General features: G+C 42.8%; 1 protein-coding gene across 5 annotated transcripts; it reads left to right on the forward strand.

The window, feature by feature from the left end:
- Positions 1-23,444: 23,444 nt before the first annotated feature.
- On the forward strand, positions 23,445-100,808 carry LOC127626114 (uncharacterized). 5 transcript variants are annotated; one of them, XM_052101888.1, is made up of 6 exons: positions 23,445-23,507; positions 48,988-49,079; positions 56,168-56,244; positions 70,686-70,871; positions 76,721-76,784; positions 98,105-100,808. In XM_052101888.1, exons 5-6 carry the CDS (start codon positions 76,726-76,728, stop codon positions 99,780-99,782), a joined length of 1,737 nt encoding a protein of 578 aa, XP_051957848.1. In that variant the 5' UTR covers positions 23,445-23,507; positions 48,988-49,079; positions 56,168-56,244; positions 70,686-70,871; positions 76,721-76,725; the 3' UTR covers positions 99,783-100,808. The 5 variants fall into 5 exon arrangements, with proteins under 5 accessions (XP_051957848.1, XP_051957676.1, XP_051958004.1 ...); XM_052101716.1 differs by lacking the exon at positions 70,686-70,871; XM_052102044.1 differs by lacking the exon at positions 70,686-70,871 and having other exon boundaries at positions 98,108-100,808.
- Positions 100,809-127,898: the final 27,090 nt, after the last annotated feature.

Here is a 127,898-nt window from a genome sequence, read left to right on the forward strand (position 1 = left end):
TTGTAGAGTAACTTTATAAGACAAACTGCCTTTACTGACACAATAATTTTATTAAGAACAGAAGCATGTGGGCATTAAGAGCTTTAATAAGGGCCCAAAGATAATTCAGAAATCCGACTCAAAGACAATTCAAGATTTTTCTAGATTGTCTGTATCTTTGAATTATTATAATGGACTGTATATAGTAAAATCCCATAATTACTATCATACATTGAGATATTGTTGATATTTTTCCTCACCACATTTTTTTCGCAAACCTCAAACATCCATGCTCATAAACAGTTGATTAATTATAACAAGAATTATCTTGTGTTTGTATTTTTGTTTAAACTGATGTTTGTAAATAACACAGTTTGACAACATACAGCAAGTAAATAAACAATCCAATCAGAGTTTCATTCTTGTGGTTTAATCTGATCGTTGATGAACTGTCTGCAACAGATCTTTGTGTGAGGAGAAATGATGACATTGAGAACTGGATGTCGGCTTTCGCTTTTTCATATTTGGACACTTGCTGTGAATCTGTGGAAACCTACAATAAAGGGGGATTCACTAGGAATGACTGAACCTGATGATCACATTAATGTGCACACTGGAGGCCTTTACAAGAAAATGCACCTAAAAAAGAGCCGAAAGATAGCAAGGGTTAAACAACACCAAATAATGTTACCTTTTTGACCAGAATATCTACACGTGAATGAGATCAACAAATGTAACAGTGAATAATATACAGTGCTTTTCACTGACGAAGCTGCTGTCATGAAATACTGATGAGAACTCGACAGAACCATGTCTTCACATAAAGGGAATTGGAAATGAATGTATTAGACTACAAAATGTTCTCAATCATGGGACTTTAATGTCTTTAACCTGTTAACCTTTGCCAGAGCGCCAGCGCACGGAAGAGTTTTTTCCCCCCACAAGTTTAATGTTTATGAATAGATTTAACGTGAAAGAACATCATTAATCTTGGCAAACTATATATCATTTTAAAGGTGTAAGCCTCAAGCATCGATGATAGAGCTCTGTTTTTCGATGAAAAGCTTATAACGAATGTATTTCTTGCATTTATGTAAGCAGTACAGATCAAAACACACGTAATCAAAAGCGGAGTACATACCAGTAGTGTCGTAATAACGAGCCACACACGCATCCACTGCTAAAAGTTCCAGATTGAATGGAAAGGTGAGGGTCCACTGAATAACATCCCATAGAGCATTTTTAGTCCAAAGAAACAATAACGTTGTAACATCGATGGTTATTCCTTTGTTTACATCGAAGTTTCTTCAGGGTGAAGTATCATACTTGTCGGTTATGCAATAAAATTATGCATAAAAACAGACTCCGGTAGCCGAACGTTATATGGGTGTGTTGCTTAGAGTGTAATGAACAAATTAAGACCGCACACACACACACAAATACAAAGATAGGCAATATATAGGTCAAAATATCCAAACACTGCGGTCAGTTTTTTGATGTCATGATATGCTGATCCTATTATTTTGTCTTTACAACGAAAGCCAATGAAAGAATTGAAATTATATGACTGATAGAAAATGTAGCCAAGCAGTGCACGATTCCAAGCGATACCCGGAAGTCTAAATTCCTCGCGAACAAGATGTTTTTTATTTATTTGAATCAGCCACTCTCTATTGAGGAGCTAACCTGCGACGTAGGCTGTGACCACACCCCGTCATTTGACAACAAACAAGCCATAGTAAAAGACGGTTCCCCAGTCAACATCTGTTTTCGCGTCTTACTTACTGGACGGATTATCTCATCAAATAGATCGTCAAAAGAAGTTTTTTCTGCTGAAGATGTTTTATTTGCGATCACTTTCGAAGCAGCGATGACGAAATTGAGGAGAGTGAAGACAGCGTCGAGGGTGATATGCTTGAGGACGGAAAAGATGGTCCAATTTTACATCGGTGAGTTGCTATGTAACATGCACACATTATACGTGTCTAAACGACTGCCCATCAGTTTGATTGTATGGACGACCTTTAGTATGAATGCTGTCTAAACGACTGCCCATCAGTTTGATTGTTGATTTATGAATGCTGTCTAAACGACTGCCCATCAGTTTGATTGTTGATTGAATGGCCAGCCACATAAAAACTATACAGAATTATTTACTTGACATGCGGTGCTAATTATCTTTCCATTCTTTCCCATGCAACAGCTGTGTGGATTATTTTATAACTGAAAAAGCATGGAACAGTGTATATGATGACTAAAATAGCTTGCAGTACCCTTCATAACATTTGGTCATTAGGTTGCTTTTTGAGGTATCCAAGGAGGCTTCTTGGTACCTGGACATAGTCTTGGAAAAATATTGCAGAAATCTCATTTTTCATAATATCTTCCTCAAATGTGAAATATAAACTGATGAGACTTGTGGCTTTCAATCAATTACCTAACTGGATTCCTCCAGGTTTGTTTTCATTTATTTTTTCATAAAATAATGCAATGTTACTTGCAGTGCAAATTATCTTCAAGACACTTTAAATTCTATAAATGTTTTTCGGTGTAAGTTTTTTCAACTTTTACATTTGGGTAATAAACTCCAAAGTGTCTTCTTTTTAAATATGTCTAAATTGTGCATGTAGAGCAAATTGTTCAGTAACTACAATTATTTTAGTTTGGGGATGTCATTTCTGGGGATGTGCCTCGGGCAGGGGAGGGAGAAAGGGAACTGACATAGTCTTGGAAAAAAGCTTGCAGGAACCCCATTTTTCATTATATCTTCCTCAAATTTGAAATATAAACTGATGAGACTTGTGGCTTTCAATCCTTTACCTAATTGGATTCCTCCAGGTCTATTTTTATATATTTGTACATGAAATAATAAAACATTTTTTGAAGTTCACATTATTTATGAGGCACTTCAACTTTTATAACTTTTTATTTGTTTGAGCATTATCAACTCTGATTTATTGTTAGTAGAGTGCCAAGTGTCTTCTTTCCAAAGAGACCTTAATTGTGCCTGTGGTACACTGTTCTCAGGAGCTATATTTATTTTAATTCAGGTATGTCATTTTCAGCTGTGAGCCCCTGAGTGGGGGTGCAGGTTAACAGGTTAAAGGGTTAGTTCACCCTAAAATGAAAATTATCCCATAATTTAATCACCCTCAAGCCATCCTAGGTGTATATGACTTCATTATTTCAGCCAAACACAATCAGTGTTATTAAAAAATATCCAGCTCTTCCAAGTTTTAAAATGGGAGTGAATGGTACCCCAGATTTTGAAGCCCAACCATCATAAAAGTAATCCATACGGCTCCAGGGCGTTAATAAAGACCTTCTGAAGCAAAGCAATACATATTTGAAGGAAAACGATCCATATTTATAACTTTATAAACTATAATCACTGGCTTCTGGTAACACCGTCAGCGCATACACGAGAGAGTCGAGTTCTGGCGTATGACGTTGGCGTAGTGTAAGCTCCGGTGAGAAGTGACGAACACAGAAGCACAAAGGATAGATTAACCCAGTGATTATAGAATATAAAGTTATAAATATGGATATTTTTCTTACAAAAACACATCGCTTCACTTCAAAAGGCCTTTATTATCCCCTTGGAGTCGTACGGATTACTTTTTGATGGATGGATGTGCTTTTTTGAGCTTCAAAATTTGAAAGTACTGTAAATAACCCTCAGTTATTTAAATTAGTTTTGGGCATTATTATTATATTCTGATGTTATCATAATTCTATATTTCTTAATATTAGTTTAATATTGTGTTTATTATATTTTGGAAGTTTACTTTGCACTCTTAGTTATTTAACCTATAGAGACCTTTATTTTGAAACGCGCTTGCCGGAAAGATGAACAGATCGCTTCATGCACAGAGCGTGCATACAGATAGATTGCTGATAGACGGAGACACGGAACCATGCGGTCACGGATTCACGGATTTGAATTATAGCATTAATATCACCTTTAAGTGAATTTAGGCATCGATTTGCTGTTTGTTTTTATTTTGTAGTATGTTTTTTGTGTATATTTTTAGCACCTGGTTGGAAGGGAGTACAAGGTAAACATGTATATTTATGCACTTGTATAATGTTACATAGCATATCTGGTCTTTTATAATTGTTTTAGAAATGAAACAAGCACATATAACTAATTTATGTTGTTTAAGGTTGTTTATGATAAATGTTAGTATTAATCTTGTAATTTTGTTGCTATATAGTCTACTGTTTGTTTAATTTATTATTTACAAATTCCAATAATGTTAATTAATCTGTTCTAGCTCTTACGGTGTTGTGATGGCATTGTGAAGGTATTAAGGACAATAAACTGACAGCATCAGTGAGAGAGCAAATTTCCTTTATTCAACCGGGCTGCTACAGTAAGAGCTTCTTCCCATTGATTCCATTTGCTGATGTAAATGATGACAGACCAAGGATCGAAGTTGTGCACTCCTGTGAAAGAAATTGAAGCATTAAAAATCCTACCTTCTCAAAACAGAAATACAGACGATGAGATGGAAGATTATTCTTCTGGTGTCCAGACAGATGAAGTACGTCGCTCTGGTCGTGAACTAATTCCAACAGAAAAGATGCTCGCATATCAAAGAGAAGAGTCACAAAAGGCAGAGAGAAAGCTCATGCACGTATATGAGCAATGGAAGGCTGAGGCTCGAAAGGCTAGAGGGCAGCTAAAAACTGACATTCCTGAGTTTCAGCTAGCAACACTTATAGACACATTGGAAAATGAAAGAGACAATGTAATGAACGCATACATGAGAGTTCGAAGTTACGTTACTCCTCCCACTGATACAAGAAGACGGATTGATGCTTGTGACGCTGTGACGAAGGATATAGTAAAGATTGCTTATGAGATGATCTCAGGTGTTGATGGAGACGGTGAAGGAGTAAGAGGGCGTCTTCGTGAATTGCTTGATCGAGATTATGCTCGCTCCGTCTACGGTTCTACAGCCTCACGTATCAGCTCCAAGTCAAGTACACCCATAAGTCAACCTTCACTGAATTCCATACTGATGGCTAAACGAATAGAGGCAGAAGCAGAGCTTGCAGCAAAGGAAGCTGAATATGCAACAATAATGGAGGAAAGGGAACAAAAGGAAAGAATACAACTTCTAGAAGAAAAGCAAAAAAGAGAACTTGATGCTCAAAGGAGTGAGTTTGAAAGATTACAAGCAGTAAAGGAGGTAAGAGCAGCTAGAGCCAGGCTAGAAGTGTATGACAAGGGAGAAAACATTTCCTCTGCTAATCAGAATGACAGGCTGCAGCAACCTGTAAGCATTCCCAAACAAGACCCTGTGTATTCATCCTCAATTGAACCAACACTCAATGAAAAGGCATCATCGCCACCTCCCAATGCTGATGTGCCTTACCTTGCACAGGCTGTTCAAGACAGTATAATGCTGAACAGACTTCCTATGCCAGAGCCTACAGTCTTCAGTGGTGACCCCATTCACTTTATTGAATGGAAGGCTTCTTTTCAATCACTCATCGACAAAAGACATATCTCCTCAGCAGACAAGTTATACTACTTGAAGAAGTATGTCACTGGTTCCGCTCGGAAAACTCTAGAAGGCATGTTTTACAGAAATGATGAGGAAGCTTACAAGGATGCATGGAAAAGACTTCAGGATCGCTATGGACAGCCGTTCATTGTACAAAGAGCATTTCGAGAGAAACTCTCATGCTGGCCCAGAATCCATCCCAAGGATGCTGAAGGACTCAGAAATTTCTCAGATTTCCTGAATGCATGTAAAGACGCCATACCTCATGTTAAGGGACTGGAAATATTGAACAACTGTGAGGAAAATAGAAAACTCGTCAGTAAACTTCCTGATTGGGCGGCTGCCCGCTGGAATCGCCAAGCTACGCAAACACTGAGTGAGACTCAAGATTTCCCACCTTTCAATGATTTTGCTAACTTCATGTCAGTTGAGGCCGAGGTAGCCTGCAACCCAGTCACTTCCTTCTATGCTCTTCACACTTCTGAAGCTAATGATAAACATAACCTCAAGGTTAGTAAGAACAAAGCCAATGTCTTCCACACAAAAATAATCACACAATATGAGAATCCAAAGCTCACTAGTAAAGTCTCTAAACCATGTCTGTTCTGTCGAAGCAGTGAACATCAAATTCATGATTGCTCTAAATTCTCTGCAAAATCTCTTGAAGAGCGGAGACAGTTCATAAGGGATACTAAGCTGTGCTACGGATGTTTGAAGCTCGGTCACAGTGCCAGAGACTGTCATTCCAGACATAGCTGTGATACCTGCAAGGGAAGACATCCTACCTGCTTACACGATGACAACTTCATTAGAAGGGTTAAGTTCTCCTCTGCCCAAAGACCAGAGAACACACACGAAAGGGTTGTGACGACGTCTTTAAGTGTAGAATCTGGATGCACATCTGCTAGCACCTCAATGATTGTGCCACTGTGGTTGTCCTCACAAAATGACCCAGCCTCTGAGAAACTCGTCTATGCTCTGTTAGACACACAAAGCGACACTGTCTTTGTCGAATATGCAGTAAGTCAAAGTCTAAAGGTTGACTCATGCCCAGTGACACTTAGGCTCACTACCATGGTGGGAAGAGATTCATTGATATCAAGTGAAAGAGTTTCTGGTCTTCGAGTCAGAGGTTTTAATTCTACGGTAATTCTAAATCTTCCCCCTGCATACACTAAGGAATGTAGCCCGGTAGATCGCTCCCACATCCCTACCAGTGAGACTGCCAGGTGTTGGAAACATCTTGCTCCTCTGACAGACAGAATTCCTCTGCTTCAAGACTGTGAGGTTGGTCTATTATTAGGATATAATTGTCCCAGAGCTTTAGCACCCAGAGAAGTGATTCTTGGAGCAGACAATGAGCCATATGCTGTTCGCACAGATCTCGGATGGAGCATTGTGGGCCCTTCCTTGACACATTATGAGTCACAAAGCAGTGTTAGCATGTGTCACCGAATATCTATTAAGGAGATTCCTTCTGTAACGCCAGCTGATGTTATTAAAGTGCTGAGTCAGATTTCAAGGATACTAAAGAAAACACAAGAGTGGTGTCTCAAGAGGACATTATGTTCTTGAATAAACTGGAAGAAAACATCAAAATGAACGAATACAGACATTTGGAAATGCCCCTTCCATTCAAGAAAAGACCCTATCTTCCCGATAATGAGCATCTTGCTTTCATGAGACTTCAACATCTAAAGCGGAGATTAATTAGGGACCAGGAGTACAGAGAGCATTATGTGAAGTTCATGGAAGACGTAATAGAGAATGGTGATGCAGAAAGAGTCATTGATGAAGGAAAGAAAGGAGAAAAATGGTACATCCCTCATCACGGTGTCTATCACTCGAAGAAGCCAGGGAAATTACGCATTGTCTTCGACTGCTCTGCCAGACACAAGGGGTCTAGCTTGAACGATCATCTACTTACAGGCCCCGACTTAATGAACAGCCTGACTGGCATTCTTTTGCGGTTCAGACAGCATCCAGTGGCCTTGATGTGTGATATTGAGAGGATGTTCCACCAGTTCCATGTTGACAAAGCAGATCGAGATTACTTACGATTTCTATGGTGGAGAAATGGAGATTTCGACACACAGCCTCAAACGTTCCGCATGAGAGTACATCTATTCGGTGCCTCGTCGTCCCCTGGATGCGCTAACTATGGACTAAAGCATCTTGCAAGAGAAGGTGAACATCTGTACCCCCTAGGTTCACAATTCATTATGTGAGATTTCTACATGGATGATGGAGTCTCCAGTGTTGAATGTTCAGAGAAGGCCATCCAGTCAGCGCGAGAAGCTCGCCAGGTTTGCGCACTAGGAGGTTTAAGATTGCATAAGTTTGTGTCCAACATCAAGGCAGTTTTGGAGAGCATACCACCCTCTGAGTGTGCTGTGGATGTTACAGCTGTCAATCTGTCCCTCACTGACCAGCCTTTGGAAAGAGCCTTGGGCATCTACTGGCAACTGGAACATGATAACTTCAGATTTCGTGTCAACCTACGGGACCAGCCAGCAACCCGTAGAGGCATACTGTCTATAGTGGCCTCATTGTTTGACCCCCTAGGGTTTCTTGCACCATTATTGCTCAAAGGAAAGGCTGTTCTGCAAGAAATGTGCAGAAATGGCATGGGCTGAGATGATCCTTTGCCTGATGGTTTGCGGCCAAAGTGGGAGCATTGGAAGGCCGATCTTGCAAACTTAGAGAAGATCAAGGTGCCTCGTTGTATTGTGCCTGCTGGATTTCAGAGATTCACAAAGAGAGAAATTCATCACTTCTCGGACGCCAGCACGAGAGGATACGGCCAGTGCTCATACCTTAGGCTCGAGAACGAACAAGGTGATGTCCATTGTTCTTTGCTCATGGCAAAATCTAGAGTAGCCCCACTTAAGGTCACAACAATCCCTCGGTTAGAGTTGACCGCTGCGGTTGTGTCAGTTGCAGTGAATGATATGTTAAAGGAAGAAATGAACCTTGCAGATGCAGAGGCATATTTCTGGACTGACTCTCAAGTGGTGTTAGGCTATATAAACAACGAAGCTCGCCGCTTCCACACGTTCGTTGCAAATCGAGTTCAGAGAATTCATCACAGTACAACTCCTCAACAGTGGCGATACATTCCCTCAGAAGAAAATCCAGCCGACTATGCATCACGAGGTATGAGTGTTAATGATCTTGTCACTTCCAGCTGGTTCAGGGGACCGAACGTCTTGTGGGAAAGGCAAATAGCTCCCCCTGTGGATGTTAATAAACGACTTCCAATTGGAGACCCAGAGGTCAAGAAGGCTCAGTCACTGAACACGCAAACGGTACAGTATTCCTGCTTATCCAACCGTCTCACAAAGTTTTCCTCATGGTCCAAAGTTATTCAAGCAGTTGCACGTTTACTTCGTCGAGTCAGGAAGGACAAGTCAAGTGACAACAGTACAGTGGCAGAACGTGAGGATGCTAAGTGCATCATCATCAAGGACTTACAGAGTCAGATGTATGCAGAAGAGATAGCCTTACTCTGTAAGGGCAAGCAACTCTCAAGCAACAACAGGCTATGCAATCTAGACGCCTTTGTCGACCACGACGGATTGCTCAAGGTGGGAGGAAGGCTTTGGAATTCTTCTGTCCCTAACTCCATTAAATATCCAGTAATAATTCCAAAGGAACACCATCTTACAAAACTTCTGATTGCTGATTGTCATGAAAAAACTGAACATCAAGGAAAAGGCTTGACTATAAATGAGATCAGATCAAGAGGATTTTGGATAACAGGAGTAAATAGGACTGTAGCCTCCTTTATACGACGATGTGTGAGATGTCGCAAGCTTCGCAGACCCACAGAAGAGCAAAAAATGGCCAACCTGCCCTCAGAGCGAATAGATCCATCCCCTCCATTCACGTACTGTGGAATGGATGTTTTTGGTCCGTTTATCACCAGACAAGGTCGTAAATCGTACAAGAGGTACGGACTTCTCTTTACCTGTTTCTGTTGCAGAGCCATTCATATTGAGATGCTGGATGATATGTCCACGGACGCCTACATCAACGGCCTGCGTTGTTTCATCGCTATCAGAGGAGCAGTTCGTCAAATAAGGTGCGACCAAGGGAGTAATTTCATTGGAGCTAAGAATGAGTTTGCTAAGGCCATGAAAGAGATTGACACCAATCGTCTGGTAACATTCTTAGCAGGAAAACAATGTGACTTTGTCTTCAATGCACCCCATTCAAGTCACACAGGAGGAGTTTGGGAGAGACAGATTAGAACTGTGAGAAGTGTTCTTCATTCGACTCTGCCCTTATCTTCTGGAAGGCTTGATGATTTTTCCCTTCGGACCTTCTACGAGGCTATGGCAATTGTAAATAGCCGACCACTCACAGTAGACAATCTGAATGATCCTAAAAGTCCTGAGCCCCTTACCCCAAATCACCTGCTCACTTTGAAAACTACCCAAGCTCTGCCACCCCCTGGCAAGTTTGTTAGAGAAGATGTATATGCTCGCAAGAGATGGCGCCATGTCCAATACTTAGCGGAGCAATTTTGGGGCCGTTGGCAGAAGGAGTATGTGTCTAACCTTGCAACAAGACAATGCTGGCTTACACCAAGAAGGAACATGCAAGTTGGAGATATAGTCTTGGAGAAGGCAGACGATCTGCCCAGGAATGAGTGGCGCTTGGCAGAAGTTATTGAGAGTGTGGTTGGCAAGGATGGCTTGGTGAGAAGAGTGAAGATACGTTTTGGAGACAGAAAACTGGGGAAGGATGGTAAACGTCTGAACAAACCTTCAATAGCTGATCGCCCAGTGCAGAAGCTGGTCCTGCTGCTAGAGGCAGCCTGAACTTCCTAACATATCCTTTGATATATGCAGTTCAAAGTAGAATGTTTCAGTTTTTCTTTTACATCTAGCCTTGAACATGGGTGATTTATTTTAGAAATCATTTGTGATTAAAGGTTGAGATTTGTAGTCACTCATGATTTGGTGGGAGTGTAAATAACCCTCAGTTATTTAAATTAGTTTTGGGCATTATTATTATATTCTGATGTTATCATAATTCTATATTTCTTAATATTAGTTTAATATTGTGTTTATTATATTTTGGAAGTTTACTTTGCACTCTTAGTTATTTAACCTATAGAGACCTTTATTTTGAAACGCCGCTTGCCGGAAAGATGAACAGATTGCTCGCGCACAGAGCGTGCATACAGATAGATTGCTGATAGACGGATTCACGGATTTGAATTATAGCATTAATATCACCTTTAAGTGAATTTAGGCATCGATTTGCTGTTTGTTTTTATTTTGTAGTATGTTTTTTGTGTATATTTTTTAGCACCTGGTTGGAAGGGAGTAAAAGGTAAACATGTATATTTATGCACTTGTATAATGTTACATAGCATATCTGGTCTTTTATAATTGTTTTAGAAATGAAACAAGCACATATAAATAATTTATGTTGTTTAAGGTTGTTTATGATAAATGTTAGTATTAATCTTGTAATTTTGTTGCTATATAGTCTACTGTTTGTTTAATTTATTATTTACAAATTCCAATAATGTTAATTAATCTGTTCTAGCTCTTACGGTGTTGTGATGGCATTGTGAAGGTATTAAGGACAATAAACTGACAGCATCAGTGAGAGAGCAAATTTCCTTTATTCAACCGGGCTGCTACAGGTACTACATTTTCAGACAATGGAGCTTGAGACAGTAGCAGATTTTCAGCATTGGTGGTCAGTCCATTATCCAGAGCATTAGTCGGCATGGGTGCGAGACTTGATGCATGCCACTTCTTTCCATCCTCCAGAGGCAAGTGGTTTGACTTTTTCCTTAATTTCAACTGCAGGAGTGAATTTTGAATATATATATATATATACATACATTTAAAAACGAAATTATTTATTATATTAAAATAAAGTACAAACTAAATGTAATAAGTTTTGTTGTTGTTGTTAAACATTACTGTACTATCACAACTTTCTAGGCACTATTTTCTCAGTTAACAATTATTTATAAAAACAAAAAATATGTTAATTAGTCAACACAATATATGGAAAGTAAAGAGACTCACAATTGCTGATTTTGCTTCTACCTCACCTCCACTAATGCAAATTTCTTCGAAAGGATGTTTTACATCAACATTTCCTGATTCTAGTTTATTTGTCGATAAGCCATAAGAATTTGAATAAAATAAAGATTGGCATATAATGGAAATATATCAAATCTTTTCTTCCAAAAGCTGATTTTGGAACCAAATGTCTGTTCCTCTCGTACTATTGCAATAACACATCAGTAGGGTAAAACTAACCTGTCTCACGACGGTCTAAACCCAGCTCACGTTCCCTATTAGTGGGTGAACAATCCAACGCTTGGTGCAGTGGTGAAGAAATTCAAGATGAGATGAAGAATTGAATCGAGGACAGTTTGTCTCCAGAAGAGAAATGAAGAAGAGCAAAAAAGATCTTAAAGTTCTTAAACTTCAGATTAGACTTGCAGGAGTGACAACAGGAGTGTTGATTGGTGCTCTTCTGGGTGTTTGTGTTTCGGTGGATGCAGTTGTGGTTGTACTTACAGCAGTCAGCGTTCATGCAGGGGCGGGAATTGTAACAGGGAGAATGTGTGCAGCAGCAAAAGCTACAGAAGTCTCAGGAACAGCAGCCGGTGCAGGGGCTGGAACAAGTGCTGGAATTGCTTCAGGAGCTCATGCAGGAGCAGTTGGAGGAGGAATTACTGGATGGGAAGCAGCAGATGAAGCTGAAGATGGCAGCAAACGCTACCTATGAGAATGCTGAAGATGTGATTGGGAAAGTAAAAGAATTGATTTCTCTTTTAACAGATTCCAAAAAAGAAGAAATTATATAAATACTGAAGACGTCTGTTGTTTCTATAATGTTTCATGGCATCATAGAATTTTTTCTTCACTCTATTTTATTTTTTTTCATCACACTGAGCTTATTATTATCTTAAAGAATTCACATTATGCTCATTTACAGGTTCATAATTTTATTTTGGGGGTCTACTAGAATAGGTTTAAATGCATTAATGTTCAAAAAACAAATAATTTTTTTCTCATACTGTAGAGAACACACACACTCTGTCTGAAACGCTCTGATTTACCTCCTGTATCTTTAATCCCCCCTTTCTGAAAAGCCCACTCTGCTCTGATTGATCAACCGCTTAGAGCGTGTGTCAGAAATGTAGTGCTCCTTACAATAACCAAAGTAGCCCTTAGGTGGACATTATTTACAAATCGATGTAGCTAAATCACACGGCTGGACTGCAAACCAGCATTTCAGGCAGTTCATGAGCAGTGTTTTCTGTGGAGAGAGTAACTCCCTTTGACGTGACTTTGTGCTTTGTAACTTTGCAGAACTTTTACATGCACAAACAGCTTTATTACACACTAAAGGAAAGGTGAAATCCCAAAAAGCATAATAGGACCTCTTTAAAGTTTTCTTAACAACTTCCATTTATTATTGAACCTTTTCACAGACTGTGATGAGATTCTGTGATGATGTGATTCTGCATTAATTAGCAGCATAAATCTAGCAAACATTAGTTTTAGTTATTTAGTGAATATTTACAACATTATAATTAGTATTAAATTACGCTGGAATCAGTTTCCACAGATGCAATGAGGTTTCTAATACAGCTAATACTGCTGAGAGTGACAGTAAATGTTCAATCGTCTCTCTTCTGACTATCATAATTCATCACTCTCTATTTATTTCTTCATTTGGAAAGCTGTGGAAATATAATAGTGGTGTTTTTTGTTTGTTTTTTTGTGATGTTGGAGCAAATGGGTTCAAAAATGATGTCTAGCGTGTCCTCCATTCACCACTATTGAGGTTTAACCTGAAATCTTTTACTTCTGCTTTCCAAAGTTCAGAAGTGTGAAAATGGTGCATTGTTTCAATCAATTCTCTCAGTCATGAATGTTTCACATCACTGCTTTCATAATCACATAGTCTAATTAAAAGTTGAATTATCTAATAAGTTAATATTTTTAGCTTCATCTTTGTTATTTCAATACTGCACAAGTGTGTTCTGTGTGAAAATGTAAAAATAATTCCATGTCAATAAATCTTCTTGAACTTGAATCATATGAGGATCTTCTTTCCCTCCAATTATCAAAGTCTTTAAAATATTTAAAGCATTAGCAATCAAATTCAGCTCTTATTTCCTTCAATCTTCATAAATGGGAACAGAATATAAACCATTGACATCTCAGGTGTTCTCAATCATCATGTTTGCTAAAAGATATTTTCATAAAGAAGGTAAGAATATAATGATTTTCCTAGATAATCCGTAGAATTCTGCTAGAAATGTGGCATTCCACATCTGGGAGAAACAGCACACTGGTTTTGTTTGCTTTTTCCTTATAGAAATATGAACACAAGTGGTCACAGGAGACACATTTAAGTGACCAGGTGAAAACAGCGATGTGTCTCGTCTGACCACATAAGATCTTAATAGCAGAGAGAGAGAGAGAGCGAGAGAGAGAGAGGCTTAACAATATCTTTATTAGACCATTTGTCCTTTTACCTCAATAAAATAATCTTACAAAAATTTCATTTCATAAATTATATTCCTATTTCTACACATTTAAAAACAACATTTCATTTTCTCCAATTTGACAAAGTACTCCCCCCACTGACCAAATTTCAGAAAACATTACAATGTCACTGACCAATTTATAATATGTATACTCTATCTTGATTCTAGCTGTTATCATCCCTTTTAGTACCATTTCAGCATTGATTGAACCTACACCTAACATTTTATTTTTTCTAGTTTTCCATATGGACAACTTAGCTGAACCCAACAAAAAATTCAGTAAACATTTTTTCCTCCTTTCTTGAAAATTATAAATTGGACCACTTTTTGATAAGAAAAATTATCTCCAAACTTTATAAAAATTTGTGTTAAAAAATTAAACAATCCCTCCAACCTACAACAATCAATAAATAAGTGATTAACCGTTTCTTCTAAGCCACAAAATAAACACTCTGTCCCCACTGCTGGATTTAGGTGTGCCACGTGTCTGTTTGTAGCTATAGCCCCGAACATTAATCTCCACTGCAAGTCTGCAGTACGCTTTTCAACAGGCAACTTGTATAGAGACCTCCAACATGCCTTAAAATTTATCCCAAACACTTCTGACCACCTCCAAGCCTTCACTCCTCTTAGCACAGTCTGATGAGTAACTTTTACACATGTTACATAGAGTTCTTTCTTCTTAATATCTTGAAAACTCCCCAACTTGGGGTACTTAAATGTTAAAATCGAATGTCCAGTTTCCTCTATCTCCTCTTGCACAGCAGCAGAAACTGTGATGGGTGGAAATGTATAGTGCCCATTCCAGTCGTGTGGCAGTGCCTCTCTGCAGGCTCCAGGTAGAGCTGCCCACACCTCCTCCATTACTCGTCTCAGGAGTCGAAGAGATCTCAACCCCGTAACGCTCTGCAAAGACTCAGCTGTTTTCCAGTCATCACCACTTCTCAGATCCCCCAACTTAACATACCCAGCCTTCACAAAACAGCTCTCCACAGACTTAGAGGACAAAATCCTTGTTCTTATTAATGGATTATGGAAGAGTGGTTCTCCCATTATCCAGTCCTCAGGTTGTAAAATATCTCTGTGTATAATAAATGTCTTTTTCCTAGCTGTTATCATTGACTTATAAAAAGGTGTCAAGTCTTTCAAATCCACTTCATCACTTTGCAGTAAAAAAAGCTGCTTATCATACAATAATCCAGATGTTTTCCGCAGAAGAGCACAAGCAACATTAATCCACCCAACATTCTCCTCGTACAACAGTCTCTGGGCTGCTTGCAATCGAAAAGCATTTATGCGGCTTCGTACATCTATTAAGCTTTGCCCTCCTTCAATCACTGGTAGATAAAGTGCAGGCCGAGGAATCCATTTTTGACCAGACCAGAAAAAATCCACCAACTTCCTCTGAATCTCCTTAATGCTGTCATCTGGTGGCTCCAGCACATTCAGTTTGTGCCATAACATAGAGGCAGTCAGGTTGTTCGTAATTAGGACTCTACCTCTATATGATAGTTCGGGTAATAGCCAGTTCCACTTAGACAACATAGCAACAACCTTTCCAAGCAGTCCCTCCCAGTTCTTTTCTTTATACTTATCGGTGCCCAGATACACCCCCAAAACTTTAAGACCTTCCTTTCCCCATTTCAGCCCTTCAGGAAGCTTAGGTGGCCCCGTATCAACCCAAGACCCCACAGCAAACCCTTCACACTTTGCCCAGTTTACCTTGGCTGAAGAAGACTTTTCATAAAGGTTTAAATTTTTACAAAGTATCCAAATATCATTTTGACCAGAAATAAAAATATTTACATCATCTGCATAAGCAGACACAGAATACCTTAGCCCTGAATTATCTCCTGGTATCATTATACCTTGTAACTCCTTTCTTAGTTTACACAGTAAGGGTTCTATGGCTAAACTATAAAGTTGTCCTGATAGAGGACATCCCTGCCTAATACCTCTTTTAACAGGGATTGGACAACTCAGGCCACCTCCTATCTTAAGCAAAACTGAAGCATCTTCATAAAGCATTTTTATCCAAGAAATAATATTCTCCCCAAATCCAAAGGTTTTTAACACAGTAAAAAGGTATTCATGACCTACCCGGTCAAAAGCTTTCTCTTGGTCAATAGAAAAAAAACCCACATCAAGATTATTTAAAATAGACAAATCAATCACATCTCTCATAAGAAACAAATTATCCATTATTGTCTGCCCAGGAATACAATAAGTTTGTTCACTTTCCACCACAACATGCAAAACATTTTTTAGTCTGTTAGCTAAACATTTAGACAATATTTTGTAGTCTAGACACATTAAAGACACTGGTCGCCAATTCTTTAACAAACCTAGATCTCCATTTTTTGGCAGAAGTGATAACACAGCTCTTTGACAGCTTTTTGGTAGACAACCTCTTTTAAAACATTCACAAAATACATTATACAAGTCATCTCCTAAAACACCCCAAAAGGCTTTATAAAACTCCGCCGGTAAACCATCAATTCCTGGTGACTTTCCTGTAGAGAGCTGTTTGACCGCCTTTGAAAGTTCATCAAACGAAATCATTACGTCCAATGAATATTTATCCTCAGGCTTTAATTTAGGAAGATCTCTTAAGAAATAGTCCATAGATCCAACATCACAGTCCAAGTTACCAAACAGTTCTTTATAAAATTCAATGCCCATTGTTCTCATTTCCGTTGGATCCGAAGTAATAGTTCCATTTTGTCTATTAAGATGAAGCATACATTTCTTTTGTGCTTCCTTCCTTTCAAGTCCAAAAAAATAAGCAGTTGGAGCATCCATTTCTTTAATTGAAGAGATTCTAGCTCGAACAAGTGCACTTTTAACTCTTTGTTCCAACAATGACTTCAACTCCATTTTTTTCTTTTTTAAAATATTCACTGAACCATCATCATCAACATCAATCATTCTTTTTTCCATTTCATTAATCTCAATCTCCAAAATTTTCACATTTCTCTTCACTATAGCAGTAGCATTGTAAGAAAATTGTTGACAAAAAACTTTAATCTGTGCTTTTCCCACCTCCCACCATTGAGTCAGATTTTCAAAATTACTTTTCCTCTGTCTCCAAATTTCCCAAAAACTACAGAATTTCTCAAAAAAATCTGTGTCCTGTAATAATTTTACATTAAAATGCCAATAAAATTTAGGTCTTGAATTTTTCACAACATTGTAATCTAAAGTAACCATATGATGGTCTGAAAATCCACTCGGTAATATATTAGTGTTAGCTACTCTATTTATTTCTGATTTACTTATATATAACCTATCCAATCTCGCTCCTGTCACAACAGAATCTAATATCTTAATCCAGGTATATTGCTTCACCAAATTGTTTCTACTTCTCCACACATCCACCAACTTTAAATTATTTGTGATATCAAGTAGAAGTTTACTAGATTTCGAGTGAGGCTCATCCCCATTCCTATCCAATAAGAAATGTGTTGTGCAATTCCAATCACCTCCAATTACAACACATATATTGCCATCATCATGTTGTTTTATTGCATCATTTAACTTTTTATATGTTATTTCACGCTGCCATCCTATATTTGGAGCATACACATTTACAAAAAGGAATTTAACACTTTTAATTTCAGCTATAACTAATAACACTCTACCCTTTTCTATCTCTATTGTTGTCACAATTTTTAAATCCAACTGTTTTGAGAAAAGAATTGCAACACCCATACTAGCACTTGTTCCATGACTTAGTTTACACTCTCCTTCCCACCATCTGTACCAGTCCAATTCATTATTACTATCAGAGTGTGTTTCTTGTAAAAAAGTTACATTAACATCATTTAATTTAATAAATTCAGAAAGCATTGCTCTTTTGACCCTATCTCTTCCCCCATTGATGTTTAAGGATCCTACTCTTACAAACTCCATAATAATGTTCCAATGGAGGGAGAAGAAAAACAGAGAGAAAAGAAGAAATAGAAACACCTTTAGTGAATTATACATCATTTAAATTTCCTTTTTTTCAGGGTTTTCCCCCCTCTTATTTTCGTGACAAACTTTTTCAATCGAAACCTCTTCCTCCTATTTAATTTGTCCTCTCCAACTCTTTTCATCCAGTATAATACAGATCTTTCAAACCTCTTAGTATCATTAAAGTAATCCTTCACTTCTACTACTTTCCCGAAAGTCTCATCCAGAAAAGCATCTATTTCCTCCAAAGCGTATAACTGGTCACATCCCATCTGAGATAAACTTGACATATCTGATGCATCTGACAAACCATCATCACTTTCTTCCTCACCTTCCTTTTCAACCATCTCTCCTGAATTCTTACCCTCTGAATTCACTCTCCTTCCATTGCTTGATGGATCTCAACTAACATCACTTCCTCAACACCTTCTACCTTCTCCACTTGCCCTGCACTCTTCTCAGTTTCCTTCATCACCATCTCTTCAATCACCTGTGTCTCACCATTAACATTCTCTACCAATTTCGGCACATCAGAAGTATTAGTCTCCCCCTCAGCACCAACACTACCTAAATCCTTGTTGTTATACACATTTTGTTCCTCATTTTGTTCCTCATTTTCCACTCTTTCTTCCACAGATTTCTCTACACTACCATTCGTATCGTAACCTTGACCTGTCCCATTCATCACTTCTTCTCTTTGCGGGCATGCCAATCTCACATGTCCTACAGCACCGCATTCAAAACAACGCATTTCCCCAGTGTTCGCATACAACATATACGACTTTCCTTCATAAACACAACGAAAAGACACGTTTAATGTTGGGGCATTCAAAAACATAAACACCTGCCGTCTAAAAGACAACACGTGCTTCAAAGACTCATGTTTACATCCAAGCGGTACCATCTTAATTCCACTCGCAAATTTTCCGAACCTCAGAAGCTCATGCTGTATATCTTCGTCAGGAATAAATGGCGGCACATTTGAAATTACTACCTTTACAGTTGGAGATATTAAAGGTTGAACAATAACAAAAGCTCCACTTACCACTATGCCGCTCTCTACCAACCGATTGACCAGTAGTTCCTCTTTCAAAAAAACCACCACAGCCTTATTCATTCGGAAATAATGTTTTCATGTCCCACTCGCTCAGCTACATCCAGCAACACATCCTCAATGGTTATACCCACTTGAGTGATGCATCTAACTCCGTGACGAAGCGACAGCGACGGAGCTCGCACATCCTGGTGCGATGCCATCCCTGTACTCGCCACGCGAATACTAATTCCACAACGCGTCAATTAACCTCAAACTAAAACTTTACTACTAGACTTAATATTAGATTAATATCAAATTTACTCCAAAAAAGAAATAAAGTAAAGCCAATAGAAAAGTATCTCTCCGTAAAACCCCTCACCACCACCACCCCAAACGCTCCCAGCGTGCACCGGAAGAGCTAGAGAGAGAGAGAGAGAGATCAAACCACCATCTAGATTATAGATCACAAAGTAAAATTATTCAAGAATCTTCTGTTAACAGTTCCTGTCCTGATGTAATGCAAGAAACACGAGTAAGAGGTAAAACATGTATTAAGCATGTATGTGTCGAGCACTAATAACCTGATAACAGGATTCTTTCATGCAATCTTCCTTTTATTTATTTTTTTTATTTTTTTAGAGTACTTTCACTTTCAGTCAGTCACATGGTTTACAGGCCATGAAGAGCAAGTCTGGTAAACAGCAGTATATGAATGCTGAAAATACTATAAATCCAGTAAGATTGGACTGTAATCGCACATATTTATGATTACTGTCTCTACTAGTATTCAAGTGCTTATTTAAAGAGAGTGCTCCTCTGGTATTCCTAGAATATATATGGGCCAAAGAGTTTATTGATCATATACATTATGTGTATGCTATATTTGATATCATCAATGAACATCAATACATACAGTGGATATAAAAGGTCTACACACCCCTGTTAAAATGGCAGGTTTTTGTGATGTAAAAGAATGAGACAGATAAATCATGTCAGAACTTTTTCCACCTTTAATGTGACCAATAACGTGAACAATTCAATTGAAAAACAAACTGAAATCTTCGTGGGGGAAAAATTAAAATTAAAAACCTTAAATCCAAGATGAGTTTTTTCTTCATCAATAAACAGAATTTAATATTTTTAGGATTTCATTTCAGGTCTCCTCCTTTAAACAATGCAAGTGAATGTACTCCATTATTTTGACGGTCCAAAATGTATATTTAGGGTGTAACAAAATAATCCACACGACTGCAGTCGACAAATAAAGTTCTTCTGATCCCAAATGATTGATTATATTTAGAAACAAAACAGTACTTAATATACTAATATAATTTTTAACTACAAATGTTCACTCCCGTACATCTCTGTGACGCACGATCATGACAGGGATGACGTACCACAAACCATCAGATTCATCCTCAAAGAGCATCTGCAAGATACATAATATTTTATGTTTCAACCACAGTTGGCAATAGAGAGGCAACAATTATGTAGTGCAGCTTTAAATTTAATATTCAATAATAAATAAAAATGAAAAAATCTGTCAAAATTACAAGATTTACACATTATCTGCATGTACTGTAATTAACATCAGTACATCACTGACTGTAGATCAATATTTTTTTCTTGAAATTGGCCAGAAAATATTTTACTGAAAGCAGAATGTAAAAATACCTAAAACCACTTGAAGAACAGGGAAAGATGTTTGTCAAAACGTAAAACATTGCATATTTGTAAACAATGAACCCCCTCTGCCTGCATGTGTCTAACACACATCATAAGTGAATACTTACTACTGATTTGCTCATCAGATTGCACACTTTGTGGAGAATATATTGTGGCAGCGGGGGCGTGGTCAATATGGTGTGGTGGTGGCGTAGTGGACTAAAGCGCATAACTGTTAATCAGAAGGTTGCTGGTTTGATCCCCACAGCCACCACCATTGTGTCCTTGAGTAAGGCACTTAACTCCAGGTTGCTCCGGGGGGATTGTCCCTGTAATAAGTGCACTGTAAGTCACTCTGGATAAAAGCGTCTGCCAAATGCATAAATGTAAATGTAGATTGCATTTCATTAAGTTCTAATGAATGTTTACTGAGCCACCATGTAAACTAGATTGTACTTGTCTGTGCATCACCAGTTTTAATGTTATAACACATAATGAAGAAATTACTGTCACTAACATATTGTAAAACAGAGGTCAAATGTTGAAGCTAGCAGCTGAAAACCTTTAGAATATTTTACAGTTTGTCAAGATTAAAAATGAATTATAAAGGATTTAATGGTAATCACGCAGTAAATGTAAACGAAGCATTCTTTCTCTGTGCTCCAGTGCAAGTTATAGTTGACAGGAAAACACATCAATATTAAAGATGCACTTGGCTTCTCTATGGCAGATGTTCTCAACCTTTTTGACTCCAAGGCCCCCCATTGTCTGATAAAATAGCCGAAGGCCAAATAATCACAAGAACCAATGAAACAAAGACAATGAAAATAACTTCAAAACCCATAATAAAAACACAAGACATGCAGGGAACAATAAACATACATGGTGACCTCTAGTGGTCATCAGGGTAATCGTGACACCTGCATATCACGTGTTGAAAGAGAAACAAAGAAAGTGATTTACACAAGAAACTCCCTGGAAATTCCCATATTGCAAATCATGCAAAAAACATACAATAAATGTATGCATGAATTGTAGAAGTCCCCGGATACACCATCCTTGTGATTTAACATCTTTGTTACATAAATTAACAATTTTGATGTCTGCTTCTGTAAACCCAAAGTCACCACAAACACAGATATCTTCAAAATCTGTCATTTTTTACTTGCTTGCTTGGCTAAATGTTATATCTCAGATGTCCAGAATAAAATGGCAGCCGAGTGGAAAAATCATGATAAACAAATCACTGGCAAAATATGTTATGTGATATTAATGAGTGGTGGAAGCATAGTGGGCTAAAGCACATAACTGGTAATCAGAAGGTTGCTGGTTTGATCCCCACGGCTACCACCATTGTGTCCTTGAGTAAGACACTTAACTCCAGGTTGCTCCGGGGGGATTGTCCCTGTAATAAGTGCACTGTAAGTCGCTTTGTATAAAAGCTTCTGCCAAATGCATAAATATAAATGTAAATGTAAATTAATGAAGAAGTGTTATAGATCACCACGAGGATAAATGAACTGGGCTCATTTGTGATAGACAGTCACTCACATCCAGTTTCTGATTAAATACGTGAGTTAGGACGTGCGAGACCAGCAGACCACGAATGACAAAAGCTGCACGGGGTGGATTAGACTTGTGTTGGGACCCCCAAAATGTGACTGTAGATGGAAATAAGCCCAAAACAGCATCACACCTCTGTAGATCTGTAGATCACTATAGAAAGAACCAAATGGCAACACACTGATCTTATAACTGAGTATTTACTAAACAACCGGTCAAACCATACCACCATGCACGATGAACCATAAAGTGTTTTTAATAATAATGAAAGTGAAGATGAAGGAAATCCCCAGCAAGATAAAACTGCTGCATTCACAGATTCTGAAGACACTGGTGCCTTTTTTCTTGAGATCGTCTCCAGAGAAGTGACATTTCATCCAACAGTTTAATAAACAGATTTGGTAAGTAGACTACTGTGGCAGCGGGGGCGTGGTCAAGCGATGATGATGTCTCATGAGATGATGCAGGAATAATGCAGGAGAAACATTTGGTTTCACAAGAATGAAAAGTGTAAGTTTACTGATTCACTGATTATTTCAATAAATAAATAATACAAAACAAAAATTTGCAATTAATTAATAAACCAAAATTATTATATTTTGGTATTTTTATTATAATATTATCTATTAAAACATAAACTCTGTTTCGATTCACAGTTCACACTCATTTGCAAATGTGTTAAACTGCTTTAAAAATTCTTCAGATGATTCGTTCATGATGAAGATGATTCATAAAACATAAAAATCACAACACACACACACATTTATAATTAGTTGAGCAGGTAGCCAGGGTGAGACATCGTGACACTATAAATTTATGTTGTTTTTGATGATGTTGTTAATCTCATTCATTACTCTGCAATGTAAATGTAATGTACAGTTTTAAAACTGATATTCATTTGTGAAAAACCAAACTAACCAAAACAAAAAAATACAAATAAATAAGTAAACAATTTGAATTGGTCAATTGTTGATAGATGCAGTTAGGTGAAAAATAATGTGCAACATTTAGCATGTTACTGAAAGTTGTGAGGAGAAGCTAAAAAGTAGGTAGCCATGTGTAACCGGTCCTACTCGTCCCGCTCCGAACGGGACTCTGGCGTGGGAGGCGGGTGCTCTAACAAGGAGGCTAAAGGCTACAGCCTCTAGCGTCAGTCGCTAGAGCACCTCTTGAGGTCAGGAGAGTGAGGTTTACACACTGCACAGCTATCTACCTGCTGGCTCCCGTTACACATGCAGCTTTCTGGAACTGAGTGAGTCCAAGACCACATAATAGCGATTTCACTTTACATAATATATTTTAGAAACCCTCACAAATATTTGAACAGTTCACTTTCTCATTGTTGGTAATTCAATTTTAAGGCTTAAAACATGAAAACGCTACAACTGAAGTGATTGACGGAGCACACTCGAAAGTAAACCAACTATGACTTAATCACCTGGCTGCCTTAAAGGGGCAACACCTTTGTTTTTAGGATAAGACAGTCAGCCCATATGTTTGTGTGTGTTCATGCCTAAATCCTTGTTTTCTTCCTGAAGATGTATGCACTTCGCAATATATAGTGACGTAATGCATCGGAGTAGTTTTGAAGGACAGTCATTTACCCTTTAATGTTACAGTTGGTACCTGTAATGGGTGAGTAATTTACTGTAATTTATTTATTTGCTAAAGATGCACATAATATTACAGTAAAATACTGTTCCCCAAAATTACAGCAAAACACTGGCTATTTTACAGTTATTTACCCTGTAATTTACACCAAGGTTTAACAGTGTAAGCTATATGTTCTACATAATTTTGTAGGAAAAAATATACTTTAATAAGCAATGTTTATAGGGCTTTACAAGTATATTGACTGATGATTAGCAATTCAGACTTATACAAAAAACATAATATGTACATCAAATCCTTCATGGAGTAATCTTTTTTGTGAATTCGTTCATAAATAGAATGCATTTATCCCTCTATTAATCTTTATGGATACAGTACGAACAGGTATACAATGCAACAGTTGTGTAGTTTTCTCATATCAGTATAAAAGGGGGATAAAGATCTAATGTTTTGCTTTAAATTGTGTATTCATGCACTTCATCTGTACCTTGTGATCATCCAGGGTGTGTTCAGTGTAAACAGTGGCAATTAAATTCTTAGAAGAGGAAATAAGTTTCACACAAGTCACATGTTTTGCAGGAATCCAGGGCTAGTGCTGGGCTGTTCATAAAGCCCAGAATGTTTTATCATCTTTTTGTGATTCAATATATATATATATATATATATATATATATATATATATATATATATATGTCACGATCCCCTGTTGTCTGCCCCGTGTTTCACCTGTCACCTACAATTCCCACAATTCCCGACCCTCATCACTGCCAGCTTTCATCATTGTTTTCACCTGTTTGTCATTTGATCTTCATTGCCCCTCTGTATTTAAGCCTGGTTGTTTGTTCAGTCTCTGTCAATCGTTGATGTTTGTTGATGTCAGGAAGTCTATGTTCTGCCCTGTTTCACCCTGTTCATGCTCCCTGGACGTTTTCATGTTTTCGTTTCATTGTTTCCCATCGTGGATGTTTCTTTTGTTCCTGTTTGTTTGTTTTCACTTTGATTAATAAAGAACCCGCAGTTAGATCCCCACTCCTCATCTGCCCTCGTCTGCACTCATAACAGAACGATCGACCCAAATATGGATCTAGCGGTTCTTCAAGCGAACTGTCGATTGCTGAACTTGAGGCAAGAAAGCCGTCCGGTGGAGGACCATGTCCATGATTTTTTCGAGCTAGCGAGTGCCACGGACTTCCCAGACTCCTCCCTGGTGGTTTTCTTCCAGGACAACCTGAACAGTTCCCTCAAGGAGCGGTTGCCACCGGCGACGCGCGGCTGGACGCTCCGCGATTTCGTGGAGGAGACTCTGCTGGCATGCGGCTCCCTGTTCACTGTGGGCGTCGTCGAGGAGGACCCTGCCTCTCCTCCCACAGTGGTGACCCCCCACTCGTCCATGGCTCGTCCCTTCACGCCTGCCCCGCCTACCAGCGAGCCAACCCCCACGCCTGCCTTGGTCAGCGAGCCAGCGCTGCCAGTCTTCCAGAGCCTTCCACGGCTCCGCCTCCTGAGCCTTCCACGGTTCTGCCTTCCATGGCTCCGCCTCCCTCGGCTCTGCCTCCAGAGCCTCCTACGGTGCCACCTCCCTCGGCTCCGCCTCCAGAGCCTCCTATGGCTCCGCCTCCAGAGCCTCCTATGGCTCCGCCTCCAGAGCCTCCTATGGCTCCGCCTCCAGAGCCTTCCAGGGCTCCGCCTCCAGAGCCTCCTACGGCACCACCTCCAGAGCCTTCCAGGTCTCCGCCTCTAGAGCCTCCTACGACACCACCTCCCTCGGCTCCACCTCCAGAGCCTCCTACGGCTCCGCCTCCAGAGCCCTCCAGGGCTCCGCCTCCAGAGCCTCCTACGGTGCCACCTCCCTGCTCCACAGCTGCGTGCCACGGATTTTACAGAGTTTCGCTCTAATATGGCATTATCAAAACCTACGGCTATGGCTAAATAGGACAACCTATTGTGTGCCTGCCCAGCCGTGTGCGGTGCCCTCATCGCAGCCAGAGACCATCATCCTTTCTGTGTCGTGTGTATGAGTCTCAAACACGTGGAGGAGGCTGTAGAATTTCCGGAAAACTGTAGCCCACTGCCTGGCGCTGCCTAAAAAACTCCAGCGCTGGAGGCTCAAGGTCGCCGCTACCCAGTGCACCGATCTTGACTTTCCGACTCTGATGGGGGAAACGGTGATGCCGACGTGCTCCTGGGTGCCTCCCGGGTGCGGTCTCTCTTAGCTGGGCAGATCAAAGCAACCCCACATTCCCTGAGGTCATTCTCTCAGGGGGCCCCTTGTTCGCCAATGAGCTGGCCGGTTCTGGTGACAAAGATGATGCAGGCCTTCTCGAGGGTTTGGAGGACGAAGAGGCCATCCCATCTTCCATAACTCCCCAGGCTAACACCCCAGCAGCCTTCCCCCAGTCCGTCCTCATTGAGGTTTGTGATCGATCGGCCGCTCGCCTCAATATCGAATGGCCAGCCCTACAAATTGCCACTGACCAAGAGAGGGACGTGTACGACGGGAAACTCCTGGGACCCCCTTCTCCCTGTCTTTCCTGCATGTGCTAAGCATATGAGGTATTGTTGGGGGGACCCACTCGATCTTAAACACAGTCTAGCGGGCATCGAAGTGAAGGATATGATGGCCCTTGGCATGGGTGACTCCCCCCTGCCATCGAGCCCTCTATCACCAGACACCTTAATCCTTCTCAAGGTGGCCTACTTGCCCCCCCAAGCCTGTTCTCCCAACAAAATGGACCGCTTTTATGCCTCCATACACTCGGCCTCTTTCAAAGCCTCGGCCTTGGCTATCATTGCCCTCAACGTCTCCTCCCTTCTCTCTGCATACCAGGCTGAACTCCTGGTCGACTTGGGGCAGCAACTAGAGAAATGGACCCCCACACCCTCTTTGTGGAAAAAGATTGTCACAGTCAATTACCTTGTCCTCTGTAATGTCCGTCAGACCATCCAAGCCTACGGGTGTTCTATGGCTCTCTCATTGGCCGGAGAACGTGATCTTTGGCTTAATCTGTCGGGCCTCCCTGACAGTGAAATGCGGTGCATTGCGGGTGCCCCTGTAGAGCCTGGCCAGGCTCTCTTTGGCCCTGCCGTCACCTTAATACAACTGCATTACAAAGATAACAAAAAGGTTACAATTAAATTATGCCTACTTGGAAAGTGGCACCGCAGCAAGCGCCCCCTGTGCGACCACCCAACCCTCCTTTACAGCACCCTGGAAAGGCAAAGCCACGCAATAAACCACCTCCTCAGCAGAGTAACCCACCCTCCGCTAAGCCCTGGGGTAGAATGTCTTTCACCTCGGCTGCGGCCAAGAAACCTCCCAACTCTACCCCCTCCAACTCTAAACGTAAACGGCCAGCCTTATGCACGGCCTCAGGGGCCTTTCATGTCGGGGAACCTCCCCGTGCTGGAGGTGTTTACAGTGGGAAAAAGTACGAGAGCAGTGTCACCATTCAATGCAATCAGGGGTTTTACTTCCGTTATTTCCTAGTTCCAAAGAAAGACGACTCTCTCCGTCCTATTCTGGATCTCAGAGTGTTAAACAAACATTTGAGGAAATACAACTTCAGAATGTTAACACACACAGCACGCTCGCTCACTCAATTCATCAGAACGACTGGTTCACATCAGTCGATCTGAAAGATGCTTTTTTCCACATCAACATCTATCCCCCGCACAGGAAATTTCTTCGCTTTGCCTATCAGGGTATATGCTACGAATTCACAGTCCTCCCTTTTGGCCTCTCGCTGAGTCTGAAGGTGTTCTGTCTATGTGCGGAGGCGGGCTTAGCGCCGTTGAGAATAATGGGTCTAAGGATCCTAACATACATACATAACATACACAGACGATTGGTTAATCATAGCCAATTCCAAGGAGAAAGTGGTGCAAGACACTCGCCGTGTGCTTGCGCACATCACATCGCTCGGGTTCAGAGTGAATGTGAACAAGAACAATTTTACACCTGCCCAGAGTGTTATATTCCTGGGTCTGGAGCTGTATTCAATCTCCATGAGCACGCGCACCTCTCACAAGAACGCGTTCACTCTCTAATTAATTGTCTATCACAGTTCAAGGAGGGGACAAAAGTGCCATATCGCACATGTCTCAGATTACAGGGTCTTATGGCATCAGCTATTCAAGTTTTGCCTTTGGGCCTTCTGCGAATGAGGGCATTCATGAAGTGGGTTTTATCCCTCCACTTCAGCCTATTACGTGATCTCTGTTGCTCTGTTACAGTGACGCGCTTGTGCAAAGCAGCCTTGCGCCACTGGAGGAGCGCATACTTGTACTCATATGGGACCCCTCTCGGGGCTTTTATGTTGTGAAAAGTGGTAACGACAGATGCCTCCTTAACAGGTTGGGGAGCCACTCAGGATGGCAGGACGGTGAACGTTTTGTGGCTGAGCAAACTTCGTTCAGCCCACATAAAGTATTTGGAACTCATGACTGTATGGAAAGCTCTTAATAATTTTCTGCCCTGCTTCCAGGGGTATTAAGTGCTTGTTTGCTGTGACAATACCACAGTGGTGGCACATATCAATCGCCAGGGTGGCATGCACTTGCCCAAGCTTCATGCCCTAGCTCACACGCTTTTAGTGTGGAGCAGGCGGCACTTCCTGTCATTAAGCACAACCCATGTTCCAGGCATTTTGAACAGGGGCGCAGACCTTCTGGTGAGTGGGAACCTGTTCTACAGAGACTGGCGCCTCCACCCTCAGATAGTGGGCATGTTGTGGTAGAGATTCGGACAGGAGACGTAGATCTCTTCGCCTTGCACAAAAACTCCCATTGTCCTGTGTTCTTCTCGCTAAAGGACGCACTCAGTGTGGACGCACTAGCCCACCCATGGCCCAAATTGCTGCTCTATGCATTTCCTTCCCTGTGCCAGTTAATACCTAACCTGGCCAGGGTGAGAGAGCAGAGCCTGTCCCTCATTTTGATAGCACCCAGTTGGCCCAAAGCACTATGGCTGGCAGAGATAATTCCTCTTCTGCATGCCCAACCGTGGCCCCTCTCTCTATGCACAGAGATGTTGTCTCAAGCAAACGAGGAGATATAGCACCCCCATGCGGACAGGGTGGCTCTTTGGGCTTGGCCTGTGAGAGGACAAACTTAAGCACGATGGGGCTCCCCCCCCACGTGTGGTTGCCAGTATACAAAATGCTATCTCCTCCACAAGGTCCTTATATGACTGTAAGTGGCAAGTGTTTGAAGCGTGATGTGATGGGCATGGTTCCACATCCTATCAGTGTTCAGACCCTGATATTTTGTGTTTTTTACAAGACCTTATGGATAAAGGCAGGTCTTTTTCCACTATTAAGGTCTACCTGGTGGCTATTTCCGCTTGTGATTTTGGGTTTGATGGCTCAATGGCAGGTCAGTACCCCCTCATTTGTAGATTTATGAAGGGCGCCCGCAGTTCTCTCCCAGTTACTAGGAGAACTGTTCCTGAGTGGGACCTCTCTATGATGCTGGAGGCTTTTTCTCAGCAGCCTCTTGAGCCCCTGGATCTTTCAAGACAGCGTTGCTCCTGGCCTTAGCATCAGCTAAACATGTCAGTGACCTGCATGCACTCTCTGTTCATTCCTCGTGCATTAAATTATCTCTTAGTGGAGATAAGTTTTTCCTTAAGCCTAACCTGGCCTTTATGCCAAAATGCTTCCCAGCATTCTCATGTGAGGTAATGGAGCTTTCTGCTTTTCACCCTCCTCCTTTTCTATATATATATATATATATATATATATATATATATATATATATATATATATATATATATAGAAAGTAAGGAAAGGGGTTATGTGCTGGTTGGCCATGCACATTCATGTCACCAAGCATGCATTCACATTCCTGCCTGGGTGTTATCTTAACTGTATGCTGCTTTGCTGATTGTTATGCTTGTGCCACTAACATGTTATTTATGCTCTACCTGAACACAGTTCTATCTTGTGTGCTTCAGGATTGCCAGGTGTGTGATTATAGGATGTCAAGCACCGCCTCTTTGAGGCGACCGTTCCCTTAACTAGCTTGCAGGACCTCACTGTGAGTGTATTGTGCAATCAGGGAGCTGTCAATGACTCCCATAAGTGGATCTCGAACACGAGATGATGAAAGAGAACAATAGGTTACTGACGTAATCCTGGTTCTCTGAAACAACGAGTGTAGAGATCCAGAAACCTTGTCCCGCTTGCTGCAGAGAGATGGTTTACGGACATGTCCGTCATGTGTGTGTGTTTGTGTCTTCTTTTAAGTTTATCATTAAACTATTATTTATATTGAAAAGCCGGTTCTCGCCTCCTCCTTTCCATTGAATAACTTTACACTGGTGCCGAAGCCCGGGAAGGAGGAGGGATATGACGTAGTAGAGTTCTCGCCACTACCGTCCACCCCAACAGAGCAGCCGTGGCCATCTTGCGGGGGACGAGGAGCCCAGACGCCTGAAAGAAGATGATGGCCGGCGACCGCGAGGGGAGAAGGGGCTCCTAGCCGACCGCCTGTAGCGGTCATTGCCGCTGCCAGGGGCGCAGGAGTTGCCTACCGGCCGCTGAAATGCAGTGGGGTTTAAGACCGCCGACTGCGAGTGGGGAGGGGCTCACTGGCGACAGCCTGGAGCGAGAGAACCGCTGCCAGGGGTGGGGGAGACCCCTTCTGTTCCCCGAGAACGCGGCGGGGTGTTCCTTCCGCCAGGGGCTGGAGGACTGCCTCGGATCCGCCCGGAGAGGTGCGGCTGTCGTCCGATAGAGGGTGGAGGAGTGGCCGAGGAACAAGCTGCGGCATATCGGAGAACTGGCGAGTAAGAATTTTTTTTTTATCTCTCTCTCCTCTCTCTCTCTCACTGTCGCTCTGCATTGGCCTTTTCCCTCTTTTAAATTTTACAGTGTTTTTTGGGGGGTACTACACTGTTACAGGATGTACCCCCCCATTTTAATTATTTCTGTTTCCCTCCCCTTGTCCCCTCCCTCGTCCAGGTAGATGGGGATGACCTGCCGCCAGACAGTGCAGAAGGCGCGCCCTCCCCTAGGGAAAGAGGGGGGGGATGTACATCAGGCCGGGGGCTCCCCAGCCTGAGAGAACGAGGGAGGAATGTGGCAGGGTGGAGGGTTGGGCCGGGTCGTGATCCTACGCACCTGGTCCCGTATTAGGCTAATTATGCCTCCGTGAGGGTTAAAGGCTGACTGCAGCGGTTCGTGCGGGAAAGAGAGATCGTTTATGTTATGTTTTCCGTCATGTGTGTGTGTGTGTTTGTGTCTTCTTTTAAGTTTATCATTAAACTATTATTTATATTGAAAAGCCAGTTCTCGCCTCCTTCTTTATATTGAATAACTTTACACAGGGTTACGTAAGTAACCTATTGTTCCGTTCGGCAGTAATCAGTCACACCGCTCCCTATACACATATTACGCAGTCTGCTTAAGGTACCAACTCCCCAGAAACTCCACTGGCTGTCTTTACTGGCACCTTATACGTTGTTCAAGGACCCGGTAGCAGTTGTGGAACACAGGCGATTGCCTTGCGGTCACACTTTTACATCGCGCTCGAACCGCACCTCGCAACTTCTGCCTCGTGCTCACACTGCGCCTTGCAACTTTCGTAGCGCACTGCAAAGCCGTCTTGCAGCTGCAATCATTTTACAAAGTTCCGAACTCTATCTGTGCTTTGAGGGCATCTTCTACTGCTGTGCTACATTGATAAAATGCTTGGCGCAGGAATCAACATAATGTCTCCCAACATTTTCCCGATGGTCAATGTGACATTTGCAGCATTTACACAAATTGTGTAATTGTGCCATCAAACGAATTTTGCGTTAATGAGTTATTAACTTGATAACTTCAACAGCACTACTTATTACACAAATGATTCTGTTAAAGAAATGGACCAATTGTAAAATAATTAGCTGACATACTTGATCAGCAATTAATCTGGTTGGCGCCTTTAAAACATTTCTCTATTTCTTTGAGGATCTTGATCAGACATATATTGTATGTAATGCATATTGGTTGTTGGTGCAACCAGCAGACAGCAGATAAGACTAATGTTTGAGTAAATCTGTTTTAACCTGTTATTTATTTATGTGATTGTTTGCAATTCCATTTGATAATGTTAGTGTTGCAGAAGTTACCTCAACTAAATTTCATTTTTTAAAGAGTAGACAAACAATAACGACCACCCTAAATCAATAAAGTCCAATTGGAGATTGCTGGCCTTGATACTAACATAACCCCAGAGTTGTATAAAGTACCCATTTGTCATACTTGAGTAAAAGTAAAGTAACCTTCTTGGAAACCGACTCAAGTAAAAGTTAAAGTAGCTCATGAGGATATGACTTAAGTAAAATTATAAAAGTAACTGATATTAAATTTACTTAAGTATCAAAAGTAAAATGCATAAATTAAGGAACATTTCATTAAACCCATGGCAACTTATTTGATTGGTGGAACTCATCATTTAATTGCCCTCATGCCATCCCAGATGTGTTTGACTTTCTTTCATCTGGAGAACACATACAAAGATTTTTAGAAGAATATTTCAGCTTTATAGATCAATTCAACATAAACAGACAACTGCATAGCATGCCCTAGCAACCATCCAGAAAACCCTATTAAGCACATAATGTAGCATAAATATGCTACAAAGCAAATATAATACATCTTCATAAAATATCAAAATAACTATTTATGGACATTTTCATGAGCAATGTTAATTATTCATTCACATCAAACCTTGTTTAAATGTAAAATGTAACCACATGTGATTTACTTTTATATGAACAGGTCTCCTGGAAAGGCGGGAGGCTGATCGCACAACTTCATTATTTCACAGCTTTCATAATGTTTAAGCCTAAACTTTTCAAAGTAATTAGTCAAATAAAATTAACTTACAGTACATGATCAGTTTCTTGTGTACACCAGTCGAGACAGACGACAGAACATGCAATCTGGCACGTGATTCGCTTGTGATTTTGATTCAAATTTGTGATTCGCAAATCGAATCATTCAGACTACTTTTTAAATCTTTTTGTTCCCTTTACAAAAAGCTTCACTACGATGCTGCGCTGCTAAGCGCTACGGGGAACAACCGTAGTTGTGACCGAGCTGAATAATGTGTGCAACACGTCAATGAACATTGACCGGAATTTATAGACTCGGCTGATGTAATCATTAGATGCACCTGCGGCCAGGCTATAAATGGATACGTCACCAGGTGTCGTCAGAAACTCTTTTTTCAGAGCGATTCTGTTTCTGTGTGTTTCACAAACCCTGTCAAAACTTTCTTTCCTCTGTTAGGAGTTAGAATGGCAGTGTGCAGTGAACGTTGTTCTCTTTTCTCTTCTGTTTAGAAAATATTATATATATATATATATATATATATATATATATATATATATATATATATTTCAAAAAAAAAGAGAAAGAAAAAAAAAAAGAGAATGACTGAAAGCCGCAAACGGTGCGTTTTCCCCTCTTCTAGCTCTATAGCTGAAGACGACACACATCAGTTTTGCTCTGTTTGTTTGGGGGAAAGAGCACGCTGCTCTTGCGTTGCAGCAGGGTGGGTGCGAGCACTGCGATTTGCTTTAAAGTGCTTCTTGCTCACCTCGCTTGCTTCCGGGAGTCAGCACTCACGAAAAAGATAGGTCGCGATAAAAAATTCTACGGAGGAATTGCTCGATGTTGTTACTCAAGCGGTTGCCAGATTGGACTGGCCACCAAAGAGACACCAAACCCTCCAAATTAGGGGATAGATTTTATCTTTAATAACCTCCAGGAAGAGCTTTTTCGCTCATGGAGGAACCCCTAAAAAAAAAAATATATGTATATATATATTTTCTTCCCGTGTTCAGATACCCTCGACGTCATTATATTCGACCATCGTGGGTGCTGAGGCACGGGGGTATTCAGTGATGCCGCTGGTCGAAGAGACGCTTATGGCTATCTCTCCGGGCTCGGCATCGCCACTTAGCAAGCCCTCTCTCCCCTCAAAGCCTTGTAGAACAACCTCCACTTTAGTGGGAAGGGCTTATCAAGCAGCAGGTCAGGCTGATGCTGCTCTGCACACTATGCTGTTTTACAGGCGTACCAGGCTGACCTCCTGGATCGACCTGAGTGTGGGTTCTGGCGCTTGACCGAGCAAGCCTCAGACCCGCCTCGGTCCTGTCTGAAGGGAGGCTCAAAAGCAAAGCGTGGCGAGTCGTGCTCCTCCTCCCAAGGATTGGGGACAGTCTCGCCTCACTCGCGAGCCCCTGAAGCAAGACCTCAGGACTATAATTTCTAGTAAGAGAAAACCCTGACGGTCTTGCGCCTAGATTAGGGGGTAGCTCCCTCGGACGGGCGCGTGCTTCACTTCACCCCTCCCGGTACCCCCTCGAAGCCCCTCCATTCCCGCCACCTCTTGGTGTTTCGGGTTGCTGTTCCTGTATTTTATTCAGGACGCGAAACACTCGACAACCCCTCAACAGGAAGTGTTCAAATATAATACCCATCTCAGAGATCCTGGCAGCGTGGAAACTTCTGCCAGATATATTCTTTTCTGTGGGTCTTATAAGGGCGTCAGGATTTAATTCACTCGCCGCTTTTCCGTGTTTCAACGGCGTGTTCTCACTACCGTAAACCGGATTTCTTTTTTATGTGAAAATTAAAAAACTCGATCTCCTGGATAAAGGGGCCATGGTATGTGTTCCCCTTCCAGAGAGAGAGTTAGGTTATTACACTAAATACTTCCCGTTTCCCATGGAGGGTGAGGGGTGGCATCTGGCTTAGATCTTAAAGCTTGAACTGCCCGTGGGTGTTCAAGTCCAAGACGATGCCTGCCAAGACGGTCGTGTCTCAAGCCCTACAACTCGTTTGGCTGGTCACCATCGATCTTATGACGCACTTCTATACTTCATTTAGAAGTTCTGCCACAACATGGAAAGTTCCTGAGGTTCGCCTCGGGGCTAAGTCTTCCAGGGTCAGGTTCTTTCACTCAGCCTAGCCCTTTTACCCAGCACATTCACAATGCATGATGTAGCGCTGGCTCCTTGCGACTCGGGCATCTGCATTCTGAATTATGTAGACGACTGGCTGATCCTAGTGCAGTTCCAGGAACTGGCAGTTCAGCACAGGGACATCGCCTTAGCTCATCTGTTTCTCTGGGGTTGAGGCTCAACGCCAAGAAAAGCGCCTCTCTCCCACTAAGAACACTGTCTATCGGGCATCAGTATGGAGTTCAATCACAATGCGGCACAACTGTCTCCCGCTAGGATTGAGTCCATTCAGATCACCCTGAGCAAAGTCAGGCTAGGTCAAGTTTGCACTGTTATCAGTATCAACGATTTCCAGGTCTCAGGGCTACCGCGCCCACGGTGATCCCTCTGGACCTTCTGCTCATGAGACCGCTTTGTGTTGTGGCCAAAAGCCAGGGATTTCTTCCAAGGGCCAAAACCCCTAGGCTAAAAAGGGTTACGCACTCAGGCTTCGCTCCCTTTCTATGTGGTTCAGACCCCGGTTTTCTGCCTTGGGTCCCACTCTAGGTGCTGCCTTGTTGTCGCAGGCTGCTAATCGACAGATGCCTCCCTGACGGGCGGGTAGCGCCTTAAGTGGTCGCCCAGCTTAAGGGGATAGGAGGGTCGCCAGCTCAGTTGTCACAGTCACTGTCTCGGTTGATGGCTGTATTTCTGGCCCTGAAATACCTCCTCCTGAGGCTGCCATGTCTTGGTGCGGTGGACAATACAGCTGTAGCCTCTTACATAAATCATCAAGGAGACCCACGCTCTTGTCAGCTGTATTTCTGACATGTCGGATTCTCCTTAGGGCCCAGGGTAAGCTCCTGTCACTCAGGTCAGTTATATCCCTGGATGCCCGTGATATGGGAGCAGATTTACGGTCCAGACAGAAAATACCAACGGGGAGTTAAGGACTCCACCCTAAGGTAGTAGTTGCCCAGAGTTCGCCAGCAAGGGTTTTTGCCTCTTACTGATAGCACCGGCTGGCCTAACAGGGCTTGGTTCTCGGAGCTAATCTATTCCCTCGACAGCTCAGCCTTGGGCGATTCGAACAGGAAGGATTTTCTATCTCAGGTACAGGGCAATATTTCATCCCTGCCCCGAATTGTGGAATCTTTCATGTTTGGCCCCTAAGGGTACCAACTGAGGGACACAGGGCTTTCTCCTGAGGTTATCGAGACCTTTTAAATGCCGGGCTTTTTCCACTTGGAACAAGTTTGGGTGAGATCTTAGGGCAGAAGAGGACCTCTTCGCTTCTATGAATAGCTAATGTCTCCTCTACTTCTCCCTGAAATCACCCAGCCCCCTTGGGTCTGGACGCTAAGACACATACATGACCCAGAATGCATCTGTGTGCATTTCTTTCCCGGTTTCTCTGCTCCCGGATGTCTTGGCAATGTTCAACAGCAAGGGTCTTGCCTCCTATTAATGGCTAGCGCTGGCCTAACAGGATATGTTTCTCTGAGCTAATTCCTCTCCTCGACGGCTCAGCCTTGGGCTTATCTCGAACAGGGAGGACCTTCTCATCCTTGGTTCTAATTGTGAAACCTTTCATGTCTGCCCCCTAAGGGTACCAAATGAGGTTCACAGGGTTTTCTCTTGGGGTTATCGAGACCATTTCAAGTGCTAGGGCTCCCTCCAGTTGGAACTGATCTGGGTAGATTTTACAGGGCAGAAGAGGACCTCTTCGCCTCTGTTGATAGCGCAATGTCTCCTCTACTTCTCCCTGAGTCGCCCAGTCCCCCCCCCCCCTCGGGAGGGCTGATCGTAGTAACGTATACATAGCACAAATGCGCCTGCATGCGTTTCCTTCTTCTAAAGTTCTTATTACAGAACCAGCTAACTGCCAGTTTGCTTCAGTTCTGGATTTTCTGTAGAAAGAACTCTCAGCGGGCACTTGCCTCGCCACTGCCAGGTTCTATGTGGCCACTGCGGTTTGCCACGGCTTGGTGGGCGGGGTGCCCTCAAAGAGGCATCCTCATTATTTCCCGGGCCTACGAGGCACGCGGTCAAGCTTCGCCAGTAGGTTTTAGGGCGCACTCTACCAGAGGGCTCTCCTCCTCTAAAACCTTGGCTAGAGGTCTCCCTCTGCAGCAAGTTTGTGATGCGGTAGGTTGTCCTCTCCGCACACATTCATTAGATTTTTATAGTTTGGATGTTCTGCCACTCCGGGCTCTTATGCCCTTGAGTCGACATCTCAAGCTCATGTCTGGACAAGTTTGTGATGCGGCAGGCTGGTCCTCTCCGCTCACATTCATCAGTTTTTTTGACAAGTTTGTGTTGCGATAGGGTCCTCTTCGCACACATTCATCGAACTTTATTGGTTAGATACTTTGCTACTCCGGACTCTTATGTCCTTGAGTCGACATCTCAGCCCATGCCTAAACAAGTTTGCGATGCGGCAGGTTGTCCTCTCCGCACACATTCATTGGACTTTTTTAGTTTGGATGTTCTGCACTCCAGGCTCTTATGCCCTTGAGCCGACATCTCAGCTCATACCTGAACAAATTTGTGATGCGGCAGGCTGGTCCTCTCCGCTCACATTCATCAGTTTTTTTGACAAGTTTGTGTTGCGATAAGGTTCTCTTCGCACACATTCATCGAACTTTATGGGTTAGATGCTTTGCTACTCCGGGCTCTTATGCCCTTGAGTCGACATCTCAGCTCATGCCTGAACAAGTTTGAGATGCGGCAGGCTGGTCCTCTCCGCTCACATTCATCAGTTTTTATGACAAGTTTGTGTTGCGATAGGGTTCTCTTTGCACACATTCGTCAAACTTTATGGGTTAGATGCTTTGCTGCTCCGGGCTCTTATGCCCTTGAGTCGACATCTCAGCTCATGCCTGAACAAGTTTGTGATGCGGCAGGCTGGTCCTCTCCGCACACATTCATCAAAAATTAATGGTTTAGATGTTTATGCTACTCCGGGCTCTTATGCCCTTGAGTCGTCATCTCAAGCTCATGTCTGAGACCTCTCGCGTTTTTGTGAGTACACTGCACAACCGTAGGGGTCCGGACAGCCCCAAGTGCGGCGGCGTGGGTATTGCGTTCCCCGTAGTGCTTAGCAGCGCAGCATCGTAGTGAAGCTTTTTGCAAAGGGAACGTCTCTGGTTACATGTGTAACCCTTGTTCCCTGAAAAAAGCGGAATGAGATGCTGCGCTGTTTTGCCGCACTGGGACGTCCCAGGACTGCTCTTCAAAAAGAAGTATCTGACGACACCTGGTGACGTATCCATTTATAGCCTGGCCGCAGGTGCATCTGATTACATCGGCCAAGGCTATAAATTCCGGTCAATGTTCATTGACGTGTTGCACACATTATTCAGCTCGGTCACAACTACGGTTGTTCCCCGTAGCGCTTAGCAGCGCAGCATCTCCTTCCGCTTTTTTCAGGGAACAAGGGTTACACATGTAACCTGAGACGTTCAGTTCAAATTAAACCAATTTAAAAGATTTGACTCTTTTGATTCTTTTTACGAATCAGCATGCAGTTTTACACGTACAGCTGCTGTTTCTTTTTTTTTTTTTTTTTTTTCAGTCACAAAAGTACAATCAACACAATCTTCCATATGTGGTAGTGGAAAACAGTCTGACACAGTAACTGCATTTATCTTACGGTAGTCAGTACAAAATCTATCAGTGCCATCACTCTTTGAGACTAACAAGCACGGAGCGCTCCAATGGCTACAACTTGGTTAAGCAAGTCCATGTTTCAACAGATCAGTCAATTTCGGTTCTCATAACAGCTCTTTCCGTGGTATTCACGCGATACGCATGTTGCTTGATTGGCACTGTGTACAAAATTCTCTATGTTTGTTCTTATAATAGAGAGGAGCATAGAATAAGTGCTAGGCGGAGTTAAGATATACGCTATTGGCGTTGATACGGAAATTGCGTATTGAGCGTATTGTAGCGCCATAAAGTTGCATCAGCCGTTCTGACTGGAAGATTCTCTGGATTGCTCGTGTTTTAGGGACATTGTATGAGTAACAGACAAAGTAAGATTACTGTTATTTACTTTAATATGTTATATATATTGTCTGAGTATACGCTAGAGATACTGTTTGTAAGTTCAATTCATTTATATCAGCGTGATCGGTTTATCACGCTTGAGTTAAGTGACGTAATGCTCAATGTTGATTATCTGAGGAGTTATTAATGTAATATAGCGATTATTATAGATTGTATATGAGAAGATAATGCTCTAGATCATGGAGTTATGTTATTTACATTCAATGTGTGTAAATGATGACACTTTAGTAATACTTTGCTATTTGTTTATTCTCTATTGTTCTAGAAACCTTACATATGTCCTTCTTACATATGCATCTTCATATGTCAACATCAGAGCTATCATTAAAGGAATATATTATCTATCAATGACTCAGAGTTTTCTAACAAGAACACTGTGGCGGTCAGTGCATACCGATCCGGTAATCCAAACCTAATTTGGAACATGGTCCTTCGAGCCGGATGCTGACTACCACAGATATGTCATTGCATAATAATAATCCCTCCTGTACAGATCATCCAGTTGGAAGACCAGTGAGACAAATTAAACTTCCTAAGCATATGGAGGACTATGTTATGGATAGTTATCTTACAAAATTAACTAGTACCCCATCATGCTCACTAAATACACAGTCAGTGACTTCTGTAACGAACAGAGCTGTAGACAGCACAGTATCTTCTCCAACTAGAATGTCTCCTTCAGCAAATGAAGCAGAGCAAGTCCAGTCAAAGGGTATAATGTCACTGAGAGAATTGAAGAAGAATATCGTTGCTGCTGAGGAGGAATCAACTACTGAGATTGTACAGCTAACAAGCAGACTGTCTCTTTGTGAGAACAGGCGACAGCGTCGACAGGATATGTTAAAACGTATTAATGCATTCCTACTGGAGGAGGAAACAGATAACCTCTCAATCCAAGAAGGAGAATTAGCATCTCAGGAGGGAGCACTTTCCCCTGAACCTGTTTTTAACCTTACCTCGACTGCCCCACACTTCTCAAAGACATTAGTCGATTTACCCAAATCTCAGTCTGAGCTGATGAGCCCAAAACCAAAGAGGGTTGAATCACCTATGATCACATCGGTATCAGTTATACCGAAAGTAGCTCATAGTGATAGGAAATCTCAAGCAGAACAACAAATTATTTCGCCGCACAATATGAGTTCAGTCCACTCAATTCCTCCATCATACTGTGCATCCAATATTCTTCCTACAGCGCACGATGCTACGCCACAGGGAGGACTACTCCCACGAATGCCATATGAATATAATTCACCTCCTAAGCTTAGAAGGTCCTTAGGACCAGAGAATGCTGCTCATTCGACCCAGCAAGAATGGGCCACCAATAATCCAACTGCAGCACATACGATGCAACACTCGGTAGATCCAGTTTATACCGACTGTCAGCCCAGTTATCTTGGTGCATATGCAGCAGAGCATCATTATCCTGATGCACCTGGCCATCAGTACTCAGTACCACAAGTAACCTGGCCACAGAATGTCAATTATCGGTCAGCTCACACACCGCCCATTAACATGTGGGGGGTCCCGAAGCCTTCTATACCAGACTTTGCCGTAGACAGTGAAAGAGATTTTGCCAAATTTAAAACTAGCTTTGGATAATCTACTCAAACCTCATTCTGAACTGTCAGAGAAATACAAGAATCACGTGCTGCTTGAACATCTTAAGCTTCCAGAAGCTCAAATGATAGGCCAGTCTTGTCGACATGAATCTCGGCCATATACAGCAGCAATGCAAGCTTTACAGTTACACTATGGTCAGCCGCATCAATTAGCGCAGAGCGAAATAGCAGCCATACTTAATGCTCCAGAAGTGAAAGTCCATGATGCTAGTAGTTTTCAGTCATTTGCATTAAGAATTCATCTCCTTGTGAGCATGTTATTGTCTCTGGAAGGTCCAAGGGGCATTGAGCTCAATTGTTGTTCACACGTAGACAGGCTACTTAGCAAACTCCCAAAGTATCTCAGAGATAATTTCATTGAGTTCTTACAGCTGCAAGACAAGTTGAATGTCTCCAGCCTCAACCCGTATAACCTTCAAGACTTTTCTAGTTGGCTGCAAGGTAAAGCACAACAACAGCGTCTATCCAGTAGACTAGTTGAACGCTATCAGAAAGAGAGATCTTCCTACCCGATTTATGGGAAGGCCCTAACTCGACCTAAAGGACAGTGTACATCAGTCTATCATGGTGTAGAACCTCAGAATGCTAAGGCACCCAAACAAAGACCTCAGCCTTCTCAATGGAGAAAATCAAAAGTGCACTGTTTGTTCTGTCGTAGCAAAGAGCATTACATAACACAGTGCAAAGAGATGAAAGATCAATCTACAGACAGCCTCATGCAATGGATAGCAGAGGGAGAACGATGTTGGAAATGCGGCCATTCCCACTGTCCAGAGGACTGTACTCTAAAGAAACCATGTGGAATCTGTGGAGAGATACATCTTCAAGTCCTCCATGGAGTCGCTGAACGGCGAGACAAAGTGAAACCAACCACTGCAATGAACAGTCGGATTTATCTTACACCTTCAATTCCCTCAAGTCGAGTGTTATTGAAAGTTATACCCGTGTTCCTGCACAATAAGGACATAACAATTGAGACCTTTGCAATATTGGACGATGGTGCAGAGCGTACCATGCTGCTACCTGCTGCTGCTCGACAGCTTCAGCTAAAAGGTAAAGAGGAGACTCTAGCTTTACGAACTATCCGTCCTGATGCCACGTTACTCAATGGCTCAGTTGTCACTTTCGAAGTGTCCTCTAAAGTCAATCCAAGAATTAGATACAGAATCCAGAATGCCTTCACTGCTGATGGTTTAGATCTAGCAGAACAGAGCTATCCAGTCCAAGCTCTTCAACGAAGATATGCCCACTTAAGAGGTATTCCGTTGCAGTCATTCAAGAATGTTCTGCCTCTGTTACTGCTTGGTTCAGATAATAGCCTGCTGATCACTGCGGCGGAAAAAGTCCAAGTAGGTAATCATGTAGGACCAGCCGCAGTTCGTACAAAACTGGGATGGGCTCTTCAAGGCCCTGAAGGTCTTTCAAATCGAGCAACCACCAGTCATCAGAGTTATTTCATTACAGCATCAGCAGCGTATGATACTCTCTATAGAGACGTGGAACGATTGTGGCAACTAGATTCCCTACCTTACCGCAGTGAAAAGCTGTTGACTCGTTCTAGAGAGGACCAAGAGTCTATTAAGATCCTAGAGAGCAAAACCTGTAGAGTGTTAGTTGATGGAGTTCATCGTTATGCCACCCCTCTCTTACGGTCTACAGATTCCCCCAAACTGAGAGCTCCTCAGGAGTCAGTGCTAGCTAATCTCCGTAGTACGGAAAAGAGACTCATAGATCAGCCACAAAGGGCAGCTGCCTATCAAGGGGAGATAGTTAAACTAATAAAAGCAGGACATGTGAGAGTGATTACAGCTGAAGCTGCTAAAGAATCGGATGAATCTTGGTATCTACCGCATCATCTCGTCTACCATAACGGGAAGGCACGTATAGTGTTCAATTGTTCCTTCGTTTACAAGGGTACTTTCCTCAATGAGCAGCTCTTGCCAGGACCAAACCTTGCACCGTCCCTCCTTGGGGTCCTTTTGCGATTTCGAAGGCACCAAGTTGCAATAAGTGGAGACATCAAAGGTATGTTTCATCAGGTTCGCCTGTTACCTGAAGACAAACCCTTGTTAAGATTTCTTTGGCGGGATTTAAAATGAGAGATCCCACCGAAAATATACGAATGGCAGGTGCTGCCATTTGGAACAACCAGTAGCCCTTGCTGTGCCATTTATGCGTTACAGAAGCACATCAAAGAGCATCCACACAGCACTCCTGATCTTATCCAGTCAGTTGAATCCAATTTCTATGTTGATAATTGTCTGGAAAGTTTCCCTACAGCTGCAGAGGCTAAGTCTAGAATGGATGACTTGTGTGCACTTCTGGCGGACGGTGGATTTGAAATTAGACAATGGGCTAGCAATCGCTCATCAGTAGTGGCTCACTTACCACCTGACGCTAGATCCCAGGACATGGAACTATGGTTAGAACAGAATAGAGGTGATCCTCGAGAACCCACACTAGGACTTTGTTGGAATTGTGGCACAGATACTCTAGGTTACAGATACCGACCTACCGAGCATTCAACATTGACAATTCGTGCAGTTTACAGAGTACTTGCAAGTCAATATGACCCTTTGGGTTTTATCACGCCTTACACGACTAGGGCCAAGATTCTCATACAGCAGTTATGGTCTAAGAGAAGAGACTGGGACGATTCAGATCTCCCTGCAGATCTGCGTGAGTCTTGGAACGAATGGGAGAGCGAATTACCTCACCTCAGTGTGGTATTGATCCCGCATTGCTATGTCCCTGAAGTGATGGATAAAACAGGGATTGAACATCACCTTCATGTTTTCTGTGATGCATCAGAGAGGGCATATGGAGCAGTAGCATACCTCTCTACAGCTCACGAGAATGTCACTAACGTTTCATTCATCATGGCCAGATCAAAAGTGGCCCCTAAACGACAACAGACCATACCACGATTGGAGTTGTGTGCAACACTAGCTGGAGCACAGCTGGCGAGATTGATCCAGACAGAATTGTCATCTTTCTTACAACAGACCACACTATGGACAGATTCAACAACTGTTCTAGAATGGTTACAGTCGGAGTCATGCAGGTTTAAGGTATTTGTCGGCACACGTATATCGGAAATACAGGAGCTAACAGATCTGCGATCATGGCGATATGTTGACTCACTAAACAATCCGGCTGATGATTTGACACGTGGTAAGAAACTTCTAGAACTTACTAGACCCAGTAGATGGAGTAAAGGCCCATCCTTCCTTTCACGAGATTCAGATAAGTGGCCTAAGAGACCAAACACTGCTCAGCTACCTAAATCCAATGAGCTTAAAAATCTGACATTCTGTAGTTTAGCATCTGTGTCACCACAGAATGATTTTCCAGATGCAAATCAGTTTGCTTCCTGGAAAGAGCTAATCGAAGCTGTACATCAGCAATGTCACGGGGCGGCAGAGCCAAATCGTACTCAGTTAACTAACAGTTACTGTGAAGCCATAGCTACTCTCTGTAGAGCTTGCCAAGCACAGAGCTTTCCAGAAGAGCTTGCTTCTCTTAGGGCAGGTCAGTCAGTTCGTGTTAGTAGTAGAATTAGGGATCTAGCTCCAGAGCTGGATCAGACAACAGGTCTTATCAGAGTAGGTGGAAGTCTACGCCAGTTGCAGCAGATTAGTGGCTTTGAGATTCACCCCATTGTACTTGACTCTCATCACCCTGCTACAGTACTTCTAATTAAAGACTATGACGAACGTCTGTTACATCCTGGCTCTGAGAGACTATTTGCGGAAATCAGGAGACAGTATTGGATCTTGAGGGGTCGACAGGCCATTAAAAAGTACCAACTTCATTGCTCAGAGTGTCAAAGATGGAGAGCACAGCCTAAGGTTCCTCAAATGGCAGATTTGCCATCGGCTCGCCTCCGTATCTTCTGCCCACCTTTCTTTTCAACAGGCATTGACTGTTTCGGGCCATTCATTGCTAAGATTGGCAGACGTACCGAGAAACGTTGGGGGGTGATTTTTAAGTGCTTAACAACACGTGCAGTTCATTTGGATCTCCTCAATTCAATGGACACGGATGCTTTCTTACTAGCCCTTCGCAGATTCATTGCTCGGCGAGGCAAACCAGCAGAAATAATTTCAGATCGAGGTACAAATTTCAGAGGTGCTGTCAGAGAGCTCCAAACAGCTTTTGAGCAAATGGAGCCACAGCTTCAACAGCAACTGGCAATCTATCAAATTGAGTTCAAATTCAATCCCCCTAATGCTCCGCACTTCGGAGGGGCATGGGAGCGGGAGATTCGTTCAATCAAGAATGCCCTCCAAGTTGCAGTGGTAACTCAATCATTGTCAGAGGATGTCCTTCACACCATCTTAGTTGAGGTGGAAGGTATTCTCAATTCCAAGCCACTAGGATACGTTTCAGCTGACATAGCTAATCCTGACCCTATAACTCCTAACATGATTCTTATGGGGCGGCAGGATGCTTCCTTGCCTCAAGCCGTTTATGCTCCTGAGACCATAGGACGCCGTCGATGGCGACATTGTCAGTACTTGATAGATCAGTTCTGGATTCGTTACCTACAAGACTACCTGCCAACACTTCAGTCTCGCTGCAAATGGCAGCAATCGGCAGGGTCCCTTACACTGGACACAGTAGTAATGATAGTTGATCCTAACCTACCACGAGCCCAATGGCCTGTAGGTCTAGTGGTGAAGCTCATGCCAAGTAGAGATAAGTGCATACGGGCTGCGGAGGTTCAAGTGAAGGATAAAGTCTACACCCGTCCTGTCGCCCGCCTTAATACAGAGAATTCACAACCATAAGAATTCTATTAATCTACACATCTGTTACTCAAATGTGGGGGCGGCTGTACAGAATTCTCTATGTTTGTTCTTATAATAGAGAGGAGCACAGAATAAGCGCTAAGCGGAGTTAAGATATACGCTATTGGCGTTGATACGGAAATTGCGTATTGAGCGTATTGTAGCGCCATAATGTTGCATCAGCCGTTCTGACTGGAAGATTCTCTGGATTGCTCGTGTTTTAGGGACATTGTATGAGTAACAGACGAAGTAAGATTACTGTTATTTACTTTAATATGTTATATATATTGTCTGAGTATACGCTAGAGATACTTTTTGTAAGTTCAGTTCATTTATATCAGCTTGATCGGTTTATCACGCTTGAGTTAAGTGACGTAATGCTCAATGTTGATTATCTGAGGAGTTATTAACGTAATATAGCGAGTTATGTTATTTACATTCAATGTGTTTAAATGATGACACTTTAGTAATACTTTGCTATTTGTTTATTCTCTATTGTTCTAGAAACCTTACATATGTCCTTCTTACATATGCATCTTCATATGTCAACATCAGAGCTATCATTAAAGGAATATATTATCTATCAATGACTCAGAGTTTTCTAACAAGAACACTGTGGCGGTCAGTGCATACCGATCCGGTAATCCAAACCTAATTTGGAACACACTGCGTCACCCACGTTAATATCATGCTGCAGAACTGTAGTGCGAGAAGGTACATCTTTAAACAGAAGGAAAATCCTCAATCAACTGAAGAATGTCACACTTTTTTCATTTGGGTAAATTAAATAAATGACCAATTAAATCACTTACGATCTCTGAATTCATAAGTCTGGCTCATTGCTAGTGAGTATGACGTAACGCCACTCCATCATCTTCTGTGTCAGTACAATTAGTGAAATTTACAACACCGCAAGCTGTTACAACAAGTGGTGAAACAGGAATGTCAACTTCGTCCGCATCCAAAACATCCATTGATGGAGATTCCCTGTGGCCTTTAACATATTCACATGACACACACAAGATTTTCTCTTTTTATCGGTAGTACAAATGTATAGTCTGTGTCACTCACTTTTCTTAACACCTCATAAGGACCAGAAAAACGTGTTACATTTACATTTATGCATTTGGCAGACGCTTTTATCCAAAGCGACTTACAGTGCACTTATTACAGGGACAATCCCCCCGGAGCAACCTGGAGTTAAGTGCCTTGCTCAAGGGCCCAACAGTGGCATCTTGGTGGTGCTGGGGCTTGAACCCCCAACCTTCTGGTCAGTAACCCTGAGCCTCAACCACTGAGCCACCACTGCCCCCACTGATAAAGCAGAGCTAACAATAGGAAACAATACCAACATTGCTCCCCCTCTTTTAAGTAGCGCTGAACAGATTTCCGATCGAATCAACTCTTCATACCTTGCTGTGCAGATGCTAATGAATCTCTTGCCATGGTACAGACTTTATGCAGCCGTTCCCTAAATTTACTCACATAATCCAGCACATTAATTTTAGGCCTGGAATCGTGGGATAAAAATTTTTCTTTAAGCAATTTCAACAGACCGGATTAGAGACTGAGGAAGAGGTCCTGGAAAGGCGTCTTCGGAACTTGTTAGCGCTGGCCTGCCGGGACTGAACAGTCACGGGTCCGGAGGTGAGTTGACTGTGTCCGGGGAACCAGGACTGTAGGATATTGGAGCCGAGGCGTTATGAGAACTGCACGCACCGGCTAGATGAGCCAGGGAGTGAGGGAATCAATCCTTTATTGAGAATGTGGGTACCGCAGCCAGAAGGCGGTGCGGCAAAGTAAAATAAGAAAACAAGGATTCTCCTTCCGGCCCTCCACTGGGGATGTAGTGGTCTTGGCGAACATCCATAGCGAACATCTGACTGCCCAGGTCGTCCATCTCAGGAGCAGCTAGGAGCTCTCCTGGTCCTTGAAGTGGTATTGGAGATGGGGGGCGTGCGCTGACACTGGGGCTGAAAGCTAGGACCAGGTTGAGGCGGAGCTGCCTGTTGTTTGACCGCAGGGGGCACACTCGGAGGGGTGCGGGGTGTGCTGGTTTGGCGATGTCGAGGCATTATGTGAGCGATCGCCTCCATCTGCCTTTTCACCAACGAAAACTGCTGGGTGAAGTCATCGACTGTGTCACCGAAGAGGCCGAGGAGTCGGGGGTGTTGAGAAAGTGATTTCGACCATGTTCAGCCATAGGTGGCGCTCCTGAACCACGAGGGTGGCCATCGCCCGCCCGAGTGCCTGCGCTGTGACCTTCGTGGTTCTGAGAGTGAGGTCGGCTGGCGCGGCCTGCTCCCATGCTTGTCACGTCCTTGTTGCAACCCCTCAAGGGAAAACCTTGGTCGGATTCCAGGAACCTAATAAAAACAATATTACGTATTAGTGGGGCCTTGGGGAAGGTTACTTGAAGTCTGATTTCCATGCTCCATTGGCATGCTACAGCTTGCTGTAACAGCATCAGCAGATCACGTAACACGGTTCAGTGTAGGCGGCGCTATTGAATAGGGGCCCCTGGTGTCACTACAATCGACACAACGTTGAGTGATGGCCAAACCTTTTTTTCTCAGCTCCTCAGTGCAGAACCTGACTGAACAGATTCACAATCCCCGCCTTTTATACCCGTATGTCCGGGGACGGGACATGCAAATTCTGTTTGCCAATTTTTCATTAGCCTTTTTCATATTCAGAGGTATCCGAGACCCACAAAATAAGCCCCTTGTGTCACTACAATCGACGCAAAGTCTCAAGTCAAGTCAAGTCAAGTGGTTTTTATTGTCGTTCAACCATACAGCGTTCCTCCAGGACCATGGTGCTACATAAAACATCATAGGACAAACACAGAACCACATGAGATTACACAGACTAAATAATATTTCAACATAAAGTGCACGTGCAAACGTGTGCAAAAAAGTACGGGACAGTACAATAAATTACTAAAAGGAACAGGACAATAGACACAGTAAGAGACAGTGCAGCACAGACCAGTACACATTTGTAATGAATAGATTAAAAAGATGACACTTCATTAAAAATGAAAACATAACTTACTATGAAATAGTGTTCAATAACTGCTTGTGGGGTCATCCAAAATGCTGGTTGCTTTGCGGATGCAGTGTTTTATGTAAATGTATTTGATGGAGGGAAGAGAGACCCTGATGATCTTCTCAGCTGTCCTCACTATCCTCTGCAGGGCTTTGTGGTCCGAAACAGTGCAAGTCCCAAACCAGGCAGTGATGCAGCTGCTCAGGATGCTCTCAATAGTCCCTCTATAGAATGTAGTGAGGATGAGGGGTGGGAGATGTGCTTTTCTCAGCCTTCGAAGAAAGTAGAGACACTGCTGGGCTTTCTTGGTAATAGAGCTAGTGTTGAGGGACCAGGTGAGGTTCTCCGCCAGGTGCTCTTGACAATCTCCACAGAGGAGCCGTCGATGTTCAGTGGAGAGTGGTCACTCTGTGCTCTCCTAAAGTCAACAACCATCTCTTTTGTTTTGTCCACATTCAGAGACAGGTTGTTGGCTCTACACCAGTACGTTAGTTGTTTCACCTCCTATCTATATGCTGACTCATCATTCTTGCTGATGAGACCTACCACGGTTGTGTCATTTACATTTACATTTTACATTTTAAAATGTAAACATAGGACAATGGACACAGTCTATTTTATGTAAAATGTACAATGCCCTTATTACAGGGACAACCCCCCCGGAGCAAACTGGAGTTAAGTGCCTTGCTCAAGGACACAATTGTGGTGGCTGTGGGGATCAAACCTCAGAAGTGTTTCAGGTAAGTGTTCTCAGGCTTCGGACACCTCTCTATTAGAATCTTTACACATTTCTCATGAGCAAAATCTTCCAGCTCATTGACATTCTTTGGTTTCTGTGCTGCCACTGCTTCCTTGAAATCCCAACAAAGGTTTGCAATGGGATTTTAATAATGGACTGAAAGGGCCATTTAAGGACATTCCGCGACCTATCCCTGAACCAGACTTTGAACTTGGAAGTATCCTTGGTGTTATTGCCTTGCTGGAAAGTCCAGTGATCACCAAGCTTCAATTTACACACTGAAGGCATCACATTTTCCATGCCAAAATGGCCTGATACCTGAAATAATCCATGGCGTCAGTCATATAGTCAGGATAGCCGTTTCCTGCAGCCGCAAAACACCCCCATAACAGGATTAACCCACCTTTATGCTTGAATGTGGGGAAGGTGCCGTTCTTGTTATCACCTTGTCATCTTACTCCAGACGTACTGCTGATCCATGGGTCTAAAACTCATTTTCAGTTTAGTGCTCCAGTACTCCAAAGGTCTTTCCTAATTCCTTCTTGAATATTCAAGTCAACATTTCCCTTGGTGAAGTTTTGATTTCTTCAACACCTATGCTGTTGTACCATATTTAAAACATGTTTGAATGGTGCTCCAACTTTGTCTATTGGAAATTGAACTGTTTGCAAATGTACTTTTGGCCATGACCTTTCTTGTGTAATGAAATAATCTCCTCTATTAGCTTTTGAGACAGCTTATTTTAATTGCATCTTTTGCATATAAATACATTTTTGATTACAACGCTAAACTTACATATTAAAACTTAAATAAGTGCCATTGCAGATTGATGACATAATTTTGACTTAATTTTGTTTTAAAACAGTTACTTGTGTAGCCTCATATATTTACAACATATATATTTATGGGGCGGCTGTGGCTCAGTTGGTAGAGCGGGTTGGCCACTAATCGCAGGGTTGGTGGTTTGAATCCCGGCCTACACGACTCCACGTGCCGAAGTGTCCTTGGGCAAGACACTGAACCCCAAGTTGCTCCCTATGGCAGGCTAGCAGGTGTGTGAATGGGTGAATGAGTCAACAGTGTAAAGTGCTTTGAATACCGATAAGGTTAAAAAGGCGCTATATAAGTGCAGACAATTTAACCATTTACAACATGCAATAGGGGTTGAATAATTATGAAATGGCTGTATTTTTAAAACAATCCTGTTTTTTAGAAATATTAGGTTATATATTCACACTATGACTTTGAATGTGTCACTCACCTGATACAGATGTAAAGTAAAAAAAAATCTGGCTCTTTGTAAATCCTTACTGTCTTGGGGGTTAAATAATTATGATTGCAATATAGATATTTATTAATGAGCTACTTACATTTATTAACTGGCTGGCTATAGCTAGAAAATAGTGTTTCAACAAACATTCAGTAGACATTCAGTAGCCTGTATATAGATCTCTATTAATGACCTACATACATTATTGTTGAGAACATCAGTTCATTAAAAGGTCATTAATAAAGATCTATATACAGGCTACTGAAAGTCTACTGAATGTTTGTTGAAACACTATTTACTAGCTATAGCAAGCCAGTTGATAATTCACTTATAGTCATTTGAAAATCTGTAGGGGACCATCAAAATAAAGTGTTACCCATAAGGATTAGGCTAATGTTACCATCATGTGATTTTTAGAGCCACAAAGATCTAGTCACCATTCACTTGCATTGTATGAACCTTCAGAGCAGAAATATTCTTTTAATAATCTTCTGCTGAAGTGTTCTGCTGAAGAAAGAAAGTCATACACATCTGGGATGGCATGAGGGTGAGTAAAGGATGAGAGGGTTTAGATTTTTGGGTGAAAATCCCCCATAAAAATTGTAACCAATCTAATTAAAGTACCTAGAAGATAATTTTGACACTAGACAGTGAATACCCCACAACAAAGCCAGAGCACTGGCAAAAATAATGCATACACAAGCGCACACACATGCATAAAGGGAAATTGTGTAAATAATTAATTATTATAAATTGACTGCATGGGATTTGGGGACCTGGTTAGTCACCTTTGCTGGCAAGCTTATAATGAAAAGACTATGCAAGATGCTAGCTAACAGATTGGAGATTAAAATGATAATAAGTTTGCCTAATTTAAGACAGACACTTTTGTGCAAATTTTTACATTTGCTGCTGTGAAATGGAATAATTTTGCAGTGGTCTCTTATTATTTCCAGTGCTGAATATATATTATAATGTATAAATATACACACTGATCAGCCATAACATTAAAACCCCTCGTGCTGCCAAAACAGCCCCAACCCGCTTCTCAGAATAGCATTCAGAGATTATATTCTTCTCATCACAATTGTACAGAGCGGTTTTCTGAGTTAATGTAGACTTTGTCAGCTCAAACCAGTCTGGCCATTCTCTGTTGACCTCTCATCAACAAGACATTTCTGTCCACAGAAATGCCGGTCTCTGGATGTTTTTTGTTTTAGGCACCATTCAGATTAAATTCTAGACTGTTGTGTGTGAAAATCCCAGGAGATCAGCAGTTACAGAAATACTCAAACCAGCACATCTGACACCAACAATCATCCATGCGATTATCTGATCAGCCAATCGTGTGGCAGCAGTGAAGTGCATAGAATCAGTCAGATACAGGTCAGGAGCTTCAATTAATGTTCACATAATTTAATTTACATTTACATTTATTCATTTGGCAGACGCTTTTATCCCAAAAAAAAATTCTAGTGACTGGTTAAGTGCTCTTGGAAAAGATGTGTTTTTAGCTGTTTTTTGAAGATAGAGAGTGAGTCAGCTTCACGGATTGAGTTGTGAAGGTCGTTCCACCAACATGGTATGATGAAACTGAAAGTCCTGGAAAGTGTTTTGGTGCCTCTTTGTTTTGGTACGACAAGGCGACGTTCCTTAGCCGACCGCAGGCTTCTGGTGGGAACGTAGCTCTGCATAAATGTTTTTGGGTATGCTGGAGTAGACCAGTAACTGTTTTGTATGCCAGCATCAGGGCTTTGAATTTAATACGTGCATGAACCGGTAGCCAGTGGAGAGAGACAAAGAGTGGTGTAACATGTGCTCTCTTTGGCTCATTAAAGACCAGACGTGCTGCTGCATTCTGGATCATTTGCAGAGGTCTAATTGCACATGCAGGGATGGCTGCAATGAGACTGTTACAGTAGTCCAGACTAGTTATGACAAGTGACTGAACAAGCAGTTGTTTGGCATGTACAGAGAGGAAAGGTCTTATCTTCCTGATATTGTAGAGTGTAAATCTACATTATCTTGCAGTCTTTAAGATGTGGTCTTGTCATCAATGGTTACCCCTAGATTTATGACCGTTTTGGAACGTGATACTGTAGTTGAACCCAGCTGCACGGTGATGTTGTGTTCAACAGCAGGGTTGGCTGGAAAGACAAGGAGTTCGGTCTTGGCTGGTTTGAGTTGCAGGTGGTGTTCCTTCATCCAGGCCGAGATGTCTCTAGCGGTCACTGTGGTGTCGTTGGGCTGGAAAGACAAGTAGAGTTGCGTCTCATCGGCATAGCAGTGGTAAGAGAAACCATGTGACTGGATGATGGGTCCAAGTGATGTTGTGTATATGGAGCAGAGAAGTGGCCCAAGCACTGACCCCTGAGGTACCCCAGTAAGTAACTGCTGTGGCTTGGATACCTCCCCTCTCCAGGCTACCTCAAAGGACCTATCTGAGAGATAGGAGTTGAACCAGCCAAGAACAGTTCCGGTGATGCCCAGTGTAGAGAGGGTGGAGAGAAGGATCTGATTGTTGACTGTGTCAAAGGCTGCAGAAAGGTCCAGCAGAATCAGAATGGATGATCTGGATTCAGCTTTCGCCTGTCTCAGCAACTCCTTGACAGACAGCAGGGCAGTCTCAGTGGAGTATCCACTTTTGAAGCCTGACTGATTGTCATCCAACAGCTTGTTCTGTGAGAGATAGGCGGAGATCTGATTGAAAACTGCCCTTTCAAGTATTTTTGCCATGAATGGGATGAGAGAGACTGGTCTGTAGTGTTCTATCTGTGTGGGGTTAAGTGCAAGGTTTTTCAGCAGTGGGGTTACTCGAGCCTGCTTAAATGTAGTGGGAAAAGTGCCTGCAAATAGAGATGTGTTAATTATGTGTGTAAGTGCAGGTAGGATGGATGGAGAGATGGCCTGGAGAAGGTGTGATGGAATGGGGTCAAGGGAACAGGTGGTGGGGTGATTAGAGAGGAGTTTAGAGACCTCATTGTACAGGAGGTGGGTGTTTGACAGGGTGCGGTGCTGTGAAAGTATTGCTGATGGCTGTAACCTTATTAGTAAAAAATGTGGCGAAGTGATGTGTCAGGTGGTGGAGGTGGAGGGCAGAGAAGTGTGTTGAATGTTCTAAACAAGCTACGAGGGTCTGTGGTAATGTTGACCATCAGAATGGAGAAAATTTCATTTGATTTAGACCGTGGCATGATTGTTGGTGCCAGATGGGCTGGTATTTCTGTAACATTTGATCTCCTGGGATTTTCACACACAACATCTGTAGAATTTACTCCGATTGGTGCTAAAAACAAAAATGGCATGTGGTTTTAATGTTGTGGCTGATCGGTGTGTCAAAATATAAAGGAAAATGTATTCCAATTTTAACCCCCTTTAAAACTTGATGACTTGACACCTTTAAGTATATCTAAACATCTGAATGTCATTGCATTAGATAAAAATATCAGTGTCCTCTACAAACAAATGAAGCTGAGTTTTCAGAAATTCAGAAGTGATATTTCTTGGAAGAATGTAGTCAGTTCCCCTCGAGTTCACACAGGTGTCAGCAGGGTAAACACACATATAGCAACTATGGACATATTTATATGTAAATAGCTTGTTAATGTTAAATGCACATTTCTGAAAGCATGCACACGTGAGGATGTGTTGTTCCTTTGTTGACTCTTCAAATCTTAGACAGATCATTCAGCTGGGAGGGACTTAGTTCAGCAATAAATAGTACAGCGTTTCTATTCAGATCTACAGTAAGAGATACTCTTCACAGACTGCTGGTAAGAACATTCATAATTATGTTTTAATATACATTTGTGTCTCAAATCTTTTGACATGGCATAATATTCCTTTTTTGGATGACAAAATAGACCATTAAATATAGCCATTGTCAGAGGTGGGTAGTTACGCACAACTTTAATCCATTACATTTACTTTAATATTATAGGTTTAATAGAGGGTACTTTTTACTCAAAATAACCACAGCCAGTGGCGATGCATTTTCAGAAACTTAAACACCCTGTTTCTAGTCTTCGATATTGGGGAATAGAGAGAGTCAGTATCCCACAGTGAGGAGGCAATATAGAAAAACTACTTCTCTGTAGAGAAGCTTTTTGGATTTATTCTTTATAGACACTATCTCAAAATGCTGTAATTGAGGATTTTAACATAAATTATTTTCTTTAAATATTCTCACAATTTTGAAGATTAAATTAGGAGATCTGTATCATAGAACTGTAGATATATGTGCATATGTAGAGGGATGTATATTTGTATGTAATATGGTGGGTGAGGTTTATGTGAATGTATAATGTATGTGTGGGCTATATTCACAGTGTATATGGCAAACTGTGATGCATTTTCTTTGTTTAAAACCATGTTTATTCAAGACTTTGTATCATCTACAACTACCTTGAGAGTTTTGATTGGGTGGAATCATCAACATGAAATTGCGAGCACCTGTGGGAACCATGGGATGTTTGTTTTAAATTGACATCACAAAGTCTGTTGTATTTTTCGGAGGAAGACGAACGTTTATCACATAGTTTTAGATTTAAAAATGTTGGAGCAGTGAACAAGTATGCAAGCTTTCTTCTATTTTGTATTTGACTTTTTACTCCTACTCAAGTAAATTTCTAATGAAAAAAAAAAAGCTTTTACTTTGTTACAATGGACAGCATTCCTTTCGTTACATCACTGCTTTTACTTTAATAAGCTTTAAAAATTGCATAATTTAATGAGAGATATTTGAATGGGACTTTTATGACAGAGTCCAGTTCATTACTGCAGCAGCAAGAGATCAAAACAGACACTTTCTTTCATCAGGCAATGACTTAATTTTACACCAAGACAAGTGAATATTTCAAGATTAGTATTGCAGCTCTAACTTAAGAAAAGTTGTTGTGGTAATTATGATAACTTGAGCATGTCTGTGTTGTGGTAATGGACATTTTCAGGGTGATTCTGTAACTATGGGCTATTATGACATCAGTTTATATGTATTGTGTAGTGGAAATAAAATGCACTAGTTTGTATTCCGGCGTCAATCACCTCAGAGGGTCTAATTACCACAATAAATGCCCAATTTGAAATAAAGAAATTATGACTTAGAGGCAGTGAAATGAAACAGATTTAGCTATTATGATATATAATATAATATTATAATATTTATGAAAAATTATTATGTGTTGAGTGGAAATAAGTTTACATGTAAGAGAGTAGGCCTACGCAAAATAACAAAAAAATGAATTTGTGCAGTTACAACAGACATGTGTATGAAAGAAGTTACAAATTATTGTAAGTCAGATGATGAAGCAGGTAGGAGGCAGGTATTGTTGATGCAATGTAATTTGGTAGATGGATGAAGGAAGGTGTGTGTGTGTGTGTGTGTGTGTGTGGTTCTATAATGGAAAACAATAAACACATTGACAAACAGAACACAAATATACTGTGTGTGTTCTACACAAATTATACAAATGCTAATAATTCAACACTGAAAAGGCTGGAATACAAACAGTCTAATAACAGGTGATTACTGCAGCAATAGTTAACATAGTATATTCTAATAATACCTTGTATAATAAAGGTTGGTCACACTCATAAATGAAATAAGGCTATCATTGAGCAGTCAACATAAACAGAGCTTTACTTTAGCGATGATGAACAGCAAACGATCTTTCTACCCAAGCAATAATAATATAATAATCATGAAGAACTTACAATCTTCAATGACGCACACTAATAACACATGCGAAGAAAGCAACAGCGAGATGTTTGTGGCAGACAGACCATCGATCTTTCATAGCTTGTTTGTCTTTTCTCATCAGTTCACGAGACGAATGTGAAGCTGAGAGAGATCTGAGTGTGAGAATTAGCAGATCACCGAGATTAGCAAGTTTGACAGGTAAGATTCTCTTCGGATTACTATTTTGTGACAGCAAGTTTTCTTTCAGAGGTTTTTTGTTTTGCGCTATGAAAATAACTATTACAAATACAAAGAAAAAAACAAAAACAATGAACAATGAGGGTTACATTATGACAAAGCTTGTTCACTATGATGCTGCGCTGAAGAGCGCTTTAGGGAACACGTCTCAGTTGTGACCAGCTGTGAATATGTATGCAACACGTCAATGAACATTGACTGGTATTTTTAGCCTCTGCCGATGTAATCATTGGACGCACCTGGCGCAGTGCCTATAAATAGATGCGTCACCGGTGTATCATCAGATTTTTCGTCTGAAGAGCCATTCTGTGCTGTGTGCTATCACGAAGCTGTCAAACTTTCTTTCCTCTGTTAGGAGTTAGATTCTGTTAGGCAGTGTGCAGTGAACCGTTCAGAAAAATATTTCTGTCTACCTAAAATGACTGAAAGTCAAGGCAAATGGTGCGTGTTCCCCTGTGTCCGCTCTTTGGCCGTGCGGGACATGCATCAGTTTTGTTTTGTTTGTTTGGGGGAAGAGCATGCTGCAGGGCGGGTGCGAGCATTGTGATCTGCTTTCGGGGAAAATGCTTTGCGCTCACCTCGCTCACTTCCGGGAGTCAACGCCCACACTTCACTCGTGGGGCTCTCACATGGATCTGGCTGAGGAGCGAGAGACGGGTTCGTCCCTTTCGCACGCTCTCTCCCCAGATCCAGCTGGTCCTTCCCGTGATCTCGAAGCATGCTCTGGCGCCTCTTCGGTTCATGAGGGGGACCATGAATCTTTTGGTTCAGCTGATCTCGAGTTATCCACCTCCGAGCATTCCGTGTTTGATAATAAATCAACAGAGGAATTGCTCGACGTGGTTACTCGTGCTGTGGCCAGGCTTAAGATAGACTGGCCACACCAACAAGAGACCCCCAAACGCTCCAAATTGGAGGATCGATTTTTGTCTGGTGGCCGGGATAAGTGAATGCCTCATCAGTCCCTTCCCTTCTTTAATGACCTCCATGACGAGCTTTCTCGTTCATGGAGGAAACCTTATACTTCCCATGTACACGTGCCCTCGACGTCGATATATTCGACTATCGTGGGTGCTGAGGCACGGGGGTATTCGATGATGCCGCTGGTTGAGGAGACACTTGCGGGTTATCTCTCACCGGGCTCGGCATCATCGCAGAAAAGACCCTCCCTCCCCACGAAGCTGTGCAGGACCACCTCCACGCTAGTGGGGAAGGCGTATCAAGCGGCGGGTCAGGCTGGTGCTGCTCTGCACACCATGGTGGTGTTGCAGGCATACCAGGCTGATCTGCTTAAGGACCTGAGTGCAGGTTCCGAGCTCGACGAGGAAGCGTTTTCTGAGCTTCGTCGAGGCACGGACCAATCTCTATGCGTGACCAAACAGACCGCCCATGCTATTGGCCGGTCTATGTCCGCTTTGGTCTGCACGGAAAGATTGCCAATTTTGTCTTCTGGACTTTTTGGAGACGCCATGACTACAGTTATCTCCAGGTTTCAGGAGGCAAAAAGCCATGAGGAAGCATTCGGGCTATTCTTCCCTCGCCGCACTCAGGGGGCCCGGTATTTCTATATGGGCTCTAAGAACAGTAGAAAGAGGCTACAGAATTCAATTCTCTTGCCATCCTCCACGCTTCAACGGCGTGCTCGCCACTTCCGTGAAACCGGAGCATGCATGTCTACTGTGGAAAGAAGTCAAAGTCTCTTGGTCTAAGGGGCCATAGAACGTGTTCCCCTTCCAGAGAAAGAGTCAGGCTATTACAGCAAATAATTCCTGGTCCCCAAGAAGGGTAGGGGGTTGTGTCCGATCTTAGATCCTCGAAGCTTGAACGGCTCAGTCAGGGCGTTCAAGTTCAAGATGCTAACTATCAAGACGGTCGCATCACAAGCCAAACATCCCATTTTGGCTGGTCACGATCGCTCTCATGGATGCATATTTTCTTATAGAAATTCTACCACAGCACAGAAAGATCCTGAGGTTCGCTTTCGGGGGCAAAGCCTTCCAGTATCGGATTCTTCCATTCGGCCTAGCCCTATTTACCTAGCCCTATTTACTATTTACGGGCTTCGTTCCCTTTCTTTGTGGTTCAGACCCCGGTTTCTTACCTTGGGTCCCACTCTAGGTGCGTCTCGTTGTCGCAGGCTGCTAATGACAGACACCTCCCTGATGGGCTGGGTAGCGGCCTTAAGTGGTCGTCCAGCTTAAAGGGAATAGGAGGGTCATCATCTCGGTTGTCACAGTAACTGTCTCGAGTTGATGGCTGTATTTCTGGCCCTGAAATACTTCCTCCTGAGGCTACCATGTCTTGGTGCGGTTGGGCAATACAGCGGTAGTCTCTTACATAAACAATCAGGGGAATCCACGTTCATGTCAGCTGAATTTCTAACATGTCGCATTCTCCTGTCACTCAGGGCGGTTTATATCCCTGGATGCCCGTATATGCGAGCAGATTAACTGTCCAAACAGAAAATACAGATGGGGGAGTGGAAACTCCACCCTAAGGTAGTGGGTGAGATTTTTCCCGGGCAGAAGAGGACCTCTTCGCCACTATGAACAGCGCAATGTCTCCTCTGCTTCTCCCCGAGTCACCCAGCCCCCTTGGGTCTGGACGTAAAGGCACATACGTTACCCGGAATGCGTCTGTATGCATTTCTTTCCCCGGTTTTTCTGCTTCCGGGAGTCTTCGCCAAGGCTCGCCAGCAAGGGTCTTGCCTCCTACTGAGAGCGCCACTCTGGCCGAACAGGCTATGGTTCTCGGAGCTAAATTCTCCCCTCGACGGCTCGCCTCGGTCGATTCCGAACATGAAGTACCTTCTTTCTCAGACACAGGGGACTGTATTTCATCCCCGGCCCGAATTGTGGAACCTTCTCATGCTTGGCCCCAGTTGGGTACCAACTGAGGTACACAGGGCTTTCTCCTGAGGTTATCGAGACCATTTTAAGTGCTAGGGCTCCCTCCATTTGGAAAAAATCTGGGTAGATTTTACAGGGCAGAAGAGGACCTCTTCGCCTCTATGAACATCGCAATGTCTCCTCTACTTCTCCCCGAGTCACTCAGTCCCCCCCTCTGGGGCTGAACACGGTAGCACATACATGGCCCAGAATGCGCCTGTATGCATTTCCCTTTATTAAAAATTCATATTGCAGAACCAGTTAACTGCCAGATCGCTTCAGTTCTGGACTTTCTGCAGGAAGAACCGTCAGCAGGCTTATGCCCCGCCACTCTCAGAGTCTATGTGGCCGCCACTTCGGCTTGCCACACCTTGATGGAAAGAGTGCCCTTCAGAGGCACCCTCTACTTGCTCGCTTCATTCGTGGAGCCATGCGACTGTGGCCTCCTGCTAGGACCATGACCTCTTAGTAGGACTTGTCAATAGTCCTTGAGGGTCTGGTTGAAACCTCCTTTGAACCTCTAGAGTCAGCGTCTGACAGACTTCTGACTCTCAAGATGTTTTTTCTTATGGGGATTATCTCGAGAGAGAATTGGGGACCTACAGGCTCTGTCTGTTTTGCCAGCCTGTTTAGAGTTTGCCCCAGGAATGACCAAAGCAATTTTGCACCCTCATCCTGACTACCTGCCTAAGGTGCCTTTCGCGACCCTACATCAGGTCATGCTCTAAGCCTTCTGCTCCCCGCCATTTGCAACGCCGGAGCAGCAAAGGCTTCCCAGACTGTGCCCAGTCTGTGCCCTTCAGACTTATGTCCACCGCTCTAGCCAGTGGCGTAAGTCAGGGCAACAGCTCCTTGCTATGGGAGCCGCAAGAGCGGCCACCCCCAAGCAGACTATGTTGCCTTGGGTGAGGGATGCTACTGCTCTGACCTTCGTGGCGTGCTGTCAAGCTTCACCAGTAGGTGTCAGGGCTCACTCTACCAGAGGGGTCGCCACCTCTAAAGCCTTGGCTAGAGGTCTCCATCTGCAGCAAGTTTGTGATGCGGCAGGTTGGTCCTCTCCACACACATTGATTCGATTTTTATAGTTTGGATGTTCTTGCCACTCCGGGTTCTTATGTCCTTGAGTCGACATCTCAAGCTCATTTCTGAGGCCTCTCACGCTCTTGTGAGCACACTACACAACCGTAGGGGGTCCGGACAGCCACAGTGCGGCGGCGTGGGTATCCTCATTCCCAAAGCGCTCTTCAGCGCAGCATCATAGTGAAGCTTTTAGTAAAGGGAACGTCTCGAGAGATTCTGCGCTTTTCTGCCGCACTGGGATGCCCCGGGACTGCTCTTCAGACAAAATATCTGATGATGCACCGGTGATGCATCTATTTCAAGTTCAAGTTCATTTAATTTATATAGCACATTTTATAACAGCCACTGACTGACCAAAGTGCTTTACAGAACTACAAAATTAAAAGACACCAACACCATGTGTAGTAGCACATCATAAAACAGTACATCAAGGTTAAGAACACCTTAAAACGGGAGACGCCCAAGCAGTCTCAGAGACTATCAGTAGTAGAAAATAAAAACAGAGAAAACAGTAACAGGTTTAATACTAGTATCATACTCGAAGAAGAGAAATATAAAATAGACAGAAAAAAATATATAAGTATAAATATATCTATAAAAACACCCATACACACACACATACACATACGTATATATATATATATATACATACACACACATATATGTACACATATACACATACATATACACGTATATGCACCTTATTTGTAGGCCAAAGAGAACAAGTGCGTTTTTAAAAGTGACTTAAAAGAAATCACAGAAGGGGCTATCCGAGCGCTCAAGGGCAAATTGTTCCACAACCGAGGCCCAACCACAGAAAAGGCTCGATCCCTCTACGTTTAAGTCTGCATTGAGGGACTTGTAACAGATTTTTTCACCTGATCTCAGACTTCTTGATCAGTGTAAGGTTGAAGCAGTTCAGTTAGGTAGCTAGGCTTGGTTGCATAGAGCTTTGTACACAAATAACAGGATTTTAAACTCAGTTCTGAAATGAATGGGCAACCAGTGAAGAGACCTCAGAATTGGGGTGATGTGGTCACTTTTCCGACCATTTGTGAGGAATCTTGCAGCGCATTTTGCACCAGTTGAAGACGAGCTGTTTATGCTTTTGAGATACCGCAGTAAAGTGAATTGCAGTAATCTACACGTGTGGTGATAAAAGCATGAACAGCCATCTCAAGAGTTTTGTGATTAAGAAAAGGTTTGACTTTTGACAACAGCCGCAGGTGATAAAAACTAGAGCTTATTACAGAAGAGATTTGCTTTTCAAAATTTAAAGACTCATCCAGACAAACGCCCAAGTTCACATACACTTGCAGAACTAAATGCCGCTAGTCTGCCTAGGTCAAAGGTAACAGCCTGGGGATTACCAGTGGACCCGAAAACAATGATCTCTGTTTTGTTTTCATTTAAAAACAAAAAATTTTTATCCAGCCAAAATTTTACTTCATCCAGACAACCTAACAATGATGAAAGGGCAGAGGGATCATTTCTCTTGATTGGAACATACAATTGGGTGTCATCTATTTATAGCCACTGCGCCAGGTGCGTCCAATGATTACATCGGCAGAGGCTATAAATTCCAGTCAATGTTCATTGACGTGTTGCATACATATTAACAGCTGGTCACAACTGAGACATGTTTCCTAAAGTGCTCTTCAGCGCAACATCTCGTTCCGCTTTTTTCAGGGAACAAGGGTTACATATGTAACCCGAGACGTTATCCTAGCTTATAAACATTACACCATAAAATATAGTCTTATGTGCAATAGAATTTTTAGAATTCCTTAATAATTTAAATATTTATCAATATCTTTCTTGAAAATAAAAATGTACACTTATGAAAGTTCAATTTGGCAAGAAAAATAAATCAATTAATTATAAAATTAAAACGAGAAGGGATTTGTGTTGTCAAAAATAGGAGGAGAGCATAAAAAACCATTAGGGCCAGACTTTACTATTAAGTAAGTAGGACACCCCTATCATCTAAAAGTTGACTCACTAAAAGTATATTCTTATCAAATCAATTCTGATTTTTTTTTTTTTTAATAATTGTTATATCTAATATTTTTTTGGTTCCAGATAAAATAACTATGTGGAGAAAAACTATAAAAATATATTAGGGACCAGCATATTAAAGCCTGTTTATTGAAAAGTGGAATGTTTTACAGATAAAAGTTCATATTTGCAAATATAAAGAACTAAATCAGAAGCAGATGAAAAAAAATTATGTCTAAAGCTAAAAAAAAACCCTGATCTTTATTTTTCAGAAATGGAGTTGTGTCATCAGCCAATTGGCTTATTAATATTTATCAATTTGCCACAGAGATACCTTTCAGATAACTATTTTGTATATGGATGGCTAATAATTAGCCTCTCTCTAAATTAAAGCTATGGATATTACCATGTTGTAATTTGATTGACGCATTGGCGTTATTATACAAAGTTTGAATTACATGAATAAAATAACATTTGTAAATCTTCATCACCACTTTCAGGCAGTGGAACGATAGCAGATGAGTCGGAGTCAAAGTTCACTGTAACACAGGCACCAAGATTTAAAGATCCATAGGTTTAGATTTGCGCTTCTTATCTTTTGCCATAATCCAAAAACTCTCCAGAGGGTTCAATCACAGTACTGACGAGAATGATTAAACTGACGACAGAAAGTGAGATGTGTTAACTAACAATAATCCAAATAAAAACAGAATTTCATGTGAACGAACTTCACAAAAATCACAAAATCAAAAACTGCACAGCAACTTTGCCTTTGACAGATACAGCACGTTTTTCTCATAGACAACAGAGAAAAAACTTAATAAGCCTAACACACTTCCAAATACAGAGATAAGTTACAGTTTACCTTTACTGTACAGAACTAGTGATCTAAATTCTTTCTACACTGAAAATACTGTAATTAGACTGAACTAAGAATCAGTACAGAACTTTAAAATGCTGGGAAATATGAAAGGAAGCCATTAATAAAGCATGAAATTTGTTTTATTCAGCATTATATAATTGGTCCTTTTGAATATTGTTTATGTTAATAATTACTAGAAATGTCTAGGTTACGTATGTAACCTCAGTTCCCCGATGGAGGGAACGAGACGTTGTGTCGGAGAAGCGACACTAGGGGTCTCTCTTGAGCGCCGATATATGCCTCTGACTTATGAAAAAAGGCCAATGAGAGTTGGCAGCCGGTATTTGCATGTCCCGCCCCCGGACATACGGGTATTTAAGCGGCGCAAATACGGGAGTTCATTCAGGATTTTTCTGAGGAGCCGGAAATGGTCCAGCGTCATGGCGGGGAGGACACAACGTCTCGTTCCCTCCATCGGGGAACTGAGGTTACATATGTAACCTAGACGTTCCCCTTCTGTCGCTCTCTCCACGTTGTGTCGGAGAAGCGACACTAGGGGTCCCACTTTAATCATGCCATGCGCTGAGCCGTGTACGTGAGCTGCTGATACAGAAGCGGGCAGGGGTTCCTCCTATGCCAACGCACCAACTGTATCCGGCTGCACGTACCCTTCCCCAATGCCCCATTGAGACATCAGGATCCTTCTGGTTACCCTAAGAGGGGAACAAGGTGATGCTTGCCAATCTGGGAACGGGCCAGCCTGGCTGGGCCTCTTTTCTCTCTATGTTTCTCGCATAGAGCAATCACGGCCGGGGCCCTTACACGTATTAGGGAAGGGGGTCTACCCAGTTTCCTAGTCTGCAGGGGAGGTAAAGGTGGTGAACACATCACATGGCCGGCTTAGGGCCTATGTGGGAAGTCTGGCACGGTGGTAGATCCAGCCTCGGAGAGGGGGGAGTTGCTACAGCACGGCGACCGAGGCAGCTGGAACTGCCTAAGGGAGAAACGGGGGTCCGCTCGTGAGGGGACAGTACCGTGAAATACACACAGGGGGAGTCCGCGTAGGAGGCCTAATACCTGTGGAGCACCTATTCCAGTACAGGGTAGGATGAGTACCCGTAGTGGACTGGGTCAGCGAGTTCCTCCACTGAACCGCGGACCCAAAGGGCTGGGGAGGAATCAACCAGGGGCCCGAGGAGTGGGGCGCCCTGGGAAGAAGGCACACTGTTTTACCTTGCTGTTAGGAAAAGGGCGCTAGGCGCAAGCGATTCACCCGGCCAGTTTGTCAACGTGTTACCGAGTTCTACGGGCTCGGACCTGAGAAAACACGAGACGCAACCGACTCAACGCGGAGATTGTAATATCTCGCGAAGGTGTTGGGTGTTGCCCACGCAACACGTACTGGACACAGCAACGAAAGGGCTGGGTCTGCCTCCTTCCGGGGTAGCGCTTGCAGGTTCACTACCTGATCTCTGAAGGGAGTGGTAGGAACCTTGGGCACGTTGCCCGGTCGAGGTCTTAGGATCACAGACGTGTCTCCCGGACCGAACTCCAGGCAAGTGTCGCTGACAGAGAACGCTTGCAGGTCCCCGACCCTCTTGATGGAGGCGAGCGCGATCAGCAGGGCCGTCTTAAGGGAGAGGGCCCTAAGTCCAACTGATTCAAGCGGCTCGAAGGGAGGTCTCTGGAGGCCCGTAAGGGCCACTGAGAGATCCCAGGAGGGAACTAGGCCTGGCCGGGAGGGATTCAACCTCCGGGCGCCTCTCAGGAACCTGATGATTAGGTCGTGCTTACCCAGAGCCGTCTACAGTATCGTGGTGAGCCGCGATGGCGGCGACATACACTTTGAGGGTGGAATGGGACAGCCTCCCATCCAACCTTTCCTGTAGGAACAGAAGCACAGATCTAATCGCGCACCTCTGCGGGTCTTCAGCTCGGGAAGAACACCAATTTGCGAACAGGCGCCACTTTAGGGCGTAAAGGTGCCTGGTAGAAGGGGCTCTGGCTTGGTTGATTGTGTCCACAACAGTAGCCGGTAAGCTGGCAAGCTCTTCCGCATCCCGTCCAGGGACCAGACGTGGAGGTTACAGAGGTCTGGGTGCGGGTGCCAGAGCATGCCCCGTCCCTGAGAGAGGAGGTCCTTTCTCAGGGGGATTCGCCAGGGAGGAGCTGTCACGAGAAGCGTGAGGTCTGAGACCCAAGTCCGAGTGGGCCAGTAGGGGGCCACTAAGATGACTTGCTCCTCGTCCTCCATGACCTTGCACAGCACCTGTGCAAGAAGGCTAACTGGGGGAAATGCGTACTTGTGCAGCCCCGTGGGCCAGCTGTGTGCCACCGCATCTGCCCCGAGGGGAGCCTCTGTTAGGGCGTACCAGAGTGGGCAATGGGAGGTTTCCTGGGAGGCAAACAGGTCTACCTGGGCCTTGCCAAACCGTTCCCAAATCAGCTGGACCGACTGGGGTTGAAGCCTCCACTCTCCACTCGGCAGGCATTGTCGTGACAGCGCGTCCGCTATGACATTGAGCTTGCCGGGGATGTGAGTGGCATGCAGTGAATTGAGTCGCTGCTGACTCCACAGGAGGAGACGGCGGGCGAGTTGTGACATGTGGTGGGAGCGTACGCCGCCTTGGCTATTTATGTACGCTACCACAGCGGTGCTGTCTGACCTGACTAGGACATGTTTGTCCCGAACTAATGGAAGGAACTTCCTGAGGGCAAAGAAGACAGTCAACAACTCCAGGCAGTTGATGTGCCAGCGCAGCGGGGCCCCTTTCCATCGGCCCGCTGCTGCGTGCCCGTTGTACACGGCACCCCACCCTGACCTGGAGGTGTCGGTCGTGACCAGGACGCGTCGGGACACCTGCTGCAAGGGGACTCCTGCCCGTAAGAAGCAGAGGTCTGTCCAGGGTCTGAGTGTCTGGAGGCAGGCGGGGGTGATCTTTGCCCGGTGCGTGTCGAGATGCCATGCTCGTCTCGGGACTCGAGTCTGGAGCCAGTGCTGGAGTGGTCTCATATGCATCAACCCCAGCGGCGCGACCGCCGCGGAGGATGCCATATGCCCCAGGAGCCTTTGGAAGAGTTTCAAAGGGACCAATGCACCTGGCTTGAAGGAAGCGAGGCATTCCAGCACCGACTGAGCACGTTCGTTGGTGAGACGTGCTGTCATTGAGACTGAGTCTAACTCCAAACCGAGAAAAGAGATGCTCTGAACCGGGGTGAGCTTGCTCTTTTCCCAGTTGACCTGAAGCCCCAAACGGCTGAGGTGCCTGAGCACCTGGTCTCTGTGTGCGCATAGTAACTCTCGCGAGTGTGCCAGGATAAGCCAGTCGTCGAGGTAGTTGAGTATGCGGATGCCGGCTACTCGGAGCGGGGCAAGGGCTGCCTCTGCGACTTTCGTGAAGACGCGAGGGGACAGAGACAGGCCGAAGGGGAGGACTTTGTACTGATACGCCCGGCCGTCGAACGGGGAAGGGTCGGTGTCGAGGCAAAATTGAGACGTGAAAGTACGCGTCCCTCAGGTCTACCACTGCGAACCAATCTAGATGCCAAACGCCAGCCAGAAATTTTCTCTGCGTGAGCATTCTGAATGGGAGTTTTAACAAGGCCCGATTGAAAACTCGTAGGTCCAAGATTGGTCGTAAGCCGCCGCCTTTCTTGGGTACAATGAAGTAAGGGCTGTAGAAACCCTTTCTCATTTCTTTTGGAGGAACAGGCTCTATCGCGCCTTTGAGTAAAAGGGTCACGATCTCCGTGTGCAGGGAACTGGCATGCTCACCGTGTACTGCGGAAAAGTGGACGCCCACGAAGGGGGGCGGAGGCCTGGCAAACTGAATGGCGTAACCGAGTCGAATGGTCCAGTGCAGCCAGTGTGACGTGTTGGCGAAAACCACGCTTCCCAACTCCGTGCTAGGGGCACCAAAGGGACGAGTATTTTGGACGTACCCGGCGGGGCCTCGCAGCGGGGCGGAACAGGTAATGCAGCGTCGGGTGGCGTCGGCGCGGCCCGAGGCTCGGGTGCTGAGAATAGACTCAAAGCACTTACCTTGCTCCGCACGCCCGGCAGGGGGCGGGTTCGTGACTGAGGAGGAGGTCCGATGCTGGCGTCCTCTGGTCTCGTCTGAACCGGCCGGCCGGGGGACAGTCGTGGGGCTGAGGGTGGGGCTACCGCGTCCAGTGTACCGGGACTGTCGAGATCTGAAAGCAGATTGCCGTGAGAACGGCATTTGCGGGCCAGGTGACCCAGAGACAAAGGAAATAGCTCTTTTATTGAGAATGTGGGTACCACAGCCCCTGTTAGGGGGTGTGGCAAATGAAAAAACATAGGATTCTCCACCCAGCCCTCCACCGGGGGACGGAGCTGTCTTACCACCTCCGGAGCTAACTTCTTGGGCTCTGGGTCGACTGTCTCAGGAGCACCTGGGAGCCTTCCGGGTCCTCGAGGGGGTCCGTGTGACAGGGGGCATGTACCGCCTGCGGGGTGCTCGACGCTGGGGCTGAGAGCTGGGCCCGGGTTGAGGCGGTGCAGAAGCTGGCTTCTTGGCCGCAGGGGTTGCCCGGGAAAGCATGTCGGCCATCTGAGCGTCGGCCTCAGCCTGGGCATGCTGGCCCGAAGGCGGCAGCCCAGGGGAGTCCTCAGCGTCAGACGCCGCGCTCTCCGACGCAGCGGCGAGCTCATCCACTTCTACCTCAAGAGGATAGGCAGACTGGCCGTGAGGCGAGCCGCTGTTGCCTCGAGCATGGACAGAAACCAACGAGCGTGCCGGGGAGCGGGAGGTCCGAGGGGGCGTACCCGGCGGAGCTGCACCCGCTGCCATCCCCAAATCGCCTCCATCGCCAACCGCATCGTCCTCAATCCCGTGGGAAGAAGGAGCAACGCGGGGGGTGGCTGGAGTGGCTTGCTTACGGTTGTAAACAAGCGTCGACCTGCAACGTGGTCATGGTCATGTTCTCGCAGTGAGAACATGAACCATCCACAAACGCCGTCTCGGTGTGACGAGACAACGCCTGTGGCCGTCTGAAGCGGAGAGCACTCTACCGCATCCAGGAACAACAGAGGGGCGGAAAGGCATCTTGAAAAAGACGCGTCCTGAAAAGGACGTTCAACACCGCGGTGTTTTGCTCTTTTAGAGAAATTTACTCTTTTAGAAAAATTTACTCTTTTAATAACTCTTTCTGAGTTTGTCTGCGCTGTCGAAGCACCAAGGGGCAACAATGCACAGCCGTGCAAGGAGAAAGCCGCTGTTATGCGCCGTCAGATCCAACAGCATGCAGATCGTCAGAGGAAGACAGGAACTTGGTGTGTGTGTAACTCGCAGCAGACTGCATACACGACCATCGGCTCCGAAGAAATTTTCTGAATGAACTCCCGTATTTGCGCTGCTTAAATACCCGTATGTCCGGGGGCGGGACATGCAAATACCGGCTGCCAACTCTCATTGGCCTTTTTTCATAAGTCAGAGTCATATATCGGCGCTCAAGAGAGAACCCTAGTGTCGCTTCTCCGACACAACGTGGAGAGAGCGACAGAAGGGGAACTTGTTTCCAAACTCTTCTAATTGACAGATTTGTCCAAATCCGACAAGCGCTGGTAAAGTTAACATTCTGTCATCATTTCCCCACCGTCTTGTTGTTCAAAACCCATGTAACTTTGTGTATTTTGTAGAACCCAAAATATTTTAGACAGAATGTTAGAGACTGACAGTCTCAGTCACCATTCACTTTCTGTAACGAGGCTGTTTTAGGTGGGGATTGAACCCGGGTCTCTCGTGTTTCAAGTCACTGTGTAAACAGGTTGAGCTAAGGGTTTACAGGCTGATAAAAGATCAACAAAACAAAGGAAGCCGGGCTTCCAAGAAACAGTGAAAAGAAAGATAGACACAAGGGTCCAATGAAATAAACTTAGACTTTACACAGACTAGCTTGCAGCAGGTAACATAGGCTCAAGACTGAACAATAAAGCAAGGCACAAACACACTTAAATAGGGCAATACACAGGTGTTATACATCAGGCATAATGAGTGGTGTGTTCAGCAGGAGTCAGGTGAGAGGCGCCACCTGCTGACCAGTAGAACAATAGCGGTCCATTAAGGGTTCCTTACAGGAGTCCCCCCTCTAAGAACGGCTCCTGACATTCACCTTGTGGAGTCTTTGGGTTCTGTGAAAATCCATAATGAGTGTAGGGTCCAGAATGTCTCGAGCAGGCACCCATGAGCGCACCTCTGGGCCGTAACCCTCCCAGTCGACCAAATACTGCACTTTTCCACGGACCTGGCGGGAAACCACCAGCCTACGCACAGTGTGAGCTGGTTGTCTGTCGATGATGCGGGCAGCTGGGGTAGCTCTGCGAGCTGGGGACAGAGAAGAACAAACAACAGGCTTTAACCGAGAGACATGAAACGTTGGGTGAATTGTCATAGACCTGGGCAGATGTAGACGGTAAGCTACTGCATTTATCTTCCTGAGGATCTTAAAAGGACCAATATAACGTGGAGCCAGTTTGCGAGATTCCACCCACAGAGGCAGATCTCTGGTTGCGAGCCACACCCTCTGACCCGGACGAAGCATAGGTCCCAGCCTCCGCTGCCGGTTCGCTTGCCTTTGTTGTTATTGAGAGGCTTTCAGTAAGGCTGACCAGGCCTTCTTCCAAGTCCGTTGACAATGGCGAATGAGTTGAGCAGCAGCAGGAACACATACTGGCTCCTGTCCAGGGAACAAAATAGGAGGGAAGCCGTACTCAAGTCAAGTCAAGTCAATTTTATTTGTATAGCGCCTTTCACAACACACATCGTTTCAAAGCAGCTTTACAGAATATCAGCATTAACAGACGATAAAACTGTAATGTCTATAAAGTCGATTAATCATCATTGTGTAATTTAGATAAAATACGATTTTTTAATAGTGTTTAAAAATAATTAAATGATAATTGTATTAATAACCCCAGTGAGCAAGCTGTAGGCGACTGTGGCAAGGAACACAAAACTCCATAAGATGTAGATTAATGGAGAAAAATAACCTTGGGAGAAACCAGACTCACTGTGGGGGCCAGTTCCCCTCTGGCTAACATTATGAATGTAATGTAAATATTATGTATAGGTAAAATCATGGTTTAAAATGATTAAACTAAATGTTAAGGGTCAGTGATTAAACATCGATTGTGTTTGGACTGTATGATTAATGACCAAATTCTTTGAAGTCCATCTTGATTAATTGCAGAAGTTCACATAGATGCAATTGTCCTTGTTAATTGGCTGATGAAGGCTTTTGTTGGCAATAGTTAGTCTAAGCATTTCATTTCAAAATCGTAGTCCATAAATAGACTGAGGTGATGCAGGTTGGAGTTGGCATCATGTCATCCTCTGAAGTCCGTCATAATAGATTTCCGCTCATAGAAGTCCGCTCATAATAGATAGAGTACTGGCACTCAAAAGGGGACATGCCTAGGGAAGAATGGTAGAGAGTATTATGTGCAAACTCTGCCCAGACTAATTGAGAGCTCCAAGTCGTCTGATTGTCTGCTGCCAAACATCTAAAAGTTTTCTCTATCTCCTGATTCACCCTCTCTGTCTGCCTGTTAGATTGGGGGTGAAAACCAGATGACAGACTGATGTCAGATCCAATGAGGCGGCCAAATGCCTTCCAGAACCGGGAGGTGAACTGAGGACCTCTATCAGAGACGATATCCTGGGGGAAGCCGTGAATCCTGAACACGTGCTGCATTAGGAGCTCTGCAGTCTGGCTGGCTGTGGGAAGTTTGGGTAAAGGTAGGAGGTGACAGGCCTTGGAAAATCTATCCACCACCACCACAAGAATGACTGTATTACCTTGGGATCTGGGCAGACATGTGACATAGTCCAGAGATATGTGCGACCAAGGATGCTTAGGGATAGGTAGAGGATGAAGTAGTCCTTGAGGGTGGGTTCTGGGCTCCTTGATCTGGGCACGCACAGTGCAAGCGGCAACAAAGCCCCGGACGTCTCTTTGCAACTTTGGCCACCAAAACCTCCTCTGGATGAGCCTGCAAGTTCTAGTAGCCCCAGGGTGACTGGAGGGGAGGGAGGCATGTGCCCACTGCAACACATCAGAACGTAGTCGGTTAGGTACAAAAAGACGTCCAGGTGGACATTACCTGGATCCGCCTGCTGCTGTTGGGCCTTCTTAATGGCAGCCTCAATGCCCCACTGGACAGTTGCTACTATTCTAGAGGTGCGTAGGATGGGCTCTGGTCTGGTCTCCTCTTCTGGGGGGTCAAACTGCCTCGAAAGTGCATCTGGATTTGAATTCTTGGAACCTGGGCGGTAAGAAAGAACAAAGTCAAACCGATTAAAAAACAGAGCCCAGCGTGCTTGGCAGGAACTCAGTCTCTTGGCCTCCCGAATGTAGGTAAGGTTTCTGTGGTCTGTCCAGATGAGGAATGGGAGGTATGGCCCCTTCCAACCAATGCCTCCACTCCTCTAATGCCACCTTAACAGCCAACAGCTCTCGGTTTCCAATATCGTAATTCTTCGCTGCTGCAGTTAGTCGACGGGACAGATAAGCACATGGGTGAAGCTTGTTGTCAACCCTGGCTCTTTGGGACAAGACTGCCCCTACCCCCACATCAGAAGCGTCAACCTCCACCACAAAGGGCAACTCTGAGTCTGGAAGGGTTAAGATAGGGGCAGACGTAAAGAGTCTTTTGAGCTTGTTAAAAGCTTGATTGGCCTTCTCAGTCCACAAGAATGGTCGGGCAGACTTCTTGGTGAGTGCGGAGAGAGGTGCTGCAACAGAGCTGAAGCTTCTTATAAACCTCCTATAAAAGTTGGCGAAGCCAAGAAAATGTTGTACCTGCTTCACAGAGTTAGGCTGAGGCCATTCCTGCACTGCACGCACCTTGCCAGAATCCATCTGGAGGATGCCCTTGGAAACGATGAAGCCGAGAAATGGGGTTGAAGACACATGAAATTCGCTCTTCTCCAGCTTGACAAAGAGACTGTGTTTAAGTAACTGGGACAGGACCTGTCGAACATGTTGAACGTGTTCTTGGTAGTTGCATGAGAAAATGAGGATATCATCGAGGTAGACAAAAACGAACTTGTTCAACATCTCCTGCAAGACATCATTGATCAATACCTGGAAAACGGCTGGGGCATTGACCAGGCCAAAGGGCATAACCCTGTACTCATAGTGGCCTGTCGGGGTGTTGAAAGCCATCTTCCACTCATCCCCCTCTCGAATCCTGACCAGGTGGTAGGCATTTCGGAGATCTAATTTAGTGAATACGGTGGCACGTTGCAGGATCTCAAAAGCAGATGTAATCAGGGGCAGGGGGTAACGATTCTTAATGGTGATGCGGTTAAGATCCCTGTAGTCGATGCAAGGCCTGAGGTCACCATCCTTCTTCTCAACAAAGAAAAACCCAGCTCCAGCAGGTGAAGTCGAAGTACGAATAAAACCACTATCCAAAGCTTCCTTGAGGTACTTCTCCATAGCAGCCCTCTCCGGGGCAGAGAGAGAGTAAAGCCTACCTCGTGGTGGAGATGCTCCAGAAACCAAGTCTATGACACAGTCATATGGTCTGTGCGGAGGAAGGGATGTGGCTCGGGACTTGCTGAAGACTTCTTTGAGATCAGCATACTCTGGAGGAACTCTAGAAAGTTCAGGGGGAAACATTGGAGGCCTAATACTCTGGGTCTTCGAAATGGGAAGATGAAGTGCATCTGTGGCCTGGGGAACTTGAGACGGCTCAGAATGAAAGGTTGGGCACTTCCCGGTGGCAGACTTGAACTGAGAAAAAGGTAGCCCTTGAGTGCTAGACATGTCTGGATTGAGGTTGGCAGGCCTCCTGGAGAATGTCGACAATGGCCCTGGATATACCTCCAGTATCTCAGTAGAACGGCAAAAGGAAAGAGCAGAAACACAACAGTTAGTTCCCCAACCTTTAACTACACCTCTTGACCAGTCAATATTTGGGTTGTGACAAGTTAGCCATGGAAATCCAAGAACTAAGGGGATTTCTGGTGACTGGATGAGAAAAAAAACTGTATTAGTTCCTTGTGACCCCCATTTTCAAACTGAATAAGCGAAGTGCAATGACTAACCTGTCCCAACCCCAGAGGCCTGCCGTCAAGAGCTGTGATGGTTAGAGGTTTCTGTAGGGGCACAGATGGAATGCCCAAACGTCTGGCTATATCTACATCCAAAAAGTTTCCCGCAGCCCCAGAGTCGATGAAAGCACCTAGCTGGTGATTGTCGAGGAAGATAGTGGCTTGGATCGTAACTCCAGAGGTTGCAGGATGAGGGAAGATGTCTACTCTTGTTCCAGATCCCTCATTCCTGGACGAGAACTGACAGTTCAGGACAGTTGGATCGGAAATGGCCAGACTTTCCACAGTACAGACAGCGTCCCTCATCCATCGATCCCTTTCTGTCTGGGTTATTCTGGTTCTACCCAGCTGCATGGGTTCCTCCAGATCACTGGGTTTCCAGAGTGGTTCAACAGTATTGGAAGATACCTGAGGACGATACACACTGACCTCCCAACGTCGTTCCCGGAGACGATGATCTACTCGGATAGCCACCTCGATTAGGGATTCCAAATCCGGAGGAGGGTCTCTAAATGCTAGCTCATCCTTGAGTTATGGAGCCAAGGCCTGGTGGAATGTGGCCCTCAAGGCTCGCTGGTCCCATCCACTCTCTGAAGCTAGGGTACGAAACTCAATGGCAAACTCTGCCACACTTAGAGTGCCTTGAGAGAGTTGAAGCAAACGGTAGTCCACATCACCTGTACTAGCTGGATGGTGGAAGACTTTCTTCATTTCAGCAATGAAATGAAATTCAGCACTGTTGGTCCCACAAAGCCGAGGCCCAGTCTAAAGCCTTGCCAGTAAGAAGGGTAATGATGTAAGCAACCTTGCTGCTCTCAGTGGGGAAGCTGCCAGGTTGTAGTTGAAATACTAGGGTGCATTGGGTGAGGAATCCACAACACCTCTCAGGACTGCCATCAAATCATTCTGGTGCTGGTAATTTGGGTTCTGAGAGGGAAACTACCACTGCTTTAACTCTCCTCCACTGGATTCATGTTAGGGTTCAGTCTTGCTGTAACAAGGCTGTTCTAGGTGGGGATTGAACCCGGGTCTCTCGTGTTCCAAGTCACTGTGTAAACAGGTTGAGCTAACTCCCCAATAAAAGACGTAGGTCTTCAGCAAAAGACAATCTTTACTGATAAAAGATAAAAAAACAAAGGAAGCCGGGCTTCCAAGAAACAGTGAAAAGAAAGATAGACACAAGGGTCCAATGAAATAAACTTAGACTTTACACAGACTAGCTTGCAGCAGGTAACATAGGCTCAAGACTGAACAATAAAGCAAGGCACAAACACACTTAAATAGGGCAATACACAGGTGTGATACATCAGGCATAATGAGTGGTGTGTTCAGCAGGAGTCAGGTGAGAGGTGCCACCTGCTGACCAGTAGAATAATAGCGGTCCAGTTAAGGGTTCCTTACACTTTCAAAATATGGAGGAAAAAACATGCAGTGAATGTAAATGGTGACAGGAAAATATTCTGTCTGACATCTCCTTAATTGTGTTGCACTGAAGAAAATCATACAGGTATGGAACAACGTGAGGGTGAATGATTAAACAATTTACAATAATAATTATTATTATTAAATTACTCTAATTTGTATTATTATGTAATACATGTTAAATGTGGATTCCAACACTTACCGGTGTGGCCATGGGGGCAGTGTTATGAATTTTGATAATTATACACTGATTTTAACTAAAGGAATGTCAATCTACTCTTTCCAGTCTCACTCTGAAGTCAGTCTGACAGTTCGAAAGTGGCACTTTATTTTCATCCTAATTCCATACAAAGCCTCTGAAAGCAACATTGTTCAACTTTTGGATGCTCTCTTGCTTCTTTATGAGTGAATGAATTAACTGACATTGTTATGCACTCTTCTCAGAACAGTTTGAAATGCACATTATTTTCATACCAACTCCGTATAGAAACTCTGATAGCAACATTTTCATTATTTTAACAACAATTAGATGCAGTCGTGTTTTATCTCAGAATCATTGGCCGGTACAAAGAAAAAGAATGAAACAAAACTGTAGCATTTTATTTGAAATGTAAATTCGATAAATTCACTCACAAATGGTCCGTGTACGTTTTTCTCGTTTTTTTGTTTTCAAAATAGTTTATTGCTTGAATATTTTATTCACACATGTGACAGCACTGAAACGACCCTTTCATCTGATTGGTCAAACCGCCCCATCTTCTTTATGGCCTTAATTCTGTCAGCAGAATAAGAGTCTGTGCAGCTCTGGCAATGTGTTTACACTTTGATAAATGAATGTCATGAACCTCCACTCACTGTTAACTATACATGAAGATGAAATATGCCGCTGGATACATAATAAGTGTTGTTGCGACTTGTGAAGTGTTGCTTCTGATGTACGACATGTGAGAGATCACAAGCCCAGACTATATGCTGACACAAACACATCGGAGGGGATATAATTATAATTAACATTTTAATATTTGAATCATTAAAAATATACGTTTTCAGAAAAAAGATAATCCATTCAATCACTTTTCATTTTCCAGGAAAGTCAGTTTTTTTAGTCTTTGATAAAAGGCACCGCTTATTACATTTAATGGATGAAACTGTTAAATTATTTTTGTTATTGATTGTTTTGTTAAATTATAGACTTGTATGAAAGATTATTGGACTGAATGTGTCAGGTCTCGAGGGTGGTGACGCAAGGTCAAGGGAACTGAGCTCGGGGAAAACGGGGAATGTGGACCCAGTTCTTTCCTACTAGACTTCCTTTCTTCTGTGGACCACAAAAAAAAGTCTTTCAATGGAGACATGATGTGTGTTTGTCCATACAATGCAAGTGAATTACCAAATTGTCAAGCTCCTAAAAGCACATAAAGGCAGTATAAAAGTAATCCATGTGACTCCAATGATTGAATCAATGTCTTCTGAATCAATCTAATCAGTTTTGAGTGAGAACGACCAAAATATAACTCCTTTTTCACTGTACATCTTGCCACTGCTGATTTATAGTGAAAAAGGAGTTACACCCAAAACAGATTAGTTCTCTTCAAAAGACACAGATGTAACCACTGGAGTCATATTGATTATTTTTATGCTGCCTTTATGTGTTTTTTGGGTCTTCAAAGTTTTGGTCACCATTCACTTGCATTGTATGGAACTACAGAGCTTAAATATTCTTTGAAAAATCTCCATTTGTGTTTGCAAAAGAAAGAAAGTGAGTAATGAACATGAAAGTGAGTAAATGATGAGAGAATTAAATTTTTTTAGTGAACTAACCCTTTAATGCTTTATGGAGATTTAAATAAACAAACCGACCTCACTAACCTAGAAAAGAATAAACTTTGACTTAACCAATTGTGTCATAAAAAATATGTGAGATGATAGAGATGAACCTTAAAAACCTCATCAGTTTTTCTAGATTTAAATAAACAATCCGACCTCTCTAACAGAGTACAGTGACATGAACATTTAAAAAATAGTATTTTTGTATATATATATATATATATATATATATTATTGTATTAATCTAAAGCATGTATGATCTTTATTACACCTTACAGTAACAATGTGGAACAACACAAGAAAGACGGGTGTCTGCCAGTCTGATCATGCACAGTTTAACAGGTTAGTATCACAATTCATGTGTAATCTACCCAAGATGTATGTAAATGTATGATGGATAAAGAATATTCTGGCATTGCTTCCACTGCAGAAATAAAAATGAGTCCACTATAACAGCTCAGACAGAGCAAAACAGCAGAACTCCAGACCAAGTATTTAAAAAAAAGCAAATGTAGAACAATACAGAAACAAAAAAACAAGACAAGATTCTGTGTTATCTGGATTATGTAATCAGATTACAAACATGTAGTACTTGGATTACATTACATTTTAAAATGTGCATAATCAAATTAGTTGCATTTTATTACATGATTACATTCTTGATAACATTACCAATCGCCCAAAGGCAATACCTAGCGTGTACTTTACTGATGATGCTCCTAAATTTAAAAAGTGCGTCTGAGCCTGAAATACACGTGACAGTCCAACACACTCTCACAGTGAAATCATCAGGATTCATACATCTTTTCTAAATGCTGTTGCTAATTCGTATGATATTGTGTGACTTTCACTACAGCCAATGACGTCGCTGACATCGTTTCCATCTAATACATGACAATTACTTGCTTCTGTCACACACAACAGTTTCCTATCATGTTTACACACTGATTGGTTAAGTTTAGATAAGGAGTTTGGATTTGAGCATAATATTAATAAGCATTTCCTTAATGCCTCGTGTGCGAAACTCACACTTATTACCGCATTAGACATCCGGGAATTTGCATCACCAAAATAAGTGAAAATAATCTTTTTTTTTTCTTTTTTTTACTGTGTGGTGAATATATCAGCATAGAAATCATAACAAGTCAAGTCAAGTGGTTTTTATAGTCGTTCAACCATATACAGTTAGTACAGTGAAACGAGACAACGTTCCTCCAGGACCATGGTGCTACATAAAACAACATAGGACAAACACAGAACCACATGAGACTACACAGACTATATAACATACCTATATAAAGTGCACATGCAAGCGTGTGCAAAAAGTACGAGACAGTACAATAAATTACTAAAAATGAACAGGACAATAGACACAGTGAGAGACAGTGCAGCGCCGACCAGTACACAGTAGTGCAAAAAGATGACAGTTTCTAAAAACGTAAACATAACATACTATGAGATAGTATTATATGCACATAGCAGTTATTGCGGTAGCAGACATTTATAAAGTGACAATAATTAAAGTACAACTTTAAGTCTGATGGCTTGGTGGAAGAAGCTGTTACACAGTCTGGCCGTGAGGGCCCGAATGCTTCGGTACCTCTTGCCAGACGGCAGGAGGGTGAAGAGTTTGTGTGAGGGGTGTGTGGGGTTGTCCACAATGCTGGTTGCTTTGCGGATGCAGTGTTTTGTGTAAATGTCTTTGATTGAGGGAAGAGAGACCCCGATGACCTTCTCAGCTGTCCTCACTATCCTCTGCAGGGCTTTGCGGTCCGAAACGGTGCAAGTCCCAAACCAGGCAGTGATGCAGCTGCTCAGGATGCTCTCAATAGTCCCTCTATAGAATGTAGTGAGGATGAGGGGTGGGAGATGTGCTTTCCTCAGCCTTTGAAAAAAGTAGAGACGCTGCTGGGCTTTCTTGGTGATAGAGTTGGTGTTGAAGGACCAGGTGAGGTTCTCCGCCAGGTGAACACCAAGGAATGTTGTGCTCTTGACGATCTCCATAGAAGAGTCGTTGATGTTCAGTGGAGAGTCAACAACCATCTCTTTTGGTATGTCCACATTCAGAGACAGGTTGTTGGCTCTACACCAGTCCGTTAGCCGCTGCACCTCCTCTCTGTATGCTTACTCGACGTTCTTGCTGATGAGACCCACCACGGTTGTGTCATCAGCAAAATTGATGATGTGGCTCAAGCTGTGCATTGCCGCACAGAGCTGCATTTCTCTCGGCACGAAATGAGGCGAGCCCGTCTAGCTGAATGGCGGTGTCCGTAAACAATGACGCTGAGCCATGTCTCCATGAAAACAAAGACGCAGCAGTCTCTAAGCTCATGCTGCGTAGTCTGCTGGAGTCGGATGTAGTCCAGTTTATTTAGTCCAGATGCCGAGGACTGGAGGCCTGGTCTCCGCAGCAAGCTGAGTTTGCGTAGCTTCTCCTGCAGATCATCATGCAGCTTGGTTGTTGCATGAATCCCCAGAGGGTTAAGGGACAGTGTTTAAACATAGATTTTGTATGAACTGTAAGATTAATGACTAATGTCTTTGCAGTCCATCCTGTATTAACCACAGAAGTTCACACCTTTTGTTGGCAATTGATAGTCTATGTATTCCATTTCAAAAGTGTAGTCCATCAATAGGCCGAGGTGATGCAGGCAGAGATCAGTGAGGTGCATCGCAATTCATCCTGGCCGGTAATTTCGGTGAGGTTCGGTGTGGTCCGTCCAAGGTACAGACAATGGTATATGAAGTATCCCATGTCTTATGGTTGGAGTTTGCATCTGAAGTCCATCATAATAGACTGAAGTGATGTATGGCTGGCACCGGCTGCATGTAGTCATCCTCACTCAGAGACATGTAGCAGTGGAGTCGAACACAAAGCAGGAATGGAGCTGGATCCAGCCGGTTCTGGTGACCTCGGGATAGAAGTCCCGAGGTTGAGACAGGGAAACAAATAAAATGATGTAAGCATAGATGCTATTCAATTATAGCAGAGTTATAGAACATGATCAATGTTTATGGTTCTGGCAGACCAAACTAAAGCAGACCCATTGTGTGTTGAAGGATAAATTAGGTGTATGCCTGGCTAAATAGATGAGTCTTAAATCTAGACTTAAACTGAGGGAGTGTCTCTGCATTTCAAACAGTGTTAGGGAGACTATTCCATAGTTTAGGAGCCAAATATGAAAAGGATCTACCTCCTTTTGGGGATTTAGATATTCTAGGAACTATTAACATGCCAGAATTTTGCGATTGTAATGATCGTGATGGAATATAGCATGGTATAAGGTAACTTAATTACTGTGGAGCTAGACCATTCAAAGCTTTGTATGTAGTTAACAGAATTTAAAAATGTATTCAAAGTTTAGCAGGTAGCCAATGTAATGATGATAAAATGTGGCTAATATGATAATATTTCTTGGTTCTCGTTAACACTCTGGCTGCTGCATTTTGAACCAATTGAAGTTTATTTATTGATTTTGCTGGACATCCTCCCAGTAATGCATTACAATAATTGATGTCTTGAGGTCATGAAAGCATTAATTAGTTTTTCGGCATCAGCAACAGAGAGCATGTGCCGTAATTTAGCAATATTTCTTAGGTGGAAGAATGCTATTCTACAAACATTGGTAATTTGATTTTCAAAGGACAGATTGGTATCAAATATAACATATAAGTTCTTCGCTGTTGAAGATGATGTAACAGTACATCCATCAAGAGTTTTTTGGTCCAATAATTAGTACATTTGTGGCTTTTCCAATCTTTTATCTCACTGATACACTCCGATAATTTGGAGAATTGTGAAATATCATCAGATTTTGAAGAAATATAAAGTTGGGTATCGTCGGCATAGTAGTGGAAACTTATTCCACGATTCCTGATAATATCTCCCAGGGGAAGCATATACAAGGAGAAAAGCAGAGGCCCTAAAACTGATCTCTGTGTCCATCCATACTTTACTTTTGTTTGGTTTGACAATTCTTCATTTACATAGACAAAGTGGTAGCAGTCTTGTAAATAGGACCTAAACCATGCTAATGCAACTCCACAGGTGCCAACATAATTCTCTAGCCTTTTCAAGAGAATGTCATGATCTATCATGTTGAATGCAGCTCTAAGATCTAAAAGCACAAGTGAAATGCAGCCGCGATCATATGATAAGTGCTAATCATTTATAACTCTGATAAGTGCAGTCTCTGTACTGTGATGCGGCCTAAATCCTGACAGAAATTTTTCATATATACTATTTCTCTGTAGAAATGAACATATTTGGGAGGATACTACTTTTTCTAGTATTTCCGACATAAACGGGAGATTTGAAATCGGTCTATAAATAGCCAGGTCTCCGGGATCAAGTTGTGGCTTCTTAATAAGTGGTTTGATAACTGCCATTTTAAAGTTTCTTGGGACAGGTCCTAAGGATAGTGAGGAATTAATAATATTAAGAAGTGGTTCTGAAATTACAGGAGATACCTCTTTTAAGAGCTTAGTTGGTATTGGATCTAACAAACATGTTGTGGCTTTTGATGTTTCGATAAGTTATACATTTGTTAGCTCTTCATGACCTATGATGGCAAAGGATTTAAGTTGCATGTGAGGAAATTTATTATACACTGTTTTCTGAGGTGCTATGACAGATGATTGCATAATTCCAATTTTATTTCTGATTATTTCAATTTTATCTGTAAAGACATTCATGAAGTCATTACTCTTGTGCTGCGACGTAATATCTGGTTCTGTTGAGGCTTTATTCCTAACCAATTTAGCCACAGTACTGAATAAACACCTAGGATTGTTGTGGTTATTTTTTATGAGTTTACTAAAATATGCTGACCTGGCAGCTTTTAGTGCTTGTCTGTAGCTACAGACACTATCCTTCCATGAACCACAAAATACTTCTAATTTTGAATTCTTCTACATGCGCTCCTTTTCCGAGCTGCTTTCTTGAGAGCATGAGTGTGGTCATTGTACCATGGTGCAGGGCTTATTTCTTTAATTTTCTTTAATCAAAGTGGGGCAACACTATCAAGAGTGCTAGAGAAGACTGCATTTATATTTTTTGTTATTTCATCAAGTTCTTCTGAGCTTTGGGGTTTATTGAGTGTATGATATAGATCTGGAAGATTATTATTGAAGCTACCTTTAGTGGTCAAAAGAATAGTTCTACCTGAACGCAACATACAAGATACAAGGTAATGATCTGAGATGTCATCACTCTGCGGTAGAATTTCTATAGTATCAATATCAACACCATATGATAGAATTAAATCTAGCGTATGATTATGGTGATGAGTTGGTCCCATTACATTTTGTCTGACTCCATGAGAGTTGAGAATATTGATAAATGTTAATCCCAACGTGACATTTTCATTATCTATGTGAATGTTGAAGTCACCAACAATTAAAGCTCTATCTACATTAACTACAAGATCTGATTACAAATATCAGAATAAGGCTGATCTATATACTGTAGCAAGGGTAAAGGACCACATAGTTTTTTTTATTTATAACTGACGGTTTAATCACATTAGGCATTATTAGTTCAAAAGACTTATATTTATATTCACAGTAAATTGTAGCAATACCTCCTCCTCGACCCTTCAGACAAGGCTCATGTTTATAACAATAACCTGGGGGAGTAGATTCATTTAAACTAATATATTCATCCGGTTTAAGCCAGGTTTCAGTCAAACAGAGCGCATCCAATCTATGATCTGTTGTAACGTTGCCACATAAGGGAAAGCTTATTTATAATAATAATTTATATTGACCATAATGTTGGTTGTCAATTATTTCATTGCTTTGCCCGGTAAGCTGTATTGCCCTGACTGTTGTAAGATTGACGCCTATGTTTACATGTTCTCGCGATCACTTCCCGTGACTTCTCGTCACGTTTTCATGCGACATGTAAACAGGAAATACTAGGAGTGGGAGATATAAGGAAGCGGTATTCCTGTACTGGGGAGAGCTGTAACAATCTCTCAAACCTTCAACCAAGCACTTGGATTATCTTTTTTTGCTGGCTGTTTTTTGGAGCTTGTACATGCCGTTCCTTGGAGGAATTCCAGATAGCGATCGCTAGGTTTTCTCATTCTGTTGGGACTTATAACAGTCACCCTTTTCACATTGATCCTGCTCACGTACTGAACATATCTCCGGTGAGACCGATCTTACACTGTTTGTTTGTACACGCTGTATTTTCAGACTGTAGTCACCTCCATTCCGGACATTCCTACATTCATATATATATATATATATATATATATATATATATATATATATATATATATATATCACTGTCTCAGTCATTGTCATGCCATTATATGTTTTATATATATACTTTTCCTTTAATGTAAATACACTTGGGTTTATTGTTTATATATCCGTGTTTGTGTAGTTTCTTCCTCAACACTATCACTTTAGAACAGCAACGTTCCTTTTTTTTGTGTTATACCCCTTATTTATTTAGGGGAGTGTTACATAGTGGTGGCCCGAACAGGGATACGTGGTGTTTCTTTTGTTATAGTGTCTTTTGTGTATATAAATATGGAGGAAGAAACAAACCTAAGTGGAAGAGTAATGTATCAGAATCTAGATACTGATGAAAAGGATACGTAAATAAATGATTTAAGGTGTAGCGCTGATGAGGCACAAGTGGCTGATTTCACAGCAGGCCCATTTGTCACTAATCCTACTGCAGAAATAACATCTATGCTGAGTTCCATGTATATTTCTGATGATGAGAAAACTGATGATGATGATGATGATGCAAAAGATGTATTTAATGTAAATGTAGTACAACCTATGCAAACAGAGATTGAAAAACTAAAGGTGGATTTATTGGCTCTTAGTGCAAAAGTACAACATAATGAACAGGAGCTAATACAGTCGGTAGATAGTTCCTTTAATAGAGAAACCAGTTTCCGGGAGGCAGTGGACGCTGGTTTGGCAGATATAGAAGATCATTTCCAGAGGTCTATAGAGAAGTTGGAGAGAGTGGTGTTTGACTGTTTTCTGCGGAGAGATGCTAGATGGGAAAGTCAAATGAAAAAGTTAAGATTCACCAGTACCCCATCGCGTTCTCAAATGCAGACTTTTTACCCTGCCCCTTCCCTATCTACGGTGAATGATTTGAAAACTCCCGTACCAGCAACAAGGGTTAAAGTCCCCCCTGCTACCAGAGTCAACGCTACCTATGATGTCTCTGCTGGAGCTCAACTATCAAACATGGCTCACCCTTTAGGTATGCCCAGTATATCGTCTTTCTGTGGGAGACCCCCGATCCGTCTGGAATTTCCTTCCTTCGGTGAATCTTGTGAGACGTCAGATGTACTCCATTTCGTCGAACAAGTTGAAAATTATCTGGCTATTAGACCCCTGCCTAGTGTGGAGCTCATTGGCACACTGAGTACAGTGCTCAAATGACCCGCTCAGAGCTGGTGGAAGGCTGAAAAGAACAAGATAAATGATTGGCAATCTTTCAAAAATGCTTTTATGTCTGCGTTTCTCCCAGAGGATTACCTAACGGAAGTGGAAGACAAGTTGAGATCCCTGGTGCAGCAACCCAGTCAGCGTTTGAGAGATTTCGCCTATGACTACCGAGCCCTCTGCCTCAAATGGAAGCCAGCTATCACCGAAGAGGAGATGGTGAGCAGAATCCTTAATAACATCAACCCAAGGGTTGCGGGCTGTCTGAGAGGGATGGTGAAATCTGTGGAACAGTTGGTGAAGGTGGGATCTATGGTGGAGAAGGACTGGATGGGAGCAAAAGATTACTGGCAGAAAGTGGGCAAATTGAACGGTAAAGAAACTGCGACCAAAAGACTGCCTGAACGGAATACCTCTAAAAATCTAGCAGGTTTATCCATTGCACAACTCCACCCTATGACATCCCTTCTAGTAGTGCCAATAACTTTAAAAGGACAAGAGGTGAAGGCGGTGCTGGATACAGGGAGCACGTACACCCTTATTCAGGAAAACCTGTGGAGACAGTTAGGAGGGGAAGCGAAACCTGACCCCCCAGGCCCTCTTCAACGGTTCATTATGGCTGATGGAAAGATGCACCAGGCGATTAACAAGAAAACAGTCTGTTATGAGTGGCTTGACAAGGTATGCAGGTTGGATACCTATATAATGAAGGATGCTCACCTGGCCTTTCCCCTTATAGCTGGTCTGGACTTCCTAAGAGCCGCTGAAGCCATAGTGGATGTAGGACAAGGGAGATATGGACTGAAAATGGGCAAAGGATATATTTATCATCCATACCTTATAAATCCGGTGCTGTCTTCACATCTGATGGGTGAAAGCATAGGCACGACTGCTGCTGTGAGTCTCTATTACGCCTTACCTCCAACCTGGAATCCACCAATATATGACTTACACACACAAGTTGTTCCCAGCTGGGACTCCGACAATCAGGAGGAATTAAGGAAGCTGATGGATAATTGGCCTCGTACCACCTCTCAAGTCCTGGGAAAAACATCTGTGGAACAGCACAAAATTATACTTTCTGACGAAATGCCCATGAGATCCAGAGCTTATAGGGTCTCACCGTTCAAGAAAAAGATTATCGATGAGCAAGTAGAACAAATGCTATGAGACCATATCATCGAGCCTTCTTTCTCTCCTTGGTCATCACCTGTAGTCCTGGTCCCCAAACCTGATGGTTCCTACAGGTTCTGTGTGGACTATAGGAGGCTTAATAGTAAGACCATACCTGACGCTTATCCGATGCCAATAATCCACGACATCTTGGAATCCATGGAAGGCGCCTCCTGGTTCAGTACATTGGATTTGCAGTCAGGATACTGGCAGGTAGAAATGGAGGAAAGAAGTAAAGACAAAACAGCCTTCATCACCTCCCAAGGACTATTCCAATTCCGCTCCATGCCATATGGATTACGGAATGCCGCTGCCACCTTTCAGAGGCTGATGGAGAAAGTCCTAGCAGAACTGAGAGGGAAGTTTTGTTTCGTCTATATTGATGATATTATAATCTATTCACGAACTTTGACTGAACACGTCACACATCTGAACACCATTCTGCAATGCCTTAACCAAGCATCGCTTACCCTGAACATGAAGAAGTGTCACTTCTTTAAAAAGCAGTTGAAGTTTCTTGGACATATAATCTCAGAGAAAGGAGTGGAGGTCGATCAAGAAAAGACCCGGGCGGTAGCTGAATATCCTCCGCCCAAAGACCTTAAGGCCCTACAACGTTTCTTGGGATTAGCTGGATGGTACCACAAGTTCATCCCACATTTTGCAGACATCACAGCTCCGTTAAACCACCTAAAAAAGAAAGGAGTAAAATGGGATTGGACCCCTGAGTGCCAGTCCAGTTTTGCAAACGTCAAGGAAATATTACAAGACCCAACTTTATTGATGCAGCCAGACCTCAATCAACCTTTCCAGGTACACACAGATGCTAGTGATGTGGGTTTAGGAGCTATCATTACCCAGCAAACTCCTGAGGGGGAAAGAGTGATAGCATATGCATCAAGAACATTGCGTGGACCTGAGGTAAACTACTCAACTGCTGAAAAGGAGTGTCTGGCTGTAGTCTGGGCAGTGGAAAAATGGAGGCACTACCTTGAAGGAAGACAGTTTGAAATTTATAGCGATCATGCTGCCTTAACGTGGGCCTTCAATAGTCCAAAAACCTCCTCTCGACTGACCCGATGGACGCTTAGGCTGCAGCAGTTCATTTTCCAAGTTCATCACAGAAGAGGATGTCTGAACCTGGGACCAGATGCCTTGTCACGAGTCTGTGAAACTCAAGAAAGTGAAAGTGTGCCCTGTATGGCCATAGTAACATCAAAATGTGCCTCAGACATACCTCACCCGTTAGAGGAAATCTCTCAAGCACAAAGTAATGACAATACGGTGTCTCTCCTCCAACTGGCAAAAAAACCCAGAAAGGTTCAAGATCACCAGATTACCTTTGAGGTCCACCAGGGGGTGTTGTCAAGAACAACGGAAATAAATTCCAATTGGTTGTTCCTCAGGCATTAATTCCTGGATTCTTACATTACGTACATGATAACCCGCTGGGAGGACATCTGGGACGACTGAAAACCTTACTGAGGCTCTTGGAGGTGGCGTGGTGGCCCACGGTACGTAAAGACGTCTGGCAATACGTTAAAGGATGCGCTACCTGTCAGAGATACAAACATGACAATACAAAACCAAGCGGATTCTTACAGCATACGCACGTTACGGAACCAGGTCACACTTGGGGGATGGATTTCATGGGACCTTTCCCGACCAGTAAGAAACAAAACGCTTACCTACTGGTGTTAGTTGATTATTACACCAAATGGGTAGAGTTGTTCCCCCTTCGAGACAGTAAGACCCCTAAGATCGTCAAAATTCTCAGGGAAGAGATCTTTACCCGATGGGGGGTGCCAAAGTACATCATATCTGACCGGGGAGACCAATTCACCTCCAATGTGCTCACAGAGCTCTGAAAATCCTGGGGAAGTATTCAAAAACTCACTACCAGCTATCACCCTCAAACAAACCTGATGGAAAGAATTAACAGGACGTTAAAAACGATGATTGCGTCATATGTGGGACAACATCATGAGAGATGGGACCAGTGGTTGCCTGAATTAAGATTTGCTATCAACACAGCACATCAAGAAACTACAGGTAGAGCTCCTGCCGAATTAATGATGGGCAGACAGCTACATGGTCCACTAGAGAGGTTAATCCTCAAAAACCCCACGCCGGACCAAACATCGTATAATCTGATTGAAAGACAAAGAATCATGGCAGAGGAAGTAAAGCTGCGAATAGGAGTACAACACGCCAGACAAGCTAGATACTACAATGCTCGACGGAAGGATGCGCAATTCCAGCCGGGAGATCTAGTCTGGATAAAAACTCACCCTCTCTCATCTTCTTCCAATAAATACTCTGCCAAGCTAGCGCCCAAGTGGGAGGGTCCGGCTGAAATAATAAAAAAAATGGGGCCAATAAATTACACAGTTGGTTGGGGTGACCCATATAAAACAGACAATATAAATGTGGTAAACCTGAAACGTTGGTACGGACAATCTCCTCCGATGCCGAAGGCTGGGGGGGGGGGGGGATTTATGTAACGTTGCCACATAAGGGAAAGCTTATTTATAATAATAATTTATATTGACCATAATGTTGGTTGTCAATTATTTCATTGCTTTGCCCGGTAAGCTGTATTGCCCTGACTGTTGTGAGATTGACGCCTATGTTTACATGTTCTCGCGATCACTTCCCGTGACTTCTCGTCACGTTTTCACGCGACATGTAAACAGGAAATACTAGGAGTGGGAGATATAAGGAAGCGGTATTCCTGTACTGGGAGAGCTGTAACAATCTCTCAAACCTTCAAACAAGCACTTGGATTATCTTTTTTTGCTGGCTGTTTTTTGGAGCATGTACATGCCGTTCCTTGGAGGAATTCCGGATAGCGATCGCTAGGTTTTCTCATTCTGTTGGGACTTATAACAGTCACCCTTTTCACATTGATCCTGCTCACGGACTGAACATATCTCCGGTGAGACCGATCTTACACTGTTTGTTTGTACACGCTGTATTTTCAGACTGTAGTCACCTCCATTCCGGACATTCCAACATTCATATATATATATATATATATATATATATATATATATATATATATATCACTGTCTCAGTCATTGTCATGCCATTATATGTTTTATATATATACTTTTCCTTTAATGTAAATACACTTGGTTTTATTGTTTATATATCCGTGTTTGTGTAGTTTCTTCCTCAACACTATCACTTTAGAACAGCAACGTTCCTTTTTTTGTGTTATACCCCTTATTTATTTAGGGGAGTGTTACACTGTAATAATTTCATTAACAATTAGTGCTTTGGTAGAATGAGATTTTTATATGATGTTTATCTTTAATTTGTTTGTTTTGTTCAAGTTTGACTTTAATAAAATTTTTTCTAAATGATTTAGTTAGGGTTTTGTGGTTGGAAGTTTGGGGAACAGACACAGTCTCTATGAGATATCTAGGTTATACTGTCTCTATGTGTTGTAGTTTATGTGACCTGTGTGATGTCTCAAGGCAGCTAGCAGACGTTCGGATTAACCAGTTTGTCTGCTTCCTGACCTGGGCCCCAGTTAGTCAAATACTATCAATATTAAGACTATAAGCCAAATTACTAGAGAGGAGAGCACCCTGGAGGGATGGATTCCATCTCCCTTTAGCAGGTCAGGTCTACCCCAAAAACTCTTCCAATTGTCTATAAATTATATTATGTTCTCCAGACACCACTCAGACATCCATCCATTCAGTGACACTAATCTACTTCCTGCTCAGCTTCTGTTCGGACGCTCTTGCTTTCTGCTCCGCGCTTTGCTCTATCGCTTTTATATTTTCATATTTTATTTCCTTTTATCAACTAATTTTAACTAATTTTAACTTAAACAAATCAGCACAGTGCTCAAAAGCTTGGACTACTACAAAAAAAAAAAAAGCAGAATTCTTTTATCCGACCAGCCTCCCACTGAAAGTTTTCATTCCAGGGAAGGGAAAACACAACTGCCTACATTCAAAAGGATAAGAGAAAATGCCTCTTCTGGAATCTATTTGCTGCACTAACTGCCACAGACTTTTACAAGGGATTGCAGTTCTTGAAACAAAGTTATTTACAGGACCACCAAACCAGACGGAACACACAACAGAGCTTCGTCATGGAGGGACGAAGGGGCATACAGCCGGTGAGTCCCATGAAACTAGTGCTCCTCGACAGGCCATACTGAGTGTAGAGAAACAAGCCAATCGATGGCAAAAACAGGGAGCGAGACCAAAAGGCACTCGAGACATCAGATTGTCACTAGCATCTCATATTGCCGCAGTAGCATCCTCTACCCCAGATACGTCTCTGACAAGGATTGCAAACACTGGTTTCCTATCACCGCCTATACATCTTGAGAACAGATTTTAAGTATTAATGAATGAGGAATCCCCAAACGTGATGAATGTGATCGAACACAGACTGAATCAGCCAGTAGCTAACACTGATGTCAACTGGTGCTCAAGGTCGAGCAGACAGTGGCATTCAGCTCAGAGCGCAACCGGGCCCTGGACTCTGATAGTGGGTGACTCCATAATCAGAAACATTAGCAGCAAGGATACAACTACATGCTGCCTTCCACAAGCAACAACTTCGGATGTAAACAGGGAACTTCAGAACATTCTGATGAAACATAAGACTGCAAATCAACTCATCATTCATGTGGGGAAGAATGATATTCATAAAGAGCAGTCAGAACTCCTTAAGAAGGATTTCAATGAACTTTCTGAAACACTTAAAAGACTGAAAATTCAAACATTCATCAGTGGACCACTTCCAGCAAGAGGAACAAACAGGTTTTAACGGTTGCTTGGGCTTAATACATGGCTGCAAAAAACCTGCAATATAAAAGGAGTTAACTTCATTGAGAACTTCAATCTTTTCAGGAGTCAGAGGCAACGGTTTCGACAGGATGGCCACCACCCAAACAAACTTGGTTCAAGAGTGCTAAAGGACAATATCTACTTCTCCCTCAATCATCCTTCTGCAGTGTGTGCCAATCCACTCAATCTGAATGGCACACACACACCTGGACACAGTATGAATGACCACAGGACTTCACTTCAGCACCTGAATGGGCATGCGGTTGACAAATCACACAAGGACAATGGTGTATGCTGGAACCAAACTATCACACTCTTTTGCTGCAAGCCCCCAAATATCAAGCAAAAAACATCAGGCCCCTTAACCACCTGCGGGCCCAGCTCGCCCTCCCCCTCCTCCTGTGAGAGCTCTTCGACCTCTGCCACAACGCCAGGGCTCACACCCTCCTCCATCTGCTCGAGGTGAACCAAAAACAACTGATACCAGCTCTCAGTGATATGTGTCGGGTCCCCGCTATGATAACAGAAACTTTCTCAAATGTTTACAAAACAAGCGGGAACCCAGTGTGCCTGTATCTTTCTCTATTGCTGTTAGATTACATGATAGAAAGTCTAAGGCCTTCAAAAGCCGTACAGCAAACCCATCTAATCTGGTGCCTATTACACGCCAAACTAAGATTGCTGTGGGGACAAAAACTGTTAAGTTAGCACTTTTAAACCTCTGCTCACTTAAAAATAAATCACTTCTAGTCAACGACTTAATAAGCACATACAAGCTGGATTTTATGTTTCTAAATGAAACTTGGCTAGAAGACAGCTGTAGTGCAACAGTCCTTAATGAAACATCCCCTCCTAACTTTACTTTTCTGAGTGTCTGCAGAGAAGGTAGAAGAGGTGGGGGTTTAGCTGCTCTTTTTAAAGATGTATATCAATGTAAGCAAATATCATTTGGGAATTACCCGTCTTTTGAATATCTGGGTAGTGTGTTAAAAGGTACTCCACGCATTTTACTTATCATTATTTACAGGCCTCCAAAATACTCTCTTTGCTGAGGACTTTACAGAACTGTTATCAACAATTGCCTCAGAGTTTGACTGTTTTGCCATTGCTGGTGACTTTAACATTCACATAGATAATGCAGAAAACAATATGACAAAATAAATCATAACTGTTTTAAAAACTTTTGATCTAACTCAGCATGTACATGGACCCACACACAATCATGGACACACTCTAGATTTACTTATCAGTAAGGGTCTAAACATTTCATCGATTGTTATAAAGGATGTAGCACTGTCTGATCATTTCTGTATTTTCTTTGATATATTGATCTCTCCTGCCATTGAAGCTAGATCTGTGTCTGTCAAGAAGAGATGCTTAAATGAGAACACTAGTGTATTATTTATGAAGGCTATATCTTTAACACCAAGTATATCTGCTGACTCTTTTGATTTTCTCCTTGATTCTTTTAACTCAAAAGTTAAAAGTGTAATTGATGATATTGCTCCTGTGAAAGTCAGGAAGAAGAGTGGCAGACAAAAAGCACCTTGGAGAAACTCAACAGCAGTGCAAAATATTAAAAGACAATGCAGAAAAGCAGAAGCATGTGGTGAAGACAAAACTTGTAGTCCGTTATAACATCTACAAAGACAGCATCCATGCTTTTAATATGGAACTAGGCAAAGCTAGACAGACTTTCTTCTCGAATATTATAAACAGCAACTTAAACAACACACGCACTCTTTTTGCGACTGTAGAGAGACTGACAAACCCCCCAAGCCAGATTCCCAGTGAAATGCTCTCAGACAGCAAGTGCAGTGAGTTTGCTTCTTTCTTCTCTGAGAAAATCAATAATATCAGAAATGTGATCAGCACATCCTTGAGTTGTGCTGTGGTCAGACAAATCAAACCACAACCTGAGAAAGTAGTTACTATGTCTGATTTCAAAGAAATTGATGGCAAAATTTTGGAAGAAACTGTACAGCACCTTAAAACATCAACCTGCGCCCTTGATGCACTTCCCACATCTTTTTTCAAAAGTGTGTTCAACTGTTTAGAAGCAGATCTCCTAGAAGTGATAAACTCTTCACTTCTCTCTGGGAGTCTTCCAAACTCCCTGAAAACTGCAGTTGTCAAGCCCCTCTTAAAAAAGAGCAATCTGGATAAGACCATATTAAGCAACTATAGACCGATCTCAAATCTTCCTTTCATAGGCAAGATCATTGAAAAAGTTGTCTTCAATCAGCTGAACAAATTCTTGAACTCAAATGGATACTTTGACAATTTTCAATCTGGTTTCCGATCGCATCACAGCACAGAGACAGCGCTCATAAAGATAATAAACGATATTCGCTTAAATATTGATACAGGCAAATTATCAGTACTGGTACTTCTCGACCTCAGGGCTGCATTTGACACTGTCGATCACAACATACTACTTGACAGGCTGGAAAACTGGGTGGGGCTTTCTGGGATGGTCCTAAAATGGTTCAGGTCATACTTAGAAGGGTGTTCATTCATTATGTGAGTATAGGAGATCATAAGTCTGAGTGGACGTCCATGACATGCGGAGTCCCTCAAGGCTCAATTCTTGCGCCACTCCTGTTCAACCTGTATATGCTCCCAATGAGCCAAATTATGAGAAAGAACCAAATTGCTTACCACAGCTATGCAGACGACACACAGATCTACTTAGCCCTATCACCTAACGATTACAGCCCCATTGACTGACTCCCTGTGCCAATGCATTGATGAAGTAAACAGTTGGATGTGCCAAAACTTTCTTCAGTTAAACAAAGACAAAACTGAAGTCATTGTGTTTGGAAACAAAGATGAAGTTCTCAAGGTGAATGCATACCTTGACGCTAGGGGTCAAACAACTAAAAATCAAGTCAGGAATCTTGGTGTGTCTCTAGAGTTTCAGTTTCAGTAGTCATGTCAAAGCAATAACTAAATCAGCATACTATCATTTGAAAAATATTGCAAGAATTAGATGCTTTGTTTCCAGTCAAGACCTAGAGAAACTTGTGCATGCTTTCATCACCAGCAATGTGGATTATTGTAATGGACTCCTCACTGGCCTTCCCAAAAAGACCATAAGACAGTTGCAGCTCATACAGAACGCTGCTGCCAGGATTCTGAGCAGAACCAGAAAATATGAACATATCACACCAGTCCTCAGGTCTTTACACTGGCTCCCAGTTACATTTAGGATTGATTTTAAAGTATTATTACTGGTATATAAATCACTCAATGGGCTAGGACCTCAATATATTGCAGATATGCTCACTGAATATAAACCCAACAGATCACTCAGATCATTAGGATCACATCAGCTAGAAATACCAAGGGTTTACTCTAAGCAAGGAGAGTCTGCTTTTAGCTATTATGCCAGCTGCAGCTGGAACCAGCTTCCAGAAGAGATCAGATGTGCTCCTAGAGTAGCCACATTCAAATCCAGACTCAAAACACATCTGCTTAGCTGTGCATTTACTTAATGAGCACTGTGCCACTGTGTGTCCGACTGTTTGTACTGTATTTTATTTTATATTCTAAACTGTTTCAATTATTCTTATTTTTAATTTTGTTTTATTCTTATTTTAATCTCTTCTATGTAAAGCACTTTGAATTACCATTGTGTATGAAATGTGCTATATAAATAAACTTGCCTTGCCTTACTATAAACCTCATCACCATGACGAGCAGGGAGGGGACCAGAGCATATTACAGTGTCTGACATTATTTTTTAAAATTCACACAACTATTTAATACTATATTTAGTGATCTCCGACTGGTGAAGCCGGACATCGTTAGTGCCGACATGAATAACAATTTTAGAAAATCAATGATTAGCATTAGCCAGCACTTGTTAATTTGATTTGATGTCAGACACTCTGGCACCTAAAATGCAATTAACAATAGTGGCTGGAGTCTATTTCCATGTTCCTTACAATATAATCTCCAATAACAAGGGCTCTTTCAACATGATTCTCAGTGGGTGCATCACTGATTGGGGAGAATCAATTGGAAACCCTAACAGGAAACGGGAGAGTGGTGTCTCTTTGCTGAGCGAGTATGCCGCCGAGACGTCACCCAAACGCCCTGCTGCGGGGGCTCTACAGCCGGAACCAGAGTGTGTGTGTTGCTTTCTGTTCTCCCCGCATCCGAAACAGTATCTACCGGCTTCTCTTTCTCACTGACCTCCACTAGCGTTCAGATGCGTGTCTCTAACTCATTAACCTTCTCCGTCAGCCTGACTAATTCCTTACATTTATCACATGTGAATCCCACAGGCTATTGTAAACATGTGCCATGCAATGCAGGAAGAAATAAAATGAGCGGATGCCATGAATTTACACAAATTGTTTGCTGTTGTTGGTTGTTCCTGAGCTGTGAGGGTTTGAGATTGATGTGAATCCCTCACGTAATTGTTTGTTGTTGTTGGTTGTTCTTGATAAGCTGTGCTTTGAGATCAATGCAATAATCTGTGTAACACAGACGAGAAAGACAGGTGCACGCTGAAAAATGCACGCAGTTTAATTGTGATAAAAATAGAAAGCGGATGCAGGTGTAATATGTGCGCAGTTGAATCGCGATAAGAGAATAATGCGGGGGGGAAACCTGATGCGTGCTGAAAACAGACAGATAAGCAATGCTAAAAAACTAGCAGGCTACAAAAATAGACTCGTGCTAGGCACCAGCAGCAACAGGTAAAATACAAGCAGATGAAACAGTAGAAAAGCGGAAAAACCTGAAAAACGCGGTAAAGTGACAAAAGGATAAAACGATGAACGTATGAGAATAAGCAATTGTAAGCAGGCTAAGCAGCCTAAAGGTGCGTACACACTGCCAGCGACATCGGGCGCAACAGTGACTCAATACCATTCATTTTCAATGCGAGCACAGCGACTTCCGGCGACACGAGCTGTCGCGACCGTTGGCGGTAGATGTGGGCGTGTCCAGCGACGCGACAAAGTTGAGAAAAGTTCAACTTTGGAGCGACCAACGGAAGCGACAGCCAATAGGAGAGACGACGGGAGAGCTCACGTGACCCTTCTCTCTCTCTCTCTCTCTCTCTCTCAAGATGGATGAAAGGCTAATTCTTGCTGTTAGAAATTTCCCAGTGCTCTATGATATGTCTCTTCCCACGTACAAGGACATTTTTAAGAAAAATACTGCGTGGAAAGGTTTATCTGAGATCGCGGGGATTTTATGGACCCAGAAAGACCGGCATTTGCATTTTCGCCGGAGATAAACAGCCGCTATGGCAAACAGCATGCCTTGTTTCTCATTCATCTTTGATATAAAGCATTTTATGTACTGATTCCATTTAGATTGAGTCTTTTCCCTCCAAAATGTTTGTTTTTAGTGGCAAGAAAAGAGATTCGCTGTCAACAGCAATGGAATGACATCCGTGAATGTCATTTATAAACGTTACTAGGCAACCAGTAGTGGGAACACCCACTAGCGACTTCACCGCCAGCCACTGGCGACCTGCAGCGACAAAGTCGCTTGCAGTGTGTACGCAGCTTAAGCAGGCTACAAACACAAACATTCGTGCAGCGTGCCGTCAGCAACAGGAAGTCCAGTGATGTCAGAACAGACCATCTGATTTGTCATCAGAGGTTAAGGTCACACCTTTTGATGAATAATTCATGAAAATACATTCTCATCATTGACTTAAAAGATGGCTAACAAGAATTCCATTCTATATTCAAAATTTCCTCAAATTTTTTAATATATAATAATAAAAACATCTAAAAAATAAGAAACTAAAAACTCAATACAAATGTGTTCTTTTACATTATCTTCATATATAATGAGGCAAAACCAATGAACCTCAGGTTACAAAAATAATTACATTTCAGTAAACATTGAAAATGGGACCCACAAACCACCACACAAGGATTAAATATTGTCCTTCATAATCTGAGAATGTGTAACACACACAACAAACAAACAAACAACCGCCATTCGCCACTAAGTGGCGGTGACGTCACCACGACGCTTGTGCCAGGCTATGTGCACGTTAAGGCCACGTGAAGTGTCGAACGCCCGCTGGCAGGAGGTCACGGGACAGATCCAACCGGTGACATGGGTCGAATGACTGAGATGACTGGGTGATGCACCACCTGTGCCCCCTACTGTGCCAACTTGCTGTGCTTTAGCCACCCTGCGCTCTGCTCGTTGTTGTGAGCTGCCGCCCTCTGCCCTCCGTTGTTGTTGGAGGCGACTGCCTCCAACTGGCCAGCAGCATCCTTCACAAGCCTCCTCCAAAGAGGCCGATCTTGACACTGCTGGTACCAGTCAGTCGGCAAGTCCACTCAGCTCCACATCCTCTTGTACCACATCACTCCATCTCTTCTCCAGCCCGTGCCGCTCCGCTTAGCCCCCTCTATCCGGCCGAACAAAAACTGTTTAGGCATGCGGTGGCCGGGCATGCGGCTACATGACCCAGCCAACGCAACCTTGCCTGCCGGAGGAGCTCACCGATGGGACTTTGTCCACATCTTTCAAAGATTTGTGAGCTCCTCACACAATCCAGCCTGGTTAAACCCAGGATGGATCTTAGGCAGGCCAGCCTAAATGTTTCTAGCCGGGCATGATGTTCCATTAGGGGGTCCACGTTTCGCAAGCATAGAGAAGGGAGGGAATGACCGTGGCCGAGAATACTTGAAGCTTTGTGCGGAGCGACAAACCGGGTAGCTTCCACACAGCGTTACGCTAACCGATGAAAAGATAATGCCGCTCGACTGATTCGAGTGAGACCTCTGCTGTCAAACCGGAGCTGGTCATAAGCACACTTCCCAGGTATGGAAAACACTCCACTCTCTCCACAACTGCCCCATCACCAATTGGGAGCTGTGGGGGTGTAGTGTCCGATGTTACATAATACCCAGGAAGGTGCTTAGTTTTGGTTGGGCTGATGGTAAGGCCCCATCTCTTAGTGGCAAGCTCCAGGTTCATCAGCAGCACCTCCAACTCCTCCTCTGAGTGAGCAGCAATCACCAGATCATCAGCATACATAATGTGGTTGACCAATAGGGATCCATCCCTTGACCGCACCCGGCATCGATCAACCTCCCATTATATCTGTACCAGATGGAAATTCCTCCAGTACAGCCATCGAAGGCTTCACGAACCACATGGTCGAAATAGATATTAAATAATGTGGGAGCCAGAGGACATCCCTGTCGCACTCCAAGGTGAACAGGGAATGGCTCTGACTCCCGACCACGTAGTTTTACCCGGGCCCGCTCGCCATCATGAAGGTCCTTAATGATCGCGAGCAGTGGGTCTGGGACTCCGAAAGCACGAAGAACAACCCAGAGCCCAGGCCTACTGATGGTATCATAGGCCTTGACCAGGTCAATAAAGCAGAGATGTAGGTCTTGCTGGAATTCCCTACACCTCTGCTGTAGCAGACGGACAGAGAATATGGCATCTGTGCAAGACCGCCCCTTCCTGAAACCACACTGGGACTCCGCAAGTCTCTCCTCAGCGTGCCTGGCAAGGCGATGTTGAATAATCCTTGCCAGGACCTTTCCCGCACACTGAGGAGTGAGATGCCCCTATAGTTATTACAATCTGAGCGGTCCCCTTTTTAAAGAGAGGGACCACCAGGGCATCCTTCCAATCCTGTGGAACCTGCCCAGTGGTCCAGACTGTTGTTATGATATCATGTAGGGCAGTCTGTGCACAAATACCACCCTCCCTCAGCATTTCAGCTGGGGAGATCATCTCTGCCCGGTGCCTTTCCTGGCCTCAGGCTCTGGATCGCCTTCAGTACTTCCTCCAAAGATGGCACCTCAGCCAGCCACCCACAGGGAGCGACTTCTTCCTCCAATATTTGTGGCACCGCAGCCCCAGCAGGGTCATCCCCACTTTGTCCCACAATGTTTACCAGGCTCAGGGACTTCCCCTCCCCCAGAACCTCACAGAAATGCTCAGCAAATCTGCAAACCTGTTTCTGGGGTAGTAAGACACACACACACACACACACACACACACACACACACACACACACACACACACTTTACATTATACAGTCTAGGTGTTATAAGATCAACTGTCATGAACTTCTAGAGTTTCTATATGAGACTCAAATATGTATTACGTATTTAATAGACTATTAATGTGTTTTTCTTGAAATTAAACAAGAAAAAAAAACAATCACACACACACTCAGTATGTTAAAACACCTGTTGATAAAAATCATAACCTGTTAGTGCTCATTTCTCATTTTAGCAGATCTCATCATGATGCCAGACAAATGAATCCCGGCCCTCCTGCACAGTACCGTCTGAACACAGAAAGAAAAAACTTTGATGGGACTGATGGAAAGGTCAGATTGTGGACATATGGACGAAAAGACAGAAGTAAGCTAAACAAAGTCTTACTGATGGTTGGAGAAACCGGTACTGGAAAGACTACCATCATCAACACCATGATCAACTATTTACTGGGGGTGAAGTTTGAGGATGAAAAGTTTTATGAGATCACAGAAGAACAAGAACACAAATATCAAACTAAATCCCAAACATCTGCAATCACTGTCTATGAGGTGTTTGATGATGAGAATCCAATATCTCTCACCATTATTGATACTCCAGGATATGGAGACACTGAAGGATCTGAGAAAGATGGAGAGATTGCTGAATATCTGACCAAATTATTTTCAAGTGATTTTGGGATCAAGTTTATTGACGCAGTTTGTTTTGTGATGAAGGCGTCTCAGAATCGTCTCTCTGGAAAAGAGTTTTACATCTTCCACTCAGTTCTGTCTCTGTTTGGTCGAGATATAGAGAACAACATTGTGTTCTTACTCACACATTCAGATGGATTATCACCAACAAATGCAATAAATGCCATTAACAGAGCTGAGATCCCCTGCAGAAGAGATGAAGACAATCAGCCTGTTCATTTCTTATTCAACAACCGTCAGAAAGAGAAAAGAGACAAACAGTATAAGCGTGCTTTTAAATCAGCTTGGGAACTGGGAGAGGAAAGCATGGGTCAGTTATTTTCACTACTGGAAGAAAACAACAGAAAAAGTGTCCAGATGACTTTAGATGTTCTGAAAGAGCGGAAACGACTCGAGGCCTGTGTCTCCAACCTGAACGAGCGAATTAAAGAGAAGGAGTTAAAAATGAAAGAACTAGGTGAGATTCAAGATGTCCTCGAACAGAACAGGGAAAAAATAAAGAATTGTGAAAACTTTGAGTTTACAGTCAACAGAGTTTACAGAGAAAAAGTCCCCATTGAGAACACATCACGGTGGGACAGAGAAGCGACCTGCTGCACTGTCTGTGAGGAGAACTGTCATCTGTACGGCTGCTGGTGGGTCTCTCCCAATAATGTCTCAAATTGTTCAGTCATGAAAAACAACAACTGTACTGTGTGTACAGGGAAGTGCCATTACACCAAACATGTCAAAGAGAACAAAAAATATGTGATAAAGACAAAGAAAGTCCCTCAGACATTTAAAGATCTTGAAAAGGAGTATGAAAGCGCTGGTGACAAGCCTGAGACCAGATTTGACAAAGACAAATATGAAAAGATTAAAAAGAAACGTGAAAGCAACATGAAACTAAAGGAGGAGAAAACAGACATAGAGAAAAAAAATAACAAATGGCTGGAAGAAATTGAACAAAAAAAGTCCAACCTGGTGAATGAAGCTTACAGCACCATCATGAATCTGTGTAAGATTGCACTGAAAGCAGACAGCGCGTTCACTCTTCAGTATCTGGATTTCTTGATTCCCAGACTGAAGGAGGAGGGAAAAGAGGAATGGATGAAGAATCTGGAGGATCTGAGAAAAGCTGCAGATGAGGAGAAAAATAAGGGGGCTTTACGTCAACTGAGAGAATATAGTGGCCATAAATTGAACCAATTTGTCAATTTTGTCTCTGGTAAAATGGAATAAAATGAAACAAATATTTTACACACAAGATGAAAAAGCAGAGCGGATGTTTCATGAGACTGTTAAAAAATGTATTTATTCACAAGAGGTTGATAATATTTTTTAATCAGGTGCAGAGTTGGGTAGTAACTTGTTACATTTACTCTGTTACATTTACTTGAGTAACATTTTGGGGGAAATTTTACTTTTAGTGTAGGTTTAAAAGTGGGTACTTTTTACTCTCACTCAAGAAAATATCTTTACAATGTGTGGCATTACTGCCGTTACATTACTGGGTTTAATTTGAATTAATGTGTAATTTATTGAGAGATCATTGAATGGGACTTTTACGGGAGCGGAAGTTCACAGCTGCGCGCAATAAGACGCTCCCACTTGAGTGATGAGTCACTCAAGTCATCAGTGCAGCAGCATCAAACTCCTCAAAGCGAAACACTTTCTTCGCTCCACACAGCAATGCCTTCTTTTAACATCAAGACAACGCTGGCTTTTCTGTGTAATGAGATGAGAATTTTCTGTGTCATTTTCAGGGTGATTCTGTAACTGGGTTCTTATGACATCAGTTTTTAAGTGTACATTTTTAAATCATTGCATATTAATGTGCTTTGTCCCACATGTTATAAGCAGTATTTATGTATTTTATGTATTTACTGTATAAATCCATTTAAACATCCAAATTTCTGCCATTCGCCTGATCGACAACTGGAGCGCGAACAGCATTTGTTGCAATGAGAGTAGCTGTGTCCGCAATCGTTCTCTCATTCGCTATTTCCTATATAGTGAATGGCAGTTAGTGCACTATATCTCAGCAGTAAGTGAACGAAATGAATGAATTTGGACGAGAGTGTCGGAGCTCTGGGGCTGGTGCAGAAACATCACATATGAAATTTTAAAATGCTTGGGTCTTATTTGTTATTCTTATTAAATAATATATTAATACAGTAAATCTTTATTCTGTTTGTAATTTTGTATATATACTGTGTGTTAATATTAAGAGTAAACACATTTGATCAAATAAAGATTACATTTTAAAACGCATCTGTATGTTTTGTCTCTCTATATGTTTTTATGTTATTTTAATCAAGCAATGATTTGTCAAGAAGTAATTTACTACATTCAGCATGAAATAAAACATTGCAGGAGTGAATGAAGCTGTAAATTCCCAGCTCGTACATCTTCCCCATGGTGGATTGTGGGAAATTAACCGTCATCAAGTGTTCTTGAAATGTACACTTGAAATTAGAGTGCATTGTGGGTTAGAATGAGTGAAAAAAAAGTAGGGAACGATTGGCTCACTCAGAATTCAGACACTCCTACAAAATAGCGAACACTCAAAATAGTGCACTATATAGTGAATAAGGGGTGGTTTCAGACACAGCGAGTGTTCCACAATCAGGGTTGGTACCCTACGTAGGCTGCGTTCTCTGCATTTAGAGAGTAGCGGTACTGCTGTACAGAACTAACAATCTAAATACTTACGACACTGAAACCTGTAACTACACTGAAATAAGAACAGGACTTTAAAAGCTGTGAAATAGCAAACAAAGGCATTATATTTCAGCATTATATATAATGTATTTGGACATTTTCATGTTTTCACTGTAATACTTATTCGAAATTTTGGCAAATTCATCCAGATCTAACAAGAACCCTAAAAGGAATAGTATACCCAAAAATTACAATTCTCATAATTTTCTCACCCTCATGCAAATCCAGATTGTGTATGACTTTCTTTCTTCTGCTGAACTCAATGAATATTTTTAGATCAATTTCTCAGCTCTGTAGGTCCATACAATGCAAGTGAATGGGTGGCAACATTTTAAAGCTAAACAAACAAACACAAGTCTGCATAAAAGTAATCCATAAGTCTCTAGTGGTTAAATAAGTATCTTCAGAAGTGATGTGATAGGTGTGGACGAGAAACAGATCCCTTTCACATTCTTCTTGTGTTTTTGGTGATTCACATTCTTCTCTGCATATCGCCCCCTGCTGTGTAGCAAAAAATGACAAATATTGATCTCTTTCTCACCCACACCTATCATATCACTTCTGAAGAAATGTGTTAAACCACTGGAGTTGTATGGATTACTGTTATACTGCCTTTATGTGATTTTTGGAGCATCAAAAATTTGGCCTACAGAGCTAAAATAATCTTTTAAAATTTTTAATTTGTGCTCTGCAGAAGAAAGGAAGTCATACACATCTCGGATGGCATGAGGGTGAGTAAATGATGAGAGAATTACAATGTTGGGTAAATTATCTCTTTAAAGTGATAGCTCAGCCATAATTTAATATTCTGTCATCATTTCTCTTCCCTCATGTTGTTCCAAACCAGTGTGAGGCTTTGTATTATGTGGAACACAAAATATGTTGGACATAATGTTAGGGACTGACACTCTTGGTCACCATTCACTTTCAGTATATATATATATATATGTAACGGGAGCCAGCTGGTAGATAGTTGTGCAGTGTGTAAACCTCACTCTCCTGACCTTAAGAGGTGCACTAGCGACTGACGCTAGAGGCTGTAGCCTATAGCCTCCTTGTTAGAGCACCCCCATGCCGGAGACCTAGGTTCGAGTCCTGTACGGAGCGGGTAGAACAAGAGCGTCACATATATATATATATATATATATATATATATATATAAAACATTCACTGAAAGTAAATAGTGACTCAGGCAAGCATTCTGTCTAATATCTCCTTATTGTGTTGCATGGAAGAAAGAAAGTCATACGGGTTTGGAACAACATGATGGTGAATGATGACAGAATTTCCATTAATAATAATCATAATTCTTTAATACATGTTCAATGTGTTTTATGTAATGGAATATAGGGGAGTTAACATCCATTATAATTTGTGAATGTAACGAGTTACTCACTACTTGAGTACTCTTTTAATTGGATACTTTCTTACTATTACTCAAGTAATTATTTATGTTAGTACTTCTACTTGAGTAATTATGTTTTTGAAGAAATGTTACTTTTACTTGAGTACAGTTTTTGGCTACTCTTCCCACCTCTGACACTCAGGTGTATCTGACACTTTATACCGATCGGTTGTTGGATTTGACTCTAAACACTATTAAGGATTAATTTGGTTATAGACTACCTGTGAAAATATTATGAATAGGGCTGTCAATCAATTACAATTTTTAAAATAAAAAATATTCAGATAATTAAAATGCATTACATTCTTGTAGCAGAAGAGTTCATCATTGATAAAACAAACCAAAAAGCAGCTTTACAATACAATGTATTGTTTACTACCATATTATTGATCATAAGTCAATCATTGTCATACAGTTCACAGCAATCCATCACACAAGTGAATTTGTCAGTCAGTTGGAGATGTATTATGAGGGCTTGTTTAAGGACCGTCAATGTACACCTGCGTCAGACATGCTTGTGTAATGTCTCGGGTGCGTTGCGTCATAAACAAAATTTTTAGGTCGCTGTTTCAAGTTAAATATAATTTAATACTTAGAACACATCTTGAGATCTCTTAGTTCGGATTTGTGCTCCAGGTGGTTTGAATGCAAGAACGTAACGCATGTTTGTGTTGTTCTGTCTACTGATGTGTTTTCTTCACTGTATAAACTGCGCATTACCACACAGCTGAAGTTTCACTTACTGCCCTCTGGAGTAAACAGGTGGTACTACAAGCTGCATTTCTCAGGAATCTTCCTTGTTACGGTCCAGGGGCATTGTGATTAATTGCGTTAATATTTTTAACGCGTTATTTTTTATAAAATTAATCATACTGAATTAACTTAATTATGAATAGAATAGAATAGATAATTGTTCATTGCAAATGGATAAAAAATATGTGCGGAACGTTGTTAATGAACATGTGCAACACAGAGGGGTTAAGCCAATGTGAACAGTCTCCAAGACGTGGGCAGGGTTCATGTTGGGATGGCAAGTCGTGTGGCAAAGCTCATTTTTAGTGTGGCAGCTGCCACCCTTCTGGCCCCTGGCTCTGCTTCTGACCAATCCTTTCTTAGCAACTGTTGCCCTTCTGCCATTACTCTGAAATGCGTTTTCCAATGAAAGCCTATGAAATTAATGTGTAGAGTTTGAGTTCTTTTAAGCTGCATTTTATTAAAAAAAAAAATAAATAAATAAATGTTTTACAACCCTCTCTATTGTTGTCCCTGGAGTATGGAGGGCGACATCAGACCACCTGAAGCACAAAACAAACCATTAAAACTCTGGGAGAGGAAATGAGGCAGACGGAAACAGTAGTAAATTGTACATTTTTGTAGTAAACAATCATCATTCCACCATGAAACATCTTTCTCCCATCCTTTTCCTTTCCCTGTAGGGATTGATTCTGCTGCTGCTCTGATTAATACTGAGCTTAATTTCTCTGTACACTCATCAATGTCATCTTCCATACTATAATTCATCAATTCTGTCTTACATATGCTATTATATTTCTCCCAATCTGCTTTCTCAAATTTTCATCTTTGTTGTTTTGCTACAACATTGTAAAGGGAATCAATGGAAAGAGGAGGTGAGAACCGGCTTTACAATATAAATAATATTTTAATGAGAAACTTAAAAGACAAACACACACATGACGGACATGTCAGTAAACTATCTCTCTCTCGTCGCACCACCGTCTGTCATCTGCCTTTATCCCTCTCAGTGGCTTAATTTGCCTGATAAGTGACCAGTTGTGTATGATCACGACCCGGCCCCGCCCTCCGCCCTGCCACATTCCTCCTTCGTTCTCTCAGGCAGGGGAGCCCCCGGCCTGACGTACACCCCCCCCCCCCTCTTTCCCTGGGGGAGGGCGTGCATTAAGCCTAGTCTGCCGGCAGGTCATCCCCATCTACCTGGACGAGGGAGGGGACAAGGGGAGGGAAACAGAAATAATTAAGATGGGGGGTTACTTCCTGTAACAGTGTAGTACCTCCCCAAAAAAACACTAAAATTTAAACGAGAGGGAAAAGGCCAACGCAGAGTGGCAGTGAGAGAGAGAGAGGAGAGAGTGATGGAAAAAAAAAAAACCTACTTGCCGGTTCACCAATACACCATCACATGGTCCTCGATCACTTCTCCACCCTCTCAGGCGGACGACAGCCGCTTCTCCCCGGGCGGACTGGAGTCAGACTCACGACCCCCGGCGGTCATAATGCCCCTCCGCGTTCTCGGCGACTCGTGGGGACACTCTTCCGCCCCTGGCAGCGGTCCTACCGCTCCAGGCGGTCGTGGGAACATTTCCCTCCTTCCCTCCCTTTTCATTATTGTAAGTATCTTGCTGATTTAATGTTTCCTACTGCTTTTTTGAGTACTTTTTTGAGTAGCCGCATAGGAATTCTCATTTCACCCATTGTTGCAAATGTTAATATAACTTTGTACTCATCCTCCATCCTCATCATTTTACTCCTTCCTCCTTCCTCGAAATCTGATCCTCTGTCTTTCCGGTTTTGCGATATCTGCCCTATCTGAGACCACTCTTCACTATTCATGTCTTCAACATCCTCCTCTCCATCTACATTACTTCCTTCATTTTCTTCATTCACATCACAGTCGTCAACAGACCCACCACGTCATCTTTCTTTCGACATCTTTCTTCCGCCGACAATCCTCGAGTCAAAAACCCAAACAACAACCTGCCGCTGGTCAACTTTGGTTGCCAGGGGAAGGGAACGCAAAATCACTCCCTTCACTTCTTTGAAGACCTCCATGATGAGCTTTCTCGTTCATGGGGGAAACCTTATACTTCCCGTATCTTTGTGCCTTTGGCGTCGACATATTCGACCATCGTGGGTGCTGAGGCATGGGGGCATTCGATGATGCAGCAGGTAGAAGAGACACTAGTGGGTTATCTCTCGCCTGGCTCAGCATCGTCATTAAAAAGACCGACTGTTGTGTTTATGTACTTGTCAGGAGATGGCGCTGTAGTTCACATGATGTTACCTATAAAAGCTGTAGAGTAAGGTTGCACCTGGTGTCTAATTATGTAGCCATGTGGCACTGTTGCATTGCTTGTGGGTTGAATAAACCTTGAAGAAGTAAGAAGGTTCTTGTCTTCTTGATTACCAGGACTTAGACATAACAAATTGGCGACGAGGATTTTGCTGGTCTACATGAAAGATGGCTGCTGTTGCTTCTTTTCCTACGCCATTCTTACCATGTCCGGGTGAGCCGTCTATTTCTTTTGGCGTCTGGTTAAAGATGTTTGAGAATTACTTGCTTGTCGTAAATGCATCAGGAGATGACTGGCCAGTTGCAAGGAAGCGAGCTTTGCTTCTTCATTGCCTAGGAACAGAAGGTCAGAGACTGTTCTATACTTTACCAAACCAAGGAGAAACAATGGAGGATGCTATTGAGACTTTGAAACTACACTTTATTCCTCGACGTAATGTTGTGGCTGAGCGTCATGCATTCAGAAAACGAATTCAAGCACCAGGGGAAACAATCCTGCAGTATGTTGCTTCTCTTTGGGACTTGGCCATGACATGTGAGTTTGCATCTAATAATGATGAAATGTTGCGAGATCAACTAGTGGAGAATGTAAACAGTCATCGTGTTAGAGAACATCTGCTATTAGAGACTGATTTGACTCTTAACAAGGCTATTACTATTGCTACACAAATGGAGGCTGCTGGTGAACAAGCTAAACTTTTTTCAAATCAGACTTCAGTACCGGTGCAAGCAATTCAAGCAACAAGTGTGCCTGCTGTTGACTGTTACAAAAGACAATCACCTTTGAAACCTCTGTCTGTGCCTCCAAAGTCTTTTGCTACTTCCTTGGCTCGTGCATGTTATCGATGTGGATCTACAAAACATCTTGCAAATGATTCCAGATGTCCTGCAGTTTCTGTAAAGTGCAATAATTGTCAAAAGTTGGGACATTTTTCAAGAGTGTGTCGTTCACAGCAAGCACATTCGGTACATGAGATTGAACTGCCTGAGCTTCAGATTCTTTACATGCATGATTTAGTATCTAATAAGATTAAGTGTATTACTACTATCATGACTGCATCAGCTTCTGTACCTGTGGAGTTGATTGTGGATTCGGGATCTTCCGTGTCCATTCTGCCAAAATCTGTGTATGAAAAACATTTTAAACAAGACTCTTTGCTGCCTCCTTCTGTTAAATTGGTGACGTATTCAAGAGATCCAATACCAGTGCTTGGCTGTCTACCTGTTACTGTTGATTTCCATGGCTGATGTCATTCTGACGAGGTGGCACTGCTCTTCTTGGAATGGATTTAATTAATGGGTTGCATCTCAAGTTTGAAGGTTCTTCCATACTTCCAGGATTGGCTTCAGCTTCTGTAATGCGACTTTCTGCTTCTGTGCCTGTTACTAAGCTAGGATGTGCAAAAGGATTTGTGCATAAGGTAAAGACTTCTTCAGTGGTGAAACTTGTACGTCAGAAACTTAGACGGTTGCCATTATCTGTTCGAAATGCTGTCAGTGATGAACTTCAACGCCTTCTTGATTTGGGTGTTATTGAACGAGTGGATGCATCACCATGGATTTCTCCAATTGTAGTTGTTCAGAAGAAGACCGGTGGAATTCGCATGTGTGTAGACCTGCGAGAACCAAATAAAGCTGTTGTTGCGGACAGTTATCCTTTGCCCCATATTGATGAGATGATGTCTATGCTGCGTGGAGCAACTGTGTTTTCTACAATTGATTTAGAGAATGCTTATTTCCAGCTTTTGTTACACGAAGAAAGTCGTGATCTGACTGCGTTCATCACTCATGAAGGGTTATTTAGATTCTGTCGAGTACCTTATGGCCTTGCTTCAGCTCCATCTGTGTTTCAGAAAATGCTAGCAACTGTACTGCAGGGATTGCCAAATGTGGCCAATTATTTGGATGATGTTATTATCTGGGGACACACAAAATGTGACCATGACCACATGCTCAAAGTGGTTATTCAGCGCATACAAGATGCAGGCTTACAGTTGAATGATTCAAAATGTCATTTTAATAAAAGCAGTCTGCGCTTCCTTGGTCATACTGTATCTGCACGGGGTATTCACCCAGATGAGGATCATCTTAGTGCAATGCTTCATGCTCCTGTTCCTAAAGATGCACATCAGCTTCGTTCCCTTCTTGGATTGTTGTCATGGTACAATAAATTCATTCCAAATTTCGCTACAGTGGTAGAGCCATTGCGTGCTTGCATCAGACAAGGATCTGAGTTCAGCTGGTCAGATGAGGCTCAGAAGAGTTTCAGTACTGTAAAGGAGTTGTTACTTCAAAGCCCCGCTTTGGCATTGTTTGACCCTAACTTGGCCACTGTCGTTTCGACGGATGCATCAGATTATGGACTAGGTGCTGTATTCTCTCAAATTCATGAAAACAACACAGAGCACATTGTTGCATTTGCTTCAAGAACATTGTCGATTGCGGAACGTAAATATTCAACGATTGAAAAGGAAGCTTTAGCATGTGTCTGGGCTGTTGAAAAATGGAGAACTTACCTCTGGGGTCGAAAATTTCTTCTACGTACGGATCATCAGGCCTTGACAGTGCTCCTCACCTCTAAAGGCACAGATCGCGCTGGAATGAGGATCGCGCGTTGGGCAGAGCGACTCCTGTGTTTTAATTATGAGGTGAATTATTATCCTGGCTCTCAAAACCAAGTTGCTGATTATCTTTCACGCCTACCCTTACCTGCTTCTGATGAGGATCTCTCTGATACTGAACCAGAGTTTGTTGCATTTTTGTCTTCTGAAATGTCTGCTGTGTCTCCAACTGAATTTGCTTCTGCCTCTGCATCATGTTCAGAAATGACTGCATTACGTGCTCAGATTGATCGTGGATGGCCTTCTTCATCAGCTGCTGTGGGGGTGGTTCTACGTCCATATTTTCAAGTACGTCACGAACTTGCTGTGCAAAGGACTATGTGTTTAGAGGGTCACGTCTTGTTGTTCCTGTTGCATTGCGACGTGTTTTGGTGAATCTGGCCCATGAAGGTCATCAAGGAATAGTGCGGACGAAACAGCGCATTCGTGAACTTTACTGGTGGCCTGGCATTGACTGCTTGGTTAATGAACAGATCAAGAACTGTGAGGTTTGCTTGTCTTCTGATAAGACTACAACTGTTCGTGCTGCCCCTTTACAACCTGTACCTTTTCCATCTATGCCATGGGAAAAAGTGGCTGTTGACATTGTTGGCCCATTTGATACCGCTACTTGGGATTGTCGGTACATTATGACATTGATTGACTATCATAGTAAGTGGCCAGAAGTAGCGTTCACTTCTTCAATCACAAGTAAAAATGTGATCAACTTCTTGACATCAGTCTTCAGCAGATTTGGAAATCCTCATTACATTGTATCTGACAATGGATGTCAGTTCAAGTCAGTGGAGTTTGCAGCATTTCTGAAAGATCGAGACATTCAACACATACGTACATCAGTGTATCATCCAGCTGCAAATGGAGCTATTGAGCGATTCCATCGAGTACTGAAGAGTGCGGGCAGTACGATCGTCGAAGAGGCTTTTTTAGAGCTTCGTCGAGCCACGGATATGTCTCTCCATGCGACCAAACAGACGGCTCGCGCCATTGGCCGGTCGTTGGCTGCTTTGGTCAGCACGAGGAGACATTTATGGTTGAACGTTTCGGGCATCAGGGATAAGGACAAAGTGTTCCTTTTTGATGCCCCGGTTTCACCTTCTGGCCTGTTTGGTGACTCGATGAACAAAGTCATCACCAGGTTACAGAAGGTGAAGAGTCATGAGGAAGCCTTCGGGCAATTCCTTCCTCACTGCACTCAGGGGGGTCGCTGGCAACCCAGCCCCTGTGGTGTATTTTTATCAAGTTAAGTATAAATTAATCGAGTACAATCAATGCCATTTTATTCTACAATTATTTCTGATGGTCAAGCAGGTCTTTTACTGTGTATGTGTGTTTAGAGGCATGTACAGGAATAGCCTCACAAATGTGCTCTGTGAGAAAATATATGGTTATGCTCTTCCACAGGTGTCTCTTGTCACTTCTTAAAATAATCAGACTGGAGTCAACGAACAGGATGATGGATAATGGTGACATGTTTGGAATGTATTAGCCACTCCTTGGTAGAAGAAATATATTTAAGTGAACACAAACACAGATATCCTTCAGTTGTTCTGCAGAGGCAACTTGGCTTTATTGTCTGATTATAAAGTCTATTTTCTAGCATCAAAAACTCCAAGTCTTTGAGAGTGATTTTTTCACAGAGATGGCACAAACCACAACAAAATGGCACCCCAGATGGGACGGAAAAGGGCAGAAGAGTGACCACAGCGGGTTGGCTGGACGAGCAACACAAAAACAATCTCTATGAGGAGAAAGCAGACATAGAGAAGAAAAATGACAGCTGACTGAAATTGAACAAGAAAAGTCCAAACTGGTGAATGAAGCTTACAGCACCATCATGCATCTGTGTAAGATTGCATTGAAAGCAGACAGCGCGTTCACTCTTCAGTATCTGGATTTCTTGATTCCCAGACTGGAGGAGGACGGAAAAGAGGAATGTGTGAAGAACCTGGAGGATCTGAGAAAATCTGCAGACAAGGGGAAAAATTATTTCTCTGGTAAAATAGAAAAAATGAAACTAATATTCCCCATCTGTCGCTCTCTTCGACGTTGTGTCAGAGAAGCGACACTAGGGGTCTCACTTGAGCACCGAATATACCGCTGATCTATGAAAAAAGGCCAATGAGAAGTTAGCAGCTAGTATTTGCATACCCCGCCCCCGGACATACGGGTATAAAGGCGAGGAAATTCTAGAGTTCATTCAGAAAATTTCTTTGGAGCCGATGGTTGTGCATGCTGTTCGCTTGAAATCACACCTGTTCCTGTATTCCTCTGATGCTCTGCATGCTGTTGGATTGACGGCGCATTACAAGTACCCCTGTGCACTTCGACAGTGCAGAAAACCAAACTCTAAGACAGTTATTTAAAAGAGTGATTCCTCTAAAAGAATGTATTTTCTCCAAAAGAGCAATACACAGCGGCGTTGAACGTCCTTTTCAGGACGCGTCTTTATAAAGATGCCTTTCCGCCCCTGTGTAGTTCCTGGATGCGGTAGAGTGCTCTCCGCTTCAGACGGACACAAGCGTTGTCTCGTGTGTCTGGGCAGCGATCACACTGAGGCTGCGTTTGTGGATGGTTCATGCTCTCACTGCGAGAGCATGACCATGACAACGTTGCGGTCGCGGCTCGCTTTCAACCGAAAGCTAGCCACTCCAGCCGCCTCCCGCATTGCTCCTTCTTCCCACGGGATTGAGGACAGTGCGTGTGGTGCTGGAAGCGATCTGGGGATGGCAGCGGGTGCGGCTCCATCGGGTAACCCCCCCTCGGACCACCCGTCCCCCGGCATGCTCGTTGACTCCCATCCGTGCTCGAGGCAACAGCGGCTCGCCTCACAGCCAGCCTGCCTATCCTCTGGAGCTCGAAGCAGATGAGCTAGCCGCTGCATCGGAGAGCGCGGCGTCTGACGCAGATGACTCCCTTGGGCTGCTCCCTTCCAAGGCCTGTAGGACAACATCCTCGCTGACAGCGAAGGCCTACAGAGCCGCCGGACATGCCGCTTCTGCCCTGCACGCCATGGCCCTCCTGCAAGTCCACCAGGCCAAGGCGCTTAAAGAGTTGCACGTGGGTAGCCCTGATCCTGATGTGCTGCAGGAACTGCGCTCAGCAACGACCTCGCCCTTAGAGCCACGAAGGTCACAGCGCAGTCACTCGGGCAGGCGATGGCCATGTTCGTGGTCCAGGAACGACATCTGTGGCTGAACTTGGTCGAGATGCGTGAGACCGACAAGGTTTGCTTTCTCGACACCCCAGTCTCCAAATTCGGCCTCTTCGGCGACACCGTCGAGGACTTTACCCAGCAGTTCTCCGCGGTGAAGAAACAGACGGAGGCCATCTCTCACATCCTGCCCATCCGCAAATCTGCCGCCATGGGCCATGCCCCGTCTGCTCGCCGAGGGCATCCCCCTGCGAAGAAACAACAAGCTGCTCCGCCTCAACCTGGGCCCAGCTCTCAGCACAAGCGTCGAACGCTCCGCAGGAAGCAGGCACCCCCCATCTCACGGACCCCCTCGAGGACCCGGAAGGGTCCCAGCCGCTCCTGAGACTGGTGTGCGGAGCAAGGTAAGTGGTTCGAGTCCTTTCTTAGCACCAGAGCCTCGGGACACGTCCTTGCTTCCCGACGCCGTACTACCTGCTCTGCCCCGCTGCAAAGCCCTTCCAGGTATGTCAAAAATACTCATTCCCTTGGTGACCCTAGCATGGAGATTGGATGGCTCTCACTTCCCAACCCGTCACAATGGCCGGCCCGGACCATCTGACTCAGTTACGCAATTCAGTTTGACAGGCCCCGCCCCCCTACGCGGGCGTCCGCTTTACCGCAGTACATGGCGAACATGCCAAATCCCTGCACACGGAGATCGCTACTCTTTTACTCAAAGACGCGATTGACAACTAAATGCTCGCCAAAATAACGCTCTAGTGCCATCAAGCTTTCTGAAAGTTATCACAGGAAAAATAGGAAAAATGCTTTTCCTGTCACACAATTTAGCAGAACAGATGAAACATATGAGCATCTCTATCTAAATGTGACTAAAACTTGTAATGGATATTGTTTATTCAAGCATTGACATGACATACCCAGCTAATAATTTTTGGTTCCCCATACGGACATTCTAATGTTCTCTCTTGGTTCGCCAGGAAAGTTCCCCATCTGTTGCTCACTTCGACGTTGTGTCGAAGAAGCGACACTAGGGGTCTCTCTTGAGCGCCTTTTGTATCTCTGATCTATGAGAAAAGGCCAATGAGAAATTGGCAGACAGAATTTGCATGTCCCGCCCCCGGACATATAGGTGTAAATGGAGGGAAATGCGTCTGTTTCATTCAGGATTTTTCTGAGGGGCCAACAATGAGGTTCAGCCACAACAGTGGCTCGGTTCAGCGATATGGCCAGGAGGACACAACGTCTCGTTCCCTCCATCAGGGAATGGAGGTTACATGGAGGTTAAAGGGAGGGAAATTCGTCTGTTTCATTCAGAAATTTTCTTCAGAGCCGACTGGTTGTGTATGCAGCGAGCTGCGAGTCACACACTGTTCCTCACATCTCTGAGTGTAATTGCTGTTGGATCTACGGCGCATATCAGCGGCTTTCTCCCTTCTCTGCACGTCAGTGCAGCTTTGCCCCTGGGCGCTTCGACAGCACAGTTAAAAGTGTTTATTTCCTCTAAAAGAGCAAATACACAGCTGGCGCTGAAAACACGCTGAAATACTGACCGGGTGGTCGCTTGCACCTAGTGCCCTTTCCCTCTGTTGAGGTAAAATCATGTGCTCTTATCCCAGGAGATCCCACTAACTCAGCTCATCCCTCACCTGGATGACTCCTCCCTAGCCCTCTGGTCCGCTAATTCAGCGGAGGAATTCGCCAACCAAATCCAATGCGGGTACTGGAATAGGTGCTCCACGGGTCGGGCTCCTACGTGGACTTCCCCCCCTGTGTGTATTTTCCGTGGTACGGTCCCCTTGCGAGCGGACCCACGTCTCCCTTGGGCAGTTCCAACTGGCCCCTGGTTTCTGTGTCTGTAGCAACTCCTCCCTCCCAATGAGGTAGGATCTACCACCGCGCCATTCTTCACATGTAACCTAAAAGCCCATGTGATGTATCACCACTCTTTTCCTCCCCCAGTCTGGGCAGGTGTGGTCTCTGCAGGGTCTTTCCCCCCCTGAAAGAATACAAAACTGGGAAAGATCGCCTTCCCCGATGCGTATGATAGCATCTTTTTTTGACATACCCAGCCACTTTTAACTCCCATGCTTGGCAAGTTTCCTTGTTCCCCCCTGTCGGGGGTAAAGAACCAGAAGACTTTGATGATTTTATGGGGCGTTGGGGAAGGGTACATGCAGCCTGACACAGCCGGTCGCTTTGGGACGTAAAATACCTCCGTGCTCCTGTGTCAGCAGTACAAGTACCCGGCTCAACACATGGCGTGATTTAAAGACACAACGTCGAAGTGAGCAACAGAAGGGGAACGTCTAGGTTACGGATGTAACCTCCGTTCCCTAATGGAGGGAACGAGACGTTGTGTCCTCCTGGCCATATCGCTGAACCGAGCCACTGTTGTGGCTGAACCTCATTGTCGGCTCCTCAGAAAAATCCTGATTGAAACAGACGCATTTCCCTCCCTTTACACCTGTATGTCCAGGGGCGGGACATTCAAATTCTGTCTGCCAATATCTCATTGGCCTTTTCTCATAGATCAGTGATGCAAAAGGAGCTCAAGAGAGACACCTAGTGTCGCTTCTTCGACACAATGTCTCATTCCCTCCATCAGGGAACGGAGGTTACATCCTTAACCTAGACGTTTTCTTTGCAGAAATAGAATGTTTCCTGCAGGTTCGGACAACGTTCTCCTAACATCTTACTAATGTTTCCCTAACATGTAACGTTAACCTCTTATTTGAAAATTTGATAAACTGCTTTAAAATTTCATTCATTATGAAGATGATTCATAAAACATAAAAATCACAACACACACACACAAACACACGTTTATAATTAGTTGAGCAGGTAGCCAGGGTGAGACATTGTGACACTATAAATTCATGTTATTTTTGATGATGTTGTTAATCTCATTATGCACATTCATTAGTACAACACTGCAATGTAAATGTAATGTACAGTTTTAAAACTGATATTCATTTGTGAAATAATCATCTTTCAGACTCCAACATTGCTTCAGTCATGAAACACAAAACCCTTGAAGATGAAATGAGCACTTTGAAGGAAGATGCTGTCTCCAAAGATCTACTGTGGAGTTTGATCAACAATATTAACTGGACTCATGATGATGCAGCTTCACTGTTGAATGCTCTAAAAATAAGATATGACAGAGAAAGACGAACTTTGGATTTTGACAAATGGCTGCCCAAAATGATTCACAATATACTTATTCACAAAGTCACTCTTAACTTAAAATTCACAGAGGGGAAAAATTTCATTCAGGTTATTATTGATTTAGACAAAAATGATGAAGGAGTAAAATCTATCTTAAAAGAAGAGAAATAGAAAGACCTTGACACAATCCTTGCAGAAATTTCCAAGGAAGGCGGTGTTGATGATGCAACACTGGAAACTGCAAAGGAAATTGTAACTTGTGTGGAGTCATCCAACTGCCAGCAAAATCCAAATCTAACAGAGATTTCCAACGTTTTATCAAGAATATGCAAGGCAGTACATGACATCAAGGGATGGAAACCCAGAAAGACCCAAATGGTAACCTGGTGCATCCTGGTTCTGTCAAGAACTAGCCAACTGATTCAAGTTGGAACAGGAGAGGGAAAATCTGCCATTGTGGCGATGTTTGCTGCATATCAGGCCATGGTGAAAAAACAAAGGGTTGACATCATGTCCAGCTCCCCTGTGCTTGCTCAGATAGATGCAGATGAATGGAAACCCTTCTTCAAGAGGCTTAATATCACTGTTGACTGCAACGTTAACAAATATGATGAGTCCTTGAAACAATGCTATGCTAGTCAAGTGGTCTTTGGCACAGCCCATTCGTTTGCTGGTGACTGGCTCTTCCACAATTTCCACAGGACAGGTGTTAGGCAGGAAAGGATGTTTGAGTGTGTTATTGTGGATGAGGTGGACTCCACGATGATAGATGAAGCTCAGGGCATGGTGTATGTGGAGAGCGAAATGCCCTCCATGATACACTTAACCATCCTTTTAGCCTTAATATGGGAAAAAGTCAGCAAATGTAAGATACTGGACCTGACCAGGATAAAAGGACCTGCTGAGCCATTCTACCATATCTTTGCAAATGAAACCAGTGACACCATCAATGAAGAGAAAATCTTGGAAATGGCAGAGAAAGCAGGTAAGGTTACAAAAGGATCGTCACAAGAATGCACAAGAGATCCTGTAGCAATACTGGAGAAAATCAAAGCTGATCCTAAACAAGTTCGAAATTTCTTTAGGATTGCAGAGAACAACTTCCCTCAGTACATCTTCAGCTTGTACAGCGAGGAAGAGGAAGCACTTAAAAATCTCAGTAGCAGTCATGTGATGGCAATTCACAGAGGGCAGGAAGATCAAATTCTACTCCTAGATTCTGGACTTTGTTGTAAAATACACACAGATGAAGAAAGCTTGATTGCCTCTTTGGAGGATCACTTTAAAAAACAAATACAGAAAGATGCATCACTTTTCTTGTTAAATAACGGTCAACATCAGAGTCAGGGACTAGGACTCCAAAGTCTTGCAAACAGCAGGATACGACAGTGGATAAAAAATGCATTATGTGCTATGAGATTCACTCCAGGGAAAGAATACATAATAGAAAACGGTGCAGTGGTAATAGTGGACTTCAGCTCTACTGGCACCATCCAAAACAACAGGAGATGGGATGATGGACTCCATCAGTTCCTTGAGATGAAACACCAGATAAAATTAAGTGACATGAGTGTAATTACAAATTTAAAATCATATGTTGGTTTATTGAAGAACTATAAAATGGTCCTTGGGCTCAGTGGAACACTGGGTGACAATATGGAGCTTAAAAGGCTTGAGAAGCTCTATCCAGGGATACAATCCTGCAGTGTTCCAACGTGCAATAGAAGAAAACTGTTTGAAGTGCAGGGGCTGTTGGTGAAAACACAGGAAGACTGGCAAGGAAAAGTCATAGAGACTGTTTTGGACAAAGTCCGTGTCAAACCCTACAGGGGCAAAAGAGCCGTGCTGATGATTTGTGAAACGATAAAACAAGCAGAGACATTTTTTGAAGACCTTATATTGAAAAACACGGAGATAAAACAAGCCGAGGAATTTTATACAGATGTTGTAAGACGAAACAAGATAAAACTTTACACCAACAGTAATTATGACAACTAAAAAATCATTAAGAAACCTGTTAAAGCAGGAGACATCATTGTAGCAACAAATCTTGCCGGCCGTGGGACAGATCTCACTGTTAATGATGACGTGAACATGGCTGGAGGTTTGTTTGTGATTCAAACATTCTTGCCAGTGAACAGAAGGGTGGAACTGCAGGCCTTTGGGAGAACAGCGCGCCAGGGAAAGCCCGGATCTGCCCAGCTCATTGTCTGTCCTGATCACTTCCTAGATGCAGCCAAACTGGAACCAAAGGAAACTGCAAAGTACAGTTCACTTCTTCAAGAAATTAGAGAACTGAAAGAGCTCAGAGACTCAGTGATGGAAATCAGACTACAGCATTTATTTGAGAAAGAGATCCCAAAAGTCATGAACAAGGAAGAACATTTTATGGCCTACCTAGAAATGTTGCAGGATGTATATAAAAAGTTTAGGTGTACCTGTTGGAGAAATGCAATTGATATCCTGGACGTCTTACAGGGCAACATTGATGTGCTGAATCCACATCAGAGACACATATTTACTTGCACAAGCAATTTAGTGGTGTCCTCAATGAATGAATATTGGGGAATGTGGCTTTTGTTAAAATTTGATCCAGAGAAGTCTTATGACATGCAGAAATCTCAGTTCAAACAGGATATGGAGGATGCATTACATCAAATTGAGAGAGGACAATCACCCTCCTCTGCCAGCAATAAATCAGGACTGGAAATAAAATGCGCTTCTCAGGTCACTATGATGACAGTATTAAAATGTACACCAAAGCATTGGATGAGAATAATGGCTGTTCGTTTGTTGCCCTTTTCAATCGTGCTTTGGCCATTATTGAGAAACACAACCGTGTGTTTTTCAGTAAGGCAATAAGTGATCTGAAAGAAGCTGAGAGTAAGATAGAGCACTTCCAAAAACAGCTGCGATATATACAAGAAGTTATGATGACATCTTCATCAATCCAGAGTAATGGCAGCATAACAAATCCATTTAAAGCAAAACACGCTCTGCTGAACCATCTGAAATCAAACATTCAGGATGCTGTGAAGAAGCTCCAGGTGGTGATTAACAGGGGTGATTCTGATGGTCTGAGCAAACAGCATGTTTTGTTCCTGGATCCCCTCCAGATGTTGATTTCCACAGATGTCCAAAAGGAATTAATGAACCTCCATTCAATGGGATTGACAACAATTTTCTCTCTGAACACAAAGTTCTCGTTAGCAGGATTCCTTTCACGTGCCTTTAATAACTGAATTATTAAGTCATTCTTATATTAAGTGACTAATATAACAGCAGACTCGCAATCAAAATGTAATTAGGGCCCAAGCCTTGAAAAGGCAAGGCCCTATTGTTTTCGTTAGGATTATTATTATTAGGGCCCAAGCCTTGAAAAGGCAAGGCCCTATTGTTTTTGTTAGGATTATTAGGGCCCAAGCCTTGAAAAGGCAAGGCCCTATTGTTTTTGTTAGGATTATTATTATTAGGGCCCAAGCACAAAGTGCGTAGGACCCTATTGTTTTCGTTAGGATTATTATTATTATTATTATTATTATTAGGGCCCACGCACAAAGTGCGTAGGACCCTATTGTTTTTGTTAGGATTATTAGGGCCCAAGCACAAAGTGCGTAGGACCCTATTGTTTTCGTTAGGATTATTATTATTATTATTATTATTATTATTATTTTATTTATTTATTTTTTTTTACAACTTACGGGGCACTTTTGGGGCTCTTAACATGCTCAAAAACTCTTGAAACTTTGCACACGGGTCAGAACCTGCGGTCATTAGGGCCGGGCTGAAGCTGGTACCCGGGCGTGGCAGGGGCTCGACAGCGCCCCTGGAACAGGGTCCGAAATCTTGGTCTATAACTCAAACACGCTTGCATGTAATAATATGAAACTCGGTACACATATAGATCTCATTGTTTCATATATCCTTCATACTTTTACTTTTTACCCCAGACCAACAGGAAACCGTCTATTTAGGGTTGTTTGATACTCCTCCCAGAGAATTCCACCAATCGCCACCAAACTCGGTCAGCATGATGTCAAGACATTGAGCATGAAAAATAGCCGGCAGATTTTTGATATCTCTAACGGTTTGGCCGTGGCGAGGAAACGAAATGATGGCGAGAAACGAGAAACAGTCAGAGTGTTATAACTTCTGCATACATTAATTGATCTCGATGAAACTTCAGCGGTGTGTTCGCTGTAAGAGGCCGATCGCATGGATGTGACTATTGTGAGTCAAAGTTATAGCGCCACCAACTGGCAGAAGGAAGTGTGTCACTTTCAAAATGCTTTAAAATCACCCACTTATTGTTACACGATTTACTTCAAACTTTATGTGTATAATGTAAACACCGGCAGATGTAGACGTGTGAAAGGATTATTGATATCTTAAATACTGTTGTCGTGGCAGCTCTTCAAACTTGAATTTTCTTTTTTGATGCCTGGTGCAGGGGCTCAGTAGCGCCACCTTCAGACAAAAGTGGGGTATTGGTTTCATACTTTGACCTAGAGTCAGATATTTTGGTTTGAATGTGGAACACATTGCACAAGAACTTTGAAGCTCAAAAAAGCACATAAATGCAGCTTAAACAGCAAGGAAGTGTGTTATAACTTCTGCATACATTACTTGATCTCGATGAAACTTCAGCAGTTTCTTCACTGGAAGAGGCCGGTCGCGTGGATGTGACTATTGTGAGTCAAAGTTATAGCGCCACCAACTGGCAGAAGGAAGTGTGTCACTTTCAAAATGCTTTGAAATCACCCCCTTATGTCTCAATTGAACAAACAGTTGATAAAGAAATCGGTATCAATATATTGAATTATGAATTATTGCAGTGATCAACTGTGATGTCCGGTTAAGATGAAAATAAACTATTACTCTGTCTAAGCGATTATCTTTCTGAAACACGTCACAAAAACTTACAGAAACGGATAACACAAACATGATGTTGGAAATATACACTTATCAGAATAGTTATATTAAACTTGTCTATTTCAGTTAAAGCCATTTCAGTTATAACGCTGTCTCATATGTAATTTCTCCTTTAATTCTATAATATAACCACTAGGTGGAGGTCTAAGCACATTTTCTGTATTCTCGTTGTTTTAACGTAAGAAGAAGACTTGTATGTGTTGACTGTTGAGAACGGTGTTTGGAGTTTTTAAAAGACGCGGACCAGACGGAAAAACAAGACATACTGCATCATTGCGTTCAATATTTTAACGAGGGCCACTCGTGATGCTGTACACGGTGTAAACATCAGCTTGAGGACTCTTAAAAATGTATATACGTCTCAGTTCTGGATGGAGTTATTTGCAGACCTTAGAGATGCTGGATACTTCAACGGAGTCGTGAGCGTCATTGCTTTGGTGATTTTACTCAGAACAGGGTTTCCGCGGGAGTCTTAAAAAGTCTAAAATTTCAAAATCACAATTTAAGGCCTTAAAAAGTCTTAAATTTGCTGAAGTATTGTGTTCTAGGTCTTAAATAATTTTTAACAGGTCTTAATTTTCCTACGTCCATGTAAAACTCATTTAAATGCTCCCTAGCGCTTTGGAATGTTTTTTTTTAATTCCGTGGTGTTGTAGTTTCTTTTTTCGCTAGTCCAAATATAATTCAGCTGTATTATGACTACAAAATAGACCAACATGCAACAGCCAATCAGCTTTGAGCTTTCGTGTTATTGGCGCGAGTCTCTCGGATACCACAGAAAGACGTTAAACAGATTTTATTCAGCTATGAGGAAGTGCAAGTTTAGCGATACTTGGCTTGAAAAATCTGAATTTCGTGCTTGGTTAAAGCCAGTTGCAAATAACGCATTTGAAGCCTACTGCTTATGCAAGAAAGCTATTAAATTGGGAATGTTGGGTGTACGGGCGCTGGAGTCTCATTCAAAAGTGAAAAACATCTAACTGCTGTGAAGGGTCTCCAGCAAACGACAGCCATCAGCCATTACGGCTTTGGAATAGCGGATGATGACTAATTTCCAAAATCACGGGACCGTTCAGTGCTGATGTTCGACGAAAGTCTTAATCGCACCACCAAAACGAAACAGCTGGACCTGCACGTACGTTTTTGGGAGGGCGGGCAGGTGCAGTCAAGATACCTGGGATCCCAGTTCATGGGTCATGCAACTGCCGAGGACTTAATGAAACATGTGAAAGTAAGTAAATGTTTTATTTTAGCAAATAAATAAATTTGAGCTAAAATTATTTTAGCTGTTACGACTTTGTTTATAGATTATTATTTTTTTCATTAGCAAAAGGGTGATTAGAGTGGTATTTTCTGTTGAGAACTCTGTTGCACCCTGTTGACTTAAATGGGGCGCGTTCTCTTGAATTGCTTAGTTACCAATGATCGCGCGCGTTAACTCGACAATCGACTACTGTGGACTTCGACCGAAAACAGGAAGGCCCTGTCCCAATATGCACACTATGCCCTAAGGCCTTCCTCGAAGTGGACACTTGTTGAAAGTGCACTTAGCGGAGTAAGTGCGCAAGGGCCCGAAGCTGTGAAAAGCAGAATTGGGACAGTTTTGCACACGTCACTATCTACGTCACTTCTGTTGTGATCAGGAGAGCAAACATAACGTGCAGGGTAGTCCGATAGACTTCTATATATCTCTGAACCGGAGCCTGTAGCGTTGAAATTTGACGTCTTGGGTAAGCTCACCGCAATGGTCTGCTGCGAATGGGTCGAGACTGCAATAAATAAAAATAAAAAGGAATAGGCTACAATAAATGATCTATGGCAGGGCTAGTATAATGGTGGCCCCCAGATCATCTTTATCTGGCCCTCCAACAGTTTTTTTATGTTTAAAAACCCTCACAATCTGATATCAAAGTGCCCTCTCAGCAAAGGTTTAGCGCGTTCATAGGCAACCGCATTCATCGGTGAGTTTAACAACGCTCATTGTGGTGTACAACCCCATTCATCGGTGAGTTTAACAACGCTCAACTGCAGGTAAAGCGGCATTCAGAGGTGAGTTTAACCAAAACAACGCTAAACTGCATGTGGCTAATGTTTACACTCAGGGTACATTACGGCATGTTTTCCATAACGTTACGACGTTCTCAATATAATTCATAATCCCACGTTTATAATGAACAACGCGTTATGGTTATTGTGTTATTAAAAACTGTGTACGCAGGTGTTACAGTTAACATGGTAACACTAAGTTACACCTGGTTTACTTGTATGTTACTGATTAAGAAGTAATGTCAAAATGCATTTGATAATGCACCAATACTTGAATTTTTACCCGATGTTAGCTTAAAACTGTTGACATGTGCAAATCATATATGTCAAGACTGAACACGGCAGATGTAGAGCATGTGACAAGAGATTATTGATATCTTACAAGTTGTCATGCCTGACGGCAACGCTTCAAACTCGAATATTCTTTTTTGATGCTTTTGAGACTCTTAGCAAACTTGAAATTGCATGAAACTCGACAGACACATCACATTTATTAGCCAGTACACATGTGCAAAGTTTCAGAAACGGGCGTGGTGCAGGGGCTCAGTAGCGCCACCTTTTGACAAAAGTGGGGGTTGCTTTACACTTTGACCCACAGTCACAAAACTCAGTAATTATATTGTTCTCATCGAGCCGGACAACTTTCTAATTTACAGTCATTAGCTCAGACCAACAGAAAGTCAGATATTTTGGTTTGAATGTGGATGTTTTGGAGAATTTTCTCTCCCACTCTCACTGACCCTACTGTGGGGAGGGGGGTGATTTTGCTGAGGAGTGAAAATGCTTTTATTTTTGTTTTTCAAGGTTTTGGGGCCCTTAACGTGCTCGAAAACTCTTGAAAGTTTGCACACTGGTCGGAACCCGTGGCCATCAGGGTCGGACCGAAGATGGTACCGAGCGTGGCAGGGGGCTCGACAGCGCCCCTGAAATGGGATTCGAACACTTGTCCATATATCAAACATGCTTGCATGTAATAATATGAAACTCGGTACACTTATAGATCTCATCGGGTCGATATATCCTTCATGCTTCTACGTTTTACCTCAGCCCAACAGGAAATCGGCTATTATGGGTTGTTTGGAAAACACATGCAATGGAATGTATAATACTCCTCCTAGAGAATTCAATCCAATCGCCACCAAACTCGGTCAGCATGAAGTCAAGACATTGAGGATGCTACATTCGGACGGATTTTTGATATCTCGAATGGTTTGGCCGTGGCGAGGAAATTGATTTATGACTAAAAGTGACACATGAAGTGTGTTATAACTTCAGTTAGTTCTATCTACAGTTACAAAACTCAGCAGTGTATATTGTTCTCGATCGAGCCGAACAACTTTCAATTGCAGTCATTAGCTCGACCAACAGAAAGTCAGATATTGTGGTTTGAATGTGGATTTCTTACCAATCTTGCTCGCAGAAGTGACGTGTGCTCACTCCTCCAAATGCTTTGAAATCACTCTCTGTATCTCTTCTGACAGACAGAATGGGCTTGCCAAACTTTTATGTGTGTGATGTATGTATAGCGAGCGACGGCAGAGTGTAGTCTGTTGGGTGAAATTTGCTTTTGATTGTTTGATTATCTTCAAGATATCTGTGGACTTTTGGCAGCCCTTAACATGCTCGAATACTCTTGAAACTTTGCATACAGGTCAGAACCGTGCCATCAGGGCTCAGCTGAAGCTGCTACCTGTGTGACAGAAGCTCGACAGGCGCCTGATTGGGTTCTAACACTTGTCCATATAGTCACAACATGCTTGCATGGAATAATATGAAATTCGTACACTTCAGATCTCGCAGCCGAACAACTTTCTAATTTACAGTCATTAGCTCAGACCAACAGAAAGTCAGATATTTTGGTTTGAATGTGGAACACATTGCAAATGAAACTTTGAAGCTCAAAAAGCCCATCAAAGGTAGCATATAAGGAGCAAATAGCAAGGAAGTGTGTTATAACTTCTGCATACATTAACTGATCTCGATGAAACTTCAGCAGTGTGTCACATGGATGTGACTATTGTGAGTCAAAGTTATAGCGCCACCAACTGGCAGAAGGAAGTGTGTCACTTTCAAAATGCTTTGAAATCACCCTCTTATGTCTCAAGTGAACAAACAGACCAACAGAAAGTCAGATATTTTGGTTTGAATGTGGAACACATTGCAAATGAACTTTGAAGCTCAAAAAGCACACAAAGGAAGCATAAAAGCAAGGAAGTGTGTTATAACTTTTGCATACATTAACTGATCTCGATGAAACTTCAGCAGTGTGTCGGAAGAGGCGTCGCATGGATGTGACTACTGTGAGTCAAAGTTATAGCGCCACCAACTGGCAGAAGGAAGTGTGTCACTTTCAAAATGCTTTGAAATCACCCCCTTATGTCTCAATTGAACAAACAGTTGATAAAGAAATCGGGTATCAATATATTGAATTATGAATTATTGCAGTGATCAACTGTGATGTCCGGTTAAGATGAAAATAAACTATCGCTCTGTCTAAGCGATTATCTTTCTGAAACACGTCACAAAAACTTACAGAAACGGATAACACAAACATGATGTTGGAAATATACACTTATCAGAATAGTTATATTAAACTTAGTCTATTTCAGTTAAAGCCATTTAAGTTATAAAGCTGTCTCATATGTAATTTCTCCTTTAATTCTATAATATAACCACTAGGTGGAGTTCTAAGCCTATTTTCTGTATTCTCGTTGTTTTAACGTATGAAGAAGACTTACATGTTGTTGAGAACGCAGTAAAGTGTGACGCATATTTCGTTCTGTGAGTTTTATGAGTACTCCGAGTCTTTATTAAAACCAACACATGAAACATATGTCTAAAGAAAGTAGGGATGGGCTTATCGATCCTAACGTATCAAAACTTCCGAGTATGATGTTGTTTTAGGGTTGTCTGACTAGAGCTGTCGCGATAGTCAATATATCGACTTATCGCGACGATATATGGAAATGAGCCGATCATTTTGGTGCCGTGATATATTGCAACTGATAATTTGTTTTATTATTAAAAATAATAATCAGATTCATTTTTACATTAAAATGAATGTCACCAACATTTTAGTTGATCGCGCTGCCTCTGTCATCTTGTCTGCACTCTGTGTCGGAGGCGGGGCTCAGGCAGCGTGTCCACACACACACACACACACACACACACACACAGAGAGAGAGAGAGCGGACACCGTCAGGTGAAGAGAAGGCGTGAACCAACTGCATTTTAAAGTGTTCTGTTTCGTGACATCTTCAGCGAGCCAGTTAGGAAGAACGAGTCCAACATGGAATTGATTTCAAAGCCGCAATCTTCAGCTCCGGTGTGGGAACATTTTGGCTTTAAGCCGAACGAGAGAGGAGAGCTAATTAACGTGAACGAGCCGGTATGTCGACTGTGTTTTAAAACAGTAGCAGCGTAAAGAGGCAACACAACAAACTTAAAATCGCACCTAAAACATAACCATCCCACCCAGTTTTTCAACCTGGGAACAACAACTGCAGCTGGAGTTGGAGAGGGGCCTTCTTCCAGACAGTTATCTGTTGCAGATGCCTTTTCCCGACAGTGCAAATATAAACGTGACAGCGCGAAATGGCGCACACTCACGGATAGCGTAACTTCGCTATAAGAAAGACTGTTTAGCACAGCTGGTAACATTGTTACCCCAGTAAGATCCTGCCTTAAGCCCCACAAGGTAAACATGTTGGTGTTCCTTTCTCGGAATCTGCCTAACAATTAAAAAACTAATCTGGCAGCAGAAATGTCCTGTTGATGCATCTGTGCCTTTGTGTGAGACACTTTAAAAGTTTAAATTGACATATTAGCCTACTTTGTTTTGATCTAGTTCTTGATACCTTGCACTTTTTTGTTAACGAAAGTGTATTTATTTACTTGTTTTATTTATTTGGGATATATTTTTTCACATTTCACAATGTCTAAATATTGAATAGAATAAGAATAAAATGTTCTTTGTTCTTTGAAACAGTGTACTTGCATTATTATGCTATTATATTGTCATTATGTAATCAGTGGCATAAAATGGTCTGAAAATTACAATAATATCGTTTATCGCAATTAATTTATGTGCAATATATCGCACAACAAAAAGTAGTTATCGTGACAGCTCTATGTCTGACAGATTATTTTTGCTCGCATCTTCACGAAGGTTTGTCGGTTGTATACAATGTTTGCCTGTTTGAACATTCAAGCGATTTTACACTATTCAACTCAACAAATGTGAAAACAACTCAAATACATGTTTGCGAGCAGATTGAGTGACACAGCGATCGAGCCGCGTCGTGTCTAACGCTTCGCTCGAGCGCCTGCTGCTTGCGTCTGAACGGACAATTTCATACAACAAAGTGTAAAAATACATGATATATTGAGGAGTCTGTTATGTCTCAAGTGAACAAACAGTTGAGAAAGAAATCTGGTATAATTATATTAAATTCTGGCATTATTCCAGATGACGTCCTGCTATATTTTTCTCTCGAAACAGCGGAAACAACTTAAACAAAATACTGCGTTATTTGTGCCCATACTGATACATTTAATACATCATCACAAACTATGAAAGTCGTACTTTTATTTGTGTACACTTAAAATAACAACAAAACCTTGTGCTTTTGTAAAATAAAGAAAATAAACCGGCTGCGCTGTCTCTGTCTTCGCGATAATCTTTCTGAAACACGTCACAAAATTCAAGTGAACAAAATCAGCCATTCACGCAGTCTGTATTTTATCATCTCACAATGAATACAGATGCAACAAGCACGGCACAAAACGAAAATAATGATACTTCTCAGTTCTCAAAAGATTAAACTGAACTGTGCCTTGAATATCGTAACATGCGATAAAACCCTCTTAAAGAGACAGTAACAATTTAGCCTTCAGCCCTGAACATAGACATCCCAAGTCATTGAAAAGTACAAATGGTATTATTTTAAGTTTTTTAATTTCTCTCTTACGCTGTAAAATGCCACGTTTTTGAATGGCATGTAAAATGTAAAAATAATCACTCAATCTCCATTTTTTTCTCTGATCTGTTGCTATTTTAATGATTTAAAAATCAAAGCACTGACCATTTAAAGTGTGAGCTTGTACATTTTGAAATTTATAAACAGTCACAGCAATGCAGTGTTATTATGTACCTAGATAGTCTTTCAAATAAAATGAGTTTACCCCAAAAATATATTTCTCTCATCATTTACTCACCCTCAGGCACGTGCACACATAGACATCAAAGGGGCTTGAGCACCTGCCCTTTTTCTTCCTCGAGAGAAAGTGCCCTTTTTTCTGGGGTGTTTATTTTTATTTTTTAATAAATAAATTAATATATATATATTCCTGTTTGCGCACAGCTTCCTGTCAAACAAATATATTTATTAAATAAAAATCAAAACATCAGGTCGGTAGATGAGATTTTGTCGATGCCGCCCTCCCTCCCTCCCTCAGCGTCGTGTACAGTGCCTCGACTATACAGCTAATTAGCCAAAAGCAAATATAGTTAACTTGTGTCTTGCTAACATTCATGACTCATGAGCTACTAGCTAATGTAATAGGTTAGCTAAAGTCTAGCTAAGGCAATATATCATGGCCATACAGGCCAATATACTGTACTTATTGGAGACATTACAGGTGAATACAGTCACATTTGTGTGATGTACTTAACATAATGATAAATAATCTTAAGATATTATATCGTATGCTATGTATTGTGAATACACCCATGTTAAACATAAAAATGTACTTCCATTGCATATCATAGGAACACATAAGCGTAAATTATAATTACATTGATAAACCTGTACAAAGACCTCCAGATAAATACTGGCCTTCTGGATTAACACATTTAAGTGCTGCAAAAGATATTGACCTATGACATCCTATGACATCAAAAATTATTCTACATTTGAATTATCTCATAGATGTGACTATTGTGGTTCACGGTCATAGGCCCTGTCCTAAATGGCACACTTCATATGAATTTTCAGTCTTGTGTACTTATTTCATGTGTCCATTAACTCCATGAGACCGTAGGGTGTCTCATTTTTCATTTTAGGTATCGGAAGGGTGCTCACGCATACTTTGTGGTCGATATGTGCCCTCGATGCGCACTTTTGCAGAGCACACACTGATGCGAGCTCTACAGCACACATCTTCTCGACAGTCAAAGCGAGGTTACGTTATTGCCCATCGTGCACAGCAACCCTAAAGGCACGGGTGGCGGTGCCACCGGCTGGGCCCGCCATCGCTG

Source organism: Xyrauchen texanus, chromosome 1, assembly GCF_025860055.1.
Source record: "Xyrauchen texanus isolate HMW12.3.18 chromosome 1, RBS_HiC_50CHRs, whole genome shotgun sequence".
NCBI classification, from domain to species: domain Eukaryota; kingdom Metazoa; phylum Chordata; class Actinopteri; order Cypriniformes; family Catostomidae; genus Xyrauchen; species Xyrauchen texanus.

Bases quoted from the DNA above. Each gene is read 5' to 3' on its own strand.
- LOC127626114 (XM_052101888.1), top strand. From the start codon at position 76,726: ATGTGGAACAACACAAGAAAGACGGGTGTCTGCCAGTCTGATCATGCA. The intron at 76,785-98,104 runs GTTAGTATCACA...TTCTCATTTTAG, and splicing joins GATCATGCACAGTTTAACAG to CAGATCTCATCATGATGCCA.